The sequence below is a fragment of the Barbus barbus genome (genome assembly GCF_936440315.1).
Source record: "Barbus barbus genome assembly, chromosome: 16".
NCBI classification, from domain to species: Eukaryota; Metazoa; Chordata; class Actinopteri; order Cypriniformes; family Cyprinidae; genus Barbus; species Barbus barbus.
Genome location: NC_136744.1, coordinates 12842776 through 12959804, shown reverse-complemented (window position 1 = coordinate 12959804; position 117029 = coordinate 12842776). Strand labels below are relative to the sequence as shown.

General features: G+C 37.0%; 3 protein-coding genes across 4 annotated transcripts; 1 reads left to right on the top strand and 2 right to left on the bottom strand.

The window, feature by feature from the left end:
* Positions 1-3497: 3497 nt before the first annotated feature.
* Positions 3498-7095, bottom strand: LOC306882460 (lysophosphatidylserine lipase ABHD12-like). Its single transcript, XM_079437085.1, has 13 exons — positions 6965-7095; positions 6596-6693; positions 6216-6309; positions 5968-6087; positions 5569-5599; positions 5433-5478; positions 5198-5327; positions 4985-5022; positions 4792-4880; positions 4395-4477; positions 4153-4231; positions 3942-4066; positions 3498-3681 (listed from the first exon to the last, which is right to left on the bottom strand). The coding sequence occupies exons 1-13, from the start codon at positions 7060-7062 to the stop codon at positions 3654-3656; spliced, it is 1059 nt and encodes a 352-aa protein (XP_079293211.1). The 5' UTR covers positions 7063-7095; the 3' UTR covers positions 3498-3653.
* Positions 7096-8721: 1626 nt separating this feature from the next.
* Positions 8722-15087, bottom strand: LOC306882172 (lysophosphatidylserine lipase ABHD12-like; the record flags this gene model as incomplete). The annotated part of the gene is made up of 11 exons (XM_079436646.1): positions 8722-8856; positions 9480-9568; positions 9745-9782; positions 9926-10055; positions 11390-11435; positions 11518-11548; positions 12117-12236; positions 12369-12462; positions 13553-13616; positions 13730-13919; positions 15032-15087. The coding sequence occupies 11 exons, from the start codon at positions 15085-15087 to the stop codon at positions 8722-8724; spliced, it is 993 nt and encodes a 330-aa protein (XP_079292772.1).
* Positions 13910-94666, top strand: LOC306882264 (S1 RNA-binding domain-containing protein 1-like). 2 transcript variants are annotated; one of them, XM_079436778.1, is made up of 22 exons: positions 13910-14109; positions 18957-19132; positions 19567-19634; positions 19740-20037; positions 20308-20541; positions 21029-21195; positions 22113-22230; positions 22449-22587; positions 23848-23944; positions 24137-24299; positions 32953-33056; positions 34600-34707; positions 34801-34958; positions 36270-36360; positions 36941-37048; positions 49728-49819; positions 52805-52887; positions 65594-65700; positions 67415-67582; positions 70282-70434; positions 86496-86680; positions 94211-94666. In XM_079436778.1, the coding sequence occupies exons 3-22, from the start codon at positions 19567-19569 to the stop codon at positions 94501-94503; spliced, it is 2934 nt and encodes a 977-aa protein (XP_079292904.1). In that variant the 5' UTR covers positions 13910-14109; positions 18957-19132; the 3' UTR covers positions 94504-94666. The 2 variants fall into 2 exon arrangements, with proteins under 2 accessions (XP_079292904.1, XP_079292905.1); XM_079436779.1 differs by having other exon boundaries at positions 70285-70434; positions 94211-94665.
* The last annotated feature ends 22363 nt before the right edge of the window (positions 94667-117029 follow it).

Here is a 117029-nt window from a genome sequence, read left to right as displayed (position 1 = left end):
GAATCTCTATAATATGGAAATAACTTTTAATTTACCTTCTGATTACACTGCAAAAATGTTTTTCCTTTGTATTTTGCCTTGTTTTTCAATGCAAATATCTAAAGATTCTTAAATCTTTGGGGGCATTTGTGGCCTAATTGTTAGCGAGTCGGACTTTTAACACAAAGGTCACGGAGTCGAGCCTTGGTACCGGCAGGAATTGTAGGTGGGGGGAGTTAAAGTCCTTCGCTTTCTTCCACCTTCAATACCATGACTGAGGTGAGACCCTTGAGCAAGGCACCAAACCCCCAACTGCTCCCCGGCGTTTCATTACTCACTGCTGATTGTGTGCATATGGATGCAGAGCACTAATTCTGAGTATGGGACACAATACTTGGCCACACGTCACATACTTTTCTTCCCTTTTCTTAAATCAAGATACATTTACTTGAGAGGCAACATGACTTTAGATAAGAAGTCTTGTTCTCTGTGAAATTGATCAAAATTAAGTGGATTTATGATTAAAAATGAACAAATATCTGCCAATAGACTCAAAACCAGCAAAAACCAGCCATTATTCCCCATTGACAGATATTTAGGGGCCAAGGACTGAGTATAGGTGCTATTGTATCTGTTGGCATTCTTCCACAGAACCGCTTGTGGGAAAATTATGAGATGGTTCACAGATAGAGGGAAGTCTCAACATTAACCTCTCATGAACTCTAGCCCCCTGACAGTTCAAATTTGCCTATATATTTATGATAATAACTATATGTTTATGCTCACCACTTTCCAACCGTCCCGTATTAGCCGGGACGTCCCATATATTGGGCTTAATTTATGTGTCCCGTACGTGACCTCCCTTGTCCCGTTTCTGCTAACCACTGACTGATACAGCAGCAGTGCTGATCACCGATACGTCATCATTCAATCACAGCCTTGCTTTCGCTCCGTCTCGCGCTAACGCCAATTCCGTCCGTGTTTTGACTTCAGTAAATCAGTTTTGGTGAATACAAACAACGTGATTATTTTTCATGGGTCCAACATACTGCCATTATTCACATACCCCACTACACAGCACAAATGATGGACTCAGAAAGAGCAGGTGTTACTGAAGTGAAGTGAAGTGAAGTGAAGTGACATTCAGCCAAGTATGGTGACCCATACTCGGAATTTGTGCTCTGCATTTAACCCATCCAACGTGCACACACACAGCAGTGAACACACACACACCGTGAACACACACCCGGAGCAGTGGGCAGCCATTTATGCTGCGGCGCCCGGGGAGCAGTTGGGGGTTCGGTGCCTTGCTCAAGGGCACCTCAGTCGTGGTATTGAGGGTGGAGAGAGCGCTGGACATTCACTCCCCCCACCAACAATTCCTGCCGGCCGGAGACTCGAACCCGCAACCTTTGGATTACAAGTCCAGCTCTCTAACCATTAGGCCACGACTTCCTATACTGGCCGCTGTTTTAATTTATTTACGTCTAATGCAATGATTTTGTTTGTTCTTTTTCGGCGCCATAGAAATGTGATGGAATTTGTTTGCCTACACGCTGCCGTCGCGTTCTGGCCGTTTTTGGGTGAGGGCAAGGAACAGAGACTGGTGGCAGAGAGTTGTTTTACCCAGAAATGCGATGCTTTCTTCCCCTCCATCGTTTCTAATCGCAATATTGCCAAAATCTCATTATAATCGCATTAAGAGGGTGCATGTAAACGCACTCAATGTTGTTAAATTTTTCTCATTTTTCTTGAAACACAAAATTACCAATAAAAAAGTGTCAAGCACCAAAAGCAGCCCATATTGAATCTATAAGCGGTATTTAATTGAAAAATACGCATTTTCATATATACTAATGCATACACACACACACGGCAGGGCCAGCGCTAGCTATAGGAAGAGAGCAGGCGATTGTCTAGGCCCTAGGGCCTCAGGCTTTGAGGAGGGGCCTCTATAACCGTAACATCCCCTATATGCCAGTCCACCAGTCAAAACGGGCAGCAAATTATAGCCTCATTATTCATTGTATATATTTCAATTGTCACTCATCTGCAATTAAACCAATTAATGTTGCAGTTTCAATGCGGGTCCCGCCTTCTAAATGTTTGCGTAACAAACGCATGCTTCATGCAAAAGGCTAAATAGGCGATCGTGTCTTTCTGTTCCACTTGATTTGTGTATATATATGTCATATTTAGGGTAACAATGCAATACATAATATCATATTATTGATATTAATAATATGACAATATCTGTAGCTAATATTGATTAAATGGGGGAAATCCTGCCCACCGAGCTAGGGAAAAAATGTTAAAAGCACTTACTGAAGTGGTATTCTGGAACTGTGATTAAATGAAATAAAACAGCAAAATAATAACAACAACATTGTCATCAAATAAAAAAGATTACCTTATATAAAGTTTGATGAATATGTAGCCTACATACAGTACCGGTCAAAAGTTTTTACCCATTGCTATTTTTAATAAATAAAAAAAAACAGCACACAGTTTTGCCACTTGTCATGTGACAGGGCTAACTGATGATAAATCAGCATATAGATCGCTTGGATTATGCCGAAATCATCAAATGATTGCTCATGTAATGCTGAACTTCCTGTCTGCCATTTTGATTCATGTTGAAACCTATTTTTTGGAACTCCTCCTAGACCGTTGGTCCAATTTCTTTCTTTTTTTTTTTACCAAATTCGACCCAAATCATCTTCAGACCATGCTGGAAAAAGATTATGGATTTCGTATCGATAAACAATTTTTTTTTTATAGTGCCGCAACACACTTGAGGCATGATGCCAAAATGATTATGAAGCTGTATATCTTCAATGATTTGCCGTATTGACACCAAACTTTGATTTAGCCTAAAATCATAAATATGACCTTATGCAGTGGATCTAATGCTCCCTTCCGAGTCCCATGCTAGCATGACTTATCTTGCCGATAAGTCTTTTTGCTGTGATTTACAAACTTTGTAAGGTCTTAATTTGTGGAAGAGTGAATTGAGACTTTTTGAGACCTTTTTAAGATAGAATCCCTGGAACATGTTGATTTTCTTATAGTCTTACCACTTGAAATCTGCCAACACAGCATTTAAAGGCAGCAAGAAAACAAAATTTGTTTTTTTTTTTGTTCATGTGTGCTAGCCTTGAGTCATATGCCAGTATAAAAGTTGACAAAATGTGCTTTTAACAGATATACACATCAAGATCTACATGCTCCAAAAGACATATCCCACCTGGACAAGGCTGGCCACTTATTAAGTGGTTTTAAACATTATTCTGCCTCATTCTCTGCCTATCTATGCATGCCGAAGTCCAATTCTGTTGAGTAAATACATACAGAAGAATGTAATTACACAGCTTAGATATCTTAGGACTACTTTAAAGGCTAAATGTGTTAGTAAAGCAACCTTGTAAGAAACTATACAACTGATTTTATGCACTGTGAAAAAGGTTTCACTGCAGTCTGGAAAAAATTAATGTTACAAATATTAACAAGACAATAAATTCACCCTAATGGGGGCAATTCTGTAAAATTTACTTCAGACATTACAATGTTTTATATCCAAGAAGTGCATACTGTTTAAAACAACCAAATTTACAGTAATAGTACCAGTCATACAGCTATTTTAGTTTAAATCCTCCTCCTTCTTTGTGTGTGTATCATGTCATCAGTGACTGCACAAACTCCCTGTAATGATGAAAATAGGCAATTATTTTGCTGTCATTATCTATTTTTTTTCTGTAATTTAGTGATGTACATCAAACATTAGCAACAAGTAACGCATAGCCTACTCCTCAAAAGTAACTAATTATTTTTCACTGTTACTTTTTATGGAAAGTAGTTTTTTTCTCAAAAGCCTTCTATATCTCCAATGAATTTTTAAAAAAATCTTTAAAGAAGTAAGATCAGATTCAGATGAACAAAACATTTTCAGAAGGTGACATCACCTTATGATGTTTGGCAAACCAGGGTCTTTATACAGCCCATTATGAAGATATCCAAATGATGCATCAAATTGTACCAGCTTGACATGTTCATCTGAGTTTTGGGTCTTTTTTGCAATTCTGTAGATCTGAGCCAAAAACAAGTAATTTAAAGTAAAAAAAAAAAAAAGTATTTCTAAATAATTTTTGTAAGGTCAGTTTTGTACAAACAAACCTCTTGAGCTGAGGCAAAGGGCACTAAATGGTCATCTTCAGCATGGAGAATCATAAGGGGAGTTCGAATTTTTTGCAAACTATCAACAAAAAAAAGGGGGGGGGGGGGGGGGGGACAGAAATCAAACATAGCACACTAGCATATTATTACAATCATATTTCTACTCATATTGTTGAATAAATTAATTACCTTATATTTTAAATTAACCATATGTTTGAATATATTAAAACAATATCACATACTTCTCATCAGTTGGAAGATTCAAATCTTTGTTTTTCAGTGAATTGAACAAGAAGTACTGAATGTATGGGAACTTCCAATAAAACTGGAAAAAAGGAAAAAGAGAGATACAAATAACACTTACACATACCAAATTATGATTAATGACCCATTTTATTGATCCTGTGTGATTTATCAATATATAATTCACTTCAAATTTTACAGAATTAAATTGTACAGACCTGAAGTAAATTTCACTTAAAAATCCCAATTATAATGTTTTGATGTTTGATAGGAATGTTTTAAAAATATTTTTAAAATGATCTATACCTAATAAAAATCTTAAACAAAAATACCTAAAACTCATTTGTCAGGACAAGTTGTTTTGACATGATTTCAAAGATCTTGAACGTTACTTACCCAGGTAAAAGGGTGTTCAGTATGTTTATTAGTTTCCATCCTCGCATTTAGGAATGCACCTTCGAGTATTATTCCATCAAACTGTTTACCTGTCAAGAAATGTGCAGTTTTTTGATTAAGACGAAATACAAACTCAGGAGAACCACTGAGACAAACAAGAGCATGCTTGTTTTTAAATCAGTCAAATTCTTACCTTGTTCTAGTAATTTCACTGCAGTGGTAGTCGCAACACTATTGAAAAAGAAACATACTACAGTTATATAGTGCATACTGTAGAAAATACATAGTTTTTTTTTTACTTTCCATTACATTTTTACTTTCCAAAACATGTGTTGTTTCTAATACATTTGAAGTAAACTTAGCAAAAGTCAAATGCAAAAGTCATAAAAATGCAGATTCTACACACCCACTACCAAGCGAGTGACCCCACACACACACCAGGCTGTTTCCACTGCGTGCCTTAACCCAGTGGTACAAATATAAGACATCAGTAGTCAGACCGGCCTCTGTAGGCTCACCAGTGGAGTCCCCAAAACCTGACAGGTTTTAATATTTGAGTAAGCAATAGAGAAATATACTGAAGATTAAGACTGAAATCAGCTCCAATGGTTGGCTAGTGAAGTGACAACATTTTAACCCACCTCTGTAGTCCAGCGCCAAAACGTGATATCCAACAGCACTCAAGACCTGTGTGGCCAAGACACTTCAGTCATTATTACTATTCAAGTTTTTAGACTTTCTTCCCTTCTTCATAATGAATTAAGTGAGTTTGCTCACATTTGCAATTCCAATTCGATGAGGTGCAGATCTGTTTATTAAAAGTACAAAAATTAGAACATCAAGAATAAGAAGAAAAAAGTGGATACTTTTATTTATTTTTTGAAGAACATATTTTAAATTGTACCACCAAACAAATCAAATCAAATCACAGAGGAGCTAAAAGTTGTATTAGCATGCAGTTGCCCACCCCGGTTTTTTACTAAGGTAAAGTGCAAAGCAGTGTGAAGTTCAAAGCAGAAGTCAGATCACTGCTCTCAGAGATTCTGCAGATATTGTATACTGTCTATGGGTAAGCAGATCAATAGCAGACAAATATATTTTTTCCTAAACAAAGAATAAAAGTCCTAAAAAGCTCTAGTATAAAAAACCTCTTAAGATAATTAAAAGGTTTCTTGCCTGTTACCCTTGTTGCCATGGAGGTAGATGAAAATGGGCGATCCGTCCCCCAGAGCTTCCTCGTACCAGTCTAGATCTTTCCCCTGTGCCTCCTCCCATCTATGCTCAGGTGCAGTGTGCCTAGAAACATTTATAATACGAGGAGGACAAAAGAAGATATATATATATATATATATATATATATATATTGAAAACCTTAATGTTTGTCTTGTTTTATAATTTTTTGTGTGTATATACAGGAAACTAACCACACGCCCACTCTCACCCCCTCTTCGGGTTTGAGGTAGATATTTAAAGTGTGATTGAGACCTATATCTGAAGGTCGGCTGAGGTCAATAGAGCCTGGAGAAATATACAAATGAGTTTAGAAAAAATTCATAAACTATATATAGATGACACCACATTTACATTTATTCATTTAGCTGACGCTTTTATCCAAAGCGACTTACAATTGCTATATATGTCAGAGGTCGCACGCCTCTGGAGCAACTAGGGGTTAAGTGTCTTGCTCAGGAACACATTGGTGTCTCACAGTGGATTCGAACCCGGGTCTCTCACACCAAAGGCATGTGTCTTATCCACTGCGCCATCACCACCACATCAATATTTAACAAAAAATGTTGCATACCAGAGAAGAGATGCAGAAGAAATGGTATTGATGCAGATGCAGAGAGGATGCAGAGAGAAAGAAGTGCCATTTTAGTCCAAGTCCATTGCCGCTGGGATCTTAAGAAATAAGGACACGCACAGAAACTGGGTGTAAAAACATCTGATTTTAAAATAACATTTGAATTTTAAAGCAATATTCATAGTGTCATAGTTCATAGTTTTCACAACCAACTACATTTGAGCTCTATTCAGGGCTTAATAAAGCATCACTGTTAGACATTGCCCGATGTCGTTGCTGTTAATTTTTTATGCAGTTGTTATGCAGCTGTCTAGCAAAACCGGACTACACTGAATTACTTTCAAAGAAGTCAATGCAAATGTGACTTGCCTTGCATGCACACTTAAACCCTTAGGTTTCTGACCGGATTGTTGCAATCTTCCTGCAGACTGAAATTTTCTTTCAGATTTATTGATCCTTTTCTTCATTTTGAAGAGCAGGGTTAGCGTCTGTCTATTTACTTTAACACAGCTTTGGTAATAATTGACAATCAAACCGTGCAACTCACGGAAATGGATGGGTGTAAAGAGCAAAGGGCACGAACTGGGTTTATGTGCACACTTTTTTGTTTTCTCTAGAATTTGCTACATCATTTTGGTGTGATATTTGAATATATACTGCTCCTGACATGCTTTATGATCAGTTATGAAAGTATATTTTGTACACATATTGAAATAGTTTTTTAGTATGTTGTGTATTTTATGGAGAATGACCCATTTTACAGATTTGTGGCATGATAACATACATTATTACATTTTTGAAGCTAAAAAAAAAGATTACAATGGCATTATTTATAATTAAGACTCTTTTTCGTACAAAGCACTCCACTCAGCAAAGGTTTAGTTTGTTGGCTCTCATAACCAGATTTCTGAAGTGTGTAATCTGTTGTTAGTGTGTACACTGTCTCCATTGGTCAAGGGGAACGGCATATTTCTTTCTTTATTTCTTTGAGTTTCCACATGCCTCTTATTGGCTTCTTTTACACCTATTCACACCTTAAATGAACTTCAGTATTCACCAATGTTTGGAATAATAATTGCTTTGTCAGATATCTTTGTCAGACAGTACCATTAATATATTCACCAATACCTATACATTGACTTAACATTAAAAATAAAGTTGAAATATATATTAAATTAAAATGCTTATTTAGAAATTTGTTTCTACAGAGACAATTTTGTTTGCTGACATTTAATATCTGACAATACAGCTTAAGGTTTTCTTTACCATTTTACAGACTTAAAGTCGTTATATGAAAACCTTATTCTGTTTATACATCTTCTCCTGAAATATTTGATGAGATCAAATTAAGTTGAAAAGATTTACCTCCAGGTTTTAAGAGTTCTTCTTTTTACTATCCCAGACATCCTTATTTTTCATTGACATTTATTTGTTTTCCACACTAAGACGCTTTGAACAGCAAAGGTGTTTACAGAACCAGTGAATCTGATGACATGTGAGTTGTTTTGCACAGGCCAACAGTTTTTTTCATTTTAGCTTCCAAGACTATATGCAACATTGTGTGCAGTAAAGTGGATTTTACATTATTTCCAGTAGATTAGGTGTTGAAAACATGCACATGAATTATAACTGGTGTGTCAATCTGAACATTACACTGTGGACACAGTAATACAAACTCAGAAAATAAATATAAAAAAATATTGTATAAAAAATTAAAAATTTAACTTTTGTCACTGAAGTCTCGAAATAAATTAATTTGACAAATATTAACAACAATTGGTGGAATTCTGGGGGTGGGGGGACATCAGACATTAAAATGTTTTAGAAGTGCATACTGTTTAAAACAGCTGTAAATTTACAGATACAACACCAATTGTATGAAACAGCTATATAGCTGAATATTAGTTGGTGTAAATCCTCCTCCTCCTGAGTGTGTCTCTCATGTCATCAGTGACTGCACAAACTCCCTGTAATGAAGAAAATATTCATTCATTCTGGTGCTATTCAACATTAGCAAGAATAGCCTCCTCCTTTAGTTTTTTTCCTCTAAAGCTGTTTTTATATCTCTTATGGAATTTATTTTTAAATCTTAACATTAGTAATAATTAGATGCACAGAGAGTGAAATCACCTTATGATATTTGGCAAACCAGGGTCTTTATACAGCCCATTATGAAGGTATCCAAGCGATCCATCAAACGGGACCAGTTTGACCTGCTTATCTGAGTTCTGAGCCTTTTTTGCAATTCTGTAGATCTGAGCCTGAAAAATTGTAATTTAAAGTTAGAATGTATTCCCCAATCATTTTTTAAAGGTAAATCAAGTTTCATATACACAAACCTCTTTAGCTGAGGCAAAGGGCACTAAATTTTCATCTTCTGCATGGAGAATGAGGGGAGTTCTAAGTTTCTATTAACTATCAACAACAAAAAAAAAGGGAGGAGGTGGTTTAACATTTTAATATTTAACATACTGTAACACTGGCATAATTTAGTGAAACAATATCACATACTTCTCATCAGTTGGAAAGGCAAAAATGTTGTTTTTAAGTGGATTGAAAAGGAAGAACTGAATGCATGGGAACTTCCAATAAAACTGGACAAAAAAAAGGAAAAGAAAAGAGATACAAATAAGACTTATATATACCAAACTTTGATTGACAACCCATATTTTTTGTGTTTGCATAGTTTGTCCTTAAAAGTATAAAGGAACTTTACATTTTACAGAATTAAATGAAATTTTTTAAGTCAATTTTGCTTTGTAGGAAAATCCGAATTACAATGTTTTGATGTCTGAAAGGTACCTAGTAAATAATACCTAATAAAATATCTAAAACTTGTCAGGTCCAGTTTGTCACAATTTTAAAGATCCTGAACGTTACTTACCCAAATAAAAGGGTGTTCAATAGGTTGATCGCTTGCTATCCGTCCGGTTACGAATGCATCCTCAAGTATTATTCCATCAAACTGTTCTCCTGTCAAGAAATAGTTTTTTTTTTTTTTTTTTTTTTTTTTTACATTAAAATATGTGAAGTTACTATGCCCTAAAATGACAACTCCTTAAGTCAAACATAAAGAGTGAGAGAACAACAATGAAGAGCCACTGAGACAAACAACAGCATACTTGTTTTTAAATCAGTTTAATTTTTACCTTGCTCCAGTAATTTCACTGCAGTGTTAGTTGTAACACTATTGAAAAAAGAAACATGCTGTACAATCTGAAGAAAATACATTATATATGTTTCTATTATTATTTTTCTTAAACATTTGCAGTAAACATATACATTTGCAATAGTATACATAGTAACATTTGCAATAAACATTTTACACACCCACTACCAAGCGAGTGACCCCACACACACACCAGGCTGTTTCCACTGTGTGCCTTAACCCAGTGGTACAAGTACACAGTATCAGTAGTCAGACTGGCCTCTGTAGGCTCGCCAGTGGAGTCCCCAAAACCTGACAGGTTTTAATATATTTGAGTAAGCAATAGAGAAATCCAGGGCCGTGCACAGACGTTTTGAGGGGCAGTGGCCCAAACCAAAAAAAGGGGCACTAAGGGGGTGGGTGCTTGTTAACAAATTATCCAGTTGTTATAAATATACACTACCAGTCAAAAGTTTTTTTTTTTTTTTTAATTTTTAATGTTTTTTAAAGGAAGGAAAGGGAAAGGGAAGTGGTGTGTGGCCAAGTATGGTGACCCATACTCTGAATTTGTGCTCTGCATTTAACCCATCCAAGTGTACACACCATAGTGAACATACACCCGGAGCAGTGAGCAGCCAATGCTGCGGCGCCCGGGGAGCATTTGGGGGTTCGGTGGCTTGCTCAAGGGTCTCACCTCAGTCGTGGTATTGAGGGTGGAGAGAGTGTTGGTTATTCACTCCTCCCACCTACAATCCCTGCTGGACCTTATTCAGATAAATGCTGTTCTTCTTTCTATTCGAAACCTGAAAACAATTTTACTCAGCTGTTTTCAACATATAATAATAATTGTTTTTGAGCAGCAAATAAGAATATTAGAATGATTTTTGAAGGATCGTGTGACTGGAGTAATGATGCTAAACATTCAGCTTGAAATCATAGGAATAAATTACATTTTAAAATATATTAAAATAGAATATTAATAGCAAGAATTAAAGTGTGACAAACTGCTAAATATTCTATATGATGATATACCTGATGTTGAACTGCCTTTAGCAGCCTCCCTTTGCTCTTTCTCTTTCTCCTTTTTTGAGAAGGCATTTTTTTAACAAAGTGTGCCAACAACAGCAAATTTGGTGCAAATTTATATTAGATCTCATCGGGTACAATAAATTGATTAGACATTCTAAGAACGGATATTCTGTAGGCTACAAGTTGTTACGACTTTTAGAGCAAATCATTACCGACAGTAACGCAAAAACAAACTACCAAATTACTAATTCAGCGAATCATTCACTGACTGTAATGTGGATTGCAATGAATCAACATGTTAATGCATGAACCTTTGGGAAGAACTGTCCTCTCCAGAGAAGCGGGCACACAGATTGTGAGTGATGGAAAACATGGAGCGGATTCGTGAAATCAGTGGATCTTTAGTGGAGCGGTAACTGGAAGCTTTGAGCTGGGGTGATAGCAGGGGTGGGTTTGGTGAAAGGGGCACCTCAGCCGATGAGGGCAGAGGGGCAGTGGCTCTAGCCACCGGGCCACCTCCTAGTGCACAGCCCTGGAGAAATCATATACTGAAGATCAAGTGCAAAATGAATTCCAGTGATTATTGGTTACAGTGAAGTGACAACATTTTAACCCACCTCTGTAGTCCAGCGCCAAAACGTGATATCCAACAGCACTCAAGACCTGTGTGGCCAAGACACTTCAGTCATTACCACTATTCAAGTTCTTAGAGTTTCTTCAAAATTAAATAAGTGAGTTTGCTCACATTTGCAACTCCAATACGATGGGGTGCAGATCTGTTTATTAAAAGTACAAAAAGTAGTAGTCATGTTATCATCAAGAAAAAATGTATTGTTTATTTAGTCAAACAAGAAAAATCACAGATGAACTGAAAGTTATATTAGCCAAAGTCAATATGGTAATCTTAAGTTTGGTAGTGTTTGTTTGTTACATTTGGTTTCACTGGACTGTGATATTTTTTTAAAATAGTCAGGTTGCAAATTAATTGAATGTGGACATTATGTGATATGCTGCAGTTGCTCATCCCAGTTTTTACTAAGGTAAATTACAAAGCAGTGTGAAGTTCAATGCACAAGTTAGATCACTGATCTCTGTGCAAAGAGATTATGCAGATATTGCATAGTGTCTAAAGACCTTAGTCAGGTTAGACACAATACTGAATTTAAATTATGAAAACGAGGCTGTGAAGTCTTACCATCTTTGCAATGTCACACACTGAATAAAGGTTCTATAGATCATAATCAAAGGCATACAAATGTAATATTTAGTGAAAGTCCTAGAATAAAAATGATTCTTATTATTGTTTTCTTTTTTAAGTTTTAAGGTTATTAAAAGGTTTCTTGCCTGTTACTCTTGTTGCCATGGAGGTAGATGAAAATGGGCGATCCGTCCCCCAGAGCTTCCTCGTACCAGTCTAGATCTTTCCCCTGTGCCTCCTCCCATCTATGCTCAGGTACAGTGTGCCTAGAAACATTTATAATACGAGGAGGACAAAAGAAGATATATATATATATATATATATATATATATATATATTGAAAACCTTAATATTTGTCTTGTTTTATAATTTTTTGTGTGTATATACAGGAAACTAACCACACGCCCACTCTCACCCCCTCTTCGGGTTTGAGGTAGATATTTAAAGTGTGATTGAGACCTATATCTGAAGGTCGGCTGAGGTCAATACAGTCTGGAGAAATACACAAATGAGATTAGGAAAAATTCATAAACTACAGATGACAACACAACATCAATATTTGGAACAAAAAATGTTGTATACCAGAGAGGAGATGCAGAAAAAATGGTATTGATACAGAGAGTAGATGCAGGAGAAATGGTATTGATACAGAGAGGATGCAGAAGAAATGGTATTGATACAGAGAGGAGATGCAGAAGAAATGGTATTGATACAGAGAGGAGATGCAGAAGAAATGGTATTGATACAGAGAGGAGATGCAGAAGAAATGGTATTGATACAGAGAGTAGATGCAGGAGAAATGGTATTGTAGAGAGGATGCAGAAGAAATGGTATTGATACAGAGAGGAGATGCAGAAGAAATGGTATTGATACAGAGAGGATGCAGAAGAAATGGTATTGATACAGAGAGGAGATGCAGAAGAAATGGTATTGATACAGAGAGGATGCAGAAGAAATGGTATTGATACAGAGAGGATGCAGAGAGAAAGAAGTGCCATTTCAGTCCAAGTCCATTGCCGCTGGGATCTTAAGAAAGAAGGACACGCACAGAAACTGGGTGTAAAAAGTCAGATTTTCGATCTAGTGATCTAGTGTGCTATATTCAAGATGTGGCTATATTCAAGACATTGCGATCTATTTGTTTTGGTTGATGCTTTTGCCTTTGCTTACAAGTGTTGTTGCTGAAAGATGAAAGGTTAAGTAATGGTATGAACTCTTGATGAATTGCATAAATGTACCTTCATAGTTTTAGTTCTAATAGCTTGTGTTGCCTTTATTTTTTTCACACTGCAAATTTAATAATCTTCATAGTGTCATATTTTAAAAGTTCTTCTCTTTTACAACCAACTACATTTGAGACCTGACACTGCCATTTCCTGATATTGTTGCTCCTTGTTTTATGCCAAAAAACATATAAATCGTTTAAATCCTTAGGTTTCTGCCCAGATTGTTGCAGTCTTCCTGCAGACTGTTTTTTCTGTCAGATTGAACTACTTTTCGCTTCATTTTAAAGAGCACGGAGCACTCTAACTATTTACTCTAACGTTAAATAGCTTTGGATAACAATAATTGAAAAACAAACCGTGCAAATCACGGAAGTGGATAAAGAGCAAAGAACATGGACTGGGCATGTACAGCTCCCGTTTCTGCATATTGAGGAAACATTTGAGAAAAAAAAACATCAAGCTGAACTTTTATTATGTATTTTAAGAGTTTGAGAACATTAGCTACATCACTTGATGCGCAGCAGTCAGCTGACCGCGCGCTCATCAGCATAAAGCCTCGTCACGAGACCCAGGCGAGTCACTGGGTCGAGGCGGAGTTGGCGGCTGCAGAGGGCGGAGCGGAAGATGGAGGAGGGGGAGATGTCGATTCCCAGGGTGGTTGGCAACAGCTGGACTGTGAATGGACAGGAGCGTGTGGAAGGAAGTGACGGATCAGGAAATGAACTAGGAGAGATGGAAGTAGGTGGCGGGATATACGAAAGCTGGGAGTCGGTTAGGAATAATAAACGGAAAAAGAAAAGGAAAAACAAAACCGATGAAAGTGATTCAGACAGGGGATCAAATACGGAGGAGAAGCGGAGGGAGGAGTATGTAATTTTTGCAAAACTTATGGACGAAGGGGACTCGTTTGGAGGTATGAATCCAATTCAACTAACAAAATCGTTAAATAAGGAAATAGGTGAAATAAAGAGTGCTAAAGTACTAAGAAATGGAGCCCTGATGATTGTGTGTAAGGATGAGAAACAGCAAGGGAAAGCAATCAAAATGAACATAATCAACAGAAAGAAAGTGGAATGTTCCAAGACTTACAAGAAATTTACAAAAGGAGTCATTACTGGGATTCCGGTAAACGTATCAGTTGATGATGTGAAGAGAAACATAACAAATGCTAGAGTAAATGAAGTTAGACGTCTTAAAATTAACAGAAATGGTAATATGCAGGATAGTCTATCGGTGATGATCAACTTTGATCAGGAAAAACTTCCAGAAAAAGTGTACATTGGCTTTATGTGCTATGACGTAAGATTGTATATTCCCCCTCCAATCAGATGTTTTAAATGTCAGAGATATGGGCATATAGCTGCGGTATGCAAGGGAAAGCAGAGATGTGGAAAATGTAGTGGAGAACATGAGTATGGAAAATGCCAGGAGGGTACAAAGCTGAAGTGTTGCAATTGTGGGGGCGAACACAGTGCCGCTTACAGAGGATGTGAAGTTAGTAAGAGGCAGACCGAAGTGCAACGAATCAAGGTTGTTCAGGGAATCAGTTATGCAGAAGCTGCAAAGAAAGTCTCAGGGAATGTGACAGTAGTTAAGCAATCAGAAATTATCAGGAAAGAAATTAATCAAGGAAAGAAATGTCAAGGATGTAATAAATTGAAGGAGGAAACTTTGATAGTGAAAAAGAATGATTTTGTAATGTTCATGGCAGAAATAATAAATTGCTCTGCACAGACAAAAAGTAGAAATGAAAGGATTAAAATAATTGTTAAATCTGCAGAGAGATATCTAGATGTTAAAGGGCTGCAATGGGAGACCGTAAGAGACTCCCTTACTGAAGAGACACAATCTTCTCAGGCATGTGTTGGATTTTCTTAATGTTACTGACCATACTACAGTGGAATGCAAGGAGTCTAATTGCAAATGGCCAAGAGCTTAAGAAATACATCGATATGTTAACAGTGAAACCTAATGTAATATGTATTCAGGAAACATGGTTAAAACCACAGTTGGATTATATAATAAATGGTTATAGTATAATTAGAAGAGATAGAGAATCTGGCAGAGGAGGAGGAGTAGCAACATTTATACAAAATGGGATGAAATATAAGGTAGAACAAATAAATAAAGAGTATGAATCAATCATAACTAAGATATGGACCGAAAGAGGGAGTATAGATATTGTTAATTATTATAATCCATGTGAAAAATTAAGTCAAGTTATTTTAGAAGCTGTTGTAGGTTATTTGCATGACAAAGTAGTGTGGTGTGGTGATTTTAATTCCTATAATACATTATGGGGAAGTAATAATACTGATGTGAATGGACAAATAATTGAAGAATTCATTGATGATAATCACTTGGTGTGTATTAATAATGGAGAGGGAACACGATATAACAGTATACAAAATACAGAAACTGCACTTGACCTAACATTTGTGTCTTCTGTTATTGCAGGGATTACTACATGGAATGTAAACAAATATACTACAATAGGGAGTGATCATTATCCGGTAGTGACTACGGTTGGTACAAAAATATGTCATGAAAAAGAAAATAGAAGTCCTAGATGGAAGTTGGAGAAAGTAGATTGGGAAGTCTTTCGAGTAATTTGTGAAGATAGATGTATGACTCTGCAAGAAGAAAACCAGATGGACGTAAATATATTCAATAGTAAGTTAGTTAATGAAATAATTCAGTCGGCTGAACAAACTATACCTAAAACAACAGGAATAAGACATGTAAAGAATGTACCTTGGTGGAATGATGATTGTAAAGCAGCTATAAAAGTAAGGAATAAAGCATTTAAGAAACTTAAAAAGCAGCATTCTATGGAGGCTTTGATTCAGTATAAAAGCGCCCAGGCAGTAGTAAGGAAAACAATAAAAACACAAAAGCGTATTTTTTGGAAACAGTACTGTGATAGTATTGGAAGAACAGTACATCTGTCAGATGTATGGAATATGATTAGGAAAATGGGGGGGATTAGAAGGAATTATGAGTTACCAGTGATTATAGGCAAAGTCAAAATGGCTGTCACCAATTTAGATAAGGCTGAACTTCTAGTAGAAACATTTAAGAAAGTTCATAGCGCAGATAATCTTTCAGAAGAAGCAAAACAGTGTAGGAGTAACACATTAATGAATTATCCTAATTTGGTAAAGAAAGATGAGATGTCAGATAGTTTATTAGATTTGCCTATAAACATGTTTGAGTTAAAAAGAGCAATCAAAACTGCTCGGCAGACCACTCCAGGAAGAGATGGAGTGTGTTATAAAATGCTGGCAAATATGACAGATAATACACTGGAAAAAGTACTAAAATTATTTAACCTAGTATGGGAAACTGGTCAACTCCCTTCAGTATGGAAACAAGCAATAATAGTACCTATTCTTAAACCTGGAAAAAACCCATCAGATCCTTCTAGTTATAGGCCTATTGCACTTACTTCTCAATTATGTAAAACAATGGAAAGAATAATTACAGAAAGAATAACATATTTTTTAGAGAGTAAAAATCTGTTGTCTCCTTATCAGAGTGGATTCCGTAAGGGCAGGAATACAATGGACTCTGTATTATGTCTAGAATCAGACATTAGGAAAGCACAGACAAACAAAGAAGTAGTAGTAGCTATCTTCTTTGATGTGGAAAAGGCATATGATATGCTCTGGAAAGAAGGATTATTAATCAAGTTAAAGTCTTTAGGAATTAGTGGTAGAGCATATAACTGGGTTCAGAACTTTTTATTTGACAGAAAAATACAAGTTAAAGTAGGTGAAGAATACTCTAGAATGCATACAGTGGAGAATGGAACACCACAAGGTAGTGTGTGCAGTCCATTAATATTCAACATAATGATTAATGGCATCTTTTCACAAGTTGAACAGAATATTGGAAAATCTTTATATGCAGATGATGGGGCTTTGTGGACTAGAGGTCGCAATATATCATATGTTCATAAAAAAATGCAAAAGGCAATAGAGGAAGTTGAAAAGTGGGCTAATAAATGGGGGTTTAAATTATCTGTATCAAAAACGCAGGTCATTTGTTTCTCAAGGCGACTTAAAAGCATACCCCTCTCTTTGAAATTATATGGGAATCCTCTTGAGCAAGTTAAAGTTATAAGATTTCTAGGAGTTTGGTTTGATGAAAAACTTACATGGAAAATTCATCTGGATAAAATTAAGGACAAGTGTAAAAATATTATTAATATTCTTAGGTGTTTATCAGGACGGGAGTGGGGAGCTAGTAGGACATCCCTACAGAGTATATACTGGGCACTCATGAGATCTGTCCTTGATTATGGATGCATTGCCTATATGTCAGCAGCAGAAACAAACCTCAAACAATTAGATATACTGCAAGCACAAGCCCTAAGAATCTGCAGTGGATCATTTAAAACATCGCCGGTATCATCTATGCAGGTGGAGATGGGAGAAATGCCTTTAGGTATAAGACGAATGAAGTTAATGTTGGCATATTGGGTTAATATCCAGGGACAAAGTGTTTTACATCCTGTCAAAAGTGTATTGACAGACTGTTGGGAACATAATGTAACAAATTTTATGAGTTTTGGGTGGATAGGTGACGCAAAGGCGAGGTATATAGGACTAAATCAAGTACAGTACAGCAACACAGTCTCAATATCCTCCATCCCTCCCTGGTTATTCCCCTTACCAACCGTTGACCTCAGTATACAACAGGAAATAAAGGATCAATCCAAACAACTTCCAGTGTGGTATATAGTGTGGAAGTATATTGAGAGACATTTCCATGATTCAGTGTTTTTATTTACGGATGGATCAAAAGACCCGAAGACAGGATATGCCGGTGCAGCTGTGTATATTCCAATGAATGATTCTTACATTAAGAAAAGAGTTTCAGATCATTTATCAGTTTATGCTACAGAACTATTGGCAATTTTAATGGCCCTGCAGTGGACAGAAGAAAAGCAAATGAATAACATAGTTATTGCATCTGATAGCTACTCAGCACTGGAAAGCATAAAATCTGGTAGCTCATCTTTTAGGATGGATATAATTAATGATATATTCCATAAATTGTATAACTTAAAGCTTATGGGTATATCAATTCAATTTATTTGGGTTCCTGCTCATGTTGGTGTGGTAGGAAATGAGAAGGTGGATGTTATGGCTAAACAAACTTTAAAATTAAAGCAGATAGATTTACAAGTTCCATTAAGTAAAGCAGAAGCTAAAGTGTTCATTAGGAGATATGCACAATCTATATGGCAGGAACACTGGGATGGTATTGAAACAGGAAGACACTTATATAATATTCAACAACAAGTTGGTACTGGGAGGAGAGAGAGCAGGAACAGAAATGAAGAGAATATAATAACCCGTTTGAGAATAGGTCACACAGGATTGAATAGTACACTGTTTAAAATCGGCAAACATCCAACTGGGGAATGTAATCACTGTAGTCAGCAAGAGACAGTTGAACATGTAATACTTCACTGCAGGAAATACAACAAAGAAAGACATAATTTTATTCAGTCACTAATTAAAGCTGAGCATAAAGATTTTTCAATAATAGGTATACTAAAAGAAAAGGCTATATATGACATTATTACTAAGTTTATTAAAGAAACGGAATTAAGTAAAAGAATTTAGACAGTTATTTAATTTTTGTTTTATTTTATTTATTTAATTTCTTTTTTTTTTTAATTTTTTTTTTTTGTTCCCCATCTATCATATTATGTTAATCCTATAAACATGTATCCTGTCCACACTCCAGTCCAGTCGGTGGCGGTAATGCACCTACAAGTTGGTTTGCCAACCGCCAATAAACACCAAAGAAGAAGAAGAAGAAGAAGAAGCTACATCACTTCCTTCTGCTGACGTCGCCAAGGAAACAAACCATCGTTCAGTCGTGATATTGGGTTATGGTTTGATGCCTGTCAGAGGAACACTGTAAGTCTGAACAGTTTTGTAAATAAGCAACTTGTGTAGGTGAACATCTCTGGTTTAATCACTGCTCATGCAGAAGCAACAGCCCAGACAAATTACACGTAACGTGGTCGCGCGCTAAATTCAAATCTGCTTTCCGTGTCTACAGAGACGGTTTTCATTTATGGCATTTAACATTCACCACAACAGAGTTAAACGCTTTTCCATGGCCATGAATACTTTGCATATATTTAACGTGACAGCTGGCGGACGGTTTTCATTTCAGCTTGTCTGAAAGTCGGAATGAGAAGCACTCGTCTTTTGTATAGACGATAAGATGAGTTGAAAAGATATCCACTTCCAAGTTTTAAAATAGTTCTTCTTTTTACCATCCCAGGCATCCTTATTTGTCATTGTAATTTAATTTGTTTTCATTCTTTGTTTTTTTCCACACAAAGATGCTTCGAAGAACAAGAACAGCAAAGGTGTATACAGAACCAGCGACAGATGATGAATCTGAAGACATGTGAGATGTTTTTTACATCAGGTTTTTATTGTATAAGTCCACAATAGTAGCTTCTATTTATTCTTCATTAACGCTGGATGAAATAAAACTGGTTTCTTGTTACAGGACGGGCCAACAAAAAGATGACAGTGAGGAGTTAGAAGAATGGTTACCAAATTTAAATGAAGGCAAAACTAAAGGAAGGCCTAAGAGGGGGACAGATGAAACCGGCGAAAAGAAAAAAGTGACCAAGAGGGTGGCCAAACCTAAAGAGCCAAAGGAACCAAAACCTAAAGCAGAGAGGAAGCCGAGAGCTGCACGGGTTCCCAAAGTGAAGAAGGAGAAGACTAATACAAAGCAACAAACTGAGGATACGGTTCTACCGAAGCCTGAGTTACAGCAGCATGTGACGGTCAAAGAAGAGGCAAGTCATTAATGCTTGTGCTTTTATTTTGACTGTGGAATACAGTTTTTCTTACTTATTCACAATTCTACATCTATATAGTTTTTGACAAGTAATCAGCAACAGTAGTTACCCTGTAATAAGTATACTGTGCAAGCTGCTTTTCTAAATGACTGCTTATTAAATATGGAATCCACCCTGACTGACATCAACAGTTCAAATATATTTATCCAACACAAACATTGTGTACTCAAATCATTTATTTAATTTAAACCTTTTGTTTTATTTTAGAGGTTGTCCATTAACTTGAGCAGTAATAATGCAGGAGATATGCCTGATGAGGTTCCGTCATCCAGTCAACATTTCCCCAAGGTGAAAAAAGAGGAGCCAAATGACAGCTTCACCTTTGAAGAACCTGCTCAGAAGAAGCAGAAGACCACAAACTCAGCCCAGGGAAGACCGATAAAACTCAAATCGAGCAATTCCTGTGTGGAGGACTTACAGATGAATTGGGATCCCATTCAGGTGGGTTATTACTTTCTGAGATAGGAATTGACTTAGTGCTTTTGAAATTGCTGGTAACATTCTGAAGATCACAATGATCTGTTGCACTGTTAAATGTATTATTATTTGCTATTGTAAATTGTTTTAGTGCTTTCTGGTATACTTGGTGCTGATTGGTCAATTGCAGCATTCAACAGGGAAATATAAGTTTATATGGGTCAAAGATGAGACGTCCCATTTTATTGTCCACATCTAATTAAAGTGAATTAATTTGATATACATTGAAAGCATATTAAATGCAAGTAAAGTGTCTGTTTCAGATAACTTTAGAACTTTAAAACCTAGTGATTGGTAAAGATTTTAATTAGACAATATTTTTGGCATATGAACTATTGTTACACTGAATGAATGACAATGTGTCTTTGGTAAATCATGGTAAAATGTATGATAGTCATTATTTTTGCTTAGAAAACAAATTAAACAGGACACATTCTAATATCCCGTGTAGGTTCTTGCTGTGAAATCTGGTGTGGAGCAGTGGGTGTGTGCAAACATTGTACAGCTCTTCCAGGAGGAGAACACTATTCCCTTTATGGTGCGCTATAGAAAGGAGCTGATCAACCATATGGATGCCGATGCTGTTCGAGATGTGCAGTTGACTCTTGAAGAGTTACGGTAAGACACTTCAAGGGCACAACAACAAAAGAGGAGACAAGAAAGGAAATCATTTTTATTCAATTTCAGACTGATCTTCTATTTAGCATTGACTTTATACTTTAAGTAACATCCTTTAGTTGATCTATAGGTATATTTATATTTTAGGAATCGGTAAGTGTTTAGTTTTGTGGTTGTTGGATAAAGCTTTTATTTAACCATTTTACAGAGACAGTTTGGATCGATTTTTTTTGTGCGTCCTGACTGGTTTCTTGCAATTAATTCAAAATGCTTTTAGTAGATGAATGTCTCCAGTGGCACAAAAAGCATTCTGATGTTTTAATGTGGGTATTATTTAGCTTGAATTACCTTGATTAGGCTGCTATAACCAAATGTGACCTGTCGATGGCAGCAGAGATCAAGTCTTGTAATGTTCTCCATGTAATTGCCTTGTGATTCTGTAAGGAGTTACAGCCAGGATTAAATGACAAAGTTTACAAATTTTCTCTCTTGATTAATTTGACTAAATAATTAAAAAAAATATATATATTTTAAATAAATGTTCAAAATGTTTACACAAAAATGTAATGCAGCACAACTGTTTTCAGCATTGATAATAATAAGGAATGTGAATTTGTGAAGGATCATGTGACACTGAAGACTGGAGTAAAGGCATTTGAAAATTCAGCTTTGCCATCACAGGACTAGACAGTATTAGAAAATTATTACTGTTTTTATTGTATTGTTGATACAATTTTTGAGCATAAGAGACTTCTTTCAAAAACATTACAAATTCTTACCAACTTTTGAACAGTAGTGTAACTTGACAATTAAATAAACATCAGTTTTTCCTAACGTGAAAAGAAAAGTGAAAAGCAAACAGGATCAAGACTCTAATAACTCAAGTACACAGAGTTAATTTTATTCACGTTTCTTAGGTCAGTGGCAAAGAAGAGCAGATCTGTTTCTCAGACACTAAAGAAGGAGGGGGTTCTTAATTCAGAGCTGGAAATGGCTCTAAAGAACTGCACAACGGCTGATGAAATAGACCATGTGGTAAGAACAGAGCAGAACAAGCTTCTCAGCTTACTTATTAATGTGAAACTTTGATTATTTGGTGAGTTTTTGACTGTGAGTGACTTATTAATAGCTTATACTTATATATGTATAATATAACATATGTATATGTATATATATATATATATATATATATATATATATATATATATATATATATATATATATATATATATATATAATTGTTTTTTCTTTAGTATGCTCCCTATAAAAAGGGCAGTAAGTTGTCCAAGGCCCGGCGAGCTAAGGAGCTAGGACTGGAACCTGTTGCACTGACTCTGCTTCAGGAACCTCAGAAACTGGACCTGCAATCCTCGATCCAGCCCAATACTAAAGGTATCGGCGCTCTGCATACTTACAGCAACCAGCCTGTTGTAATAGTGGTTGTACAGTAAGGTGACCAAGATTTCTAAATTACCTAAAATAATCAGGTTTTGGCTGTTTTGCAATAGTTTTATGACACCTAAGTACCTCGAGAGCGATTCGAAAGCGTAAGGATCCGTCTGCTCTGCTCTCTATAGCTCTCGCGGTACATTGTACAAGTCATATACGATGATCGTTCTGTGGATAGCTGTGCAGCGCAAACAGCCAACACCTGGATATTTTGGGTAATTAAGAAATCCTGGGTTGGACATTTCCCCGGAAAATGGCACGTCTGGTCACCTTATTGTACAGCAGCATTCACAACTCAGTGTCCTCTGAGGTGTAACGTTGATGCTTTTTGAAACTGATTAATTGTCCCAACATAATCACTTCCATTTATTGTTTAATGTATGATCTAGATTTATTTTTTTTGCTACTTTAATTACTAAATAAAATAAAAGGTTGATAAAAGACATTGAACCAATAGAGGGCAGCAAAGTACTTTAGTTTTTTTGTGTTGTCTGGTTATGCTTATGGGTTGACATATTAAGGCAGTGACATAAGCACTATTGTGACATGTTTTTCTAGGCATTTCTCTCATTTGTGACCCTGGACCACAAAACCAGTCTTAAGTATCAATTTTCCGAAATTGAGATTTATACATCACCTGAAAGTTGAATAAATAAGTTTTCCATTGATGTATGGATTGTTATGATAGGACAATATTTGGCCGAGATACAACTACTTAAATATCTGGAATCTGAGGGTGCAAAAAAAAATCTACATTTTTAGAAAATCGCCTTTAAATTTGTCCAAATGAAGTTCTCAGTAAGGCATATTACTAATCAAAAATTAAGTTTTGATATATTTACGGTAAAACTTTACAAAATATGTTCATGGAACATGATACTTAATATCCTAATGATTTTTGGCATAAAAGAAAAATCAATAATTTTGACCCATGCAATGTATTTTGGGCTATTGCTACAAATATACCCCAGCAACTTAAGACTGGTTTTGTGGTCCAGGGTCACATTTCTACACATTCTTCTGCATGAAGTTTAAATATCTTATAACTATGTGGGATATTTGTACTTCTACTTTTAAAAATAAGTAAAAATGTGCAACTATTCCACACTTTCCATCAAAAAAAGCAGTTCTCATAAGTTAATGCAGGGCCATTGATGTCTGAATGTTATGAGACAGTTCAGCTTTTTTGTTTGCTGTCTGTAGGGTTGTCGACCTTGGATGAGGTGGCCACAGGTGTGCAGGAGATCTTGGCAGATATGATTGCGAAGGACAAAGAGACTCTCACCTATGTACAGTCACTGTGAGATGATCATTTGAGCAAATTCACTCTTTTCTACTGCTACCCAGTCCCTCTTAATTATCATCTTTCTATTATCTGTTAATCTGTTTATTTTGCTCTGTTGGCATTATGTGGCTCTTTCTAGCCTGTCAGTCCTTAATTAGTCAATAATTATAAGTGTGTGTTTGACTCTACATGTATGTTCATTCTCAGGTGCGACAGGAGTGCAGTGACCATTCACTCGTCAGTGTCTAAAACAGCCCTGAAAGAACAGCAGCCACAGCAGGATAATCATAAGAGCAAACCAAAGGACATTGCCAAGTTCAGCCTGTATGTTGACTTCACCTGTGATGTTCAGCGCATCCAGCACCATCAGGTATGGTCACCTCTTTATCTTGTGTCTTACCAGATTCACTCTACAGGCAGGGCACTTTCAGATCTCTAAACCTTTTGTTTTTATCTTTTTTTTTTTTTAATTGGAAGATTGGAATATCTTATGCATTGATATTGCTTTCTTGCTCTCTGATATTGCAAATTCCAGAAAAAGCCTTTTCCACAATGAGATGTTGAAACTGCTATTTTATTCATCTGCATTAAAATTGATGCTTTCTGTTCTAATAATAATAAAAAAGTTTTCTTTTTTTAGGTTGTCTTTTTTATGAACATTAATAGTGAAGAGAAAACAGCAGTTGATTGGGATAAGAAGGGGTAGTGGGTCTGGGAAATTATGAGTGTGATTTAAATTCTTACCTGGTTGGTACATCTGACGTCACATGTCACTGTTTCCGGGTCCAAACGTTCTTCTAGATCCAAAAATAATATCAGTGTTATTTATTATTAGCTTTATTATAATTATTATTTTGGGGTGTAAGAAAATATCGATACACGTGAGTATCGCAATATTTTATTTGGCGATACTGTATCGATTCTCCAAAACGGAATATCGATATTAAAAAAAATAAATAAATCATACAAGATTCATGGCAGGTGTTTCGTTTTGAGTTCATATCCCGACCGCTAGATATCAGTCTTCATCTCTGAACTTAAACAGTGACAGGAAATACTAGCATCAGGGCACTCCACTAATGTTAGCGTTAATATAGTTCGCTGGCAGTAAAGGAGGATGAAACAATTGTTCCAGTTCTCTTTTCGATGTACAAAGCTGAAGTGTGACGTCATTTGGAGTTTTGTGGTAATGTCCGCCCCGGGACCGCGGCGCGAGCGCAACCTCGGTTCTGCCGCTTCCCGTGTCCCGTGTTAAGAGCCTTTGCGCGGGGTGCGTCGGGCGGTAGAGTCGCCGCGCAGCTGCAGCTTTCTCTTTAGTAATTCGGGGGCGTTTTGTGCAGTTGGGGCGGTGCTGGCGTCGCGGTCTCGGCGATTCCACGCGAAACAAATACAAACTGAAAAACCTGTGAAATCCAAGTTGAAAAGTTCTCAGACTGTTTAACATCTGTATTTATTTGATTGTTTTACAATTGTTTTGTTTTCTTTAGGAATCCTGCAAGCACTTTATTTTTCATTGATATTAAGCAGATGTAATTTTTTGTTCAGATCAAATGTTATTGCATTGCATGTCACAGTTGTAAACTTAAACTGTGAAACTTTAAAGTATAGTCTATAAATATATATTTTTATCTTCTTATAAAATACATACATATACATACACTCACCTAAAGGATTATTAGGAACACCTGTTCAATTTCTCATTAATGCAATTATCTAATCAACCAATCACATGGCAGTTGCTTCAATGCATTTAGGGGTGTGGTCCTGGTCAAGACAATCTCCTGAACTCCAAACTGAATGTCAGAATGGGAAAGAAAGGTGATTTAAGCAATTTTGAACGTGGCATGGTTGTTGGTGCCAGACGGGCCGGTCTGAGTATTTCACAATCTGCTCAGTTACTGGGATTTTCACGCACAACCATTTCTAGGGTTTACAAAGAATGGTGTGAAAAGGGAAAAACATCCAGTATGCGGCAGTCCTGTGGGCAAAAATGCCTTGTTGATGCTAGAGGTCAGAGGAGAATGGGCCGACTGATTCAAGCTGATAGAAGAGCAACTTTGACTGAAATAACCACTCGTTACAACCGAGGTATGCAGCAAAGCATTTGTGAAGCCACAACACGCACAACCTTGAGGCGGATGGGCTACAACAGCAGAAGACCCCACCGGGTACCACTCATCTCCACTACAAATAGGAAAAAGAGGCTACAATTTGCACGAGCTCACCAAAATTGGACGGTTGAAGACTGGAAAAACGTTGCCTGGTCTGATGAGTCTCGATTTCTGTTGAGACATTCAGATGGTAGAGTCAGAATTTGGCGTAAACAGAATGAGAACATGGATCCATCATGCCTTGTTACCACTGTGCAGGCTGGTGGTGGTGGTGTAATGGTGTGGGGGATGTTTTCTTGGCACACTTTAGGCCCCTTAGTGCCAATTGGGCATTGTTTAAATGCCACGGCCTACCTGAGCATTGTTTCTGACCATGTCCATCCCTTTATGACCACCATGTACCCATCCTCTGATGGCTACTTCCAGCAGGATAATGCACCATGTCACAAAGCTCGAATCATTTCAAATTGGTTTCTTGAACATGACAATGAGTTCCAGGGGCGTAGCCATCATTTCAAAAGTGGGGGGGACGGAATGTCTAGTGTTATGCCTGTTTTTTTGTTGTTGTTTTTTTTTCAGTTAACCCTTGTCTAATTGACAGGTTTTATTTTTAATCATACCTTTTTGCTTAATATGCTTTATGATTATATTGTTATATATGATTATAAAACAGAAGGAAAGAAAGATAGAAAAAAGAAAAAGAAAGAAATACAACAGCTTGTCACTGGGACAGTACCCTTAAAAGCACATCTTTGTACCTTAGTTACCCCAAAAAGTTTCATAGTTGTACATTACGGTACATATTGGTACGCTAATGTACTAATATGCACCTTTTTGAGTATAAGTTACAAAGATGTCCTCATAAGGGTACTATTGTTTACATATTTCAGATTGTATTTTGTGTGTGTTGTATGTAGAGTACATGGCACACAGTAATGGATACTTGCACATTCACATACTCCTTTATTCTGTTCTGTTCTATTATACATTAGTCTGATTAATCTGTTAAAAGAAATAAGACAATTTCATAGACAATGCTGTAAATAATCTTTACCTCTGAAGCCTCACTGAAACCTTCTGCCTCATTCACTCTCATCTCTGAATTCACTTCTGCCTCTGTCTACAGCAAATAAAGCAGTGTTTGAAACATCTACATACAGGGAATAGTGACATACAGAAGAAAATAACACATTAAGTACACTGCTGGACAATAACCAATCATTTGTATCCTAAATAAATTTTTAACACTTTAGAATGGGTAACACACATATTCACTATTAACTATATTACTTTTGCCTCAATAAACTCTTCATTTACTGCTTATTAATAGCTTGTAAGGTAGTCGTTGTAGTTGTTTAGGTATTAGGTAGGATTATGGGATGCAGAATATGGTCATGAAGAATACAGAATTAATATGTGCTTAAGTACTAATAAACAACCAATATATGCAAGCTAATAATTACCTACTGTAGTTAAAAATGATAGCTGAGAAGTTGTTCATCATACTAATGTTATTTTTTATTTTTCTATATTTGACTAATTGTGTTTTCTATGATTGGTCCATATATAATCCTACAAACGATCGTGTATTAATAGATTTTATACAATGTAAAAACAGCCAGGTGTTAAAAGCCACTCTATCAGTTCTTCTCACCTGTGAAGTTTGTTTTTCTTGTGTGTCGTCCTGCTTCTGCTAACAAACCTAGGCTGACTGTTTCTTGTTCATTCTTGACAACAGATAAAAACGTAAAATTAGTGCAATAATGACAGAGCACCCCTAAATGAAGATCGGTCCTGTATCAGATCAGTGCTTGCATACTTGATTCAAATACATCATGTAGAATTGAGTTAAACATGTCACAATGCTGCAAACGCTGTAAAATCTCAGTTCAACATTATCTTTATTCTTATTTGAAGGGTTCTGATAACATACGTGTTAAAATAAAAGACGTCACAAAAGAGTTACGGAAAAATACACTGAAAATAAGTGCATGTTTGTCCAGGCAGCTTTTTTTCCCTCCATATAATGAACATCAAAACTTGCTAATTATTCAACAAGAGCAATAGGCAGAGTCACTCAACATTGTGCAACACTATTCGGATACCACATGACAAATTACGCTGCTTCACTTTTTCGTAAAAAAGGAGTGAAGAGTTTCTTGCCGCTTTGAACTCATCTCGAACGAATAATGAATGATGGATACGGGCGCGAGCCTGGGCATGTCGTGACGTCACAAACTGAGTGACTGATTGCCATGGAAACGTAAACGTCATGTATATCTTGTCTCTTTGAATTTTAAATCATTCTGCATTTATATACATTGCTCCATTAAAACCTCAACATGTCGGGAACACAACTGTCCGATGAAAAAGTGCGGGGGACGAATTTACTTTTTATAAAAAGTGGGGGGGACATGTCCCCCGCGTCCCCCGCGTAATCTACGCCCCTGATGAGTTCACTGTACTAAAATGGCCCCCACAGTCACCAGATCTCAACCCAATAGAGCATCTTTGGGATGTGGTGGAACGGGAGCTTCGTGCCCTGGATGTGCATCCCACAAATCTACATCAACTGCAAGATGCTATCCTATCAATATGGGCCAACATTTCTAAAGAATGCTTTCAGCACCTTGTTGAATCAATGCCACGTTGAATTAAGGCAGTTCTGAAGGCGAAAGGGGTCAAACACAGTATTAGTATGGTGTTCCTAATAATCCTTTAGGTGAGTGTATGTTTAACTGAAGAATAATGCAAGCACTTGAATATTTCCCCCTTTACTCGTACTGCACAAAAAGTGGTTCAATAATGTTGAATGTTATAGGGACTGATTATTGCAGATGCAGATCCCAGTGTGTTCTGCAGTGTGTTCTGGTTAAACTATTTTTATTTATTTTTTAAATTTTTGCTAAGGTTTGCATATGGTGGTGTGTTCTTAATGACAGCTTTCCTAAAAAATATATATCCTATTCCTAAAATAAGAAATATCCCAATATATCGCCTTGCTTACAGTATCGCAGTGTATCGCAATATATCGTATCTCAACCTCTGTATCGCGATACGTATCGTATTGCCAGATTCTTGCCAATACACAGCTCTATTATTAATATTGAATTACCTTTTATTTTATATCATATATTTTTAGATTTCATTTTAGTTTAAATTATAGTATTTGGTTATGTGCTTTCATAGTAGTTTTTTTTATTTTATATATTCATAAAAGCTTTTTTTTTTTTTTTTTGTATTTGAACTTTGAATCAATTGACCAAGGCAATGCTTTTTTTAGATTTAAGTTTTACATCTAATATTTGTTTTATTCCAACTTTATAAAAAAATAAAAAAATGAAAATATTTTTAATAGTTCTAGTTTTAGTTAACAATAACAAAACTAGCTAATATACACTTATGGTGTGCTGCAGTGCTAATGGAAAATAATGATCAGTGATAAATCTTACCTAAATCTGAATCTCATCTGAATTAAAATATTGGTGTCCAGGACTTGAAATGCCATGGCTACTTATTATGCATTAACTACCAGTCAAGTATTTTGAATAACCTTGTCTAAAGTTATATTTCTAATTATCTTAAACCTTTTAAAGGGAAAATCCTAAAAGCTTGTGTGAGTTTTGAAACGAATATAAACTGAATTGTGCAAAATAAAAGCTGTAATATATAGGAGCTAACAAAGAGCTAAAATGTGTCCAGCATACATGTGAACATCTTCAATACAGTGTAAAAAGCATCACAGAATGCACCTCATGAAGAAGCTGAATCGTAATATAATTTTTGATTTCTTTAACATTTTTAATCACTACATAATTCCCATGTTTGTGTTATTTAATTTTGTTGCCGGTTTATTGTAAAATATTCCTAATAAACAATGAGTAGGTGTGTCCTTTGACAGCTAGTGTACATGCACACACTCGGACACAGTCCACACACACACACACACACACACACACACACTGACAGTGTTGTGCCATATACACAGGTCCTTGTGCCACTCTTCAAAGCTCTTCTGTCAGTGCTGTTTAACTGTATGTGTTTGTGTCAATGGTGTCCCCTTCCCCCTCTCTCACTTCATGTGCACCCGCTTACTCAGAGTTGGTTGTGGGCCACATGTCACAGTGACTCTGTCATCCTTTTCTCCCTCTATTCATCTCTCTCACCCCGTTCTCTGTCCCCCAGTCATTCCCGATCTCCCATCTTAACATATGTGACACGTCCCCGTCCACGTGCCTGTGGATTAGAGGCTAGGATTGATAGACACTGCTTCATGATGACAGCTGCTCATGGGCTCTGTGAGAAAGGAGGGGGATAGGGGCGCGAGGGTGAGAGGGAGAGAGACAAAGAGCGAAAGACGGCCCAAATGAGTGAGTGAATGAGTGTCGGCGAGATCTCCTGTGAAGCATACAGTTTACCCGTTGTTAATCTGCTGACGTGGATTGTCAGAGAGTGTTAATTTGAGTTTGCCGTGACCTGTGAGCTGTCACACTCCGGCTAAAATGAACCTTTTCGTGGTTTTGCTAGAGAAGAGCGTGGAATGTATTTTGACAGGAGGCATGTGTATGCACACATACTTGCTTGTTTAATTTAACACATTACTTGTGAGAGTGTATTAAGGACAGATGTGTGTGTGTGTGCGTGTGTGTGTGTGGGTTCCATATGTTCATATCATAAGGGTGAACCGGTTGGTGAAATGTTTGTTGGTCTTAGTGACTCCAGAGGTTACTTTGATGCGTTTGATCTGTAAATTAGGCAGAATTTACTTTTTTTTTGATGAAACTGTTTACACTAGTGGTGTGACTGACTGTTGTAAAATATAATTTTCCTTGAAATTTTGGTAGATGAAAGATGAAAAGACTAAAGACAAGCATGCAGAGTAAGTATAACTTGAAAGTGATGAGTTTAAATACATTGCATATTTGTGTATGTTTATATTTTGGTTGAAAATAATTTAATAAATTATTATTATTATTATTATTTTAAATTGGAGAATTAAGAGAAATGCAGACATTCGATGTACTTTATCGTTAATTTAAATCATGGGCTTGTGCATTGATATGTAACTTACTTTTATTTTTTATTTATTTATTTTCATCATTGAACATGTTTTTATTATTCATCAAAACATATGTAAACTGCAATGGCATTATTTTACTTCTGTGTCCACTTGACTTTATTTTTGATTATTTAGAACTAAGAAGCAGACTTTAAGCTTTCAGAGACTGATTTTAGCTGGTATATGGCATTTTGTAAAACATAAAAAAACTCAAAGTTTTATTTATATTAATGAAAATGAGTGTTGTTATTTTCCCAATGATTTTGTCGTTGTCGTATCCATGCTGTAATCATACATTTCTAGAGTCAAAATGCACCAAAGTGTTTGTTTTTTAAAAGTGAATGAAAAGACAAATAAAAATGTAATTGATTGTTTCTTCCTCTACGCTCACTGGAGAAGTGCTGCTGAAAATTCTACAAATTGGCAATTAGTAACAAATAAAATGTGGTCTTGCTTTCTGCTTGTTTGTTTATAGCTTGTAACAGATTGACTACAGTATAATCAGTGCTAAACATCAAATGGTTTTGTAAAACAAAGCTGCCCTTGCTAAAGAAAGAGATCATATTTATTTTGAATGGAGAATGATCGTTGGTGTATTCTGAGCCCCATGTTGTGTATGTTTGTTTTTCTGTACATGCAAAAATAGGAAGTGAAAAGTTAATCCATTCTTTCTGTATTTGTAGAGGCCATCCTCTATCGCTCTGTTCTATGGCAATGCCGTTGATTTTATTTGGAGAACAAATATTGAATCAGAGCAGCTCAGTCTTTAAAATAATATTCATTTCTGTCGCTTACATTCCTCATATTTTTCCAATTATGATTTCATTGTTATTGAGGAACATGATATGTTGAATATTTAGACTAAACTTTTCCCCCTCCTCTGTTTTTAAATTGTCCTGGAGTCTGAAATATGACACTAAACCCAAATCTGTGAAAAATCGCTGTTTTTCTAATTTTTGGGTGTTAAATGTAATCTTTATTTTTACCCACGTTCTCTCTTTCCTTTTTTTTTTTTTCAATTTATCGGCCTTTTGTTTGTGACAAACATAATTGTAACACTGGCTGTGTGAATTTGTTTTAGATCCGTGCGGCCTGTTTTTGACATGTTTATTGGTAGAAATTTGTCCTCCATTAATCTACAAAGCTATGCTCGCATGTATTTTTAGAATATGTTTGTTTCTTCTCAATGGTAATTTAACTCATGGCATGATTCAGACCAGTCTAATATATGCATTAATAGATATGCATTAACTATACAAGGCCAAGTTTGAAACGACACAGGGAATGGAGAAAAGTTTGATATTTGTTTTGACATTTCCCTCATCTAATGCAAAACTTCAAATGCGATAAACATCGCATGAGAAAACCCAAGTAAACAGCTGCCTTAGGGTGTTGAAATGCCAAAATATGGAAATATAATTTTCATCATATTTCTGGCTGCATTAATTGACGTCTTGATCAGGCCATTAACTGTTGAGCAGTGAAGAGGGGGTGGGTTGCCTGCTCTGTGGTGGGGTGTGTGTTTTGTGTAGGGGGTTGGTGGCATTTGTCAGCTCGGTTCTTCCGCTTGGAGTCTAGATTGATGGGTCATCTTTTCCCTCTTGTTTCCTTTCAAAGGATTTTCCTCAGAAAAGGTCAGATACTTAAAACTATTTGCTTCACAGCATGTCATTTTCCCTTAGAGGGCCAGTAAGGGAAAAGTGAGAGAGGCACGGAGCTTTTCGGTGCGACACGAGTGCGTCTCGGTGCGCACTGACTAGTTTTAGGAGAGAACTGGAGGGGGTGGTACCGACGGTGCGCTACCGTGCCTCGCCTTGTGTCGGCTGTCTCTACAGGTTACTCTCTTGTTTCAGACGTTAGCCATTAACCGTGGGGAGAATCTGAAGATTCTGACAGTGAAGGTCAACATCCCCGACAGGGTGAAGAATGACTTCTGTAGGTGGTGCATCAACGTCAGGTCAGCACACACCCACAATGCCCACACATGCACCACACCTCATCTTCTTCCTCTCTCCCTCGTGGTCTGGTCCAGTGCTGTTGCCGGTTTAATGGGCAATGGGTTGGCAACTGACTTTTACAGCCACAGGTTTTGATATTGATGTAGCTCTTTCCACAATGTCTCAGACACCATTTCTTTAAAAAGTTATGTTTTTGATATATAATGTATTAAAAATGCATTTAAAATTTTAAAATAATAAACATTTTAATTTAATTTAGTGAATATTAAACCAGTTATCTCCATATATAATTGATCATATTGTATAGTCAGCCCCAAATGACTTAAAGCTCTATTTGCAAGTTACATTAAATATAATAAACATAAACATACTACATGCACATTATAAAAATATACGGTCACACTTTAAGGTCCAATTCTCACCATTAACAAACCATTAACTATAACTTTTGCCTCAAACTCCTATTTTGCTGCTTATTAATAGTTAGTAAAGTAGTTAAATTTAGGTATTGGGTAGGATTAAGTGAGTAGAATATGGTCATGTAGAATATGTGTTTAAGTACTAATAAACAAGCAATATGTTAATAATATGCATGCTAATAAGCAACTAGTTAATATAAGCAACTAGTTAATAGTGGGAATTGGTCCCTATTCTGTGGAGTTACCAAACTTTGCATTTTAATTGTAATGCAACATATTATTTAATTTAATTTGAGAGGAAAATAATTTTACTTTTTTAATATTTCAATATGTTTTAATTATTTATTTATTTATTTATTCTATATTTGTACACTATAGGTCAAATGTTTTTTTTGTTGCAAAATATTTTTTTTTTTAATGTTTTTGAAAGAAGTGTCTAATGCTCACCAAGGCTGCATGTGTTTTTTTTTTTTTTTTTTTTTTTTTTTTAAATGAATAATAAATAATAAATCTGATATCTGATGGACCATGTGACACTGAAAACTGAAGTAATGGCTGCTGAAAATTCTGCTTTGCCATCACAGAAATAAATTACAGTTACAGTGGTAATATTTCACAAATTACCATTTTCACTTTTTTAACTAAATAAATGCAGCCTTGGTGAGCATGTCTTTATGCATCTTTAAAAATCATAAAAAAAATCCATTATCATTACAAACTTTGAAATTCCGAGTTATTGTGCCAGAATTGAGTTTTCATTAAATGAAATAAAAAAGAAAAGCACCTTGTTTTCAAAAAGATAATTAGTTGTCCCCTTCATTACTTAAACATTTCAACTTCGAGTTAATTATTTCCATGTAGTTATTATATAATCACAATCTCAGATTTCGAACGCACATATTAGTGGCTTTTTTGGCAGGCTCTACACTGTTAAGGTACAGGTAAAGCAGTTAACAGGTAAACCAGCATCTAAATATATAGATATGAGAAATAGAACAAAAACACTTTCTTTGAAAAACTACAATCTGTTTTTTTATTTTACTGAAATATCAGCATGATATGTCACTTGCATAATAATTTGGAACACAGTGTATGGGTGTGCAAACTGATGTATGACTTACAGGTGGAGGCCACAGGGATTCGCACGGCCAGAATTGATGACGATTTTGAAGAATGCTGTTGAAGATTCCTACAGGAGACTCATTCTGCCCTTTCTCAGTCGAGGCTACAGGTTTGTTCTTGCCCTTAGAGGCTATTCTCTTGGATAGTTAAGCTTCTTTTTCCATATCTTCTTTCTATAACATTCTTTTTCTTCCTGTCCCAGGACTAAGTTGACTGCTAGTGCAGAAAAAGAGTCCATCGCCATGTTTGTTCGGAATCTGCGCCAGCGCCTTCTGATGTGTCCGGTGCGTGGGAGAGTCATCTTGGGAGTGGACCCAGGGTTTCACCACGGCTGCAAAATAGCAATCCTGTCCCCCACCAGTAAGAGAACCAGAATAAATGTGGAATTTATTCTGAATAAATGCTAAATATATGTCTATATCCACATCTAAAACCATATCTATATGTGACCCTGGACCCTAAAACCAGTCATAATAGTGCGGGTATATTTGTAGCAATAGCCAACAGTATATTGTATGGGTCAAAATAATAGATTTTTCTTTAGGATATTAAATATAGATCATGTTCCATGAAGATATTTTGTAAATTTCCTACAGTAAATATATCAAAACTTAATTTATGATTAGTAATATACATTGCTAAGGACTTCATTTGGATAACTTTAATGGAGATTCTGTCAATATTTAGATTTTTTTTGCACCCTCAGATTCCAGATTTTCAAATAAATGTATCTCGGCCAAAACATGTCCTATCCTAACAAACCAGACATCATTGGAAAGCTTATTTATTCTTTTATTATTTATTAAATAATAATCTCAATAACTAAAACTTAAAACTATAGACATATAACTAAAAATATAAATCAAAAAGGAAGATAAAAAGATAAAAAAAAAGCTTATTTAGATAAAATAAAGATAAAAAAAAGATAAAATAAAGCTTTTTTTTCTTAATGTTTTAATGTAATATTTTAACAGTACTTTTCATTATAATACTGTATAACTATTTAATAATTTGGTATTTTTCTAGTTTTTCTTTTGGCTGTCAACTAATGAAAGTGTCTTATAGTAATGGATAGTTATGGTAAATTTGAGCTTTTTTTTACTTTGTAATCAACCAAATATAGACTAATGTTGAATAAGACTAACATAGTTTTAATGAACTTTTGCCTGTTAATTGTAATTATTTTTAGTTTTATATTTTTAAAGTTGATGAAGGAGAGTGTCTGATTGGCAGGTGTGATGAGAATGCCCATTGTGCCCTCTCGGTGGGAGGAGCGGCACGCTGTGCCCTGTGTCCAGGTGACTGATTGGCCTGGCGGGTGTGTGTCAGGTGGCATTGCCATGTTTTGCCCTCTGCCCTGCAGCAGCACCACATGCAGACCCAGCTTGACTGTGACAGGTCTGTGGGTGTGGAGTCACATGACCTGCCGGGCTCTTGAGGTGTCTATTGCAATTAGACTGCCTCTCTCAGGCTGACAGAAAACGGCAGCCGTATTGTCTGAGAGGAGAGGGGAACAAGGTGATGAGTGCAGAAAAATCAGAGAGGAAAAAAATGGGGGTCCGCTGTACCTTCATGATGATAATGTATTGTCAAGTTGATGCCCACATAAAATATAGTCGCATACATCCTCTGCTGTCCTGACATATCTTCTTCCTTTTTTTCTTTCCTCAGGTCAGATTCTGCACACAGATGTGGTGTACCTCCATGGTCCTGCTAAACACAAAGAAGCAGAAAAACTGTGCCATCTTATGTTCAAACACAGGTATTACAACCATAACGATGACAGTTTTTATGCTTATTTAGGCTGCATTTATTTAATCAAAAAACAGTAATATTGTGAAATATTATTTAAATTCAAAGAACCTTTTTCTATTTGAGTATATTTAAAATTGTAATTTATTCTTGTGATGGCAAAAATAAATTTCAGTTGTTTTAGCTATTAATGTTTTTTGCTGCTAAATATTTTTGTGGATACACTGCCATTCAAAAGTTTGGGGTAAGAACGTTTAAAAAAATTATTAAATAATACTTTTATTTAGCAAAATTGATCAAAAGTAACAGTAAAGACATTTATAATGTTACAAAAGATTTCTATTTCAAATAAATGCTGAATCCTGAAAAAGCACTGAAGAATGGAGTAATGGCTCCTGATATTTCTGCTTTGCCATCATGTTAGTTTACATTGCAATAATATTCTGCAGTGTTACTGTTTTATTTTTATTTATTTATTTTTGTTGAAATAAATGCAGCCTTGGTGAGGATAAGAGACTTGTTTAAAAATCTTAATTATTTCAAACTTTTGACCTATATTTGAGTAACTTCTTAATTTTTTCCCCCCACAGCTGTCAAACAATTGTAATAGGAAATGGCAAAGCTTGCAGGGAGACTGAGGCCTTCTTTACAGACCTAATTAAACGGCATTTCTTCAAGCCCCTCGATGTGTCCTACTGGTATGACATTTACCTTTTTTTAAATACACAGCAGAGCAGTGTGCAGTATAGCAGATGTTGTTCTTCTGAGAGTTGCTCAGCAGTTATTGGCTTTGGTGTAGAGATGAAAACTGCATTTGTTTGAGGTCATATCAGGCTCCTGTACAGTCTTTTTCAAATTGCAGCTTGAAATTTGAAAATGTTTTATCAATAAACTCCACTAAGAGCGAAAATAGCAACTGTCAAGCAAGGTACGCAGAAAAGGAGCAAAGGAAATGGTGCCGGTCTGGAATGTGTTACTCTTGCGGGTTTTAAATGGTATCTGGACCTTGTTTGACTGTCTCTAATTAAAAACAAATATTTCTCACCGTCCTTCAAACCAAACCAGTCCGATGTGTTCTCATCCAACCCAAATAAAGACTAGATCTGGGATTGTCTCTCTTTCCATCTAGCTAGACTCATGTTTGTGGACTTTTGGTTCTGACTGGAGAGCTGCCCAGAACCGCTCTGAAGTGGCCGTTTATGGCGTACACTGATGGCGGTTTTCATTACAGCTCTCCGCATCCCTCAGCTTAGCTCAGATGGGTTGCCAGGTCTGCCTCAGTAGTTCTCAGCAAAGCATGATGTGTGAAAATTGACATCCAAGGCGCTCCACAAATGGATCCATTTCAACCTCCATTCTAAATTGAAAGTGGAAGATTTGAGATCTCCACATTGGCAGTGCAACATCGACTGCCATGCGTGCCAGACAGTTTGAACTTTGTTTCCTGTCGTGGTAGTCACAGCCAAGTATTTGTTGAAGCAGGGTGCTAGTTGAAATAAATTACACTTATAAAATTGCATACTTAAATGTTCCCTTAAGTGGAGAAATGGATATGCTAACTTTACTTATGATAATGCTCAGACACTCCACGAAGAAATATCAAGTGGTTACATTTGTATGAAAGCATTATTTTACATTTTACAAACTCGAACTGTGGTCAAACAAATATCCACAAGTACACTTTAAACATAGTTAGTTAAAAGGGGCATATAATACTATATTTTTTTATTATTTTAATTTCTACTAATATTTTACCTTATCCTCTTATGCCCACAATAATCAGATATTCAAAGTATTTAGGTCTTATGCCAATTTTTCACCGTTTTACTGACCTTTTAAAGTTTCCTTCCTTTTGGTACTTGCCTTTATACACTGTTACTAAACAATTCCATTGTACACTTGAAAACATACTTGGATCTGACTGACTTTTGTGCATTGTACATTACCATTTCAAAGTTTTGGTTTTTAAGTGTTTCAGACTTTTTAATGGTTTTTAAAAGAAATCTCTTATGTTCATCAAGACTGCATTTATTTGAATGCTGGAAAAACAGCAATATTGTGAAATATTATTGCAATTTAATAGAATTGTTTTCTATTTTTATTTATTACTGTGGCAAAACTGTTTTTTAGCAGCCATTACTCCAGTCTTCATTATCACATGATCCTTCAGAAATAATTTACAATTTAATGTGTCCTTGCTGAATAAAAGTATATTTCTTTAAGAAAAAAACAAACAAAGAAAAAAACAACAACAACTGATCCCAAACTTTTGAGTGGTAGTGTAGATATGTTTTGGGTATATGTATGTTTGGAAATTTGTAACTACACCAGAGTGTTAGTTTTTTCCAACACATCAGTCCCTTTTAAAAGTTCATCTCCACAGTGCACTTTGTACATCAATAGTCAATTAAACCAGCAGCGCTTCATTTGCACAGTCTGCTATCTGTCTCCCCACTCTTCAGCTTCTTCAGACATAAAATATCATCCGTTGCCCCCATCTACCGTCACTTGTTCCCTTCCTTCTGTCCCGACGTCCCCGCTAGCCGTCTCCTTTCCTTTCTTTCGCCTGACTGCTCCAGAGGAATGACAGTGCCGGCAGACTTTATGCGGTATTGAGCCTGCGGGATGAGCCGCGCGGCTCTCAGCGACCCGGTGCTCTTCGTTTAAATGAAGGGACTTTAGCCTGTTGAGTTCGGTTGTTCCTTAAGGAATACTGAGGTAAACACTGACCTCTTGACATTTTGATATGGTTCTTTTTATAATAAGGGTTTTTTGGCTGAGGACTTGAATGTTCTTTTAAAGAAATAGGAAAAATTGTCTTCACAGAAATTTACTTGTGTGCAAGAGTGTAGAGTGAAGTTACTAGAAGTAATACATTAGTGTATCCATCTCATTTTTAACATAAGAATGGGACCACTTGGATGTGAAAGGCTTCTAATCTCATTCCCTTTCAGTTATTTTAGCTGTACAAAAACAGTCTGTTATGCTGCTTGATATTGCTAACTGGTATTTGTTATTTTAATTCTTCATAATACACTCACTTTGTGTGGGGCTCCATTGTGCTCCAGTTCCCTTGTTTTAGGTAAATTATGGCCATAAATCAAGAACTTGTTGTATTTTGTGGCCACAAATAAATATATATATATATATTATTTCATGTCATGTGCAGGACTTCGTTCACACACACTTTTACAGTTTACTGTAGTTTATGCTTCAAGTTATTTGCCGATTGCAGCTAATGAATTGGAAGTCTTGCGCAATTGAATAAAAATCTTATTTTAGTTGCCAAATAAGGTGGATAAAATGTATCATATTCTTTAAATTTTATATTAAATATAGTATTTTTGTGATAATATTATTAATAATCCACATTCAGAGGCCACATCTGTTTTGCTCATATGTTTTAGCTAGTTTGTTAATGCTTTCACATTTTCCATACTTAAATCATTTTGAATTTGTTAAAAGCGAGTATATACAGTGCCCTCCAAAAGTATTGGAACAGTCAAACCCAAATGTTATCAGTCTACAGCAAAATAAAGGAATTGGCCTTATTGTTCCAATATTTTGGTGGGCACTGTATATGGTGTTGGGATTGTTTGCACATTACCTGTGCTGTACATTGAGCAGCTCACATGTGTGATGAAAAGTTGCCCCCTTTTTGAACTTTGTAGTTGTGTGTCCTAGTTGAGTCTGCTCCAATACAGGTGCTGGTCATAAAATTAGAATATCATGAAAAAGTTGATTTATTTCAGTAATACCATTCAAAACGGGAAACTTGTATATTAGATTCATTCATTACACACAGACTGATATATTTCAAATGTTTATTTCCTTTCATTTTGATGATTATAACTGACAACAAATGAAAGTCCCAAATTCACTATCTCAGAAAATTAGAATATCAATTAAGACCAATGCAAAAAAAAAATTTTTTTGAAATGTTGGCCAACTGAAAAGTATGAATATGAAAAGTATGAGCATGTACAGCACTCAGTATTTAGTTGGGGCCTCTTTGGCCTGGATTACTGCAGCAATGAGTCAATCAGTCTGTGGCACTGCTCAGGTGTTATGAGGACCCATGTTGCTCTGATAGTGGCCTTCAGCTCTTCTGAATTGTTGGGTCTGGCGTATTGCATCTTCCTCTTCACAATACCCCATAGGTTTTTTATGGGGTTAAGGTCAGGCGAGTTTGCTGGCCAATCAAGAACAGGGATACCATGGTCCTTAAACCAGGTACTGGTAGCTTTGGCAGTGTGTGCAGGTGCCAAGTCCTGTTGATGACCCAATAAAAGTTGACCTTGGCTGGCATGGTGTCTTTACGCTGCTGGAAGAAACCATTGGCGCTTTGGTCATGGATTTGTCATATAGTTATGTTGTACAGATTATGGTTAGGGGTTCAGTAAATATTCTCTACCATTGATATTTGTTTATAAAATGTTGAATTTAGAGCCAGTGCACTCTTATTTAGTGAGTGTGATTTGTTCATTATGTATTATAAATTGTCTCCCTTCTAAGGAATATGTTTAAGGTGCTGCTCTGACTCTAGTCATTGCTGTTGTTTGGCCTTGACTGCGTCTCGCGCCCCTGAAGGACAATATGACATGTATCTTGCTTAACGAGGGAGCCTGTAGTGTTCCTGACTGTCAGGACAGTGATCCTGATACTGAGCTATGGCTACAGACTGATTGGACAGCTCTGTCAGTTCTTAAGGTTGAAGACAGCGGCGGTGGCCACCCTTCTCCCCTCAGGCTGACTCTCTGCCACCAGCCGGCCAGTCTCTGGTCATTAGACTCACTTTGCAGGGGAACACAGAATTACAGGAGCTCTCTCCTCTATCCCTTTTGATTTTTTTCTTCTGTACACTGTTGCTGGGATCAGTGGTTAAGCTTGACCGCTTCAGTCTTAACAGGAAAGAAATGATCACTTTCTGTAAATTATAAATATATAAGTTATTATTAATATGAATGAATGATGCATTTATATAGTGCTTTATTGTGTATTGCTGTACATCCAAAGTGCTTTACAGTCATGTGGGGTGGTGGTGGTGGTGGTGGTGGGGGGTCTGTCCTCAACCACCACCAGTGTGCAGCATCCACTTGGATGATGCGACGGCAGCCACAGTACAACGGCGCCAGTGTGCTCACCACACACCAGCTATACAGGCGGAGAGGAGAGAGAGACTGAGCCAATTCAGTGGATTATTATTATTATTGTTATTTCACTTTACCAGGAGCAAGCTGGCTGTAAAGGGCATGTATTGTATTACAAATATGGGCATATATAACAAATAAATATGCAAATAAATGCAATATAATAATAATAATAATAATAATAATAATAATAATAATAATAATAATAAAAGCTTATGTCGTATTAATATTTGTTATTAGTAGCAGTATTATTTAAGCTATTATTATTATTATTATTATTATTATTTCACTTTACCAGGAGCAAGCTTGACGTAAAGAGCATGTATTGTATTACAAATATGGGCATAAGAAATAAATATATAAATTAGTAAAATACATATATAATAATAATAATTTAAACATAATATTAATATTTATTATTAGTAGTAGTTGTATTTACCCTGTTATTATTATTATTATTATACTTTTACCAGGAGCAAGCTAGCTGTAAAGGACATGTTTTGTATTCTATTATTGTATTGTATTATAAATAAATTCATTATATATCTAATGCAAGCTATTATTATTATTAATGATAATAATAATAATAATAATTACTGCTTATCTAATATTGATTTATTAGTAGTACTAGTATTTTTTTATTATTTTTATTTATTATTTATATGTACATAATTTATATATTTATTTCATATATCCTAATATATAATTTAATGCATGCCCTTTACAGCCAAAATGCTCCTGGTAAAGTGAAATCACTTTTTCGCTGTAAGGTCTTGGATGACTAGAGTTTTGCATCAGGGAAGTGTGTCCTTTGAGGAGGATTCTGGGTAGGGTGATTAGGACAGTGAGGAACGAGGAGGAATATTTGCCAGTCACAGGCCCATGGCTAATGGCTCACTGAGGGATAGATGTCCGCATCATAGAGGACAGCCAGAACCAGTGGCTCCATGAACAACTGTCTTGAGCCCCCTAATTTTGATTGACTGCTGTTAATATATTGAAATTTATGTTAATGTCTGCGCTTGGTTGACAGTGATGTGTCTTTCATTGATGTCAGTGTGCCATCTTATATTTATTGTTAGATTTGTCTTATCATTAAAGTTTAAAGCATTCAGGATTTCATATGAGTAGTATCTGTTTGATCTAATACATCTATTCCAAATAGATACAATAGTTTTTGCAATTCTTTTTTTTTCAAAGAATTATATTGGTTAGGAAACACACTCACCGATTCTATAAGGCCATGTGTTAAGCTGAATTTACCACAGTTAAAGAGATTTCTTTAGACACAGTGTGAAAATGGTAATCCCAACAGGAGTGTTCAATCAGTTCAATCAGATTTATAGCTATCACAATAAACAATTCAAGGAATGTAGTTTGTTTGCCTAAATCTAGGCCGTTTAAGGTTGCTAAACAACATAGCAATTTGTTACATATAATACAGCTGAAGCGCTTCGTTCAAAAGTTTGGGGTAAGATATTTTTTATGTTTTGCTCACAAAGGTTCCATTTATTGAACCAAAAATACAGTTAAACCGTAATATTGAAGTGAAGTGAAGTGACACACTGCCAAGTATGGTGACCCATACTCGGAATTCGTGCTCTGCATTTAACCCATCCAACGTGCACACACACAGCAGTGAACACACACACACCGTGAACACACACCCGGAGCAGTGGGCAGCCATTTATGCTGCAGCGCCCGGGGAGCAGTTGGGGGTTCGGTGCCTTGCTCAAGGGCACCTCAGTCGTGGTATTGAGGGTGGAGAGAGCGCTGGACATTCACTCCCCCCACCTACAATCCCTGCCGGTCCGAGACTCGAACCCGCAACCTTTGAATTACGAGTCCGACTCTCTAACCATTAGGCCACGACTTCCCCATATTGTGAAATATTATTACAAATTAAAAAGAAAAAAAAATCTATTTTAATATATTATAAATGTTTATTCTTGTGATTGCAAGGCTGAATTTTCAACATCATTACTCCAGTCCTCGGTGCAACATGATTTTTCAGAAATAGTTTGGTGCCAGAAAACATTTCTTCTTATCAATGTTGAGAACAGTGCTGCTAAAATTCAGCAATTTTAAGAAATCTTTTGTAACGGTGTCTTTATTGTCTCTTTTGATTAATTTAATACATCCTTGCAGAATGAAAGTATTAATTTCTTTTTATAATAACATAGAACATTCAATCATAAATTTGATTAAATTACATATGCTATAAAAACTCATTTCTTATTTATAGTAAGAGATTTTGGCATCTATGGTGTGAGTATATCAGACATGCTAGCTTACTAGGAATACTTTCTTGCATTTAACAAAGTTTCCAGAAGAACGGACATGAATACTGCAGTGTCACTCCTAATCTAGCTAGTGTTGATTGAGCTGTGGCAGCCAAGCATGAGATCAAGCATGCGGGCCGCTTGAAAGTTTTCATTGCCTTAAACCCAGATGCCAAATCCCCATTTGTCAATTTCTAATCTAATGGTCTCTTGTGATGTCAGAACAACTGGAAGCAATCCCCACCAGTGAAGTTTTTAAACATGCTGCACATTTCATGCCTCATTTACTTGTGTTTGGCCGTTTTAGGTCGTAGTTTATAGCCCTTGGAGTACAGAAAAAGAAAATGCAAGCAACATCAAAACATGGAAACCTCAATTCCACATCAGCATATATGAAGTAGGCTTCCAATGAAACTGGTCTTGAAAATTAGGATATGGAAACCTCTGGGATATCCTTTTTATGGGCTGCACTTGCGTGTTTTGAATTGCTAGTTCTAGTCCACAGTGTAAACCATCAAATCTACACAATTTTCTTGGTTCTTTAGTTTAAGGCTTGGACACCAACATATATCCAAAACCTGCATGTTTTCCTGCACGCTACACTGGAAAACATCCCGTAACCTGGCCGCTTACTCTTTCTGCTGCAGTTCTTTGGGTGTTTAAGGCAGGAAGGGGAGTTGAGGGGGTGACGAACATCTGCCACCAGTTTGACGTGAGTGGCTGTGAGGTTTTGCTCTTTTCAGAGTTGTCTGGTGGTGGCAGCAGCTTGAATGTGCTGTTAACTGCGCCTCCACACACTTCCTCAGGCACAGAGCCTGAGACTGACGGCCTTTGACACCTGCCATTTTGGCCCTTTTCTAGGCAAAAAAATGTCATAGTGTTTAGACTTGGCATTGGCTTGATATCTGATGATTGTTTTTCTCTGTTTTGGGAATCCCTTCGGTCAGCTGGTTCTGAGTAATTGGTCAACATATTTAAAAAAAAAAAAAAAAAACTAAGAATGTCCTTTTTTGTTTCTGCTAACATGAAAGAAAAAGACAGGCTTTAGTAAATTTTGCACATTAGATTATGATATGTGGTGATGTACTTACATTAAATTGTTAGTTTAAAACCATACTGTATTTTGCTATTTTTAGTGTACCTTTAAATAAATAGAACTTATTTATTTATATAGATAGTGTCTTTTTTCACATCTACCATCTGTAAGTTTGTGGTTAGTAAGTAACTTTTGTTCCACGGATGCATTAAATTTATCAAAATAACTCAAAAATATTTTGTAATGTTACAAATGTTTTAATTTCAAATAAATACTTTCTACTTATCAAAGAATCATTATATCAGTTTCCACAAAAATATTAAGCAGCAGAATGTTTAAAATAGAAGAGTTATGTTAAATTGTAATAATATTCCACAATATTACCATTTTATTGTACCTCAGTGTTCTAGTAAATTTTCTAGTAAGCCTTTGAGCATTTTTTATCTTACCGAACCCAGACTTTTAAACGGTAGTGTATGTATGAGACTTTTTTTCTTCTGATTAATAACACTTATCTTGCGTAGGATAAATGAATAATAATACATTTATTCAAAGAGAATTTATTACAATATTTGTTTACCACTCAAAAAAAGTTTCACATTTTTGCCCTAAAAAACAAATTGTATCAGAAAAGTTGAATCAAAAAGTTTTTTTTTTTTTTGACAACTTAGTATTTTTTATTTTTAGAGTAAATTGTATTTGAGTAATTTTTTTACATTATAAAATACAAAAATATAATTTACTGTCAAGTGGTCAAAAAAAAACACATGAACTGTAGTGCTAATTCACCTAATAATGTACAGAAAAACACTTTCATTGTGTGCAATGTTGAATTACCCTGACTGATTTTTTCCAAATTTATCCAGTATTATCAAGAACAGTGGACTTCAATCCACTGCTGTGACGATTTCGCTTCACCCTGTAGACAAATCTGATGAATGCGTTTAATTAGAACATGTGTTTAGGGGGCAAGTATCAAAGTATGTATCCATCTCTTGGTGTCACCCGGTGGTCATGGACATCGGAGGGGGGAGATAGACCAGCCTGGAGGATGATGACAAATACTGAGAATACCACCGTTACTTACAGTTAGAGGGGCCCCGGCCATGACTTTGCCCAGAGACTCTCATAGAGACATGATAGTCCCCAAAGTGTGAGTGTATTTGGGTGTGAGTAACTGAGTGAGTGACTGTCAGACCTCAAGGGTCATCAAGTCATCTGCAGCACTTGCAGGCACGTTGTGTCTTTGTTCTTATGTCTTGGTGTCCACTCGAGCTGGGCCTTCTGCTGCCTGCCCTTTTGCAAGTTCAGCCGTGCCCTTAACGAAGAGAAGTGGTTGGTGAATGTGATGTGTATCCGTGTCAGAATGGTTCAGGGCTTGTACTCATTAACCCTCACAGACTTTGATTTATTCAAACATGATAGGTTCAACTCTCTCAGTGTCCAATACCTGCTCTCCTATTTGGTCTTTTTGCTGGTGGAAAGAATTGAGAAACTACAATTACTTGTGTACAGGAAAACAAAATATGGGCATAAGGGAACACAAGGGAGAACGAAGTCATGGGGAGCACAAAAACAGAAAACACATAGATAGTCTAAGGCGTGACATTACCTCCCCGTCCTGGAAGGCGCATCCACGTGCCACATAACATGGGGGGTGGGCACTCTGGAGGCCCCTTAGGACAGGATACATGGGGACGGACGGCTACCAGGGCGGTACCCGTTCCGGGGCCCATGGTGGATCAGGCAGTCCAGGGAGCCATGGTGGAGCAGGGAGCTCGGGAAGCCATGGCGGAGCAGAGAGCTTAGGAGGCCATGGTGGAGCAAGGAGCTCAGGAGGCCATGGTGGAGCTGGGAGCTCGGGAGGCTATGGCGAGATAGACAGTCCAGAGAGCCATGGCAGATCAGCCTCCGTGGCCTAGGCTAACAGCCCGGCCCCTCCGGCCAGAGCATATAGCCCCCCAAAAAAAAAAATCATTGGGGAGAATCTCGGGTCTAGAGGCCCTCCCTGGGCTGGATGAGGGAACAGGAGCCCTCTGTGGGCTAAACTCACGAACAGGAGCCCTCTGTGGGCTAAATTCACGAACAGGAGCCCTTTCTGGGCAAGGCTCGGAATCTGAATCTCGGAATCTCTTCTCTGGGCCTAACGAGAGCACAACAGCCCTCCTTGGGCTAGACGTGGAGTCAGGGGCCCTCTTAGGGTAGACTCAGGAACTGCTTCCATAGAGGCAGCTGGAGAAGTAAGCGGCTTGGGAATGGCCTCCGTGGCCATGACAAGAGAAGCCGTCTGCCCCGGACGAGCTTCTATGGACAAGACTAGACCGACTGGAACCGTTCCTAAGGACACAACAAGACTTTCAAACGTGGCTTCAGGGGACATGACTGGACTCTGGTCAGGGGCTGGAGCCTGCACTGGACTCTGGTCAGGGGCTTGGAGCGAACTGAGGTAGTGGCGGCAGGCGAACTTGAGTGAGCAGCAGCTGGCGGGCTTGACTTCGTATCGGCCGGCGAACCTGACTGATGAGCGGCTGGCGTACTCGTGGCGATCCCACCGAATTCCCATGCTTACTCTCTGCGGGCTAGGGCGGAATAGTGAGCGGCAAATTCCATGCTGCGGGGGAAAAAACAAGAAAAAAGAACAAGGAGAATGGGCGCCGCTTACTGCATTGGTCCGGTATTCGGTCACAGTGCAAACTATGGCAAAACGAGGAACAAGGAGGCGAGGGTAAAACTCAAAGAAACAAGTCTTTAATCTTCTCAAAACGGGGGTAACACAAGACAGGCAGAGACACACAGGAACATAGCATCGACGTTAATACCGGACACTGGACAGTGGAAAACACAGGGTTTAAGTAACAGAAACTAAACGAGGTAATTAATCAAACACAGGTGGAACTGAATTAACTAAATGGGGACTTATTGGAAACAGGAAAACCAAACACAGGCATAAGGGAACGCGAGAGAGAACTAAGTCATGGGGAGCACGAAGACAGAAAAGGCGTGACAATAATAAGGCTGATGATGCTGCTTCTGATGATAATAATATATATTAGAAATTATTATATTACAAACATCATATAATTATTATTATAGAAATTATCATATTTTTTAATAGTTTGTTCTTGTACTAAAAAAACAACTTTATGGGGTGCATTTTCTCTTTGTACATGATTACTGGTCTGAAAGAAATATTTAGATAGCTTTTCATCCTTTAATTTAATAAATGACAATTAGTTTATTTGTATGTGGTTTATTCATCGTAAATATTATGTAATTTAATAGTTATCTAGATTTATATTTATATAATTAAGGTTTATTTGAATGTTTATCAAGGTTGGCATGTGTTTCTTTATTAATTTATTAATAATCCTACTAATATCCTGCTCCACCTTGACCCCAAGGTCATATGCCAGGGCTCGTTAGTACCGTCATCATATGGGAGGGAGAGGGAGGAGGGGAAAGGGTCTGGGAAAATGAGGACACCAGTCAAACTGGAAGCCCGTGTCACAAAGCCTCTGCATCCTGTCATGAGCATGATGACACTAATTGGCAAAGTTACCCAAGGAGCCCTTAGGCACCAATAGAGAGGCAGCAAATGTAATGGAGGCTGCAGTGGTGATCTGCCCTAATTTGTAGGGTCATTCTTTAACAGTGGTGATAATCATGTGCAGAGGACATTTATCCCTGCTGATGTTTTCAGAGAGAGGTCAGTTTAATTAACAACCAGACAGTTGAGAAGGAAAGAACTAGTACTTGGTTTTTATAATTTAAATAGCAATTATATTGTTTATTGAATTTCATAATTATATGATAATATTAATAAAATGTCTATTAAATGAATACATTATTATTATTATTTAAAAAGTTGCATGCACTGGTCAGTTTTCCAGCAGGAGCCTTCAAAATCTATTTTGAGTTTGTCAAAAATGCTATATGGACAAGCACGTTTGCCATTATGTCCTCTAGATGGCAGTATTGACCCATGATTTCAGTGATTCCTTGGCCTATTAGATTACCAGAACATTGTATTGCACAAATAAAAGTTTTATGTAATGTGATTAAAAAAAAAAAACTTTTGTGAATTTATTTTTTTTTGTGAATGTTTGTGTTTTTTTTGTATTAAATAATTATTCTTAGTGTTTGTAGTTTAATGGCTGAAGAGATCTGGGCTTGTTCAGGTAGAGATAACCTTACCACTGTAAATATAACTGAAAGCACTCTATCACCTTTGACACCCCAACTCCAACTCCTCCTCCTGTGGGACTGACTTTGCAATCAGTATACTATAATTCACTTTAAGTGGCAAGCAGCACAATACACATGCTTGTGAAACTGTTGAGAGAGATTGAATCTAGTTGACATCTAGTTAAGAATCACTTATCTAGTCACAACTAGGTGCACAGTACTTGAAAAGATGTCAATGCTTCGCTAAATCTGAGAAAAAAAGAAAACGAAAAGATGATAAATATTCAAAATATTTGGTCAGTAGATTTTATATAACTAATAGATTAATATAATTTTTGCAGTACTTAAAAAATCCTGATAATATTGTACACTTGTTTGGATGGCACTTGTAACAGAACATGCAGTATGTACCAGACATCACATATCTCTCTCTTTTGAAATGAATCTTTAAAAATAAAAAATATATATAATAGAAATGGCTGTTCATTTTCCATTGAAAACAAAGCTCAATTATGAGTTTGTCTTCCATGCATTGTTGTTTACTCTAAACTTCTGTGCCTGCAGTCTCAACTGCAAGCTTTCTATGGAAATGTATTTAAATGGACTCTTTGGTCTATTGCCTTGTAGACGTACTGAGGGAGCTTCATAAGTTCACTGGGGTCTTCATGAGGTTACCGCTCTGATTTCCTTGGAAATGTGCTTCAATGTGTCTCTGTTGTTTCAGTATAACAGATGAAGCAGGAGCGTCCATCTACAGTGTGAGTCCAGAGGCTGTTAAAGAGATGCCTGACATGGATCCCAACTTAAGGAGTGCAGGTGATTTACATATTCCTTCTTTTCATGCTTTCAGAACTAGTGATCGACCATAATGCTTTTTTTTTTATGTCAGATGCCTAAATTGAGAGAACACCAGATATGTGCATAATGCAATTTAATGAATATGAATGAGATAAACACAAAATCTGAAATCAAAGAATCATCACTTTTAGTACTAACTCATTATCAACTGTTGATAAGGCTGTTGGCAAATTAAAAAAAAAAATCTGCCAGTGCTAACAGTCTTAAAAAATGTAAACAATAATATTACATAAAAATACAGTATTGTTGAAAAAAAAAGAAAAGATTATTAAAAAAATAAAATATTATACAAATTATAAAAAAACATTAAAGATGACAATAATATCTAAAAATATATGAATAATATAAAAACATATAATAATAATAATAATAACAAATATAATAATCCAAGGAAATAAACACATTTGTCAAAATCTAAAAAAAGAGAAAAATAAAAGCTAAACAAAGAAACACAATATTTTTGACAATAGTTATTGACCCTGTAATGGTAAAGATGGTTCTATGAGATGGTTTAGGATTTTGCAAACGTACAATCTTGTACACATGAATGTCAAAGCTTTTATATTTTCTAGTGTCAAGAATCCAAGTCTCCAGTCGCACTGGCCTTAACTGTCAGTCCAACTCAGCTCCCACTCAACCAGACCTTTACTTGCCATTTCAGTCAACCTTGTCTCCTTAGTCTGAAACAGACTCCTTGTTTCCTTCAGGCCACATTCATATCTCCAGTTGTCAATACATGGATTTCAGAAGCAGTGACAGTACCTTTGGAAACAGTCTTTCACAGTCTATCAAACCATTTTGATTCACTTCTCTCCATATCTGTCATACCCATTAGATATTTTTCTGTGAAACAGAACTTTCTGTAAAAAGGTTTGACTGTGTTTAGACCACACAAGCACCCTCTCTATTCTTCCAAAAATAAAAAAGCAAGGCGAAAAGTTGGGAAATTTTTCAAACATTCTCAAAAACAGGATCTGAGAATTATACCAGACTTCCTCTATAAAAGCAGCAAATCAGTATGGGATTAATCATAAATTTTCCTCTGGTCAAGTGCAAGACCAAACTAGGGAGCTATATTTATTGCTTTTATGAACGGCGTAAGAAATTGGGTTGTCCTTTGTGTAAATGTGTGTAGTGTTTTGTGTTTAATGCATTAACACTGCTACATTACTTGCATATACATAATTAAATCATGTCTGTTGTTTTATTGGATTTTTATGTTAATGAATTAGTTTTTCTGTCTAATTTCTCAGGATTTCTGAATTAGATATGCAGCTTGGTTTCAATAAATGGTATTTTTAGACTTGAGAGGATACACACACACACACACACACACACACATACATATATATATTTTACACACACATATATAATATATATTTTTTGTTTTAAATTTATGATATGTCCTGCAAAAATTACTCATTATATGGCTCCTCATGCTCTAACCCACAAAGGTGCTCATGCTTTGAGGACAATTTTTTTTGTAGAGGTGGTTGGCTCTGTGTAAAGATCAAGGTGGATGTTCTGGCTGAAGTGGGTGACTGTGGAAGGAGGTTTTGAGGTGGCTTTCTGGAGCGTGATCGCCAAGCCTCACTCGCTGCGTCTCCACATTGAACTCAGTGGGAAATTGCTGCCTGTAATAATATTTGGAAAGGGATGGAGTTTCAGCTCGAGGCCTTGTACAGCGCACACAAAAGCACTTCTCTCCACTCTCTGTAATGTGGAGGTTGTGCTTGGGCAGAAAACTACGCAATGTCTCACATTCTGTCCTGTGTTTTCTGTCTGAGTCGCTCTCTTTCTCACTCTGACTCCCGCACGTATGGTCGAGTAAAGATGAAAATCTGACTTTCATTTGCTGACCTTCAACAAGACTAGATAAAGCTAATGGAACAAGTGCGTAAAAACTGCTTATGTTCATTTCATTTTATAATATTGTGTTTGGCTGGTCACATTTCCTGGGATAAGTTAGATTCAAGTTTTTCTGAATTGGGTTTTTATTTGTCTTTAATTGAGTTTTAATTTGACCAGACCTCTATAAGTTGGCCCATGTCTTTGCCTGTCTTCAACAATTTACTAGGAAAAGGGATTCATAAGTGAGTGTGTATATTATTGGCCTGTTTCTCTCTTTCTTTCTGACAGATGTGATGGCATATTCATCTGTATAGCTTGGTCTGTTAAATGAGCTTGTCATTTGTTCACAGTTTTTCCGTAGATTATGTCAGCCTTAATTGAGCTGTTTTTGCTTTATTGTAAACTTTATACTTTTTAAAGCATTTAAAATTTAAATTTAAAAAGTCTTGTTGACTGACATAATGTAACTAATAACAATGTCATCAACAGTAATAATTGGAAACAGTAATATTTGTATGTGAAATTGGATAGGTCTGCTTTTTTTTTGCATATATTTAACCATATGTGGTCACATTTGCATTGACTGTTGAGTAGCTGTGTATAAAAGCTTGTTGTTCACTACAGGATTAAACAAACAATCAATTAAATAGAAGTAATTGCAAATTTTTATCCAACAACTGACTTTTTTCTCATAATTCTCAGTTTCGTGTGCTCTTGAAAAAAATTCTGAATTCAGTTGTGATATTAAAAGTCACAATTACCTTTTTTATTTTATTCTGTGGTGGAAACAGGCTATCGTAGTTGTGTGTTACAAACGCTGATATTTCAGTAAATGCAAATCTTGTTTATTAATATAATTTGTTAAACTGTGATTAGTGCAGTACATTCCACACAAGCTTTTGCATGATTTAAATAGTCTCTCATTTGCATAGATCTATGCTCATGTGAGGCTAATTTATTCTTAATTAAGTCTGTGGGCTTATTAAAGTGTAAATATTGTTGTTCTCTTGAGACATTCATTATTATATTTGAGCATTAACTACACATAATGGTGAGATGATTTCTTCTTGTATTTTTTTTCTTTGTCCTCAGTGTCCATTGGGAGGCGTGTTCAGGACCCTTTAGCGGAGCTCATTAAGATCGACCCCAAACACATTGGTATCGGAACTTATCAGGTGAGTCACATGACATGCAATCTCATCTCCTCTTCAAAACCATGCTAATAATGGGTTGTTAGTTGGTTATACAAGTGGTTTTACTTCAGTAATGTTTATTGTGTCTTTATTAAACACTGCCAACAGTTGAGTGTCCTCTCACATAATACTGTGTACATGATGTTGTGTCTGGCTCTGCTCTTGATCCAATGAAATGTTCAAAGTAATTGTAGGGGCATTCCCAACTTTCTAAGCCAGGCTCTGATTTTTAGTTTTGAGTAATAGCAGTTTGAAACAGAAGTCAGCTGGACTAGAGAGCTAATCCTGTCTCTGACTGTTTGCTTTTGCAGTCTCATATTATGAGTAATCCATTTTTCTCCTGAAATTAATTCTACTGTGATTCCCAGTAGCATCATATGTTGACTCAAGGCTGGGCCTGATTTGTATTTTTTCCTTCTCTCTCTTACTTTTCATCTTTCTATTTTTCTCTAGCTGTCCTGCATGCTTGATTTCTCTCTCCTGCCCTCTGCAGCTCTTTTTTTTTTTTTTTTTTTTTTTTTTTAAATATCAAGACATTCAACTATGCAGAACCTCTTGTTGAAATAAATTCTGTATATACACACTACCAGTTTCCACAAAGATATTAAGCAGAACAACACTTTTTAGCATTTATAATGATAAGAAATGTATTTGAGCACCAAATCAGCATATTGGAATGATTTCTGAAGGATCATGTGACACTGGAGTTAGTCCACTGCAACCTTGGAGCCATTTTCCATATAAAGAGAGGAAAGAACATCTTTCGTCTTTGCAAAAGGATCAATATCACATATCACATGCTTCTTGCTGCCAACTTTTTGACCCAAAAAACATATGCACATGTGCTGATGCACACAGGTTTAGGTTAGCAGAGTATCAGGGTCACCTTGCCTTGCCCCTGCACAGTGTGAGTGTTGTCTAGTGTGCATCACAGCGACCCCCTGCACGTCTGTCAGCACTTAGCGTTTATTTACCCTGCCACATAATCTGAGCAACACATGATGCCTCTCCACCGCATTAACATGCTGAGTGATAAGTGTGTTTGTGTGTGTGTATGAGGGAGGGATTTACAGTATGTATACAGTGTGTGTGTGTGTGTTTAACAGACAGAAAGAATGGATCGTGTATCTTATTTAACTTGAGTATCTCAAGTAGGACTATAAGCACTATAAGGGGGTGCTATTGTATACCCACTTTCCTTAACCTTGAAAATAAGGTTACAGGATATATAATTACATGTTTTGAGTGATGGGGGAAAAGGTGTTTTACCCGCAAATTGTGGAGTAAAGTTTTCCTTTAGTGGTTATCTCAGTTTAGAACTCGCTTACTTTGTGTGTGTGTGTGTGTAAGATGTTTTAAATTACATAATTCATAAATTACAATGAATGATTAGAGATAATAAAATTACAAAGATTACATTAGATTAGGCTTGCACTGATATTGAAATTCTGGCTGGTACCAATAAGCTATAATAATGTCAGTATTATTGCTAATGTTATATTTTAACACTAATAATAAAACAAACACACTAAAAACTAAAATCAGTTGTTTTAAATGCTACAAATAGTAGTAATATAGTATGAAAATGGATATTTATTTTGAGATTTACTAATTGTTAGTACTAATTATTGGTTTTTAAAGATTAATTTAGGTGAAATGTAGATGACTGAATAAGCTTTATACATGTAAATATATGTGAATGAGCATGTACAATTAAATAACATGATATTATTTATTTCACAGCAACACATAAATCCAACAGAGACCATACAGATAGATAGATACAATATGATCGATATGGTACAGATATAGTGTATATCTTCAAATAAAATATAAAATGTTATATAAATAAAAAATAATTTGGTAACACTTTAGTATAGGGACCAATTCTCACTATTAACTAGTTGCTTTATCATTACTAGTTGCTATTAGCATGACTATTTGCAAAATATTAGCTGTTTATTAGTACTTATAAATATTCTGCATGACCATATTCTACATCCCTAATCCTACCCAATAACTAAACTTAGCATCTACCTTACTAACTATTAATAAGTAGCAAATTAGGAGTTTATGGAGGCCAAAAAAATAGTTAATGGGTTGTTAATAGTGAGAATTGGACCTTAAAATAAAGTGTAACCAGTAATTCTATGATGAATTTATTATATGAAATACAGTAACATTATGAAGTGGGTGGAAGCTTTTGCTGCTGAGCTGAACTCGAATCGCTCTCTTAAAGATGTCACCTTCATAACACTTTTGATTGCACATCACCCTCTATTATTACTTATTTTGTCCTGACATTCCATTTAGTCAAAGTGGGTGGGACCTCTAAAGTTTAGGTTTATATAGTTAACTGTCAATCACTGAGACATAGGTGGAGAGTGTTCAGGTTTCCCAACTGCTTAAAGGTCCCAGAGGGCACATCTTACCATTTTACCCAGCTGTGAGAGAAAACACCGTACACACCCCCGGATATTAAGGGAACTGTCACTCTCCTTGATGCACTTTCCCGTGTGTTTTTCAAGTCCAAACATTTAAACCAGCAATAAACCCTTTATTTATTATTTATTTAACCATTCTTTATTATTACATTATGGTAATCAGTGTTTATATAAGTTTTTTCTGAACGCCTGCAGAAATATGCATATGTTAGGTTGCACTTTAATTTGAATTACAAAATAGGTTACATTTGAATGTTTGTTCACACAAGGACCACTATTGATGAAACAGATGAAGCTTTAGTATATAGTCTTGTTTTCACACTGTTTATTGCATGTTCAGAACGCCAATAAACAATCTCTCTGTAAAAAAAAAAAGTTTTCAATGAAGGTTTAGAAGGTTGTGCAGTGAAAAAGCACCAGTGATGTCACTCCTGAAGGCTTTCTCTATTTAATGGGCCTGCTGAGACTGTTCCCTCAGGGTAAAAGGGAAGAGAGTGAATGGTATTGACTGACAGGAGGCTGATTGACGATGATTGATAGCTGAGGCCATTTTTGCGTGGGAAAAAGGAAAAGTTATGCGCTCTGCTGAACACCTTCTTTCATTCTGATCATGTCTGATCTAGCTGTGTATTTACATGATAATTCTTTTACTTATATGACTTTTAATTAATGTTCTCTCCTGGGTAAAGTCTATAAGAATTATTCTTTATCTTTGTTGTCTTATGGCTGTTCACATTTGTAGCAAACTTCTGAAAGAAGACTAACACAAGTGTTGTTTCTCATGACTTTAGTGGGTGAGTCCAGTAGTGCAGTGTTCGTGGGTGCAGCTCTCATGTTCTGTTTGACAGGTGTTTACTGACTCCAGACCTGGTCTCCAGGCTTCACCTGAGGTAAAGGAAAGATGGAGCAGAGTGTAGGTGAGAAAAGTGTCAGAATTAGTCTTTAAAATGTCAGCCCACTGCCAGGAAACTGCATAATCTTATTTGCTGCCAGAATGCTTTTTAGAATTCATGCACAATGTTTTTATTGGAGCAAAGCAAACTTTGAATAATTCTTATATAAAAATAGTGTTTCATTTCATTGACAAAATAGAGATTTGTTATTTACTTTTTTGTAGTTTCACACACTGATCTGATCGATTCATTAGCAAACCAGAATCATAATGAAATCTTACTCGGTAATCACAAATGACTGAAAAGATCCTGGAAAAGTCCTGGAAAATTCAGTTATGGATTCAATGATGATGAAAAAGTTTTTAGTTTATAAACACTTTTTATAAACACTTCAAAAGTTTATTTATTTATTTATTTATTATGAAGTTTGCATTAAGTTTATCAAAAGTGACAGTAAAGACATTTATAATGCTACACAAGTTTATATTTCAAATAAGTGTTTTTTAAACTTTTTATTTATTAACCATTTCTGACATATAAAAAAAATAAAATGTTCAAAGAGAAAACTGTTATTTTTCCTATATTGTTGTTCAAATAAAGACGGGTATTGTTTGCATAAGAGATTAAAAACTCCATTAAAAGTTAATATATGTCCAAAACAAGTGCTTTAATGAATCTGTCAAATGTGTTGACAGATTGATATGAATTACTTGCTGGTGAAGTTGCTGATTGATTCACAATTATTTAAAAATTCTTATTCCATAGTCACAATTGACTAAGAAGGTCATGGAAAAGTCCTGGTAAATTCTATGGTGAATACAGTTTCTGTTGATGTCTATAATGAATCTGTCAAATGGGCTCAAACGGCATCAGAAAAATAAAGTTCTCTTAAATGACTGGAAACATGGAAATTCATTGGGCAGTAAGTGTAGGAACACTGCAGAGAAGTATTTAATACTTATTGCAAGATTTTAGGATGTGTGAGATTCTTTCATTGGTAACTTACATCTACATGACCTTGCAGGTAACACAAGACTGCACATTTAAAAATCTTATGTCAGGTAGAAATTGTAGCCTGTTTTAAGGATGATTTAACATCTGCTCTGTCAGGCCTTGTCATTTCTACACTACTGTCAGGACATCTTTAGCCATTTTCAGATGCCTTGTTTGGAGCTGTTGTGTTTTGCTGAAAACGTAGGTCTCTGGTTACGCAGGAGGCAGAGGTTTGGGAGGTATGTAAAGGGATCTCCCCAGTCAAACATCTTTGTGTGTTCAGCTCTCTCTGGGAAGTGTGTTTTCAGAGCCTGCAGCTGGTTAGATCTGCATTGGGTCATGAGGGCGGGGAAAGGAGACAAGAACTGATTGACATCTCAGAGTGGCAGCTTTTCATAAAAAAAAACCCTGTTAACTGAGCTGAGTGTGGACAGACACACTTTGTTCTGGCGCTGGGGCCTATCCAAGGCAAACAGGACCTCGCACCTGAATTTAATCCCGTGGTTTGTGTGAGCCTGTGTGTTTTTGTGCATACGTGTGTGCATGACTTGGTTCGGAGACCTCGTCGTGGCTCTGCTGGGCTTGGTGAGGCAATGTAATCGCATATTTGTGTTACCGCTGGCCCGTTCCCTGCTCTATACCTGGCATGTCGGGGTTCAGGATATGTGTCTGTTCAAACAGAGAGCAGGTTTAAAAACTATGTGAACTCCCACCACATTTCTTCACCTATTCCCCAATGCTTTAATTGAGTTTTGGTTGTTTTGTCTTCAGGGTTACCACACCGCTAAGCCATGTTAGAGCTCAGCTGTCAGCCGCTCTTCCTACTGTGAGCGAGGACCAGAGAGTGCGGCTCGTGTGCGTTTGAAGACAGATGGAAAGCTTAATATCGGCTTTAGGCGAGCTTGGTCTTTCTCAGGCCCTGCTGGAGATGTTGGTTTGATTCTTAACGTATGCTCTACCAGATGCAGCTCAGTTTTACACTCGCTAATCAAAATGGTTATGCAGTCTTAGATATATCCAGTAGGATTGACAGGAGATTGGAGAGATGAAAGCTGAAGCCTTTTTCAACAACTACTACTGGAAACATTCAACGTGTCTAGGTTGATATCTCAAATATGACCGCAACAATTTCAGCCTGTTTACTTTCTTGTTCAGCTTTGTTCAATTTGTCCGCAGTGATTGAAGTGCTTTTGAATCCTTAAAGGGATGGAATTTCATGCAAAATTATTTTATTATTTGCTGACACAGTTTAGGGGAGAAACTAGTTACATGTAGAATCAGAATCAAAAGAGCTTCGTTACCAAGTATGTTTACACACACAAGGAATTTGACTTGACGACAAGAGCTTCCATTGTAGAAGAAAGTACAGACATAGTGCAGATATACATAGGAATAACACAGTAGGGATGGAATATAACTGAATTACGTAATTTAATTACAAAATAAATTGAACTGTAATGTGTTATAGTTACTGAGAAAAATTGTAATGATTACAAAAGGGGTTACATTTGAGTATTTTCACACATTCAGTTTTGATTGATTTCTTTGATTTTTCTACCAATTTTCTACCGTTTGCAAAGATCCTGATTGACAGGCGATCTGACCAATCAGAACGCGGATATTATGTGCCGCCGCTGCTATCAGCCATCTTGCCCTCCATAGAAATCCATGTTAAAACGGGGTAAAAAATATAGACTGAATTTAAACTTTTTCAATATAAGTAAATATAAAAATACTTTTTTTTTTTTTTTTTACTTGTTTTGCGTAACGTTACCAGAAAACCTGTTAAGTCCGGCGCTGTATGCATGGCTTGCAACGCTTAAGTTAAATACTGAGTGTTAACTTATAAAATAATATGTTAAAACGTGTGCTCTTATCATTCTGTGGACAAAATCCCGTGAACTTCGCCCCGATCGGGAGCTTTATATGCACGTGCGCTCATCTGTTTTCAATGCAGCTCTCTTCGCGCCGCTTCATGTCATCTTCCCTCTCATTAAACTATGACAGGTCCTTTACAGCAAAAAAAGACAGTCACTGCGACACTCTAAAGTGATGAAACTACGGTGCCATGTGTTTTTTTTTTTTAAACCATTTTCATAGGTTTCACGTTATTACGGAAAATATGTAAATGCGCATGCCCAGTAGCTGCAGCTGTATCACTTCTAGCCTTAACCACAAATCAGACAGGAGAGCAGATTAACTTCGGTGGACTTAAACTTGAAAAATGGTGTGTTTTGCGGTTGGAATAAAATACTTTCTGATGTTTATTCATGTTCATTTCGTGCTTTAAGTAAATATGAAAAGACTGAGGCAATACAAAAAAACAGTATCATAACTATTAAACTGTCTTAAATCTGTTTAACCTCAGAACGATCTCAATGTAAAAAGAAGTGCTAAAGTCTGATTTTGTGGTGGCTGTGCTTTGAAATAACATTTTTATCATCTTAATTCAAGTGATGAAGGATTTTGAATGTCTGTCAGTAATCAGTGTTGAGTACTTCTGTAAGGTTAGCCCAGCCTGGTTTAAATGTTTCAAAATGATTAATAGTTGAAAACATTCATTGGAAATAAAAAAAATACTCAAAAAGTAATCAAATGTAATCAGTTACATTAAGTTAATAAAGGGTAACACTGTTTTTTAAGGTGTCCGTGTTACACTTGTTACATATACTTCTATAATACATGTTACATGCTGTATAATAATAAATTATGCATAATTACATGTAAGTAACCCTAAAGCAAACACTAATCCTAACCGTAGTAAGTACATGAAGAGTTCATTTGCAAAAACAGATAACTCCGTTTTTAACCATTATCAAAAATCATGTTTTTTCATTGTGCTTTCCAATTAATCTCAATCAAACTGCAGTTGGGTTATTTTGACTAGATTAAAAAATAACTTTAAAAAAACAGCTAACTAACACAATAAAACACAATAATTTTTTTTTGAAAATGTGTAAAAATGGAGTTATTTGTTTTTGCAAATAAACTCTTCACATGTACTTAATATTACTCAGTACTTAAATGTATAATTACGTTGTAACAAGGACACCTTAGGTGTTACCTAATTAATTCATTGAAATAGTTACCCTACTTATTTTAAATAGGGTAACTTGTAATCTGTAACCAATTACATTTCCAAAGTAACCCTCCCGACACTGCCCTTATTTCTTCTGCAGAACACAGAAGATGTTTTGAAGAATGCTGGTAACCAAACTGTTTTGATGACCATTGACTTCCATTGTATTGACAAAAACCACATTTCTGAAAATATCTTTATTTGTACCACAGAAGAAAGTCATACTGGTTTGGAATGACATGAGGGTTTCATTTTTGGATGAACTATCATTTTAATTATCTCTTTACTGACCCTGCATTGCCGACGGTCCGACAGTCGATACAGATCATTGGCCGTTCTCTTGTTCAGTCATATACCATTCATTAGACTTTTTCTCCCAGTATATGAGCACTAATATCGCAGTGGTGGCGTCCCGCCACGTAAATTAGTGTACCCTAGCACATATCTTCCTGGAACAGCCTTTAAAAATAGATCTGGGGGGTTGTGATGATTGATGGCTTTCTAATGAGTGTGCATTCCATCAGCAGAGCTCCAAACTGCCCGCAGGCGACACTTTTTGGGTGTCTTCCTCTATCAGCCTGCTCAAGGACTGTGAGAATTTTCGCTCCATCCGCGCTCAAGGCGGTTTATACAGTCGACCTGCTGCCAAGTACTCAAAAGCTAGCCTTAGGGTTTGGGAGCAGCTACATGGGAACCTTTCCACACACTTCTCAGGTTGCATCCGGCTATTATGCGGCAGCAGGTTTTTGTACGTTAAAAATAAGGAGTTGTTTGTTGTGAGAAGTACCTTGAGCATGCACTGATTTATTGATTATCAGCAAGCTGTCAGTGATTGTAGCATTATAATCTGTTTGTGTAAAATAGTGACTGTTTTGAAATCACCATAAGCATCATATGGGAAAATGGCATTAAACTGTTAAATGTCAGAGTAAACGAGGATCATTAGGAAGGATTGGGCCGCCGTTGAATATCTCAGCTTCAATGTTTATTGTTTAGTTTTCATGTTTCATTTCAACAAATGCATTCCAGTAGTGTACATATATTTCTCACCTCTCTAAGGTTACAAAGGAAATGTGTGAGAGATTTTGACAGAATATTACAGCCAGTGGTGTTCTCCCACATGAAGTCTGTTTTGTGCAATAAATATTTTTGGAGGTCTAATATTAGTTGTTTTTCCAGAATTTGTGTATCACAGACTAGATTTAGGAGGTGATACTAAAATAAACTTCATTCTTTTTTGACTATTGGCAAGTGTTTAAAACCATTACTAATTAGGTTAACTGAAAGTTAAAGAAAATGCACAACCTGGTGCGGTGTTGTGATGATAAATTAAAGATATTTGCAAAGTGTGATTCTCTTCCAGTCTGTGATGAATGATTTTCTGTCTTTGCTTGGATAAGATTACTCCATTGTATATGGCTAGACAGTTTGTTATCACACAGATGTCCTTGTTCCAGTGGCAGTCATCCGGATCCTGTCATACACATTCTGCTCTTTGCCATAAGACACATAGCTCAGCCAATTCATCCTAACAGTCACTCAATATCTCAATCATCCTTAACCCACTGAGATGTTACCATTGTGATGGTCTATTATTTTGACTAGGTAAATAATAAATAGAAATGATAGATCATTTCTATTTATCTTCATTCAGTCATATCTAATAGGACACTATTCCATCACTGTGTTTGTCAACGAAGAATAAGCATTAAAACCTCATTTCCATTGCACTGCACTTATATATGAGGTACCCTACCTGCAGGAGTCCATATTTTATTTTATTTTTATTTTATTTTGTTTAAATATTTTTTATTTACTCTGTTTGTTAACAAAGAACTGAGCATTTAAACCTCATCACCATTTTACTGCAAGAAAACATGGTTCCTTGAAGTCATACTTTAATATGAGGTACTCTACCTCCCTACCTGAAGGAGCCCAAATTTCATTTTATTTTATTTGACTTGACTTTACTTTACTCTGACTGTTAACGAAGAATTGAGCATTAAAATCTCAATTCCATTACACTGCAATAATATTATTGTATTTTATTTGACCTGTTTATTAATATTTAAATCAACACATGCACAAATTATTTCAGCAATCAAAGAAGAGGAAAGTCTGCTTATCCCATAACATATCTTATCACACCCTTTCTTGGAGTGCTTTGGTGCCTGTTCTCGACGGACATGTGTTTTGTGGACAAACAGGCAGATCTGCTAATGAGTTTACAAGATTAGATTTCTCTAGGCAACAACATTTGTTTTGAGGGTGAATTTTTTTTTTTTTTTTTTTTTTTTTTTACGGAACATCTGCTTCTCAGACCACTTTGACATTCTCCATGTTTTTGGCCGCAATTTCACTGTCCAAAAGTACTGCATTTTATTACATTGGAAAACAGTTCTTTAGCTAGCACATTGCGTTGCTCTGTGTTTAATGTGAAACATCATGGAAGGATATTAACAGTCAGTCTTAAACAACTGAATATCCACCATATATGTATCCTCAAAACATTAGTTATAGAATAAGGTTCTCTACACTGTTTCATGTTTTCTATTCTTCATTACCAGCTAAATTGGCCTCATGATGAAGCAAGTTGATTTGTAATGTGTCCCAGAATGATTAAAACAAAAGATATTGGGATAAAGTATCCCGATCCACATCATCTCAGACCCACTTCTTACTTTTTTCCCCATTGGTTGTGTAACTTCAAACACTAACACTCTCTGAAAGTAAACCACTGTGTCCAAATATGAGGGAAATATATCGTCTATGTCTTTGTTTATTATTTCTGCCTGTTCTTGTGTTAGTGTGTGACTGTGTGTATTCATGTGTGCACAAGGGAGGTTGAATGTGTATATTGAGTTATATATATGTAAGAGGCCCGTGGGCTTCTCGGTCTGTTTAATATACTGAATTTGTATTCACACAAACACAATGACACACTAGTGCACGCAAAGACAACTTGAGAGCATTAGATCTTACTCACACTGTTAATTTACACAGAAAAGTACACAGAACAGGCAATACATGTCGTACTCTCCCAATCCACCATAAACGTCATAGCTGCTCTTTTAAATGTTGGGTTTTCCCCTAATTAAAAAGAAAATTAGAGAACACTTTCTTTTGACCTCTTGAAGTTTCTCATCATGCTTTTACAACCATAAACGGGTTGGTGTTTCAGAAGTCACATGCTCAACAATTCATTAAAAGAGCTTTGAATCTATTTCAAAGATGGAGTTGTAGATGGAGTCAGTGAGCTATTTGACTAGTTTAACTACATTTGTTTTTTTTTTCTAAAGTGTTGAACTCCCATCATGTTCACTGCTATAAAGTCGTGGCCTAATGGTTTGAGATTTGGACTCGTAATCCAAAGGATGCAGGTTCGAGTCTCGGGCCGGCAGGGATTGTAGGTGGGGGGAGTGAATGTCCAGCGCTCTCTCCACCCTCAATACCACGACTGAGGTGCCCTTGAGCAAGGCACCGAACCCCCAACTGCTCCCCGGGCGCCGCAGCATAAATGGCTGCCCACTGCTCCGGGTGTGTGTTCACGGTGTGTGTGTGTTCACTGCTGTGTGTGTGCACTTTGGATGGGATAAATGCAGAGCACGAATTCCGAGTATGGGTCACCGTACTTGGCCGTATGTCACGTCACTTTCACTTATAAATGGTTTTATTTTAATTGTAATAATTGTTAGGTGCAATGAACTTATTGTGTTCATGTTGAACTTCAAAATGCTGCTATGAGGTGGTACACGGTTAAGGTAAGTTTTTGGTGGTCTGTGGGCTAAGATATAGGAGTAGGGTCGATAGTGTAATTGCAGATCTAACTATAGAAATTAATTACAGATGTAATTACAGAAAGGAATTTTTAAAACACAAGCACAATGTAAAAACATGTATGTGCACAATAAGTATACATACATACATACAACCACCCTACATTTTTTTTTTGATAATCCATTTTACTCTGTATTGAAGCCCGTTTCCGCCACTGAATAAAAAATTAAAAAGGTAACTGAGACTTTTTATCTCGCAATTCTGACTTTTTTCCTCAGAATTGTGAGATACAAACACAATTATAAATGTGTGTTTATATCTTGCAATTCTGAGTTTATAACACACAATTGCAAGTTATTAAGTCAGAATTGCGAGATATAAACTCAATTCTGAGAACATATCAGCCCCCCCCCCCCCCACACACACACACTCGGAATTGGACTTTATTACTCGCAATTGCTAGTTTATATCTCACAATTCCAAGAAAAAAAGTCTGAATTGTGAGAAGTCGCAATTACCTTTTTTAGTTTTATTCAGTGGTGGAAATGGGCTTCCGTAGATTTATGTCATGATACAAAAGAAAAAATCTATTGTTTCTTCCATTTCATTGCAACATTAAACGTTAAAATAAAATTATCTGTTTTTCTTCCAAGCCACCATGGTGAACTGTAACCAGTACATGAAAATGAAAATCTTGCAAAAGTGGAGGTGGTGTTTGTCGTAATGACTTTTTCCAAATGAAGAATTGCACATTCTTGTTAGCAGGTCTCAAGCACTGGTATAACTTCTTCCATATGGATACTGGTCCCAATGCAAGACAGACAAAGGCTTGTCAGAATTCCCTGCTTGCTCCTAATTTTGGTCAGTTTTGAATTTGGCCTTGTGGTTTTCTTTACTTTGAATTCCATCTCCATTTTAGAAAACCGCCTCCAAAGTGTGAAAAGTTCGGCTGGATTAACTTTATCAATTCCCTGCACTTAATGGAAAACCCCTGTGAGAGGACTTTGAAGTGTCACAGATGCTTTCCAATGAAAACAGCCTCAGACCTTCTCTCCGTGTCTCTTGAGGCAAAGCAATCCACTGGCTGCCTTTTTATTCTGTCGTCTCTTTTTTCCCCCTCAGACCAGCATGAGCACCGCAAAGTATTTAGGGTTACCGTTTGATTGCCAATGACACAACGTTGGCCTTGCAAAGTGGCTTGTTTTTGGAAAGTGACTGAGACAGCACGATTTGTTGCTGAGATATCTAATAGATGTAGACATTCTTGACATTTCGAAAGACACGGAGTAGAACTTTTACCGTTTTAATTATTTTCAAAGTAACCGTATTGATTTAGTGGACTTTTAATATATGTCAAAATTCTGATTGAATCAAGTCAACATACTAGAAAAAACATATTCAAGGTGTTTGATTTCGTTTTCAGAGCCCAGGTCAAGAACAGAGCTCTTCCTTTTCCTTTCTTGCACAAACACACGTTCTAAGACTGTGGTCACTCTTTCCAGCACGACGTGTCACAGAGTTTGCTGAGGGCAGCGCTGGATGGGGTGGTACAGGAGTGTGTGAGCTTCGTGGGAGTGGACATCAACATCTGTTCAGAGACGCTGATGAGGTAGAGGCCAAATACTTTCCAGCAGGAGTCACAACATGGCAACTTCTCACTCGCCTCCCCGTTATTGCTTAGCGCTCTGTTTAGTCTGACACCCTACACATCGCGCACACACACACACTCAGAGACGCATGCACCGTAACTTCTTTTCACATCCCCACTACACACAAACATTGTGATCTACATACACAAACATTGCCGCTCGCTAACATATACACAAATTGAGATATATAGCCTCGAATATTAGTCACATAAACTTACAGAAACACTGAAATGTACACATTCATTACATCCACTCGCTCTGCCTAATACCTTGTAGTAGGATTTCGTGAGTAATTGCAAATTGTTTGCAGTACGGAAAACAGTGATTTGGAATAATATATTTCCGGAATACAATCAGGATCATGTCTACATGCCCCTAGATGTGCCTTCGAAATATTAGCTTTCATTTACACAGCTTATTCTTAAAAAAAAAAAAAAATTATTCGTTCAACACTAGAAGTTAGTATAAACAAGTTTAAAAAATATTTTGATGAAAACGGGTACACTTTCATGTTTCGTCAATGCATTCATTCAGATATATATATATAAGCATTAGAAGGAAATACATTTCACAAATATCAGATTTCTATATTTAAATCTTTAGGATTATGCCTTTGGCTTATGGTGTACTTAGACACCCATACATCACTATACTGAGCTGGAAAGCTGTGTGATCCCATTAACGTGCAGGGTTAAATGCTCGTGAGGTAGGCTGGGATCAGGTCATCTGTTTACCTGACTTTAAATGAGCTTTCAGTACCAGAGCTCCAGACGACGAGTTCGTGGCTCCAGTGTTATTCACCCCTTATTTATAAGTGATGACATATAATGTTTACATAGCTGCTTTTAGGGGAGCTGCCACTTTGAATTGCCCATACCGTCTCAAAAAAAAATTGTCTCAATGCCTTTCTGTTTTGTATGGAAAGGGCAAAAAGATTATGAGATCTTAGGTAGCCATTTGGTAATTCTGCTGGAAAATGTTCTCAATATTTTACTAATATCGGACTTCTTGTTTGTGAATATGTACGGATTACATAAGTATGAAAAGGAATTTCCATGGCCTTGGGTGGACTTTTAAAGCAAAGCTCTTCATCCAGGATGTGTGGTTAATGCTGGGTATTGACATATAAAGCAATGACTAATTCCAAAAACAAACAGGAGTTGAACCGGCGGGAAGATGTGAGAGATTAAATTTAGGTTTTCTGGACCGAATAACTGTCTCAAGAATCACTTAAATCACTTTAATCTCATTGCGAACTAAGAAGTTTAATTGCATAAAAGGTGTGTTTAAGAGTGACATTTTTGAACGTCAGAGAACAATAGCAAAATTTGCTAGCCTAGCACATTAGCAAAAAAGCTGAAAAAATTTAGAAAATAACAAACATTTTTAAATCATATTTGTTTTGAATGCTCAAGACTTTATTTTAAGGTACAATTCTCACTATTAACAAGCCATTAACTTTGAATTTTGCCTCAAACTTCTAATTTGCTGCTTATTAAAAGTTAGTAGGTAGTTGTTAAATTTAGGTATTGGGTAGGATTAGGGATGTAGAATATGGTCATGCAGTATGTAATAATAGGCATGCTAATAAGCAACTAGTTAATAATGAGAATGGGTCCCTGTACTAAAGTGTTATGTTTCCCTTTTTTTAAATGAGGTGTTTTGTTTTGTCAGGCACATAGCAGGTCTGAATGCAGGGCGAGCACGCAGTATTATGGACTGGAAAGAAAAGAACGGGCCTTTTCTCAACAGAGAGCAGCTGAAACTGGTCAAAGGCCTCGGTCCTAAGAGTTTCCAGCAGTGTGCCGGCTTCATCAGGATCAACCCCGAGACAGTACGCAGGTACACGTCCAAATCATGCCACTTCTACAGTTACATGTTTTTGCACCAAGCTGCCTTTATATCATGTAGGGGGTAGTGGGATAAGATGTCACCCCCTTAACCTAAAGTAATTATGCATTATTTTTTATCATATATTGTATCATATATTTATAAAAGGTCAGTGTGTAAAATGATGCAAATTATTTGTCTAAACATTAGCTGCGAATTATAGTATTAAATTTTTTTTTGTGTCAGTGGTCAGTGGCTTAACCAATAGTAATGGTGAGCTTTGCCAATAGTTAATTCATATTAATTAAATGAATGTAATTATTATTATTAATAATTAATACTATTAATGTCACAGGTGCTATTAAAATAATGCTGAAAAACATTTGACTGCATTAAAATGTTCTATATATTAAATGTCCCATGGCATGAAAATTTCACTTTATGAGGTTTTTTAACATTAATATGAGTTCCCCTAGACTGACTATGGTCCCCCAGTGGCTAGAAATGGCGATAGGTGTAAACCGAGCCCTGGGTATCCTGCTTCGCCTTTGAGAAAATTAAAGCTCAGATGGCCCGATCTGGAATCTTCCAAAATGAGCTACTACCGTGCGAGGCAAGCGAGAAACATCATGGCTTGCAAACGAGCGAAGCACTGTTTTGCGTCTGAGTAATAAACTGCGCATATTAACAGACAAATTATGTTCATATTTAAAAGTCCAAACAGTCAGTAAGCGACAAGTGTTTGGAGACGCTGTTTTGTAAATGATTTATTGATGAGTCTGCTGCTTTAAGGCAAACTAGGTCTAGTCGCTAGGTTTGTTAGTATGTACCCGTTATGGGAAAAAAGCCGCCTAAAGGGTCTGAAAGTTACTAAATATTGTTCTAAAGTCACGCTCATGTTTGTGAGACACGTGAGCTGATGGCAGCGGGCGGTGGATATTGTTGCGGCCCGCCCAGGTAAAGTCTATGTGTGGGAAACACTGACCGTATCCAGACACAATATTTTAAACTAACCATTCAGAGACGTCCTGCTGGAGCCGCTGAGTTGCAACTTCTTCATCCGGTGCTTCTCCATCCGGATCAGATTCTGGGTCAAACTGAAAAGCTTGAACGACTGCGTGTCTACGAGCCATTGCGATACATCCACTGTCAACATTAGCGCATGCTACCGTGGCCGCAAGCTGCAGGACACACACCCACCCTCCACCTTGCCCCGCCTCTCTCCTCATCATTAGCATTTAAAGCTACAGACACAGAAATGGCTCGTCCTAAGCAAAGCTAATTTTGGGACTGGCTCGTAGTGGCTGAAATTCTGCACCAAGGCTGAATTTCAGGAACGAGACTTCAGATACAGTACTAGGGACCACTTAGGCCTATATAAAAGCATCCAAAAAACAGCATGTAATGGGACCTTTAAACCTTTCCCTGGATGACTGATAAAAATGTAATTATTGTGCAGCAAATAAGGATTTGGAAAAGGATTGTTTAATGAATAGTTTTACTCTTTTACTTATTTTCTCATTTATATTAATCTTTTTGGTGCAATGTGAGGCAAGTTGTATCACTTGACCATTTGTTTTTTCTTCTCATAATTTTATGGTTATGTGTAATAGACGCTTTCATCTAATCCATTGATAATCTTATACATACACCGGGTAAAATAAGTTTTGAACACGTCACCATTTTTCTCAGTAAATATATTTCTAAAGGTGCTGTTGACTTGAAAATTTCACCAGATGTCGGTAACAACCCAAGTAATCCATACATGCAAAGAAAACAAAAGAAACAAGTTCAGAAATTAAGTTATTTGTAATAAAATGGAATGACATAGGGAAAAAGTATTAAACACATGAAGAAAGGGAGGTGCAAAAAGGCATGGAAAGCTGACACCAGCTGAAATATATCAGTAACTAGAAAGCAATCCTGCCACTTGTCAGTGGAAATTAATATTAGCTGGTTCAGTCTCGACACCTATTGCACCAGGATGATGAATATGAAACAAGGGTGGACATTTCAGCAAGACAATGATCCCAAACACAGCCAAGGAAACTCTCAGTTGGTTTCAGAAAAATAAAATATAGCTGCTAGAATGGCCCAGCCAATCACCTGACTTGAATCCTATAGAAAATAATAAATAAAGATCAGAGTTCAGAGGAGGCCCACAGAACCTTCAAAATTTGAAGACTCTGTGGAAGAATGGGCCAAAATCACACCTGAGCAATGCATGCGACTAATTTCTCCATACAGGAAGCTTCTTGAAGCGCTCATTATCAACAAAGGCTTTTGTACAAAGTATTAAATATATTTCAGTAGTTCAGTACTTTTTCTCTGTCATTCCATTTTAATTTAATTTCTGCCTTAATTTCTTAAATTATTTGTTTTGTTTTATTTGTTTGTATGGATTACTTGGGTTATTACCGACATCTAGTGAAAATGTCATGTCAACAGCACCTTTAGAGATATATTTACTGAGAAAAATGGTGACGTGTTCAATACTTGCTTTACCCGCTGTATGTATTATAATGCATCAGGATATCATCTTCAGATATATCTCATTTCTTGTAGAATGCAACTAAAAAGTGGCACAGCTTACCCCAATCTCTAGAAAATGAAGAAGAAATACTTACAATTTATAGGTCACAAATCACATGTAAAAGCAAATTTATAATTCAGACATTTTACCCTCAATGTTTTTGTAATTGTGCTTCAAGCAGTGTCTGTTCTGGAGGGAACGAAGACCTCAAGGTTCCTCTGAAACAGACAGCTGAGAAGAAAAAAGCCAAAGCCTCTGGGAGCACCTCTAACCAGTTTAACCCACTGGACCAAACCTGCATCCATCCCGAATCCTACAGCATCGCCTTGAGGTGAGAACAGAGCGTGGCACTAAACTATCACGTTACTGCCCTACTGCAGATGATCATTGGATCTGCTTAAGGATTGACCCAAGTGGTAACAAGTGTTTACCTCAAGTGGGAGCATCTGGTCCTGTGTTGCTCAGTGTCAGAGTTGTGCGAGCTGCTGGCGCTCATATGAAAAGCACATTCAGCATGTGCTCAGCACTCTCTGGCAGTGAATGACGCTCTCCCCGCAGCTGTGCTGCTCAAGTCTGTTTAGACTACTCCAATCTGACACTTGTGCCTGTTGCTTCCAGAAGATGTGCGCATGGATGCCCTGTGGTTTGGATGTGCTTGCATGCATGACAGCTGCAAGTTAAATCAGAATCAGTGTGTGCATGTGAAAGAGGTTTTTGAAAATTGAATATGAACCATGGGCAAGGCATCCGAATGCTGTGGAATGTGATTTATTGGTGAATGGCGACTATAATTTAGGAACAAGACATTCATTCACTGCCTATTACTCACTTTTTCATTTCCTTCATAGCTGATGTTGTACTTTGGCTGCAGTTGTAGCATGGTTTGTGTACTTGTGCAATTACACTTCATTTTGTGACTTTGCATGTGTATATGTGCAGTTGTGCACAAACATCTGAGACCAAACCTGGAAATAAACAAAGTTGCCAAAAATCATTTTATAAAAAAGTAAAACAAAGAAAGTTATGACTTGAAGAAATATTGAAGATTCTATACTATTTTTAGGCCAGCATTTTATATTGTATATTGTATATTATAAATTTAAATAGAATTAAATCAAATTAATTAAATTAGAATAAATTAGAATTTAAATTATTTATATATTATTTAAATATAAGTCAAATAGAATTTGGATGGATTGATGGATGGATGGATAGATAGTTTGTAATTTACAAATCATATTGCATAATAATCACTTTAATATATAAAAAAAAATGAAATTAGTATGAATGAAATAGATTTAAAATCGAACATTTTGACTGCTGGTCTAAGACTGTAGACCCCTCTGTATATGCATGTGTGAATCGTATGCGTGTCCATCCACTCCTTCTCTACCTGATCTGTCGTCAGAGGCGCCTTTTAGGGTCAGAGGTCTAATAAAGCCACTTAGGGGCATGGAGTGGGGGAATAATCACCCTGTTATATTCTCCCTCCTCTCCTCTCCTTCTGTTTGTTTTCATTTCTCTCCGTTAGGCTTCATTTCCGACTAAACCAGGCAGAAAAGCCTCCCTTGCAGTCCCCTGTATTATCACCATTCTCTATCGTTACCAAATGCTGTGCTAATGGACATTGCTCTACTCCAATTGTCATCATGAGCCCAGGCATATTTTTCTTGGAGTAACAGGATTTGATTAAACATGGCCACCAGCAGTGCTGAGTTGGTAATGTAGCGCCCAGTTAATGTAGCGGACTTTAAACAAGGGTTTCTAGGGGGCTTTGGAGGAATTCTGGGTATTGCTAATAAAATGTATCAAATATGTTGCGAACTTCAGCCAGGGCTGGAATCATTAGGCTAATGATGCGAGCAGAACCGTCTGAGCGATGTCTTTATAATGATGCTGACAAGCTTGACGTATTCTCAACAATCTGTAACCCATTTATGCACTGGGTTCATCACTCTTGTCCTCTGTTTCACCAGCTCATTCTCTTTCCCTATGCAAATTATTAGACAGGCCTTTTCACTTCCTCTCTCATTCTCATTCATAAAAATGCAGCAGTAAATGAGAAATTAAATGGAAAAACGCCCCTCACTGCATCCGTGACTGGTTTGCTCTTAATATTTGTGAAGTCAGGACAGGAGGTGGCTTAAATCAGTCACACGTTGCACTTGTGAAAACATGCTGCTTGTCTCCCTCCATTTCGTGAGTGATTTCGTTGCACGTCGGGCGCTTTGCGAAGCGTGGGCCAGTGGACGCTAATGGCGGATCATGTTGCTCTAATGTGATGAACATGATACCCTTAGCCCCACCACTTCCCACTCATACACACACAAATACGCATACACAATATGTAGCACTGACCCCCTGATGGACCATCTCTAGTATTTAAGTATTAGCTGTGAAACAAAGGTTGATGCTAGCTCTTATCGGAACCTCCTACCAAAATAAACTTCCTTTCACTTGACCAGTTTCTGCGACGTGCCATTTTATTATAGCCAAGAACTGATAGCTCTTTCTTTGTTCTTAAGTACTGTAATTTGCAAGAACATGAAGGGGAAAGTAGTGGTTAACCATGATATTTAAAACATTAAATGTTGTGTAAATAGAAATACTACAAGTATGATAATATCTTAAATAATCCAGTGGTAATAACTATATGGGGTGTGTTTCCCATACAACAACGTAACTTGCTGATTAACTGCCAGTATGTTGGATAAATTAACCAACTAGTCTTGACTTTACCAATTTCCCAAAACCACCATTCCAATATGGTGGTTTATAGAAACAACCACTAATGAGGCATCTATTTATATACAGTAGTCAGCATTTGAAGTGGGTCAAAAAAGTTAATCAAAGACAAGAACGCATTTTGGTTTTACGTTTTAGGACAACTTTGATGAATTCATTAATTTGAGATCTCAGAGAAGGTGCTGTTATTAACATGGCACCTGATGATTGCTTCACTATTTTTTCTTGCCCGTCGTTTTGCTTTATTTGATGTTTGATTCATCACAGGTTCCCTCTTTTGTCATACTTTGCCATTTCCTTACGCATTTATGCACATGGGTACTCTTCAAAAACTATGCTGATTGTTGACATGATGAAATATAAACGGTAGATTGAAACGGACAAGAGCTGTTTGTGATGCTGTTTGTGAAAAACTATGGTTTCAGAAAACATTGTTGAAAGTAATTTGGTTACGACGGAACTTGCAACCATAGTTAGCTAAAGACATGCAAAAAAAATAGTTTGCCAGTGTTTGTTTTTTTGGATTCCATAAAAAGATGCTGTGTTAGACACCTCGGTCTGCAGTAATTGCTGATCAACAGTAAGTTCTTTATATATACTTTTTGGACAGTTATGGTAATAAACTCTCTCTTAAAGTTAAAGATTAATTTAACTTATAGCATTTATTATTATTATTTTTTTTTTCTCAAAATTTCTATAGTTAAAGCAGGGGTGGGCAATTAATTTTCCCAAGGGGCCACATGAGAAACTTGGGCGGTTGCAGTGGGCCGTGTCTATGGGAGAGGGGGCGGAGTCAGCCATTGCCCCGGTAACCGCAGTAAACAATGCGGTGCAGCACCTGACTTTGAAACTTAGCCTTTTGAAGTGTAAGCTATATCTCAATTTATAGTTGTTATTTTTTTGTTTTTGTTTTTTTACCGAAGCACGACCTAAGTATTCTCCTCCCATTTCTACCAGTGAACCGTTTCTGTCACTGCAACTTCCCAAACAGGTGAACACACACACACACACACACACACACACAAACTAAATCGAATGCCTGATGAAAAAAATTATTTTAAAACACGTTCATATTTTAGAAAATGTAGTTAATATTTGCATCATTAATGATTTATCTTATCCACCTGCAACCCACCTGCAAATAATGCATTTTTTTTATTACCCGACCCCCAGATTATCCACAGCGCCCGCGGATATAACCGCCATCCGCGCATCACTACTGCGCAGATATCAACAGCATCACTGGGTTGTAGGTTGCCAAGTTTGGTGGACAAATGGGATGAAATTTGTATGTGTCGATTGTGTGAGAAGGATCCATTTCATACAAGATTTGGCAACTGGACAACCTTGACTTGATTATTCATATAATGAGGTTTGGGCCATACAAATTACGGGATTTTTACTGGAGGCGAATTTAGCAAACATAAAATACATTTACATTACATTTACATTTATTCATTTAGCTGACGCTTTTATCCAAAGCAACTTACAATTGCTATATATGTCAGAGGTCGCACGCCTCTGGAGCAACTAGGGGTTAAGTGTCTTGCTCAGGGACACATTGGTGTCTCACAGTGGATTCGAACCCGGGTCTCTCACACCAAAGGCATGTGTCTTATCCACTGCGCCATCACCACCAAATACGCCCAGTGGGATTTTTTTTTTTTTATAGAAAGATTAAAAATACGGGAGAAATATGGGAAAATATTTAAACGGGATGATAGCGGGATAGAATGGTAAAATACGGGAGAATCCCTCTCCCGGGACGTTTTGTTGTTTTTGTGAGTTTACAGAAATAAAATCGGTTTCGAACTGATTTTAAGTTGTTTCATTATCAGGAAACAAAGCTGTTGCCTTGAAAATAAAAGCAGTGCATTTGTATTGCGTACACCTAATTACACCTATTTGCGATTGACTTTTAATTCACAAATTAACTCATGCGGGCCAGTCAAGGATAGCCAGAGGGCCGGATGTGGCCTGGGGGCCGTACAATGCCCAGGTCTGGTTAAAGGGATAGTTCACCCAAAAATTAAAATTCTGTCATTAATTACTCACCCTCATGTCGTTCCAAACTCATAAGACCTTCGTTCATTATCGGAACACAAATTAAGATATTTTTTGTGCGCAAAGAAAAAATAACGACTTTATTCAACAATTCTTCTCCTCCAAATCACGTTTTCCGCCATTATCGAGGGTACCTCTGCATGTAAAAAACCATGTGCGTGCTGCTTACTATACATTGAACACGCATGCACTGAGTCGTGGTACTTTCCATAATGGCGGAATATGTGATTTGGAGGATAATAATTATTGAATAAAGTAATTATTTTTGTTTTCTATGCACACAAAAAATATTCTCGTAGCTGTGTAAAATTGTTGTTGAACCACTGATGTCACATGGACTGTTTTACCGATGTACTTTCTACGTTTCTGTGCCTGGAAACATTTTAATTGCATTGCTGCCTATGCAGGGTCAGAGAGCTCCCGGATTTGATCAAAAATATCTTAATTTGTGTTCCGAAGATGAACGAAGGTCTTACGGGTATGGAACGACATGAAGGTGAGTAATTAAGGACAGAATTTTCATTTTTGGGTGAACTATCCATTTAATGCAATAACATCATTACCGTATTGCATAATCATTTTGGAAAAATCTGATATTGTCACAGCCCCAATACTGATGTATAGAAATATTTAACTTGAATATAAATTTTTTGTCATTATTTGCTTGTCCTCATGTCATTTCATAGCCCTGTGACTTTTTTCTGTTGAACACATGTGGTTTTATATGTGGAAGATATTTTGAAGAATATCCTGGCAACTCTATTTCATACAATGAAAGTAAATGGGTATGGATGCTGTCAAGCTCCAAAATGACAAAAAAGCACCATAAAAGTGCTTTATATGATTGTTGCACTGTGTTCCAAGTCATATGGTGTGTGTGAGGACTGGACCACTGACGGTCTTTCTCTGAATCTTTTAAATCAATTGTGCTATTGTTAGATATGTCGCATCAGGTCTAAGGTAAATTATGACAATTTTCATTCTTCTGTGAACTATTCCTTTGAGTACTTTTCTGTCTTTAACAACCAAGCAACACACATATCCATTCCGGCATTATGAGCATTGCCAAGTGAGTCTGAGGGAGTGAATAGCTCTTCATCATTTTCAGTGCAGCATTAGTAACTAATTTTTCTCAGTCACTGAATCATCAGAGGGTTGATATCAAATATCTTACATTCACTGATGATAACGACTTAACTTCAGGGTTACCACACACTAAAGCAGCCTCATTGTGTCTGGATAGCCTCTATCTGTAGGCCCACCCAGTAGCTTATGGTGTGTGGAACAGAGGCCTCCTCCACAACACCCCTCGGCAGAGCTGCTTTTCATTATGCCCGGAGGATATGGCCGACTCCACTTTTCTGGATCCAAAAGAGCAGGAGCACTGGTACCCCCTAAACACTAACACACCAGAGGGTAACATAAGCCCAGCTGAGACCCCCTACAGAAACCTGAGCCCTTGGGCCAATCGCCCGCCACCGCCACACTCACACTGTAGCTGTTCATAAATCACTCAGAGCTCAGCTCTGCAACCTCCTCTCTCCATCTCTATTCTGTCCTTATGCCAACTCTGGCGCTCCAGAGTAACAGCTGGAGGGAAGCACAGTGTCCCTGACCAACATCACGGAAATCTATGCAGGACCAGTGGAGGATAGTGGGTAGTTGCCATTGGGCAGTATGAGTATTTGAGTAATTTGTTGAAATTGGTAGAAGTACAGGGCATAGGTATATGTGTGAAAGTCATTTACGAGCAGGTGTTGTCAGGACACTAAGCTTGTGTCTGACTTTTCAATTAATTTTCCGCTGGAAATTTGGTTGTTTTTTGTTTTTTGTATCATTTTTAACATTCACCATATGGTGAGCTAATGTGGAATGGAATGTTTGGTAATTTGTTTGCAGTTGATGTGTCTTTAGTTTTGTCGTAATATACATTGCTAATCTGGTAATACTTTACAGTAAGGTTTCATTTGTTAATGTTACTTAATGGATTATTATAAACGATCACTTTACAGTGTTTTTTATTATTCAAGGTTTATTTGAATTATATATTGTTAAATACATATTCTAATACATCTTTAACTTTTAAACTTGTATCACGGTTATTTTATGAACAAATGTGAATTAATAATAAACTGTAGTATATTTATGAATGAACCCAGATTAATCGTTGCTGTAAAAAAAGTATTTTTAAAGGGAAAGTTCACCCAAAAATGAAAATACTGTCATTAATTACTCACCCTCATGTCGTTCCAAACCCGTACCTTCGTTCACGAGAGTACCATAACATTTATGCATGCATACCTCTGCTTGCAAACAAGGCTCAGCCAAAGTCTCTTTAAGACAAGTTATGTAACTCGGCGGCCATCTTTGAAACGCCTCTCGGGCATGCAAGTGTAGGTCCTATCTCTTTCAATGGGGAAACATCAAATTCTCCCAAACTGTTCACTAAGTTTACGATTAATTTTCATATTTAAAATCACCAAAGAATGAGTTGAGTTGAGTTTATTTGACACAAAAAAGTGGTAATTCACTGTTACAACCTTCATTGTCAAGGATAACACAATAAAGTTACAGTAACTTATTAACATTGTGGTCCTTGCTATAAAAAGAGAGAAGAAAATCCTAGTCAAAAAATCCGCTCACTCCCATAACATAAACAGATCAACAATTCCTTGAAAAAATGTAAGACGTCCTATTTAAAAACAGTCTCTTCACCCTTATTCTGAAACTTTCACAATTTGTTAATACCTTAATATCTAACGGCAGCATATTCTATTCCTTTACACCTGAATATTTAAATGATCTTTGACCATACAGTGTCCTGTATCTACATAGATTAATATCCATAATGCTCTGTCTGGTAAAATGACCATGTCTTACATTAACCCGAGAAAAATAAGAATTAAAATATACTGGAGCCCTATCATTAATGATTTTAGGAATTAATTTTACTTTCTGTAATACAAATTTTCTTTCAATTGGTAACCAATCAAGCTGTTGAAAGTGTATATTATCCACATGACTAAAACGATGTAATCCTAAAACTAATCTTATCAATTTGTTCTGTGATTTTTGTAACTTTATCATCCAAGTTCTGGATAAATCGGTCATCCACGAACAACATGCATTATCAAAATGGCACTGAAATGAGCCTGTAGCAAGTACCATTAAACTCTCTCTATCGAAAAAAAACAGCATATCTAGATATATATTTAATTCTTCCATTCACTTTTCCAAACACTTTCCCAGCCATACTAGCCAGAACACATCCAAGATAATTGACCGCTGTTTTATTAGTTAGTTCATACCCATCAACTTTGATTACCAAATCAACCTCCTTGCTCAATTTATACTTAGACCCAAAAAGAATAGATTCTGTTTTTCCTAAATGTAATAAAAGCTTATTTTCCGCCAGCCAATCCTTGACCTTAATCAACTCTTCACCTAACTTTTCTTGAATTGTATTAGCATCCTTCCCAGAAGCCAATAAAGCAGCATCATCAGCATATAAGAACATATTACACTCACAAACAGCCTGGATATCATTGGTATATAATAAAAACAAAAGATGACCTAATACACTGCCCTGTGGGACTCCATTGTAAACCGTTTTAATCTCAGAAAGCATCCCTCCAACGTCTACCCTTTGCTCTCTCCCTGATAAATACGAAGCCAACCATGATTTAACTATATATGAAAAACCCATAGCTCCTACTTTGTCCAATAATATTGAATAGTTCACCGTATCAAAAGCTTTTTGTAGATCTAGCAGGACCATGCCGCACAAATTTCCTCTATCTAGCTCTTTTCTTATACAATCTGTCAAAAACAATAAACAAGTGTCTGTTTAATAAGACCTTCTAAAACCAGACTGGAAATCATAAATTAGTCTATTCTTGCTGACATAATCATAAATCTGTTTATGCACAATTTTTTCTATTATTTTTGAAACAACACACAAAATAGAAACTGGTCTATAATTACCAGGATCCAGTCTATTTCCCTTCTTATATAGTGGAATTACTTTAGCCATCTTCATATCTGCTGATACTATTCCTTTCTCGAAAGAAAGATTCACAATATGTGCAGAAGTAGGTGCAATAATAGTAGCTGCGTCCCGTAAAAACTTTGCTGGGATACCATCCAAGCCAGTTGCCTTAGACACTTGTAATTGCTCTAACATGACCTCAATCTGTTCTACCGAAACCTTACAAAAAGAAAAAGAGTTTGGCAATACACCCTTTCTTTCATAAACCCTTCTAGTAAATTCAATCCCATAGCTTCCCTTACTTGGGGGAAGCTGTTCCACTAAATTTGTAGCTACAGATGTAAAAAAGTCATTCAATTTATTTGCAACTATTCCTTTATCATATTTTACCTCTTCATTCACATCTAACCCTATATTAATTGAGGTAGGTTCAGATTTTCCCATTGGCGCAATCTTCTTTAAAACCTTCCATAATGCTTTAGGATCCTCATTCTTACATTTTAATTGATCTTTAATAAAATTCCTCTTTGTTACTTTTATTTTATCCTGTACTAAGTTTCTTATTACATTATAGTTATCAAAATCACCTGGGTCCTTCATCCTCCTATATTTTAAAAATGCCTTGTTTCTACTTTGTATTAGCTCACCTATCGACTGATCCATACAGGGACTGGCTCTTTGTTTAATTCGCACCTCTCTAAAGGGAGCTACTCTGTCTACAACATTTAGAAAACAATCTTTAAATTTCCCCCAAGCCTCTTCTACATCTGTAATATTCTGAATATTCTCCCATTTGATTGCTCCAAGTTGTTCTTTAAAAACGTCATTATCACAGTGTTTCAACAATCTAGTCCGCACAGTTTTATGACCCTTAAACTTTGATTTATAACGTTTTCTTGTACAACATATGATATAATTATCACTAACTCCATATTCAATCACTGGGCAATATTCATTTTATCAGAAACTAAAATAAGGTCAATGGTACTCTCCTTTTTCCCAGACTCTGGTTGCCTGATTAATAATGTTTTAAATTAAATTGACTACAAATCGATCTAAGAGCATTATAATTCTCACCAACATTCTTTCTTATATCCGTGTTAAAATCACGCATAATAATACATTCCTTAAACATAAAACCATTCAAATTACTCAAAACATCCTCAGGACCTCATAAAAATTTGTCTGATTCAGTGGTCGATAACATACTCCAAACAATAAAGCTTTAGATGCAGGAATTAATACATCCATAAATAACATCTCACCCCCTACACTCATGTCGATCACATTAAAATAAATGTCTTCACGAATAAAAACACATATCCCCCCACCTTTCCTATTTCGGTCCTTTCTAATTAAATTATACCTATTAACCTTAATCTCATCATCTGTTATTGACGAATCTAACCAAGTTTCTGTAAAACAAAGTATCCCCAAATTACAATTCTTCAGCAACCACCTTACCTCTTCCACCTTCGGCATTAAACTCTGTATATTTAAATGAACAAAGTGTTAACCTTTTACCTTAAAACAATCCTCAAACAAATCTTCTAAGTCCATAGAGGTCTGAAAAGCATTTTCAATGTTCACATCGCCATTACTACACACTTGCTCCTCGATGATTTTACCATTTCGTTCCTCCAAAAAACTATCGCTACTATCCCCGCTCCTCAGATCAGTCCTCACGGCTTCTTGACCCTCTGCAACACTCCTGCTCCGCTTGTCATCCCGCCTACAACCACATCGCTGCCACCGGCCAGTCTTCACGGCCTCCTCGGATCCCGTTCCAGCAACACCATCAGCTCCTCTGAGAGGGCAATAGGCAATATTAGCGTCTGCATTCAAATCTTCTGAATTTAACAAACGTACCTGCTCGATAGCAGTGTTGCATTCCATCAAGTTGACTCCATAATCGGTATAATCTCCCCTTGACCATATTTGCGGATTATCACCATCTCGATCCTTAACGATACTCCAGCTCTGTTCTTCAATATAATCGCCTTGCCAGCAATCGCATCGCCGGCTGATGTCCTCGGCCTCCTCAAATCCCTCTCCAAAAACACCAACAGCCCCCACTGGAAGGCAAGAGGTAATATTATATTTTGTGTTGAATTCCACAACTGAACGTGACAAACGCACCTGCTCAATAGCAGTGTTGCGTTCACTCCTGTTCCCTGGAGGGTTGAAAACACCACCCATTGTACAAACTCGCTAAATTTCCCCATTTGGCCCTGGACACGGATGGATATCTCCCGACATCAATAGACTTAGTATTATAATAAATTTACTGGCATTTGTCTGATGATTCGAGACGGACGATTTGTTTGAATTCAAATTTAAAAATGAAAATATAATAGTCAAGTCAAGTCACCTTTATTTATATAACGCTTTTAACAATGTAAATTGTGTCAAAGCAACTGCACAATATCAAAAAAGGTAAATAGTGTGTCAATAATGTAAAATGAAAAGATTAAAAAAATATTTTCGGTTAAAGGCATTTCATTATTGAATTTAGTGATGTCATCGTCCAGCTCAGTTCAGTTTAAATAGTGTCTTTGCAATCAGGTCGACAATATCGCTGGAAATGAAGTGTCCCCAACTAAGAAAACCAGAGGCGACAGCGGCAAGGAACCAAAACTCCATCGGCGACAGAATAGAGAAAAAAACCTTGGGAGAAACCAGGCTCAGTCGGGGGGCCAGTTCTCCTCTGGCCAAACGAACCAGCAGTTCAATTCCAACTGCAGCAAAGTCAGATTGTAATACACTGTCCAAGCATGTTTGCTTCAGGCTCCGCATTAAAATAATCACTCTTTAAATAAAAGCTCGACTCATTTCTAATCTGACTATAGTGTTTACTTAATGGATCAAAATTGCCAAGCATAACAAACACAAAGGCTGCGTCCGAAATCGCATACTTCCTTAGGTGAGTAGTATGTCCGAATTCATAGTATTCGAAAAACAGTAGGCGAGAATTACCCGGATGACCTACTACTTCCGCCCGAATTCTGTAGTAGACATACGATGGACACTTTACTGTCCCATGAGCCCACGGGAGAAGAGGCGTCATATTCGAAAAATGGCGGAAAGCGGCAACGTGGCTGTTTTCAAGTGCAAGTACCTCAGGGAAAAACATTGTTCATTGTGGTTAAATTGCACTTGTTTAAAATAATCAAAGTAAACGACTGACTTATTAAAGTTTAAACGTTGTAAATCGATGAGATGACTTCATGAACATGGCGGATGTAGTACGTCCGAATTCCATTCATACTACCCTCATTCATACTATATAGAACGTACTTTTTTAACGGTCGGGAAGTACGTTTGAATTCAAATGTAGTACCTACACAAGTAGTATGCGATTTCGGACGCAGCCTAAGACTGCTACTGCCATGCCAAACACTCCTGCCGCCATCTTGGATTGATTGAACTGAGGGAAAAAAAATTAAAAAATCTGAAAATCTGAACAACTGTATCTTTTACTCAAATAGCGTTATAAATATTTGTTTTCCTTGCACACAAAAAGTAATAATTTATAAAATTATCGTTGAACCACTGATGTCACATGGACTATATTAACAATGTCCTTACTATCTTTCTGGGCCTTGAATGTGGTAGTTGTGTTGCTGTCTATGTAGGGTCAGAAATCTCTCGGATTTTATCAAAAATATCTTAATTTCTCTTGCTAAGATGAACAAAGGTCTTACGGGTTTGGAACGACATGAGAGTAATTAATGACAGAATTTTCATTTTTGGGTGAACTATTCCTTTAATAGTTAATAAAATATTTTGTTGTTAAAAGTATTGTGAACAGCTAATATATTATTAATGTTAACAAACTGAACCTTATTATAAAGTGTTTCCAATTATATAGTATATATTATAGTGTATACTATGTGGATACCAGGAAGACTATGGATCATTTTGTTGAAGCTAAAAGGCATCCAAATAAAATAAAAAAAGTCTTTTATTTAGCAAGAGGATGCATCAAAAATCACAGTAAAAACTTTTTATACATTGTTTATTTCAAACAAATGCTGTTTGTTTTGAACTTTCTATTCATGAAAGAATCCTAAAAAATTTATCACAGGTTCCACAAAAATATTACCAGCACAACTGTTTGGTGCTAAAGAAAAATTTCTTAACATACTAGAATGATTGGAGAACTTAATGATCGGCGGTTCATCTTAATGCTTTAAATTCAGCTTTGCCGTCACGAGAATAAATTACATTTTAAAATATATAGAAGTTAAATTGTAATAATATTTGACAGTATTAGTGTTTTTACTGTATTTTCGATCAAATGAATGCGGCCTTGGTGAGCACAAGAGACTTATTTCATAAACATTACAAAACTCTTACCGTTTGACCATTAGTGCTGTTCTTGCTGTGGAGGCTACAGAACATGGAATGTCACTTGAATGTCTCGGTTCTGTGGTTCTTTTATCGAATCATTTTCCTGAGAGACAAGCTGGATTTCATCTGCAGTGTGTGTGTGTGTGCGTGCGTGTCTGTTACTCTTTGCATTTTCATCACCTCATAACTCAAAGGCCCAACAGAGTCTATGATTATTATTTTTTTGTTTCACTAGATCTAGTTCTGCTCTAGAATCGTTAGATGTTTCACTGTGAGCATGAAAGACTGCTTATGGCATTGCACTTCTGTGTTTATTGCTCAGTATTGAAAATGTATGGATTTGGGTTTGTTCTTAGAAGGTTTACCTCTTAGAAAACTTTGATGCAGAACTCTTCCAACAGTGTTTGTATAAGTATGATAACTTATGCAGCTTGTTGAGGCATGTTGTTACTTTTCACCTGTTAAACTATAAAACGCCACCTGAGCCATATTCTTAATAAATGTGTTGATTATTCATACATATGAATTTCTCGCTAAATTGATGAAGGATCTGTGTCTTGTCAATGTTTGGACACACACAGTTTAAAATTACACTCTACCAGCATCCGTCCTGTTAAGCGTATACTTTTTCAGGAGGGTGAGTCGAGCAGGAGCAGTGATCCGTATGCTAGTGCTGTGTATCTGTTTGTGAGCTTGGACAGTGTGAAATTGTCTGGCTACATACAATAGAGCGAGTGTGGGTAGATTTGCCTGACACTGTCAAACCCTCTGTCTGCAGCAGGAAATGGGTGGGGCTTGAACCCACCTGCCCTGTCAGTCACACAGAGGACAGCTGCGCTGGCGTCAGGCTGTCACGGCGACGGCCATCCATCAGCAAGCTGGCTCAGCAGGTCTGCCCCCTCCTCTTGCCAAAACTCACATTCCAGTAATGCCCAGGATCCCAGCATTCCACAGCCACCTCTGGACAGCTTGACCCCCTGATACAGGCTTGTTGCACACTCCAGGACATGTGTGTTTCCCTGTAGAGGTTATATTGCTCATTTGCACTGTGCTCTGATCAGTATTTAGGCACTAACTTCATGATTTTATAAGGCAAACTGAGGAATTATGGACTGACCTTTTATTTTAACTTCCAAATATATAATTTTGTGATGCCTAAATTCACTTTATTCCATTTAGAATTTTTATTTTTTTATCTAAATAGTATAGAATTTAGATTTTTGATTTTGACCATTTATTGGGAAGTCGTGGCCTAATGGTTAGAGAGTCGGACTCGTAATCCAAAGGTTGCGGGTTCGAGTCTCGGGCCGGCAGGGATTGTAGGTGGGGGTTAATGTCCAGCGCTCTCTCCACCCTCAATACCACGACTGAGGTGCCCTTGAGCAAGGCACCGAACCCCCAACTGCTCCCCGGGCGCTGCAGCATAAATGGCTGCCCACTGCTCCGGGTGTGTGTTCACGGTGTGTGTGTTCACTGCTGTGTGTGTGTGCACTTTGGATGGGTTAAATGCAGAGCACGAATTCCGAGTATGGGTCACCATACTTGGCAGTATGTCACTTCACTTCACTTATCAGTTATTGCCTATAATACAAAAGTAATAATTGGTTTATTGGTATCAGCCAGAATTTTAATGTGGGAACATTTCTTATGGTTGTGAATTTTCTCAAATGATTCCGCATATAAAATTTGTAATTTGAATGTTTTATTATTTATATGCTATGATTATTTTTCAGTTTTCTATTTTCATGAAAAAAATTTTTTTTTAATCCAATTATTCGTAATTGTATTTATTTTTCAAGCATACACAGGACAAAACATTACAGACAAATGTCATGCTGTCTGAAAATATTCGGCACTCTAAATTTTAAATCCTTGTTTTACTTATTGCAATATGAAATTATTAATGAATTTACAAAACAACAGGGGCCAAGAATGATGCACTTGTCTTTTCACGTAGCCAACGGTTATTACACTTTTAACTGTTTTAATGACTTAGCCCAGTTTAAAAATTTAAAAATGAATTATTTTGGTTTTAATTAACTTATGCATATTAAATTTAGTTACAGATTATTCCAGGTTCTTCAAGCAGGCATTTTAGTGATCTTATGAGCAGAACTGTGGTTTGATCTGTTAAGGTGGCAAATAAAGTAATAATAATTATCAAAAGTTATTATGGAGGGTTATTTATGGTCTGTAGTGAAGTAATATATGGGTTTCTTTTGAACCACAGATAAAATCTGTTTCAAAATCAGCTTTCAGTATTTGAACTTTTAGTACTGGCTGTAGTGTTACAGGTTTTTGAATAAACACACTCCCAAACTAAGAACAAAACTCCAAACTCTGAGAAATGTGGCATTAAAAATGAAAAGAAATGCCACATAAGTTCCAAAACCAAAGTTTTGTTAATTTAATGCTAAAGCACTAATCTAAACAGCTATTTTTTGAGGTATCAGGAAAACCTAAAGTTTTTTTTTTTTTTGGAAATCTGTAATTTCAGTGCAACTCAAACTAAATCGAATACGTTATTTGCCTAAAGATTCCCACCCATACATATGTTGTGTATTTACATGCATTTTTCGATTTGTAGTATATGTCCCTAACAGTCCTACTATATATGCAGCACAATATGAAGCTGAAGATTAACCACTGTCTCAGTATTACAGTTCATGATCACATCATGAATATAAAGGCTCATCCTGAGCTTATGGCCTGTGTCAAGTAATAGGCCATGTCTGGATCTTTTTTGCTGGCTGTGTTTGCTCTGTGTTCCTGCGTCACTGCTCAAGCCTCAGCACTAACCTTCTCCTTTTATGTATGGTGCTCACAAGGCGGTTAGATTTATGGAGGGAGACAGAGTCTTCATCTCTGGGACTCTAGAAATCAAGATTTAGGGCATAATTAGTCTCACCTCCCCTCCCCTATCTACCTCCTCTCCCAGTCTTTACTCTCCTCCACTCCGTGTGTCGGCCTTCAGGCTTCTCGCTGGTGTCGGGGGAGTTCCTCCACGTGCACTGGGCTCCGAGAAGGGCTATTAAAAAGCCATTCATTAAGACACCACCTCCCATGGTCCTCAACAGACCTCACTGCCTTAACACAGCATCTGAAAGTGTATGTTTTTGCATGTGGAGTGTTTCTGATTAAGATGAAAAAGTTTACATAAGTTTTTATATGAAGTGTCCTAAACATTTTTATTTCTTCACTTGTCAAGGCAGTAATTGCATGTTCTTGCTCTCTTCATTTAGGTTCTTGTCTCAAATAGGGGGCAGTTTGGATCAGATGGGCAGCGCTGTGCTCAGGCAGAGTATTGAGAGCAGTGTTAAGAGCCGAGGTCTAGATGTCTTGGCCAAATCTCTGGACACCACACCTGAGACTCTTCAGCTCATTGTGGACGGACTAACTCAGCCACCTGGCTTTGACATTCGTCAGGGTAAGTGTATATCTATGATGTGCCCACACTTTCCTCTTCATAAAGGACAGTATAAACATATAAAAAGATTGCTCACTGACCCGGGCCACTTAAAGGGATAGTTCAGCCAAAAATACAAATTCTGTCATTGATTACTCATGTTGTTCCAAACTCATTAGACCTCCGTTCATCTTCAGAACACAAATTAAGATATTTTTGCTGGAATCTGAGAGCTCTCAGACCCTCCATAGACAACAAGGGTCCTTACAAGATCAAGGTCCAGAAACGTAGCAAGGAGATCGGTAAAATAATCCATGTGACATCAGGGGTTCAACCGTAATTTTACGAAGCTACGAGAATACGTTTTGTGCGAAAAAAAAAAAGACTTTATTCAAATTTGTCTCCTCCGCGTCACCCTAGTGCCATTTTAGAGAATATCCACTGAACGCAAACAGCGTATGGTCTTCTCTGTCAGCTGCGCCACACGGATACGTTGTTTTCGCTGAGATCAAAGTGTACATACAACGTAGAGTTAAGTCAAGTCAGGTCACTTTTATTTATATAGCGCTTTTAACAATACAGATTGTGTCAAAGCAACTTTCACAACTTTCCAATATCAAAATAGGAAAATAGTGTCAATAATGTAAAATGACAAGATTAAACACTCAATTTTCAGTTAAAGGCATTTCATTATTGGATTCAATGATGTCATCGTCCAGCTCAGTTCAGTTTAAAAAGTATCTGTGCAATCAAGTTGACGATATCGCTGGAAATTAAGTGTCCCCAACTAAGCAAACCAGAAGCAACAGTGGCAAGGAACCAAAACTCCATCGGTGACAGAATGGAGAAAAAACCTTGGGAGAAACCAGGCTCAGTCGGGGGGCCACTTCTCCTCTGGCCAGACGAACCAGCAGTTCAATTCCAACTGCAGCAAAGTCAGATTGTGTAAAGGACTCATCTGGTTCCCAAGGTCTTGTCCCAATGGCCGTCTAAGTGACAAGGTCTTCAATGGGGATCTGTCTCTGGGGCTCATCTAGGTGTCCTGATCTCCGCTGATGTTCAGGGCTGTAAAGGTCGTATGTAGGTGCTGATCCACCATCTGATCTGGATACGGACTGGATCAGGTGGTTACGGTGATCTTGGAATAAGAAAGAAAACGTAGAAAACGTATCCGTGAGGAGCAGCTGACACAGGAGAGCTTATGCTGTTTACATTCAGTGGATATTCTCCAGAATGGCGCTAGGGTGACATGGAGGAGACAAATTTGAATAAAGTCGGGTTTTTTGGGGGGGGTTTTGTGCACAAAAAGTATTCTCGTAGCTTCGTAAAATTACGATTGAACCCCTGATGTCACATGGATTACTTTACCGATCTCCTTGCTACATTTCTGGACCTTGATCTTGTAAGGACCCTTGCAGTCTATGGAGGGTCTGAGAGCTCTCAGATTCCATCAAATATATCTTAATTTGTGTTCTTACGGGTTTGGAACAACATGAGGATGAGTAATTAATGACAGAATTTTCATTTTTGGGTGAACTGACCCTTTAACTCTGTCACTTTCCCTTTTTGGGCCAGTTCTGTTCCCACAATCATATTCCTTGATTTTGTACATTCATTTTCTTGACAACTGCTTATTATGTTCAAGTTACATCATCATTGTTCAGCAGAAGTGTTTATAGATTTATGGAGTTACATTATAGCTGTGATTTCCAGCTTGACGCAAATTGCAAAAGAAAAATACATTTCTAAAAATTAAAAATGTGTAATTTTTTTGTGTTGGTTCCAGTGAAAATCACATCTACTGTTGATGAGCCCTTTTTTGTTTCATCAAATGATTCATTCACCCAGATTACAGACTGTTTAGCTGAGTCTCTGGACAGCTTTTCCAACACACTTTCATGGCAATCCATAACATTTAAAAAATTTGTCAAATGTGTTGCGAATTTGTACTGTATTGATTTGTACGTTCTTTCGTACGAGCTGAAATCATAGAACGCAAACCATCTTTTAGCATTACAAAAATACTGTCAGGATTTATTAAAGACATGCACAGCAAAATTAGCACTGAAAAGGTGTGGATTTTTGTGGCTGAACATATTGCATGTGCATTTGTAGGAGTTTCTCTTTCAGACACAAAATTTATGAGAGTATTTAAATTGATTCATGCAACGCCATTTACTAAGGTTTGCTGTAGTTAATCAAATAAGCATGTCTTAACCTACTTTGTAACCCACGTCCGCCATTTTTGGAACGGTCTGCGAATCTTTGAGCACATTGACTGTGTGCGTCTACAACAGCAAGTTATACGTTTGTATATCTTTGAATATTCATTAATTATTATGGTGAATGTGAGATGGCTGACGCGTCAACGTATCTGGAGCGGTCGAATAGGGAATCTACACATATCTATGGTCTGCTCGTCACTCCACGGAAGAGAGAGGTGGAGTCAGCAGAGCTCACTAACATTTAAAGCAGTGGTTCCCAACCTGGGGGTCGCTAAAGATTTGCAAGGGGTCGCCAAGCTTGCTCTAGTTTGGCCACAAGATGAAATTCTCGACAATGAATATGAATGAATTAGAGGTGTGCGATTATGACGATTTTTGATCTGATGTGCGCTTGTTCTGAGCGCATACACCTGAAGCACGCACTAAAAAGCATGTCTAACAGCGCCTGATTACTCAACTAACTTATCTTTAGCGCTAATTCTGTCAAAACACACAAGGTTTACATACAGACTCAGTTGGTTATCTCTAAAATGAAAGTAAATAGTTGAGAGAGAAACGGATGCGTGCCTGTATATTAGATGCGTGCGGGTCTTAAAGGGACAGGACACTAAACATGCTGTCGACTGTCAATAAAGGGATAGTTCACCCTAAAATTTTATTTCTGTCATTATTTACTCACATGTTGTCCCAAACCTCTATTAATTTCTTGTGCTTAACCCAAAATAAGATATTTTGAAGAACGTGGGTAACCAAACAGTTGTTGATCCACATTGAATTTGATAGTAAGAAAAAAAAAATCCTATGTAAGTCACTGTGGACCAGCAACTGTTTGGTTCCCCTTCAGGAACTCGAGCTGCATCGAAGCGCTATGGGACCGCGCTCTGAATCACATGTGTAATCTGTCCAATGGATGGGCTAGACGTCACGGGCGGGTGACGTAATCGGCCAGGAAGCATAAAAGCATGTGCGGTGGAACCGGCGTCAGCTTTTTGTCATTCAGCAACCGCTACTCTGTGTGTGTGTCTGTCGATCTGTGTTGTGAGTCTTATTAGTGTTGTTTGTCCCTCACTTGAATAAGCTCCACAATGTCTAAAGTGCAGATAAAACTAAGCACTTGGGCGAGAGCAGATCGCATTACAGGCTGTGTGTTCCTCCCTGCAAACGATCACTGCTGGGGATACACACAGTCCGTGTGTGGTCTGCTTGAGAGCAGAGTCAGCTCTCGAGGGAGCTTTAGCCACTCGTGGCCCCTTTTTCTCTCGCCATCGTTGTGCTCCTGAGGGATACACACAGGGCAGGGATTTGGAAGTCCGGCGGCGTAGGCATCTCGTTCCCATAGCGCTTCGACGCAGCTTGAGTTCCTGAAGGGGAACGTCTCAGGTTACGCATGTAACCATGGTTCCCCGAAGGGAAACGAGACGCTGCGTCGAAGCGCTATGCTTTTATGCTTTCTGGCCGATTACGTCACCTGCCCGTGACGTCTCGCCCATCCATTGGACAGATTACACATGTGATTCAGAGCGCGGTCACGCTGAAAGCGTTCCCATAGCGCTTCGACGTAGCGTCTCGTTCCCTTCGGGGAACCATGGTTACATGCGTAACCTGAGACGTTTTCCACCTTCTTCAAAATAGCATTTATGTTCAGCAGAAGAAAGAAACTCATTCAGGTTTAAAACAACTTTTGAGTAAATGATGGTATAAAAATAAAACATTATGACAAAATTGAAAGACAGATGACAGAATATTTATTTTTGGGGGAACTATTCATTTAATGTTAACAAAACAACAAAATGCAAAGAGAAAAATCATTCACTATTCTTGACTGAAAAACTTTAATACAGTTGCTTTAGGAATCTATGCAGTGTTTTATTTTTATATTTGTTCATTTAATTTCAATGAATGCTCCTGCTAAATACACCTATTGTACCTGAAAATAAAGCACTGTTTGTTTTATTTGTATATTATGTGTATTTGTAATGTGTATCTTTGTTCTTATTTTTTAATAAGAAAGATAAAATGATGACAAAGATTTTTATCTTCGCCCACTTTGGCCTAAATATCTGCCATGTCTTTTTTTTTTTTTCGTTGCCTTGAAAGGCTTTGTCTTTCTAGTTTGGCTGTAATGCTCAGACAACTTGTAAAACCAAAATAGTAAAACCAACATGACAAAGAATCGTGATATTTCTAAAAAAAATAGTGATATATTTTTTCAATGTCGCCCACCCCTAGAATGAATTATATGACTGTATCTTTGAAGGGAACCGACTGTCTTCAGAAAAATGTCCATGATATTTTCTTCATCTTACCTCCATATACTGCCTAATAAAATTATTAGTTCAGCTGCTTTGTATACAGCAGTTACTGGGCAAACATCTCTCTGTTCCATAAGCGCCCCCTGCTGTCAGAAAGTGGATTCATATTTTCATCCAGCCTGTCTCCCGTTATTGTTCAAATCAACGCAAAAATCAGACCAAATTTTTATGCACAGTTGTAAATTTCTGTGTGTGTTGGTGAAAGTTTTTTTTATGTTAAAATAGGGGTCCCCTGAAAAAAAGGTTGGGAACCACTGATTTAAAGCAACATGAACTAGATCAGCGTGCTGAAAACAGAGCTGATTTTGACAGAGTAAAGAAGGTGTTTTTTACACTACCATTGAGAAATTTTTTAACCAGTGTTATAGACTTTTCATTAAGACCCTAAAGAATCATATCAACTTGTGTTAAATGGGCATCCGATGACCCCTTTAATTTATTTTGAATGCCAGAGGAAGGCATTATCTGAACATATCCTTACGCTAATTTGCGCTGCTCTTGGTAGATTGCGTTGGTCATTATGGAAATTAGATGTTGCCTCTGTGTTCTTTCAACGGGTTAATTCACCCCAAAATTTAAATTCTGCCGTTAATTACTAAGATATGTTTTATTAAATTTAAGAGCTGGCTCGTGCATTAACAGCACCAGATGTTTGTGTCGTGGTACTCTTGTAAATGCGTGTCGAAAACTGACACTGAAGAGAAGAAATTGTTCGATGAAGTCATTATTTTTGTTTTCTTTGTGCACAAAAAGTGTTCTTGTAGCTTCATAGAATTAAGGTTGACCCACTGATGTCACATGGACTGTTTTAATGATGTCTTACTATCTTTCTGGGCCTTGAATGTGGTAATTGCATTGCTGTCTATGCAGGGTCAGAAATCTCTTGGATTTAATCAAAAATATCTTAATTTGTGTTCCGAAGATGAACAAAGGTCTTACGGGTTTGGGATAACATGAGGGTGAGTAATTAATGACAGAATTAAAATTTCTGGGTGAACTAACCCTTTAATTTGAGTTTTGTCAGTAGATCACCTGCAGAACTTTACACTCGCATGTTTTTTTTTTAAATTGCGCTCTCGTGCTAATTTGTTTAATAAATCTGCGCCAAAATTGACAACTCAGTTGTTTTCTCATGAGGTTGGATTGACGTTTCCATTCAATGGAAGTGGATGGTGACCATTAGCTTTTGAGCTGTTATGCTCAAAAAGGATGAAGAGGCCTAATTGCATAACAAATGACCAACTCATACACTATAGTTAAAGTCAGTATAATGGCTTTGTGTGAGGAAAAGACTGAGGTTCAAGTTATTATGCACAGATAATCTTGCTCGATGGCTTTGGAGATTCATTAAATGAAAATGAGGAGCTAGGACATTGTCCTATAAATATCTCCGTTTGTATTCCACCAAAGAATGTAGATCATACAGATTTGTCAGGCGGCTAAGTAAATGCAAAATTTTAATTTTGTGTTGCTTAAATTAGCAGAATAGACATGTAGGATAACCATACACAATATAGACAGGCTAATGCAAACTAAGTGCATGGACGTTTTACATTTTCTATAATGAGGTTCGGATTGTAGCCTGTGGCTAGGTTTTGAAATCAGTTTAGCACAGCACAAACCAAAGTATCAAAGTTCTTTCTCAACATGGCCGCTGTGCAGATCATAGACAATGCTGGCATCTCATACTCTCTTTCTCCCTCCCATCTAACAATTCTCCTCCCGTCTCCCCTGAGTCCGTCTCTTGCCTGTGAGATGACTTGGCGACACTCCAGGCTTTTGAAGTCTTGCCGCGTAATTTGGGGGAAGACCCGCATTATTAAAGCAGACCTGCCGACAGATATATCATTAATGAGAGAGAAAGCTGCGTAAAGAGGAAAGCAGAGTAGCCTTGATCCCAGCGCTAAAATCCCCCAGTGACTCTCAGAGTGAATAAAAACAACCAAACAACAAACGCCTCTACTGGTTTTAATGTTAAGTTCAGACATCTGAGAAGACATTGTTTTCCTTCTGCGGGTGTTGATAGTAAATGTTATGTTTCATTAAAGGTGACAGGATTATAATTGAGATGAATGTCTTAACGTGTTTTCAAGGTTAGGGAGCAGAGTTCATTATATGCAGTGAAAGGTTTTCTTTGGGAATTGGAGGGGGTTTTATTTCCACACTTGCAAAGCTTATGGCAATGCTCATTGAAGTTGAATTAAAACTCTATTTGTAGGTCTTCTAGAAATAAGTTAATCTGAAAATGCCACAAAACATTACACATCTGAATAAAGTGTTTTTAAACATCATTGACCAAGATCATTAGCAGAGATGGTCGCAGACGATGAGATGTCATCTCGTCACTGTCGTGCATTAGATAGGATGCTAGATTTCTCATCAGAAGGCTGCAAGCTCACTTCCCCTGGTTGGAATCCTGATGGGTTCTGCTCTGTAGCCAGCTGTATAAATAACTGCCATGTGAGCGGTGCTCTAGGTAAGGTGTCCCGGATAAGAATAATCAGAGATGAATGTTTCCTGGACTGCAGAGCCTGCTGAGAGGCCATGTTTATGTAAAAAGCACCTCCCAAAGAAAATCACCTCAAAAAACAGACAAAATGGACTCGGAAAGAAGAGGTTTGAGAGGCCTGGTAATTCTATTTGTTTTAAACCATTAACTGAAGCTTGTTCCTGATGTCTAGCTTTGGAGTTATTGGATCAGTTTGGAGGACGGTGCTCAAGACTTGAAGGGAAGGAGGCTAATGTCAGTCTTAGTCACTGGAAAAAGACAAAATCTGTTTAAATATTCTATCTTTCCATCTAATGGTGCAGTCACATTTACCATTGCTTGGCAAAATTTCGTAAATTCCACTAATTTCAATAGGAGTCCAAGAGTTTGCGTGCTTTGCGTGAGGGCAAAAAGGTTCACTACAAGAATGCATCATAAATTACAATGTAAAATTGTTTGCCCATGAAATTTCACATAATGACCGCACCTTTACCCTAATTATTTTCTTTTTTATTGTCCTCAATAGATTTTGAGCAGGCAGATTTCAAGCGGGAAATTGTGTCCATGAATGACCTACACGAAGGAATGGTGGTAACAGGCCGTGTAACAAACACTGCTTTATTTGGAGCCTTTGTGGACATTGGAGTCGGACGTTCTGGTCTCATCCCAAAGCGTTTCATCACTCCGGATAAGCTTCCTGTTGACCAGCGGCAAAGAAGCTTAGCTCTCGGCCCAGGTGAGCGGGTAGAGGTACGGGTCATAAATGTGGATCTTCAGAGGAATCGGATCACTCTGGACCTCATTAGAGTTCTCAAATAGGAACTAGTCATTGAAGGTTTACCGTAGTCAAGTCTGTGACAAAAAGTTAATATCTTTTGTTCTTGTTGAAAGATACTGTTTTTGTTCTGTTCTGCATTTGACTTGCTGTTACTGTAGTTTTCATAACTTCAATAAAATAGATATCTTGACAGGATTATAATTGAAATGATTGTCTTCATCTTCCAAAATATGATGATTCTTATTGCAAGTGATGCTCTTTCTAAAATATCGTCAGTTATATATTCTCAGAAAATTATTACAATACCATCTGTAGAATATTTACTTAATTTCTGCATATTAAGATGGCAGTTATTTAGTTGGTAAAAATAATTGAGTTAAACATTAAGTTAACCTTAAAATACAGTTTTTGTTAATTATAAAAATACAATCTATTTTTCAATATCTTTCATACCTTTGCAACCCCCAATTAAAAAACTTGTGGTATAATTAATGGATGCAATTATATGCAAAATTGAGTGCAGTTAATAATTATATTATTATTATTTAAAATAATAAACTTGTTCTTTTTACGTAAGTATTGTTGTTTTGTTCTGTGTTTCTGTGACCCACTGTTACTGTAGTTTTATTCCAGTACAGCAAAATTATGATGCCTGAAGAGGGCGTTTCAGAGGCCTGTGATCCAGACACTAACTGGATGCTGTTGCTATGGACCACTCAGGATCCAGTCGCAGATGTTACGCTACCAAACACAGGCCTGTTTGATTGACAGCCACTTATCAGGCAAAGAATGGGGGGCTTGTAAAAGCAGCTGCCACACTGCAATATGACTAGAGGCCGTGGGGAAAAAACGAAACCTAATTATCCTAGACTAGCCACTTGCTAATGAGCCACTTCAAAATTAATCCCACGCTCCCTCATCTCTATTATCTAATCTGTTTGTGTTTATATGACACAAATTAAAAAAATGGATAAATAAGAAACCTGAGGTGCCCTGAGCACTTAAAACAAACCACAGGGACCGAATTCCAAATGAGTGTGTGATATTTGCATTGGGGACGTTGCTTTGTATTACAGAGAAGTTTCATCAGAACTCAGCTGCAGCGGAAGGATTGAAGCTTCATTGTATGATCAGATGTGGTGGATTTTACATTGTTTTTATTCGATTATTCTGCAGTAATAAGCCACAATTCTTTTCTTTTACTATCATTTGTTGACTCAAGCTGCTAAAATTATGGATGGTATATCTTTTTCCATATCTTAATTCTTTTAATGTCTTATTAGTAAATATTTTTGTCTGAAGCCTTTGTGAGCATAAGAGCCTCCTTGAGAAAACATAAAAATCATGTGTTATCAAACTGATCTGTTGTTTTTGATCTTAAGTTTAAAGCCATGCATTTTCCTTTCTCGTTTGTTATCTGGACACAAAGATGCTTTGCTCTGATGTTGAAGGGGTCTCACCAAGAAAGGCTGAGGGTAACAGCTGGTCTTTACCACTGACTATATGGCCATTTGTGTGCAACTCTTATCTTTACAGACTTCACCAGACCATTTTCTGGGATTTTATCAGAACTGCATGTCCTAAAGTCAGATAAAGAACACGTGTGTGGATTTATGTGCATGTGCTGCATTTTATTTGTTAAAACATTTCTCAATGTTTCCCATTACGTTTTTTCATTAGCTGAGTTAAGAATATGGCTTAGATGTGATCTGGTCCAACCACGCAATGTCTTTGGCGATGACTATATGTGGATAATGGGCAGTTTATGATAAATGCAGAAACCCAGGGCAGAGTACCACTGTACTAAACCCACATACGTACTGGAGAATTTTGGAAGTGACAGTTGTGTTTAAATGCGGGAGTGAATCCCCCAAATCACTGGTTCTCAACCAGGGGGCCAGGGCCCACTAGAGGGCCTCAGTAAATGTTTAAGTGGGCCTCAAGATGGCTTAAAATGAGACAAAACAACCATTAAAAATCTAAAAATAAAAATAAAACTATTAGCGATAAAAATCCAGATATTACTCATTTTATTGACTGTTTTTCATTGAAGTACCAGGATTTTTGGAACAAGAAGTCTCGGAAAACAATATATGAGAATATATGAGAAATTGTAAAAGTGTGATTTCTAGACCTTGCAAACTCATGGAAATGGAAAAGAAAAGTCTTAAAATTCATTTTTTTGTTTGTTTGTTTTTTCATATTTTCTTAAAAAATTCTTATCCTTATTTATCCATAAATCACGAACAATTAGAAAAGTCACGGGGGTCTTTGAACATTGTTGTGGACAATGGGTGGCTTTGGAGTCAATAAGGTTGAGAATCGCTGCTCTAAATGATCATTTTGAGTCACTCCTGAAACTGTAGTGATTGACATATGATTACCATACCAACTTAGTGTCTGTGAACTTTGACGTCTGCTATTTTTGAGGAAAGAAATGTTAGCAACCATTGACTTTAATGTCTGATTGAACACTGAACTTACTAAACTTGGGTTTAAGGGATTCTAGACCCCATTTACTAATTGTCCACACAGGAGAATGAGGCAGATGTAAATGGACGGTGTCAAAGAGACTCAGACTGTTAAACTGTATATAACAGCCCCTCCAACCAAGAGCAGAACACTTCTCTGCTTTCAGTAAATCAAAGACACGTCCCACAACTTCCACATTTAAAGAGTGTTCCAACTGCACCCACTGCTGCCGTCATCAAACACAAGCAAATGAACATACCACTAATGTGCCTGGACACTGAGCTTCATGATTGAATCATTGAAAGCCTGTTCTGTACGCTTGTAAAAGCTTCGTATTATTTGTGTGGATTTCCCATGAAGCCAGTATTGCGGTATGGTTGCAGTAAAATCTAATTAGCCTACCATCCTACAGAAGAAAAACACTATGAGTGGAACTGGAATTTTACTGCAAAAATACTTTGTGTTGCCCAAGAAGAGTGAGTTTATATATCCCTTTAGAGAGGTCACTGTGTTTCCACTGTTAGGTTTTGCATGGGTTTCGATCACTCCATTGGGAGAGAGACGGTTTGTACTTGTTTAGGAGATGAGAGTGAATGGCCATAACTTGTGGATGTGGTGCCTTTCAATACAATACAATATTTATTACCACATTATAATATTATATACCACATTATATAATAAAATGTGGTGATATAGATAAGGATTTTATGTTTTTGAAAGTTTGCAAAACATCTCATATGCTAATTGATTTAATCACAAATACAATAAAAAAGTCTGAAATATTACAATTTACAAAAACTTTTCTATTTTAAAATATTTTAAAATGTAATTTATTTTTGTGATGTCACATGATCCTTCAGAATTCATTCTAATATTGCTGCTTGATGATGTTTTCAGGATTTTATGATGAATAGAAAGAACAGCGTTTATTTTGAAATAAATATTTTTGTAACAATCTAAAAGTCTGTCACTTTTGAATATATAAATACTGTAAAGAAGCATTTTTGTCTTATTAAATTGAAGCCTATTTAACTATCCAAATGTAATATTATATAGTTCTGTTGCATTATTATTATTTATTATTAGTATTGGTATTATATGCATTTATTATTGTTTTTCCCCTCATGTCCCATAGAGTTATACAAAATACATCCTGTGCTTTGGTCACACAGACTATTTAACAACTTCATTCTCTCAGATCCAGCTTGTCCTCATCAGCTATTCTCTGAATGCCTAAGGGCAGGCGAATTGTGTTTGCATTAGGCTGCACCTTGTCAACAGAGCTTATAAAAGCTATTGTCCCCAAATGAGAGCGATATCAAAACCTCAATGCAAGCATTGGATTAGCAGGCCCATGGGGAGCCCCTCTCTCCCCCGAGCCCCCCTGCCCTCCAACCATACTGAAAGTCATCTTGCTCCCTCTTTGGCGGCCATTAGACTAACTGTGTTACCCAGCCTGCGTATCGTCTGCAGCCCCTCAGCTCATCTCCACTAAGTGGATAATGTCTTTAGACTGATTATGAGAGTGAAGGATGCTATTGAGATGGGGCACTGCAGCACTGAGTCCTTTACAGGCCAAATATTTTCACAGCGGTCCAGGTGTTTCGCTCTCAGAAAGGGGAGGGCTATTACAGGGGGCTCACTAACATGATTGGCACAAATGTGAGGAGAGACATTTCACTTACAATTGTAACTTAAGGCTGTAGTTCACCCCAAAAATGAAATTCTACTCACTCTCAGAATGCTTGAAATATATTTTTCTGGGTTATTAAGCAGAAGTTCAGGCTGTTCTGTGAAAAAAAAAATATGCTGTGATTCTTCAAAAATGTGGGAATTAGTTGGAAATTTAATATATATGTATTATATAATCTCTCTATATATAGTGTATATATTTATTATATAATCTATATTTATACTATTATGTTCTTTATATATTTGAAATGATATAATAATTTTTAAAATATATTACATAAATGTATATAATTTTTCAATACAATATATAAAAACAGAAAAATGTGTGCGTGTATATATTTATTTTTTATATATTATAATATTTATGCTATATAATCATTTGCATTCTAAAGCTACAAATGGACGTAAAACAATTATTTATTTTTTTATGTAAATTAAGTTGGAAAAATAAAAAGATTATTATTGGATTACATTTTACAAGAAAATAATTTGTATTTTAGTCTTTTATTTTGAAGTATAGTTTAATTGTATACTTAAATTTCGTTTAGTGTGTTGCTTGCATTTATTTGTAATTATTTGTGAAATTTAATAGCAGTTTCTTTAAAAAATGTTTATGACATTTTGCTTTTATTACGATAGGATAGTGTAGAGTAGACAGGAAGCGAAGTGCGCACACAATGCAATGGCAATAACTGTTGGCACACTCTCCTCTAAGCTATCGGCGCCAATGTGAAAATTATCTCTACTCCATTTTTTTTTCAGTGTACATTTATAGTTTATACCTTCAGTAGGTTGATTTTCATTCATTTCTGATGTGGAAACGAATAGCCTATAAATGTGTGCGTGTGTGTTTGTCTTGAGTGACACAGATGTGCATACACAATAATATGCTTACTAAATTATTTTGAGCTGAACAATCCCTTTAACAGAAAACTATATCTGTCTAATGGATTAAAACTTTTCCACCAGCACAAATTGTTTAAAGTTTGGTTGATTCAGTCCTTTTGGCCTTCAGTATTATTTACCAGCCAGGCTCTTTCCTCCTAGTCCCACATTTCTGTGAAATCCCCCATCAGAAATGTTTGTGGACTCAGTGGACCTCTTCCTTTTCTTGGGTCATCAGTAAGGGCCCCTTGCTTGCTGTGATTGACAGGCTTGAGTAGGAAGTTGTGTTTCCACTCGCCCTCACCTCACTGGTCCCCTGATATGAGAAGCCTTTATCAGTGAGACTTTCTGTAGACCTCCTGACTTTTTCACAGCTCTCCTCTCATATGCATATTTCATATCCACGGATCATATTCACCCACCGGAAGGAAAAGGGGGTACACAGGAGGGGAAAACCCCTATTATGGCCAGAGAAACATGCAATACTGTGGTCCGAAGTTGAACATGCACTGTTGCGGCTATAAATCTGAAAAAATAAGAAAATAAAAGACCAACCTGATGTTTTATTGTTGTTCTAATACATCTTTGTTTATAACTTTTCCTACAATAGAGGAGATTAATGATTATGATTTGAATCTTCATTGAAGTGAACTACACTTTTGAACCATATCTGAAAAATATATGACAAGATTTTTACATTGTTCAAAAAGACATTTTACAGTACAGTAAATACTTACAGTATAGTGTTACAATAAGATTTCTCATTCAAATAAATGGTTCATGGTTTTCTCAAAAACTATTAAGCAGTTTTCTGTTTTCAACATTGATAATAATAAATGTTTATTTAGCAGCAAATCAGCATGATTTCTGAAGGATCATGTGACACTGAAGTACACTTACTGTTACTGTTTTTGATCAAATATATGTTGTCTTGGTTAGCATAAGAGACTTCAGTCACACTTCATTTTAAGCTCCAATTCTCGCTATTAACAAAGCATTAACTATGACTTTTGCATCAATAAACTCAATTTGCTGCTTAATAATAGTGAGGTAGTTGTTAAGTTCAGATATTGGGTAAGATTAGGGATGTAGAATATGGTCATGCAGAATATGTGTTTTATAAGTACTAAAAACAGCCAATATGTTAATAATAGGCATGCTAATTAGCAACTAGTTTATAGTGAGAACTGGTCCCTAAACTAAAGTGTTACCGAGACTACTTCTCACCAACCCAAAACTTTTGAATGATAATATTTTTCTTGTTACATAGTGATCAAAATGATCATGTATATTGTTTGACATTAAATCTTTTTAATGGCCTCAGAGCATATCTGCTTTGCTCCAAACAAAAAGACAATCACATACTAATTTATATTCATCATTACATTTTAAAATGACCGTTCAAATCGCTGTCATTCAACACTTCGCAATTTCCTTAAAGGCCCATTTGAGACCTCTGATTTATGTTGATTTATTAAAGTTACTGCTATAAAATTGTGCAAGATTACTTGGTGTACTATTCAAATGACATTGTTTAATAAGTCCCCTGTAGCCAGTGAAGTTCATTGTAAGCAGTGGTAATGACAGGGGAGGACATGTCCTGACGTGTTTCTGAGGGCTGCCAGGACATGAGACCTGCTGAGTAATTACCTTTCATTTAGGATATTCAGCTTCTAAACAATGAGGAGTAATAATACCTTATCAATGTCAGACTGACTTGTCACATTATGATAGATTTACTGTTAAAACAATACCACAGGCGCTCGAAAGCAGACCTGCTCTGAGACGAGCCGTATGGGCCGTTTCCAGCGCTGCTGCTACATCACACTGCACACTCCCATCCATGTCACACATCCCCAAAACCTGTAATGCACTGTTCTCATTTGAAAATAAGTCTTAAGCATTTCTGACTGTTTAATTTTGAGTTTGAGAACCAAATGAAAGCTCTTTGACACCCATAATAAACTCCAATGTGATCCATTTTTATGGGGTTACATTTAAAATGTGATGCTGTTTTCTTAACGTTTTGGGAAGCTTTTAGAATAATGTGTTGATTTATATCTGCAAAGGACATTTTAATATAAATACTATTTGAATTCTTAGTGTGGGTGTGTTTGTGGGTGAGTGTCGGTTTCTCTGTGCATTCATTTAGGGAAGTAGGAAGGAAGGAGGTTGTCCATTAACTGCAGTGATACTTGGCCCCAAAACCTTTAAGACAGCTGATGATAATCTATTTTTCCCAATGGCCAGCAATTCAGGAACAAGAGGAGACAAGCCTGTCATCAAGAGCCTTCAGTCATTTTGGCAATTAGCAGTGCAACTGGCTCAGGAAAGTGTTTTTTCGGTGCAAGTGTTGGCACTTTTGTTGTGTCAAATAGATGCAAGATTTCTGTTTTAGGCAATGGACTCTTGCCTTTCAAAGCTAGTGGCATCAAGGCTACAAAGATATGTACAGAAGTGACATGATTTAAATGCCTTGTTTTCAGTTAATTTTATTAAAGGAATGGTTGACCCAGAAATTATAATTTGCTTCACCCTTAGGGCATCCAAGATGTAGAAGAGTTTACCTTGAAGAGAACACCGTGTTATGGACAGATGACTCATATTTTAGTTGGAAGCAACTATTTGAAAAGCATCTTATGAATTTGCGTGTTACAAAAATGCAGCTATTCATTTTTAAGACAAATTTAAGACATTAGTCGTGTGGATTACTTGTGGATTATTGTGATGTTTTTATCAGCTGTTTGGACTCTCATTCTGACGGTACCCATTCACTGCAGGGGATCCATTGGTGAGCAAGTGATGTAATGCTAAATGCTAAAATCTTTTACGATGAAGAAACAATCTATATCTTGCATGGCCTGTGAGTACATTTTCAACAAATTTTCATTTTGGGGTAAACTACTCCTTAAACTGCTATCCCAAAGGGCCTTTCAGGCAAAATATAACATTTTTGTGGGGATCAGAGTTCAGGATATATGTGACACTTCAAGGTGTGATGAATCATGCTGACCCCTGTGGCAATAAACCTCATGCTCAGCAAGTCCAAACACGCTTCAGGTCTACTAGTTGTTATCTATGTTGTACTTTTTATTAAGAAATTCCCAGACTTTGAGTTTTGCAGTATTAACCGAAGATTTGTTGGCTAATTTGTTGACTCGGAGCCAGTTTGCAGATTTTGGGCTGTCAGGTTTGACCGAATTCTCAGAAAATCGCATTGTGTATGATAGGCACAGACCACGATTTTTTGACTTCTGACTGAGATTCCATCCAGGACAAAAGTCTGATATTTTGAGCTGATTTTAGAGCACATATTGCTTCATTTATCCTGCATTAACTCTGAGGCATATGTTTCTGTGCCAGTTTGTGTTCAGAAAAGCTTGAAAATCTGGTAGTCTGTAATTCTCGGTGTTTAGTATATGAAGTTTAGTTTTTCTCTAACAATTTAACCATGTAACTGGTTGGTAAGTTTATGATGACTAGTGTTTTAAAATGTATTCAGATTTGAAAAGCTGTATATTACATCTTTTAGTCTTGATAAATAATTCATATAAATATAGAAAATTATAAATATTAAATTTGACACTAGCTTGTTAATAGTTCTGAATTGCAAGATAAATGTTGTTTCATTAACACAGAACCTATTACGAGCTGTAATGAGTTATTTATATCTGTCTTGGTGACAAAGATTCTTCTATTTGCTTGTGTCTGTGTCTGTCTATATCCTGCCTTGTTCCATCAATGTGGCCAAGAAATTACAACTTCAGAAACTCCACCTAACACTCACCATGTATGATGCCCATGCTCCCCAGGACAGAAAACAGAGGCCAGAAGTTTCTAGGCCAGCGAGCCGTCAGCAGAGCTCTGAGTGAGCCAGAGTTTTACACTAAGCGCATATAGCTGATTTTGTCTCGGGCCAAGCACAACACTGTAATGTTTCTTAAAAGCATGACAAGTTCAAAAGCTAAAGCCGTAGGCTGACTCATTGGGGCCTTTTCACAGGGGCCAATATTAAGATATTAATACTCAACAGCAGGAGGTTTGAAGCAATACACTGCCAAAGCCTGTGTACTGATAATTAAGGTTCAAATCAACAAATCACATTATAGTGGTGTAACTGTGGTATTAATTCAACTTGCAATTGAAAGAATAATTTATATATGAACAATCTTGTATCTAAAAGATGATTAATAATATATATTTAAGGCTACACTAAATGACTGAACAGATTTTAAACACTAGACATCATAGATTATAACATTGGAAAATCTTAGTTGACATGCAGAGACAGCAGCTTTCAAGCCTGCGTGAAGCACAAAGAGCACGAACAGGACAAAACTGACGAGAGCATCTCCGTGGGAAGACAGCGATTGGAGCTAAAAGATGAGACACACAACAAGATGCGCAAACACGAAGAAAAAACACCCCACAGACACGAGACAAGCGCATGTACACCGCAGAGACTATGACGTGACAGATGACTGCTGTACGTTCACACAGCAGGTGTTCAGTGAAAATGTGCTGTGAAAATACCTCAATTTACCAACATGAGTTCAGTAAATAACAAAACTGTGTGTGAACGTAACTGTATAAAGCACTCAAATACAGGACTGACAACCGTATTTTATGGAGATTACTTGCTCACAAAAATGTTTCTACATGAGAATTGAACCCATGACCTTGGTGTTGCTAGCACTATAATTGGTTGGGTTCTGGGTGTTAGATTCATTGTTTATGCAGTGATATATGCATCAGTGGAGTGCTTAGGCCTACTGACTGTTTGGCTTTCATTTCCTAGTCTTTCATCATTAGGTATTCTATTGCAAGAAGACCGAGATAGAGCATGGATACTACTTCTGTCTACCTTGCTTTGTATCTTTCTCTGATATTTTATAAATATCATATTAGGCACCTTAATTAAACTAGCCAAACCCCCAGCCATATGAGAACCATATAGTTTATAACGTTTACATACATTATAATCATGATCCAAGTAATCAGGTTTAAGAAGAACAATTAAATACAAGTTTATACAATATAGTTCATTTGTTGTCAGCCTGCAGTTGAATTTTTTGAGGGAGAAATAATAAAAAAAGATCACACGCAATAAAAATATGCAAAAACAAGGCCATATGAATTGTCTTACAGAGAGAAGAATTTGTCTCTAGAAAGAGACGTATATGCTTTTTTCAACATTTGATCACTTATCGCACATTCCCTTTTGCCATTTTTTTCAATGATTTTTTATTCATTTTCCCATGGAACAGGTTTCTCAAGCTTTCAACATGCACAAGACATCTGAGATGAAAACAAATAACATATCGCTGCATATAATATTTAATGTTAGGTAATTTGTTTACCTCATGACTATTTCCAGATGTTTTTGTTTGCCCTCTTGATTCCGGTGAAATGGCAAAGAATACCAAGGAGTTTATTTTCCTTGGAGTATGACAGAAGTAAGGATAGTGTTCAAATATTGTAATCAGTACAAGACAGTTCAAGGGAATGAAAGTCTCTATTTAAGCAAATTTTCATCACCAAGAACAAACAAGGCAACAGCCCATAGAGCTATCATTTCATTCAATATAATGTCAGCCCTCGCTCTTGGCAAAGTGGATGATACCCAGACAAAGTATAAATTGTAATGTGAGATATTGATCTCTGATTGTTTTTCACATGAATAGAATCTATTTGGTGTCTGAGACTATGTCAATGCTCTTTATGTTGAGTGTAGAGCACAGTAGTACTATATGTCAGAGCTTTATTCAGGAGCCCATAGTTTCCTGCATTTCCTTTGGTACTTCACTGGAGACACAGCTGGCCTAGTCTGACGTGCATTTCAGCCATTGTTTCTGCAAGGGATCAGCTCCCAGCTGAACTCACATCCTGCCTGCGAAGGAAGCAAAAGGGACAACACAAGAATGTGCGAACATAAGACTTTTTTTCAGAGCAGGAGAGTTTAATGAAGCCTAATGAAGATATATTTTAGTGCAAAGTGGGTTTGACTGTTCTGCTAAGGGACATGGCTGTTAGCATTCCTTTAAAGCAACAGATTCCCAAAGTTGGCTCAGAATTTGTTTGCATCGCCTATTTGGAAGCAACACAGATGTCTGGATTTTGCCATAGACAGTACATGGAACTGATTTCAAAATCAGATCTTATATCTGGTCCAAATTTGTGAGACAAACAATGACAAAACATGATGCATTAGAAGGCCACTGTTTTGCTCTCAATATAATTTAGAGCATGCAAAACACAAGTAACCCCCAGGAGTTGGTGGTCTACGCACTTTTGAACAAGAGTTCAAAATGAGCATGTTTTATCCATGGCTTCCAATGCAAACAAGGGTTGAATTTTGGCAGCGGCCACTGTGCTTTGCTGATATGCAGCTGTTAATTGTCCTATAAGGGACCTGGTGAAATCTGCATACTGTGTGGTAAGTAGGTGTGCGGTCTTGCTTCTTGCGATAGTACAGGCCACCTTCCTTAAGCCTGAATAGCACTTCTTGGCACACGTGGGAACAGGTATAATGATGTCTTTGGCTGCCGGTACACTGTAAATGAACTCAAAGTGCTTGTGTTTATGAGCGATCGGGCTGCTTGGGGACAGATCAGAAGCAGGCCCGTAGCTTAAGCTAGAGTTACGTTATATATTTAGTCAACTGATCTCATATTTTCAGCTAAAATTATATGGAAAGGAATGTCAAAACCGACCAAGCAGGGAAGGATCCAACTGAAGAATTTAGCCTAGTGATGATAAGCAATGGAGGACCTCTGAGGAATTTTGCAGACTTAAAATATAAAGTGTAGCATATCTGAGTATGTCAAGATTGGTGTAATGAGGGAAATTCCGTATGGTAATTCTGTACATATGTAGCAGTGTAGAATACGCTGTCATTTTCCAGATCTGGCCATTGCTATTTTTATTCTTTCTGAGAGGTATATTTTTCCTAAAATAACAAGTGAGAGCAGCAGATTTGAGTCTTATTTATAATAGTCCAGATTAATGTTTTGTGGACCCTCGTGAAAAAACTGTGGCATTTACAAAAAGCGTGCGAGCTGGAGAGAGAGGTGGAGTGAAAAAAGTGAGAGTGAGAAAGGAAAAAGACAAAAAAAGAATCGGAAAGAGAGAGGGGTGGTTTTTGTCATCATATCTCCAAAGCCTCAGTTCTGCATTAGACTCATGGAAAACTACTTAGAACTCCAGACGTGCTAGTCTTGCCAGAATCAGCTTCCATTCCAAAAGGAATTAATATTAATATTAGAGAGAGTCGACCCTGACATGTGCAATTTAGGCCAGAACCCGTTTAAATCTATCCCAGAAGCCCTCGCTTCCGATCGGCCGAGACCTGGAAAGCTGGAACTTTGAGAGCTGAGCGTCTGAAATATCCATCGGCCAATTATCTCCCTTGCCCTGCTCGGGCTCAGAGCTCCATAAAAATTCGTCTGAGATGGACTCTGAGGCATTTCTGTTCCTCTTGTGGATAGGGCTCTGTGCCTCGTATCCCCTCTGACAAGCACTTAAATGTGAAGGACAAAAAGAATTCCGCAGTTCATCTATCACCTGTTACAGATTTGGGCTGTAGAAGTAATAGTGTGGTGTTACCCACAGCTAGAAAGAGATCCGTGAAGTATATTACAGAAATGTTCCTAATGTCGGCCTACTATTTAAATTAAATTGGCCATGCCCCACAGGAAGTTGAATTGAATCTACAAGAATTGGAAATTGAAAATGAATGAATTTCAATTTTTTTTTAAATGTAATAATCATAAAAATAATGAAATAAGAATATATATATATATTCAAATTTAAAGACTTTTAAAACTTATTTTTAAGCTTTCAGACAAGCTTTTGTCAAGCCATCATTTCAACCTTATCTTGACCATTGTCTTATAAAAAATTACACTCAAAAGTCCAAAACTGATTCTCAAATGCATTCTCAATTTCATTAATTTAGTCATTATTTGCTTTAATGTATCCTTAATACTTCAAGACTTTGCACAGTTAGCAACTTGTCCTTTATGATGCTACGCTAGAAAAGATGAAACATATAATATTTCTATGCAATGGGTGGTTAGTAAGTAATGCACTGTAGAGTCAATGAATCGCTTATTGTAGACTCCCATGAGAGATCTTAGAAATGGAACATCTAGCTGTTGGAATTACAGCTAAAGGATCTGTTTCCACCATAGTGTTATGAGAATGTGATTTTCATTTCCAGATTTATCGAACTTAATAGATAATATTCGGAACTTAATACTACATCTACAAAATGACTTGACTGAGCCACCAATGTTAGTAATTCCTGAGCTCGGTCAGGACCCTACTGTTCTCGGGCCTGGTTCCACAGCCTCTCAGCAGGTTCAATGTGTAGCCAATGTTAATATTCTCTGCACCTGTGTAATATGTGCTAGAGATCTGACTGCTTAAGTTAGCCGTGTCTGTCATTCTAGCTGTTTTCATCTTGCCGTTCATTTATTTCTCTTTGCCTCTGGCATGCAACCACCTGTGATGGAGAGAAGTTGAGCGTGTTAATGTTTTTTCTTTTGTGCAACAGAACTGGCTGGCAGGGAGGAGAGTTGTCCGCTAAAAGTCAAAATGACTAAGTATGACAAAGTGAATCTAGTGAGCTAATATTTGAACTTTTTTGAGCCATGATGGATTGAGTGTCCAAAACTGAGAAATATCTTCATAATATTTACTCAAATACTCCAGGAAATGAATGCCTCCAAAGTTTCAATTTACACCCTCTAAAAACTTTCCTTTGCTCCCACACGCTCTTCCCTTTACATCATGTTTTCTTTATATCGTTGTACTTTTTATAAGAAAGGAAATGCTAGATTGTGGGACTGTGCTGATACTTACCCAAGTGCCAAAGCAAAGTATAGTTGACATATAGTTGAGTATAGATGATGGAGAATAACATATGGGTGAGCATCTAAAAGAGTGCATGTAGTAAACAGTTTTTCAACATAACATATATAATATATGGAACTTCAGTCTGGTAAGTTATATTAATTTGTATCTTATGAATCTGTTGCAATGGTCATGGCATTGAATGGCTGTTTTTGTTTTTTTTGCAGTTTTATCTATGTATATTTTAACTGTCCCTATTGAAATAAATCAGATATATAAATACATATATTTTCCAATACAGTACAATTGCATAATGTAGTTTACCCTGCGTATATAAAAGCAATTGCTAAACCAAATCTTAAATGTGTATTATTATAATATAAATTAAAGGTGCCATAGAATGAAAAACTGTATTTACCTTGGCATAGTTAAATAATAACAGTTCTGTACATGGAAATGACATACAGAGACCCAAACACCATTGTTTCCTCCTTCTTATGTAAATCTCATGCATGTAAAAGACCACTGAAAAATAGTTCAATTAGAACATCAAATCACTAATATGTACGCCCCCAACATTTGCATATACCCCCCCCCCCCCCCCCCCCCCCCCATGTTCTAGGCCGGCCGCCAGCCGACCCATCAAACGTTCTGCAGGTATTGTGAAGAAACAAGCGAGGACAACAGCGAAAATGGCAGATCATGGAAATAAATGTTATGTTCCAGGCTGTGCAGGGGATGTGAAGTGCAGGGATGGGTTGGTGTCTGTATTCAGAAAGGCACGGAAAGCAAATAACGCGTTCTAATAAATAACGCGAGCCACTAAAGGGACATGGTTAGCTGCTAGCGTTAGCCTGTTACATTACAGTAGATTTCACTTACCACATAAACAGAGTAAGGACAGATGACTGAGGATTATGGCGAATGATTTACAGATCCTGAGCACCACTGACAAGCATCTGATCTTGTGAAATGTGTGGTAAGTACTGCTGCTATAGTTTACACAGACCAATATATATATATCCCTAGATTTTGTATAAAAATTGGTCACTCAATTAAAGCTGACATCCAAGAAATAACATCATTGGGACACTTTCAACAGCATGGTAGGAAGTAAGTACTCTCAGTCTGTTTTCTTTTTCATTTAAGTTGTGAAGCAATGTGTTGACTGCATATGGCTTGATCATTAACTCTGTAATCATAATTATTGGTAGAAAAAATTATCATAGTAATACAACTCCAAATAATACCAAACTAACATGTGGGCCAAATTAAAGAGGTCATTTGATGCGATTTCTAGTTTTCCTTTTTCTTTGGAGTGTTACAAGCTGTTCGTGCATAGATGAGATCCCTAAAGTTGCAACGACTAAAGTCTCAAACCCAAAGAGATATTCTTTATCAACCTTAAGCTGCCCTAAAACGTCTCATTCAAACACGCCCCCACATGTCTATGTCACGATGTGGAAATATTTCCTAATGCCGCCCAAATGTTCACGCAATGAAAGAAGGCGTGGTTTCAGTAACCGCAGTTAGTGTTGATGCAGCCATGACAGGGAGACGCTGTGTGTTTCTAGGCGAAAGTAAAAGCACTGTATTTGGCCTTCCGAAAGTAGATGCATTTAGGAATCATTAACATTACTCAGAACAGCAACGCATTTTATGGACGACTGTTTTCGTGAACCTAGGAGAGGAGGTAATTCTGACTTTGCTATGACAATCTGGCGCTTCTGAATCAGCGACTGTAAGTATGTTTTGTTATTAGTTTAAGTATTTGCTATTGACTGTTCAAATGCGGAGTTTTGCGCATCGTGTGTGTGTGTGCGCGTGTGTGTGTGAGAGAGAGAGAGAGAGAGAGAGAGACAGGGTAACATCAAAGTGGAGTCAGTGGTCTTAATCGTGGCAAATACATAGGAGCTTCATCACTGTGTCTGACACGTGACTCCCCTTTCGGGCTTGAATTGATGGTAAAACTAAGGATATTATTAACTGTCTTTACATTTATTTTGAAAGATGAAGCTCGCGATTATGGAAAGGGGCGTTACATTTCCTACGAGTGCTTGTGGTGTTCGGCCAATCACAATGCACTGTGCCAGTTGGCCAATCAGAGCAGACTGTGCTTGTTGGAAGGAGGGACTTTGTAGAACATTTGAGAGAGGCGGGGCATAGAGGACCTACAATAATGTACAGTATTTGAAATATAATGTGTTTTTTGAACATTAAAGCATGTCAACATATTCTGTTACACCAAATGCACAAAATAATGATCTTTAAAAAAGCATCATATGACCCCTTTAATGCCACCTGGTTGATAACTTATAGTAGGCTAAATCTGCAACACTGTTACCCATTATTCCATGTTTTTATAAATGTTATTATATTTTGCCAAATAATTCATTAACATGTCTTATTTAATGGTCATGTTTATTTACTGTTTATTTTGATAAATAATTAGATAACACAACTGTTTTAAATTAGGCATGCTATATTTTGGTAGCAGGATTGTAAAAGCATCCTAAAATAAAATAAAATGGCTTGTTTAGTTTGGCCTCTTCAGATGGACAAACAACATTTCATTATCATTATTGGCTGTACCTCAAAAATAATATAAGTAAGGAATAATTGACGACGGGCCGTTGAATTATTAGAAAAATAATGCACACCCGAGGTGGTGATGCGGCCACGACGCGAAGCGGAGTGGCCGTTACACCTCGGGTGTGCATTATTTTTCTAATAATTCAACGGTCCGGAGTCAATTATTCCGCTTATACTACGGTTGCCACACCTCAAGACATCGATCAGATTATATATTTCAAGGGATTCGTCCGGTTTTTCTACTTAAATCGCTATTGTGAGTAGGATTATTTCTTCCGCATCTCATCCAACGACTCTTTTGCTAGTTCCAAAACGTCATTTTAAAGCTGGCAATGGAGGCTTGAGCCGTTGATAGCAGACTAATGCAGTTAATAATGAAGTTATTAGAAAGAGAGCGAGAGAGACAGAGACACAGAGAAAGAGAAACAGAGAGAGAGAGAGAGAGAGAGCTTGTATGAATTAGGCTACCTCTGTGTGTCCCTCAACAGTGTTCTGAAGCACCGTCTCTAAACTGTAAGTCTGCTTTAAGATGCAGCGCTGTTATTACCTCGCTAGTGAGAAATGTCATGTGTAGCCTTTAAGTTGCTACACTAGGCTAACTGATAAAATCGTCAGGGCAGCGCTGACAACGATGCGAAGTGATATGGAACTGTAATGCGGTCAAGAAAGCTGCCTGGAACTACGTTCGCCGTGCGTTTCCCTGAAAATAATTGCACACCTCAGAACGTTCGTCAGCCAATCAGATTCAAGCATTCAACGGCCCCGTAGTATAATAATATATTAATTTACTTTAATTAGTTTATCACTAAAAACCAGTAGTATTTTGTATTTAAAAAAAAAAAAAAAAAACTTTTTAAAAAGGTTTTTCTTTATGAGACATGTCATAAACCAGGCAAATGTAAAAAAAAAAAAAAAATGCAGTATGGCATTGTGCTGTGTACTGTGTGCTATTATTAGAGTTTTAGTAAAAAATGCTGTTGTTTTCCATTGTGTACTATGAGCTTGCGTACAGTTTGTAGTGATCCTTGTTTAGGCTCCGGGCAGAGGAACGGATCTGAGCAGAAATGAAGTGGTTTAACTGAACATGTAACCTTGAGAGTCCGGGTAGAATTACAGGTGTACTTCCTTTCCCAGGCTCAGAAGAGGGAGTGTAAATCTTTGTGGCCGAGGAGAGATGCAGCCAGGCCTGCTATTGTCATGCACACATTCACACACAATGAGTCAGGCAGGTGAGCGAGTGGGTCTTGAGATTTGGCGCGAGTGAGGGAGAAAGAAAGAGAAATGAAACCAGAGGCGCCTTGCTGAGGAGCTCACCTGGGGATGGAGCGGCGTTCAGACTTATTCAGGTGTGAGGAGGGGTGTGTTGCCTCACCTTCACACACACACAGACACATGATACTTCCTCTGGTCCCACATCCCAGCATGCCTCATTTCACATGAACAGTATCTTGCCAAAACATCAATGCACTGATTAGCTCTACTCAGATGTATGTATTTATATACATAGATATCATTTGACACACTCTTAAAGGCATAGTTCACCCAAAAATGAAAATACTGTCATCAATTACTTAGCCTTGTATAACGTTCTTTCTTTTCTGTGACATTAAAGTAGGTATTTTGAAATTCCTTTTAGATACAGACTGGCATAACTAGCATAATAAAAAGTCATTTTTGATATTATAAATTAGTTCAATTTTAGATTTAATTTGAATGGAACTCTCTGAATGTATTTGATCAAAAACACAATAGAAACAATAACAGTTATATTGTGAAATTCTATTACTTTTTAATATATAAAAATAAATAATATGGTAAATATTTATAAATATTTAAATTGTAATATTTCACATTATTTGTTTTTACTGTATTTTTGGTGAGCAAGGCTTCTTTCAAAAGAAATCATAATTATTCCAAACTTTTATGTAACTGACTCTCAGTGTCGGTAATAGCTTTAATATGTTTTATCTCTTATTCTGAGATCACAAAAGAGTTTTAAACTTTACCACATATGCAGGTATCTTGTTTATTCGTATTATTTGCATAAAAAGCACATGATAATGCTTCATACACATGCTCCACCAAGCTAAACCCTTTGTGACCATCTTCTGGCTGCTGTTTGCAGTCTTTATGTGGATTGATTTCAGCTGCAACGTGATTATCCTCATCACTTTAGCGTCCACAGCCTCTGCGAGGCAGTCTCTCGTTTCTCAGCGCTGCAACCCTACACCAATATAGCTAGAGTTTATTTCGCCCATTTATTTTTACTAGCAAATCTCTTCCTTCTCCATTCCTCCCACTCGTTAGCCTTCCATTGTTGGAGAGGAAGAAAGGAGAAGGATGAGAGTTTGCTAAACGTGCGCTGTTGGAAAAGTATTCTGGCTTCTCTGTCTCTCAAACTCTAACTTTCATCCTTGCCAAACATGCTGCCACTAAAACACAGCAAGACGAAGAATATTGGATTATTTTAAATGATTGTATAAAGTACATTATTGGAGTGTTTTAAGTTGGTGTCTTCTTGGTTCACATTACACAGTTGGCCTGTGTCAGTTGTATGTGCCCTAAAAAACATTCTTCACTGTGTGAAGTGTCCAAAACTAATTGACATTTTTTCCTGAAAAATGGCCTAATCTGGTGCTGAATTTGGTCAAATGAATTGAAATTAGAAATTATTTTATCCAGCAGGGATTCATTCATTTGATTAAAAGTGACTGTAAAGACATAATGTTACAAATATTTATATTTCAAATATAAAAAATCAAATAAATGGCATTCTTTTGACTTTTCTATTAATCAAATATTCTGTTTTCCACAAAAATATTAATCAGTGAAGACTGGTGTAAAGTCTACTGAAAATTCAGCTTTGCCAAAACAGGAATGAATTACATTTTAAAATGTATTCAAATAGAAATATATTTTAAATTGTAATAATATTTCACAGTTTGTGTGTATGTGTGAGTGTGAAATATTTATTTTAAAACGATAAACCCATTCCACATAATTAAAGGATTTTTTCCTTCAAAAATCAAACCGAGGAATCAAATCTCTGCAGTTTCCAGTGCCCTGTTCTATTGTGTGAGCTACAGAAATGCCTTTATCATGAGTTTTGCAATGCTATTGTGCAAAGTTTTCATCTGTATAAAGATATTTGTTTGGCCAGAGCTGATGTGTTGGATTTTGTGTTGAATTCAGTTCCACATTTGACATTAGTATTATAGATAATCTTTAGCAAAAGCAAGATACATGTGCTTACCATTGACTATATATAGATCTCGTTTCCACTGAGCGGTACGGAACAGTACAGTTCAGTACAGTACGATTCGGTACGGGTAACCCTGATCAGGCTTGCGTCTCCACTGCCAACAGTACCCTTTACTTGACAGGCGTGGTGTATACCGGAAAGTAGCGATCGACAATAAAGCGTGACAATAAGCACAACTCTGCCTCATTTATGTTTTAATGAACAATAATAGCCATTATAAAAGTATAAGTACAAAGTATAAGAGGCTTATATAAGAGGAAATAAAGACAAACGCAAACAATTCACAGTCAAGCGTTTGCTACAGTCCGCGTTGCAAGTTACTGTAAAGTTCAAAATAAATAAAAAGTTAAACTTTGTGCTCAGTCAAAACGATATGACCAGGAACAAATAATAGATTCATGAGACCACGAATGCCTGGTAAATATACACAAAACAAATAGATTCTCGTTTAATCACCAGAGACATCAGAGCCAGCGGCAAATGTCGGAAGCACTAGCCGAGCGTAAGGCTGCTCGAGGCGGATACATGAGCACGGAGCGCCCGGTGATCGCCTGGAGCTTCGAAATCGGCATAGCAAATTTTCAAATAGGCACTATATCTTTATAAATAAACCGCAGATTTGAGTTTTAAACAACTACATTCTTGCCTGAAAAACTCTTAAAACTATGACACAATAACAGTAATATTTTGAAAATTACGCGGGATTTTATGCTGTGAAGTTTCACAAGTCCACAAGAACAGACAAAAACACATTGAGAAATGGTTATTATCTGTGTGAAAATATAAGAGTATAAAATACACAGTTATATTTTTTTTGTGTGTGTGTGTGTGTGTGTTTGCGCACTCTGATGTAATAAGCAGAACGAGTGAATGAGAAGCTTTATCCCCTTGTTTCATGTAAAAGTGGCGATTCTAGTAAACCAATCAACTTCTGCAGCGAGTTCAGCTACGGTACGGTATGGTTCACTATTTTGGTACCATTCACAATTTCTGACAATGGAAACGGACATAATTGCGTACCGTACCGTACTGTACCGAACCGTACCGCTCAGTGGAAACGAGCCAATAGAGCAAGATTCGGTCGCACTTGTTTGGAGTTTGGAGTCCAATTCTCAATATTAATTAACTATTAACTACAACTTTTGCCTCAGTAAACTCCTAATTTGCTGCTTATTAATAGTTAATAAGGTAGTTGTTAAATGTAGGTATGGAATAAAGGATCTAATATATATTCATGCAGAATAAGACATGAATATGTGCTTTATTAGTACTAATAAACAGCCAAGATCCTAGTAATATGCATGCTATTAAGCAACTGAGAATTGGACCCTAAACTAAAGTGTTACCGAAGATGCATATGTCAGTGCTTTGCTTTGTAACCAGCAGAGGGAGATCAGTCTCTGGGGAGTTCAACAATAGCACCGAACATACTGTATGCGCTAAAGCGAGACGTGTCATTCAAAGGTCACTTGTTCTTCATTGAACAAGAGGCCTTTGAGAAAATAAGTTGTACAAACAGGTTGCTGGAGGTCAGCGCTAACGTGTTTGGCATCTCGTTGTCCTATTGGGCACCTGAAAGACGGCATGAGAGAGGTGTGATGCTTCCTGTGTAAGAGTGTGCTCAGACTTGACTGTTCTGGCAGCTTCTCTCTTCGGCTTGGATGAACTCTTGCTGACATTAGTCGGAGTGTAACGTCTACTATGACTACATTCATATTCACACACACACACAGGGTGACCGGCTGAACGCAGGTGAGAGGACAGCCTGAAGGTGTGAAGGTTGATAGTTTTGCTTAAAGTTGCAACAAGAAGCAACACATTTTAATTAGACAAACCCAGCAAAGCCAGCAAGACCTGTTAAACTGTCACTGTTCAGGAACAAGGACATGAGACAGTGTGTTTCCTTTGTGTCAAACCAAATCGTTTAGACGCATGTACGTCTGGAAATGCATATTTGTACAATGAAGGTACTGTATATGTGTGTGTACATGCTCTTCTCGGGTTTCCCAGTCAATTATTCAAACCCGGTGTCTGTTTCATAGCAAGTGACAATGTCTACACCAGATGAATAATAATGTCTTTGTCTGGCTTGTAAATATGTGCTGTATCTGAGCGTTCAAATATGTCTTGGCATAAATGATTGGCATATTAAATGTTTTCATTGAACGTGCACAATGGCAATGTAATGTTTTGAGTGCAGAAAAAATGGCTTATCAAATTACATTGCCATATGTCTACAAAATTTTCATTCGGGATTAGAAGCACTTGAGGATCTCAGAGTTTAAAGAGGCTATGAGAGCTTTTAGGCTCCCGATTTAAGGGTGCTGACAAGCCGTGTGTTGGAGTGACGGCGAGTAGTTAATGACTACCTGTTCAGGTGAGAACAGCACCTAGTGTGAAACCAGTCTGAAGACTCTGTCACTGACAAAGGAGGCTGGGCAAAGGCTGATAGGCCAGAACTTCCCCTGAAAGACAAGATAAACAGCAGGTTTAGGATGACAGCAGAGGAATGCGAAAAATCCACTTTAATGGATCCCTTAGTGTTCCGCAGGGCAGGTCAGCGAGTGAGAATAGAGAGGTAAAAGTGACAGGCTGAGCTTTTGGAAGAGCTGTACAGAAGAAAGGGAGGATGGAGGGGTGTGATGAGAGACTGGCGGCCTGTCAAACACATCTATGGATGTAGGTGGGAATGGAGGGACCCGCTGGATATACCAGAGACGGGACTCTCTACACAGTTACTTATTGTTCAAAGGGAAACGGCTTTCAGTAGACCTTTTGCACACAGTCATGCTCGCTTTGCGCTGCTGA

What these genes read in the sequence shown, in the direction of transcription:
- LOC306882460 (XM_079437085.1), bottom strand. Translation starts at nt 7,062, where the DNA reads ATGAAGAAAAGGATCAATAAATCTGAAAGAAAATTTCAGTCTGCAGGA. An exon ending in TTTGGCGCTGGACTACAGAG is followed by an intron (nt 5,328 to 5,432) that starts GTGGGTTAAAAT and finishes AAAACCTGTCAG; the next exon opens with GTTTTGGGGACTCCACTGGT. An exon ending in AGTGAAATTACTAGAACAAG is followed by an intron (nt 4,881 to 4,984) that starts GTAAGAATTTGA and finishes ATTTCTTGACAG; the next exon opens with GTAAACAGTTTGATGGAATA.
- LOC306882264 (XM_079436778.1), top strand. Translation starts at nt 19,567, where the DNA reads ATGCTTCGAAGAACAAGAACAGCAAAGGTGTATACAGAACCAGCGACA. An exon ending in TTTCTCAGTCGAGGCTACAG is followed by an intron (nt 34,708 to 34,800) that starts GTTTGTTCTTGC and finishes TTCCTGTCCCAG; the next exon opens with GACTAAGTTGACTGCTAGTG. An exon ending in TTGGTATCGGAACTTATCAG is followed by an intron (nt 52,888 to 65,593) that starts GTGAGTCACATG and finishes CACTCTTTCCAG; the next exon opens with CACGACGTGTCACAGAGTTT.